General features: G+C 43.0%; 1 protein-coding gene across 1 annotated transcript; it reads left to right on the plus strand.

The window, feature by feature from the left end:
• Nucleotides 1–11,265: 11,265 nt before the first annotated feature.
• On the plus strand, nt 11,266–91,760 carry NOL10 (nucleolar protein 10). Its single transcript, XM_033125627.1, has 21 exons — nt 11,266–11,423; nt 15,301–15,346; nt 17,302–17,400; nt 20,525–20,602; nt 21,785–21,822; nt 22,989–23,125; nt 23,866–23,931; nt 24,430–24,490; nt 27,188–27,273; nt 29,563–29,641; nt 30,827–30,976; nt 35,563–35,629; nt 42,673–42,725; nt 69,492–69,618; nt 73,177–73,256; nt 73,445–73,543; nt 74,588–74,677; nt 82,999–83,172; nt 83,434–83,681; nt 88,419–88,521; nt 91,328–91,760. Exons 1-21 carry the CDS (start codon nt 11,358–11,360, stop codon nt 91,445–91,447), a joined length of 2,067 nt encoding a protein of 688 aa, XP_032981518.1. The 5' UTR covers nt 11,266–11,357; the 3' UTR covers nt 91,448–91,760.
• The last annotated feature ends 52,419 nt before the right edge of the window (nt 91,761–144,179 follow it).

The following is a 144,179-nucleotide window of genomic DNA, read 5'->3' on the forward strand; positions in this document are numbered from 1 at the left end:
GTGTGAAAGTTCCTGTCACTGCACGTCCTCAGGAACCCTTGGAATTTTTAATTTTAGCCATTCAGATATGTGCATAATGACAGCTCATTGTGGTGTTAATTTGCATTTCCCTGAGGACTAATTATGTAGAGGACACTTTGATGTGCTTATCGGTCATTAACGTACTAATATAGTTTTATTGGTTTGTTTGTCTTTTCATGATTGAGATGTAAGAGTTCTTTATATATCCTGGATACCAGTCCTTTGTCCTATGTTTTGTGAATATTTTCTCCCAGTTTGCATCTTGTTTCTTCATTTTCTTAGCTGTGTCTTTTGATGATCAGAGGTTTCCAATTTTGATGAAATCTAATTTACCAATTTTTTTTTTTTTATAATTATGGCTTTTTGTGACCTAAGAAAACTTTGCCTGTCTCCGAAGTCACAAGACAGTCTCCTGTTTCTTTTTAAAAGCTTTACAGTTTTAACTTTGATGTGTAGGTCTCTGATCTATTTTGAATGCATAATTTTTGTGTGGTGTAAAGTAGAACTCAAGGTCCATTTTTTTTCCCCATATGGATATTCACGAATTCCAGCATCATTTGTTGAAAAGAATTTCCTTTCCTCATTGGATTGCTTTGGTGCCTTTGCTGAAAATCGGATGATTACATTAATTGGAGTCTATTTTGGGCTTTTTATTCTCTTCCTTGATCTGTGTATTGATTCTTACTCCAGAATCAACTATCTTAATTACTGTAGCTTTATAGTATATCTTGAAATCAGGTAGTATAAGTCCTCTAACTTTGTTTTTTGTTTTCAAAAACACTTTGCAGTTTTACACATTTTAAAATCAGCTTGTCAATGTCTACCAACAAATAAAAATAAAAAAGCCTGCTGGGATTTTTATTGACATTACGTTCAATCTATTGATTACGTAGTAAGAATGGACATTTTAGCAATAAATCTCATCTTGAATTATCTAGTTGTCTCCTCCATCCCTCCTGCTCTGACACGAGTATCTTGCCTGCCTCTGAAACTGGGAGGAATCCTTAACTTTGCTCTCTCCCTTAGACCTAATAGCAATGATCGAGGACTGCCAAGCTTTCTCCCTAAATATTTCCTGGATCCAGTCTCACCTCTTTGTTCCTACTAGTCCTGTGCTAAAGCAGGCTTTCCTCTTCACTTACCTAGATAATCGCAGTCACGGCTTAACTAGCTGGACCCCGCTGATCCAGCTGCCCATCAGCCTCCGAGAGACCGGTTGTGCAGATCTGACCCGCCACTGTGGCTGGAAGCCCATTGGCTTCAGGATGAAGTCTGACTGCCTTAACTTGAACTGCACCATGTTCACCATCTGGCCCTTTCCTACCTTTTCAGCTGCATTTCCTGATATCCCCAAAGCCTCCCCACCCCCCAGATGAGTTAGGAAGCCACTTGTTGGTGAGCCTTTTATGCTCTGTACACAGGACTGGCTACACAGTGCATGGCCCCCTTGCTCAAAAATGAAGAACTTCCAGGTGGTGACAGAAGAGTGTGAAACCAGGTGTGAGGCCTGCTGACAGGAGGCCCTGTGTGACTGCACGGGTCCTTTGCACATCCCACACTTAGCATTGTCTCTGTTTCTATGGAGCAGGCAGCCCTAGAGCTCTGAAGGGCCCAGGCAAGTCACACACACAGTGAGTTGCTTTCTTCCAAAGTCAATGTTTTTGTTTTTTGTTATAATGCGATTGTTTTAAATGTTCTCAGAAGGTAGAGCATTCACTAGTATTATAGCGTAGTTACTCAGTTCTGAAAACAGTCAACAAATGAGTATGGGGAGACCCTCCGTGATCAGGGCAGGGGGAGCTCTGAGGCTTCTGGTGGAACTGTCAGCCAGGAATTCCATCACAAAGGGAGAGGCTGTGACGAGCTTTCAAGCACAGAAGTCACCTTGCAGCCCATTTGTGTTCTGTATAGTATAATGAACCTGAGCTCACTCTTAGTAAACATCTGTTCTTATTCAAAGCGTTCTATCCATCAAACACTCCAAAACATCTCTTTCCAAACAGACTGGAAATGCATGCATATTGTATTTGGTATTATGTATACAGAGCGTAAGTGTATGATCACAGGAGGAAATGTGCAGGAGGTAGCATACCAATGTCTGGGGTGTTTCCTGCCCTCTGGTTTGGGCCCAGGCCCTAGGCAGGGTCCACAAGGTCAAGTTTAATAAGTCTTCCAGTCTGTTTTACTTCCAGCTGCCCTGGCTTGATTTCTCCCCCTCCAGAACTCCTTGGCAGTGTGGACTACGTCCTAAGCAGTCTCTTATTCCTAATATGCACTAGGCCTGGCAACAGATCCAATACACATTTGGCTGATTAATGAAAGAGAAAGGGGGGAAAAGAGGGAAGGAGACAGAGGGCAGATTACAGTTGGGTTTTATCTTGTGGAAATAAGGTAACTAACATTACTTCCTACCATCACCACCTAAAGCAGACAAGCAAACAAAAAACAACCTTACTTCATCTAAATTTAGTCCAGCTTAACTTTGTCCTTAATATAGATAACAACTCATTCTGGTTTGTTTAAGACAGTTAAATGCCCATATTAATAATACTAATGAAAATAATAATAAACTTATAGCAATAACATTTATGAAATATTATTTTCTTATAATATGCATATAACTTCAACCATTTTTAAATTTAGTTATTCATTCATTGATTCATTCAACAGACATTGAGTGCCTACTATGTGTCATAACTAGGGAATAAATTTCTATGATCAAACATTTGGCAGTTTATTTCACTATTGACCATTTGTGGATTTAAACACAATTTTTAAAAAATCAGTCTTTTTAACAGTAGAAGTATTAACTGTATGTTCCTTTCTCTTTTCTGCCCAAGACACACAAAATGGACGGAAGGCATAATATAAGGTCATGTAAAAGTAAAGAGTCGCACCTATGTGCAAATTGTATGTGCATCCTTGAAAATGTTAACATTACCTAATATACGCTCTGGAAACTGTGTGCTGTTCCAGTGCACCGAGAAAGACTTATACAGCAATGTCTTACTTTTATATAACAACGTCATCTACCAGGCACTTCCAGATGTGTAATTTCACTTGAATCCTACCTTCTGGAAGCCTACAACCTAAAGCAAACATACTGACCATGTTTGACATACAGTAGTAACTCAATAAATATTTGTTGAATGAATGTATGGATAAATATGGTTATAGTACATGGGATCAAGAGTAAAGAAGTATTAAAATAACACAAACAATTTAAACAATGTACAGGAAGTCCTACAGATATTTCAATTCAATTTAAACATGGCGTTTACACATAGTAGCAGCTGCATATATGAGTGCTTAACTGAATTTAATTTCTCAAATCCTTGCTGTATGCCAGGAGTCTATTGCATAAAGGGAGGAGTGACTCTCTTTTTCCCTCAGTGGGAAAGATAACTAAGGAGTATGCTACATGATGATGGTGATAATGACGATATAAATTGTGGGAGTAAGCAGAATTCTGTGACGACCCAATGACCTGCCCTTGTATAATTCCCTCTTCTGTGACTACGACAGGATATTACATTACATTTCATGGCAAAAGAGATTTTGCTGATGTAATTAAGGCTGCTAATCAGTTGATCTTGAGATAGGTCCTCACCTACTCACAGGAGCCCTTTCGAAGAGTTTTTCCTGCTAGATGCCAAAGAGGAAGTCAGAGAGACCCACTCTGGCTGGCCGGAAAGAAAGCGAGCATCCATATTGTGAAAATCTATGGGGAACACGTGGCAAGGACCTGAGAACGGCCCCTGGGAGCTGAGAGTGGCCCCAGCTGACAGCCAGCGAGGAAAACAACGGATCTCAATCTTACAACTGCAGAAGACTGATTTCTGTTGACAACAAGAATGAACTTAGAAGTTGATTTTCTCCAGAGCCTCCAGACCAGAACTCAGCCTAGCTGACAACTTTTTCTCCCTGTTGTACCCTGAGCCAGAGAGCCGAGCTTCCAAGCCAGACTTCCAAGCTATAGCACTGTGAGCCAATATTTATCTTGTTCTAAGCCACCATGTTTGTGGTGATCTGTTATACAGCAATAGAAAATTAATCTAGCTGTTAATGGTGTTTTGAAGGGATGAAAAATTCCTCCATAGGTTATAGGCAATGATTATAGGTGATGATTGAGAAAAGCAGGGAGATGGGTGGCTGAGTAAACTGGACTGGGAAGGGCTTGGCTAGCTATCAGGCATTTCAGTCCTTCAGGAAAACTCCGGTACAACAGACAAACATAGAGGAGTCTGGCAGGCAAGAAGACCATGGGATTAGCAAGAGTCTGAAGGACAGAAGCATAATATCTGGTGATCGCTTAGACTAGCAGCTTCCTCTTTCATTCATTCAACAAATATGTATATTTGTTTTCTCCTCAGTGTTGCATATAATTTCATATACAGCAGTCAGGTGAATAAGGTCCCTGTTTTCATGGGGCTTCCATTCTAGAGAGCATGGAAGAATCAGAGTCATAAAAAGGCTGATGTGCCGAAGAGCAAAATCATTTCAAATAATAAAGACCATATACGTAGCACATGGATGTGATGGAGGCTGCTCGAGTGGGAGAGGGTCCACTGTGGGTCAGAGAAGGCATCTCGGTGGGGGTGACATTCAACTGAGATGTAGATGGTGCAATGTAGCCAGTCCTGAAAAATCTGAGGTCAGAGCATTTCAGGCAGAGAAAACAGCAAGTGCAAAGACACAGGCCAGAAAAGCAAGAAAAACAGTATGGATGGAGTCACTGAAAAGCATTCTCAGATGAGGTCAGAGATAGACTGAAGACAGGTTGTATAGGCTGTGGTTGGCATCAGGAAAGAGTCTGGATTTAAATGTGAGCGCCCAGGTACTAAGCAGGGGAGTGATATCATCTAAGGCACTATTTTTAAGATGGCTCTGAGGGCTGAAAAGAGGTGGCAGTGGCTTGCACCAGAGGGTGGCGGTGGCAATGCAGAAATCCAGAAAACCTTTGAGATAAAGCAGATAACATTTGGAGGTGGATTTGATTTTGAGGGTGAACAACCTGGTGGATGGTGACCCCATTTATTGAGATGGGGAAGGCCAGGGTTGAGGAGAATCAAAGGTTCCAGTTTTCTAGGTAAAGTTGGGAAATCTAGCCACAGCCTATCATAACGCTTCATGGAGAGAAAATGAGGAAGCGAATTCTAGAAGAAACAGAGAAGCTCCAAGGGTTTGGCAGCAGGGACATAGGGAACCTAACTGTTTCAGCATGGATAGCGTTGCCTTGTCGGTGCGTAGCTCTGGAAAAGTTGGATGGGGCTTCTTCCCAAGGCCCAATCCAGGCAGTTGTTCCTAACCTTATTCAGGCCCCAAGCCCTTTAGGAATCTGATGGCAACTCCTTCTGTCCCGTAGGGAAATGCACATGTATAGATATTTTGCATCAGTTTGGGGGGTTTTACAACTCCCTGAAGCCCACCTATGGAATCCTAGCCTATGGCCCCCAGGTCAGTATGCTGAACTAGGAGGGTCTACAACAGAATCACCAAGGAGAAAGGCATCAAGAGAATTCACATTGACCAGAGACTGTGAAGCATGTGGAATGGAGGTTGGCCAGCTTTACCTGCCCAGCATTTGAACCCTCCTCCAAGGTTTGGAGAACGAGTCTTGGTGCAAAAGCTGAGAACACCAGCTATCTCCTCTCAGTCTCCCATAGAACCTGGGCATGGGCCCGTTGCCTAGGTTTGGCCCTTCTAATCTAGGATGTGTTCTGAGATGCGTTAAGTCACGTGAAGAAGAAAGTGGGAGCACCGCCCCCTGGAGGAGGTGGCTGCAATGGCAGCAGGAATGTTCAGTTTTCAGGAGCAGCAGGCTGTGGCGTCTGTGTTCAGTGGGTCCTCACTGGGTAGATTTAGGCACGGTCCAGCCTCTCTTGTTCTGCTTGGTTCCTGAGCTGGCTTTTTGCTTTCCTGAAGATTCGTGAGCCTCTCAAAAGCCTTTCTATAAATTCCTTTTCCTTTTAGTTTGGCCAGAATCTGTGACTGTTGTTTGCAACTAAAAATGATGGCAGATATGGGATATAACCACAGAACAGGGAAAAGGGCAAAGAGGATCAGGGGCGGGGCAGAAGGGAGGGGCAGAGGAAGGAGGAGTAGGAAGATGTGATCTGCATTCACACAGGTGGGATTTGCATCCTGCCTTTCTCCTGCAACCTGGGGCAAATTTGTTTGTTTTTCTTTTTAAACCCTCAAACCTACAGAAAAGTTGAGAAAACAGTATTTTCAACAACTCATATATCCCTTACACAGATTGAACAATTAACGTCTTAGCGCAAGTGTCATGAAGGGTGGCATGCGGAGTCTCTGGTCCCGCTCCCCACATAAGAACAAGGGAAATGGTGAGGCCAAAAAGGAACACCCACGGAGCCATCGGTAGGGGAGTCATACCACTATAGTCTCGCTGGCGGCTGGGTTGGAGACACAGGAGGCAGGAGCCACACTATCCGCAACCCGCCATCCACTTGTCTCTGCCAAAATCTCACTTGCTAGCAATCCGCTTCTCTGCAATCTGCAATCCACACTCCACCGCTTGCTAGCCCAGCCACCATTTTCTTGCTAGCCCCCATTTTCTGCTAGCGTAGCCACAGCAGTTATATTAGTGGCCAATGGCTCACTGGTTACAGCTGACGGCCAACTAGCCACAACTGATGGCCATCCATTCACAGTTGATGGCCATTTACTACCCGAGCCAGCACCTTTCCACGTGAGGCCGAGAGCCTGGAAACTGCTCTCCTGGCTCTGTCCCCACAGCAAGGGTTTTTTTTCCTTTGTAAACCTGTGCGTAAGTCTCCTTTTCCTCATTAATACTGCCTTCCTCATAAGGTTTTGGTGAAGATTAAAAGAGGTAACTTGTGTAAAACATTTAATCTACTGTGCATACAATAGTGATACTATAGTGATTTTATCATTATTAATTCTCTCAACATAACTTACAGAGCATCTGTATGGGGTGAGACTTTGGAGGCATCAGAGATCTGATGATAAATTTTGCAGTTTAAAAATCCAGGGGTGGCCAGATGGCTCAGTTGGTTAGAGGGCGAGCTCTCAACAACAAGGTTGCCAGTTTAATTCCCACACAGGGCTGCGCTCCCTGCAACTAAGATTGAAAACGGCGACTGGACTTGAAGGTGAGCTGCACCCTCCACAACTAGATTGAAGGACAATAACTTGGAGCTGATGGACCCTGGAAAAACACACTGTTCCCCAATATTCCCCCCCAAAAAAAAATCCATGAGGACATGGATAAGTAAATAAAAACTTATGATATAAGACAGTATTCTTTGAAAGTAGATAAACACAATGCCTGCTTCCTTCCGTGAACACATAAAAATTACAACTAAATTATAGAACAATCAACCTGGAAAACCGTCTGAAGTCTGGCTGAACAGAAGTTTTATAACTAAGGATATAGAGAGAAGCCACGTTGAGACTGGTAGGAGGAGTGGAGACAGGAAATGGGCTGGTCCCAAACCTTTGTGTGGCGGTTGAGAATCAGGAGGGATATCTAGGCCACACAGGTTTCCCCATGGAGAATTGAGGGACCCCATCCCCATACCAGGCTCCCCAGCCTGGGGCACTGGTGACAGGAAGAGGAGCCACCACAACATCTGGCTGTGAAAAACAGTGGGAATTCTGACAGTCTGGGTGGGATGGAAGGCTGCGGGAAAACCAGACGTCGTCTTAAGGGGCCCACACACAAATTCTCTCACTCACAGGCACTCCCCCTGGACTCCAGCAGAGCGACAGTGATTCGGGGTGTGTCAGAGGCATACGAGGGCTGATTGAGATGTGTGGCTCTGTGGCAAGGGCTGGAAGGTAGTTGCCGTGTTCCCTGTGTGGGGTCCCTCTCCCATGCAACCAGCAGGTGGGTGCTACTTTTTTCTGTGTTGAGCCCTCCCCCACAGGCCAAATCTGAATCTGATTGGCCTAGCGAGCCCCGATGGAACCATGTCCCACCCAACTCTCCCAATGCCAGAGGCACTTTCTCAGTGAGCAGTCCGCATTGCACTCTTTCTTGGAAAACTATCAGTCTGTAGGCCCCAGGTGAGCGGCAACTGGACATGGTGTGCTCTGAGACCTTGCTGAGTAGCTCCAGGCTCAGCACTGGCACCAAACCAGAGTCTACATTAACCTGGTTACCGCAATTCTTCCCACTCTAGTGACTCCCTGAGACCCTGCCTCACCCAACTTGCATACTGCATGAGGCCTTATCAGTGGCTGAAACAAGTGAGCTGGCAAGTGGCAGCAGGCCTCATTGTGTCCTGGCTTTTTGCAGAGCTACCCCAGGTCCCATATTGGTGTTCGCAGTGTGTCTCTCCCATATGCCTTCAGGGTTAGCACAGGCAGCAGACAACTGTGGATCACTTTGTAGCTCCAGTCAGGTAGTCCCCAGGCGGTCACAGGCAGTGGATAACCTGGGCTTGCACTGGAGCCCCTAGAGGTTCCAGAACGAACATACTTGGATGTTGGCTTCAGACCACAGCAGACCACCACCCACTTAGCCCCACAAGTGGCACACACAAAAGGTGATCTCAACAGGCACCAGAGTCCACTGGAGCGAATCCCACTTAGTGGGGTAAGCGCCCCACACAGGTATGTTATAAATAGATGTCCTGGACTCAGTGATTTATGGCATATGCTTATTTACCTTTACAACAGCCCTTTGAGGTAGGTACTATTATTATCTTCATTTTATAAATGAGGAAACAGAGGCAGAGAGAGATTAACTTGCTCTATCCAGGTGCGATCAGGGTAGCCTGAATTTGAACCCAGGCAGTATGGCTCTGGAGCCTATGCTCTTAGCTCCAAGGATAATCATCTAATACAGCACTATCTTCAAGTTCATCACAGCCTACGGACTGAATATGTTACAGATGATCCTAGTAACACAAGAGAAACTGCACCAAACTCAGTTGAAAGAAAACCTGGCGCTCAGTAGGTCAAGCCCTCAGGCCAGTGACTGTGGGAGGGAGCTGTTCTGGCACTGAGGACCAAGAACACGTTGTCTTATCTCACAAAATACACTGTGTTCCCTTGTGTGTGGTCCCTGACTCTAAGCTATGACATTTCTACTTGGAGAGACAAGATGTATAAATGGACACGTTTGAAACAATAATCACCCAGCACAGAGCTATGCTGTTTTCAATATTACCAAAGGCCAAAATATGTGGAACAATGAATTAGGACTTTGGGTCAGGATGAGGAGTGATCAACAAATGTATTCATTTTTACCGAGAAATATTTACTGAAAGTGCGCTCTATACCAGGCACTGAGTCAGGCCCAGGGAACCCAGGAATGAAGTAAGGGCCAGTCTTATCATCAAGTCTAGATGGAGTGAATGGTCAGAAAAGTCCGTTACGACCCACAAAGACCATTGCCATAGATTTGCTTCTAAATAACCCAAGGATGAGGGAGTAGTGAGGATATACGTGAAATACGATGGGCCGTGTGTGAATTGATGAAGCTAGGTGATATATACATGAGTTCAATACACTATTAAACTTTTAGATGTTAAACAATTTTTTCCTATAGTAATGAAAATGAGGGAGAAAGAAAATAACGAGTGAAAAACATGTTCAAAAAGAGCCCATCCGAAGCTTAATAAAGGACAGAGCTTTATGGGCTCTTTAAAAAATGACATTTTAATTAATCTTGAGAGGTAGTGGTGACTTAAGGAAACCAGAATGCCTGAAGGAAACTTCCAAGCGTAGGTATTTGGTATAGCATTATAGCCAAGTTCATTATTTTGTGTTTGTAGGATGTGTTACTATGTATTTTGATAATAAAAAAAATCTACCGATAAATGCTGTATTTATACAGTACAGTGAAAGCATAGGAAAATGTGAAAAATATTCAAAAGGTGAGTTTTGAGGAGCGGGTGGTATCTGGATATAAGGTGGACAGAGCATTCCAGAATCCAGATTAGCATAGGCAAAGATTCAAAACCAGAATAATGAAACTGATGCTAATGAAATAGGAGGGAAAGCTAAGGGTTCGTGGGAAATAGGGTTGAATAAACTGAAATGGTCTTGGGCCCTTAATTATCCAAGTTAGAAGTAGGATATATCCTATATCTAATACATAGCACTTAATAAGTGACAGATACTAGTGTTTGTTACAGTCAATAGACTTTTACATTACATTCTTGAAAATAATAAGAGGAATATTTTTGCGTAAAATTATTCAAGATTTCGTGAAAGTCATCCTGCATCTTTGGGAAAATAAGCGTTTTCCATTTTTATGACTTGCTTAAAAGGCCTATTTTATTATCACTATGAAGCCATGATCTTTCTGGGGTGCTACACTGCCTCCCCAAGGAGGATGGCAATCCTGCACATTTCCTCAAAGAACGTGTCAGGCAGAAGGTAGCAGCATTTGGACTGAGACTTTCAGGACAGGTATAATAGAAACGAATTGCTAACCCCAGAAATCCTTACCCTGCTGTGAACGAATGCAATACAACCTGTGCTCAAAGTAACCTACATCAGTTACACGTTAAGGGAAGTGAGTACGTACTATGTTCCAATTTCAAAAGGACCCGTTTGACTGCAATTAACCTACACTTTCCCCTCAAGTTTTCATTCAAGTCGAGAATTCTCAAGTCCTCAGATCCAAGTCCCAGTAAAGCGGTTCCCTATGAAATGGGAAGATCAACAGAGAAAGTTTGTGAACTTCCTGAAAAGATGCGTACCTGAGGGGGCTGTGTCTGTCGTTACTGCCACATACCTCAAAAAACATCAGATTCAAACCCATGTCTTCCCTGATTTCCACCCTTTCTTTTACTTTTTTTCCTTTTATATCGTTCCCTTAGTGGATGAATGTTAGACCAAAATAACATTTTTAATACACCAATTTTTAAAGAGTATTTATTTGTAATGTAATATTACCCAACAGTGGAGAAAAAGAAAATACACTTCTACTCTGAACTCGCTCGCTGGGTCTCCTCCACCGAACGCACAAAGCTTCGGGTCAGCCCAGCCCCCCCTGCCCCCCCGCCCCGGGACTGCGACACTTCGGCCTCAGTAGCGACCCTGAGGGCTTCCTGACACCGGGGACATCAAGAGGAGGGAGAGCGGTCCCTGGCCCTCCCCGAATCGCGGTCTTCGCCAGCCCCGCCGCCTCGCCAGAAACTCACACCTTGCCCACCGGGCCGCTCCCTCCCCTAATTCTGCCACTTTCCCTCTTCCGGGAAGCGGCGCTTTCCCGGCCCGGAAGTGCGTCATCAGCCAGCGCCAGCGCCGCACGCCGCGGAGGCCTCGCAGGCTGATGGTCGCGTGCGCCGCGGGGAGAGGGACCGGCGCAGAGGTCGCCCTGCCTCCGCGCCGCCATGCAGGTCTCCAGCCTCAACGAGGTGAAGATTTACAGCCTCAGCTGCGGCAAGTCCCTTCCTGAGGTGAGTGATCTCGGAGCCCTCCTTGCGGGGCAGCCGCCCCTCGTCTCGGCCCTGTCCCTGGTCTGTTTTCGCTGGGCCCAGGTCGGCTCCGGTCTCGGGGAGGTCCAGGCGAGTAATGGTGCCCGGGGTGCTGGTCGCTGCTGGTAGACGAGGACGCTGCTGTCACCGCTCCAGAAGATGCACAGAGGGTGGATCGGGGTCGATGAGTTTTGCTTGAACTTTTGTAAAGTTCTCTAAGACAGAGGACGTGTCCCTTTGGGCTTCTATGGGTGTTCACAGCCGCTGCCACACCGAGGAGGAAAACGTGGACAGATTGGTTGACAGACGTTTCTCCCTCACTTTAATGACCGTTCATCACCTGTTTGTTGAGTACCTATTATATGCCACGTTCTTAGCAATACAGCGGTAAGCAAGAGGAATGCAGACTTTGCCTCTGCAGAATTTATGATGTAGAGGGCAGCATTTTTGAAACTCGCTGAATTTGATTTTGTTCAGTCTTAGGACATGAGAGTTAAAAGGGGCTGGGAAAATCAGTGATTCTCTGCGAATCTTCTCATGTTTAAAATATGCAACAGATGCGTGAGGGGAAGGCTGACTTAGCCAGGGTCACACACCCAGGCTCTGAAATTTGTTTTTTTATTTCTTATAAGTGATGGTCCAGCCTCTGTCCGAGCACTTCCAGTGAGAGGAAACTTTTTGCAGAAGCTCGTTTACATTTTCAGATGACTTATTAGGTAGTGGTTTATTTTATTTTACTTTTTATTAAAAAAATTTTTTTTCATTGGGGAACAAACAGTGTTTCTCCAGGGCCCATCAGCTCCAAATCGTTGTCCTCCAATCTAGTTGTGGAGGCCGCAGCTCAGCTGCAAGTCCTGTCCCCGTTTTCGATCTTTAATTGCAGGGGGCGCAGCCCACCATCCCAGGCGGGAATTGAACCGACAACCTTGTTGTTGAGAGCTCCCCTCTAACCAACTGAGCCTCCCGCCACCGCCCCAGTAGTGGTTTTGAAACATGCCACTTTTTAGCATGCTCCTGTTGGTCTGTGTTCTGCCTTTGGAAATCAGAATAAATAGAGCTCTTCTTCCATGTGTCCACCCCTGAAAGATTTGGAGCCAATGAGTAAATTCTTCCTTTCTTCTCAGAATTCTGGTTTAATAATTCCTCATCTTCCAGCTAGTCTTCACATAATATGATCCTTCTCCTTTTGTTCATTCTGCACGTTTGTTGAGAAGTGATGACAGGCCGGCAGCCCTGTTTTGAGTGTGGGGATATGTGGCGAACATGCCAGATAAGGTTCCCTGTTGGGAAAAGGTTAATAAGTGAGCATACAAGAAGAAAACTTCAGATAATGATAAGTGCCTTGAGTGATGAATAACTAGAAGAGAGCTGTTATAGGTGAAGTGTTTTACAAGAGGTGACATTTGAGCAGAAACGTGGATGAAAAAGGGAGCCAATCGTGTGAAGATATGGGGAAAAGAGTTTTCAGTACTGAGAGAACTGAAAGTGTGAATGTCTCACAGTGGGAATACACTGGGCATGTTGGAGAAACAGGAGGCTCAGGTGTGAGCGGTATGCTTAGTGAGGGGGAGGGAGAGGGGGGCGGCTGAGCCTGGGGAGGTGAGCCTTGTAGGGCAAGGGAAGACGTTAGGGTTTTATTCTTAGTGCTGTTGGAAGTCGCTTTGGGTTTTCAACGGGGCTGCTGTGTGGCAAATTACCGTAGCTGGGGAGGGCACGAGTGGGGATGACGTAGGTAGTCCAGCTGAGAGACTGGTGGCTTGGGCTAGCATGGTAGCCAGGAGGTGCTCAGACGTGATGGGACTCGGGAGGTGTTTTGGAGGTAGGTAATGGGACTGGCTAATGGATGGATGGTGGTGAGACGTTAAGCCGAAGGAAGGGAAGGAATCGAGACAACTCTTGGGTTTTGGATCTCAACAACTGGGTACGTGGTTGGGAGGGGGAAGTTAGCAAAAAGAATCAAAAGTTTTCTTTTTGCTCCTTAAGGTTTGAAGTTCTAATAAACACCAGGTGAAAATGTTGAGTAAACAATTGTGTGTATACTAGTACGGTGATCTCTCTGAGTCTCTTAAAGTAATTCTAACTTGTGAACAAATTGCCTGTTTTGCTTTACCTACTTCAAATGTGAGATCAAGTAGGGTCATTTTTTTCTGTTCAACAACAGTGAGGCACCTGTTTAGTGCAAGCACTAGGTCATCAGCATCTCCAGGGCTCTTTTGCTGGGTTTCTCATTAACTGGTTTTACCATTACCATCTGGCAATGGTAAAGTGCCATCTTTTTTAGCTATGATTTTATAGAATACAGAGAGGATGGCAGAAATCAGTGACAACTCTCAGTTCTTTGGTGAACTTTTCTTAAACTTTAGACTTACTTGTTCCTGCCCTATGCTGGATCTTTGTCTTGTGTGCTCTCCTGGAATGCTGTCAGTTCGTACAGAGACTCTTGAATGAACTTTTCTTTCTTCCCAGCATCACTCTATTAGAGATTTCTAGCCCTTAGGTTCCCAGGCTCCAATTTAGAAGGAAATCTCAGTCCCCTCCCCTTTGCCCAAAGCTCATTTGCTGAGGTTATATGAAACCATTTATTGTATGAACTGCCCCCTTGTTGAGCAAAACTTGCTGAGAAGAGGAAATTGAACCCCGTATTAGAGGAGGAGCCTTGGTAATAAACTTTTATTCTGCTTGTATTAGATTAATGTAAAAAAATATATTGAGTGCCCAGAAATATACTTCAGTATCACTGTTAATTGAAACAACTCTACTCAAAACAAAATCAGAGCAATATAATCGCAAAGACTAGCATAAACCTATAAATCAATGCACTAAATACGAAGAAAGGAGGAAAGCCCTGGCACAGACTCAGGCCCTTCGAAGTATTGGACCTCCTCAAATGTACACACTGCCTCAGGCACTATACTCAAGGCCTTGAGTGTGAGTCTACATGGCCAGAGTCCTAAAGATAATAATGGCTTGTGTCAAACACGGGCTGTACATTGGCTTTGTGCCTTTAGAAGTGACATCTGTTGTCACTTCTTTTTCTCTTGCTTTTCTTTCATTTCTTTAGGGTGGGGTTTCTTACCCTCATCGTTACCGATGTTTCGGGCTGGGCAGTTCTTTGGGGGGGGCTGTCTTGTGCATTGGACGATGTTTGGCAGCATCCCTGACTTCTACCCACTGGAGACCAAGAGCACACCTCCCAGTTGTGGCAAACAAATGTGTCTTTAGGAATTGCCATACGCCCTTTGAGGGGGCAAAATATTGCTCCTGGTTGAGAACCACTGCTTTAGGGTAACCATAATTGAGTCGTACTTCCTCATGTTCATGCAGTGGAATTGTGCACCTTGCTAAATGGGGTACATTAATTACAGAACAAAATCTGGTAATCCAGTAAATACGACTTTTAAAAGTATCATTTCTTAATTAGCAAGAGTCAGCTTTTTGGTCAGTTACTTACAGTTTTATTTCTCATAAAAATCCATATTTTAAAGAAACTTTCTCCTTTTAATGGTTTGCTTTTTAAAATATCACTTAAATGGATAAAGTTGCTCCATATGGTAGTTATAACCCATAATATTTGAGGCTTGTATTTTCCCTTAGATTGATTAGATGAATTAGTTTTCTCTTGTGTAAAACATGGTAGTTCTAAAAATTTATTATCTAATATACGTAAATATATACAAGAAAAAAAATCCAGAGGGTATGTTAACAGTGGGGTTAGGATTACAGGATATTTTCACTTTCTGTGTTATATATACCCCTATAAGGTTTTAACGTTTTTTAATGTGAGCATGTGTTATTTTTGCCAACAGAAAAACAATTCAAATAAACATGTTTTAAAATAAAGTCTCTTCATTTTCTTTAGTGGCTTTCTGACAGGAAGAAGAGAGCACTACAGAAGAAAGATGTTGGTGAGTATTATTTTTTCCCACTTGAGCTACATTCATGATCCATGTTATAAAACTTGCACTCATTTGTTATTATCATACTTAAGTGAAGCTCACAAAAATGCAGTGGAAAATAAACTTTTTACCCTTTTCCTTCTTAAGAAATCTTTTCTTGTGGTCAGTATGTTCCTAGTAGGTGTGGGATTTGATTTTACCCACTTAACATACTAATAAGTTAGCCTGTTACTGTTTTGTGGATAATAGCGGAAGACGTAAGACTCCTGGGTTAGAGACAAAGACTCCGTTACTCACAGGGCACAACATATAGTATGAGCATCAGCATATCTCAGTCAATTCCTCTTGCCCTGAAGTCCCATGAGGGCACTCAGCGTGGCCCAGATGGATGCACTGCGTGCAGTGGGTTTGTCGCAGCTGAGGAACACCAGGCTTGGGAATCCACTGCTTTTATAGCAAGCAGTGAGCAGCCTGTTCTTTGTCCAGAAGAGACATGTTACCTCTCCTGTCAAGGCTGCCAGCTGCTTAAAAAACACTGAGAAATGGCTCAAGAAACGGAATGGCCAGGACCTTACCGTCCTGCCATACCCAGCAAGATGTGTAGGAATGCCAGAGACCCAAGGGGACTGTCTCCTAAGCATTCCATGTGCTTTGTTCTCCAGTGTATCAGAATCCTTTTCCATTTGGTAAATCCATTTGTCAGTTTTTGCGATATTGAGACAGTGAACATTTTCTTTCTGAACAAAGTAATTTTCCATACAGGACACATGAACATGACCAATAAAAGAGCATTGCAGAAGATTTTGATTCTTTAAGTTACGGTAGTTGAGAAGATAGGCATGTAAGATCAGCTGTTAACTTAAATCATTTTGGGTAATTTTTTTATTACGTTTTCTCCATTATAACTTGTCATATATGAAAGGTGACTTATCTTCCCATATGTTTTATTTATTCTCTAAAAATCAGAGACCGAAGATACTGAAGGGGTTTCTGGATGTCAGAGCAATACCCCAAAGCAAGAGTCTTGGAAAAGTAGGCTTTGTATAGTACTAAAGTTAGAAAGTTAAACTTTAAATCAAAGGAAAACAAAAATTGCTGCTTTAGTAATGTTTACTAATTCTGATTTCTTCTGATTCTCTCATTCCACTCCAGAATTCTAGTATGTAAGAAAACAGATGCAGATTATTTAGAGGAAAAAATGATTCACTGACTTTCTCCCAATCCATCTCAAAACTATTATGTGTGTTCCATACTGAGTGGGCCTCCCCTACTAAGTTGGTCCGAGCCTTATATGTATGTTTAATAAACAAGGCAGCAGTGTGCCATAGAGTTACAAACAGTCCTTGTAATAGACACATTGTTATGAGAGCAACCAGCACGAACTCACATTTCTTGGTTCCCTTCTGATAGGAGGGAACCAGTTTTTGTGAGAATCCATGTTAGAGTTTTGATCCAGAGAGACCTAGAAAGTCTCCTCTAGCCTGGATCCTTTTGGCTACAGATCAGCGGTGCCAACAGAGGCAGCGTGGTCACCGTTTCTTCAATAAACTTAAGATTTTAGAAGGTTTATTTAGGTTTGTTATTATTTAGGAGAAAGAAATGGTAAGATTTTTGTCTTAGCCATAATTGAATCATGATAGCGGTTTAATGTTTATTCTGTTCCCCTTTTATCCAGATCTTAAAACTGGATGTTTGATGCACTATTGTGAACTTTTTTTTTTCAATTAGTGGTGGTACTTTTTCCTTTTTGAAAAGTAAAAATAAGATACTTAGCTTAGAAGAATAGTATATGAGCTCAGAAACCGACTGTGTGGTGAGTAGGGCTGTATTAGTGTGCTATCCCAAGACTTGGAAACTCTGGGATGTTGTGGACCTGTTTGTACCACCTGCTCTCTATGCTTTGCTTCCTGTGATACAGAATTAGACATGACCATTAAACGGCTGTTTGTTTTCACTCTTTGTAGATGTCCGTAGGAGAATTGAACTTATTCAGGACTTTGAAATGCCTACTGTTTGCACCACTATTAAGGTATCAAAAGATGGACAATATATCTTAGCAACCGGTAAGCATCTCTTTGGTTATGATTTATGTACATTTCATAGCACAAAATGCTGTGGTGGGGAAGGTCACTTTTTTTTATTACCCTAACGTTTTACTATAAAAATTTCAAATATGCAGAAAAATTGAACCATTTTCCCACCACCTAGATTCTGCAATAGTTCACTATATTTGCTTTATCACATGTCTGTCTATGCATCTCTCTGTTCGTCCATCCATCCATCCATCCATCCTGGTTTTGAATGTATTTCAGAGCGACTTGCAGATACCAGAATACCCCATCCCTAAATACCTCAGCATGTGTATCACTAACTACAGTGTAATATTTATTTATGGCTTTTTAAAAGGAAGATTTGCATATAGTGAGATGCACAGATCTTAACTGTACCGTTTGTTTTGACAAATGCGTAAAACTGTCTAGGTCAAACCCCAATCCAGGTACAGAATATTCCTTTTACCAGAAACGTCCTTTATGCCCCTCAGTCAATCCCATGCCCACCCCCGCACAGGCACCACCGCTCATTTACTGTAGACGAGTTCAGCCTGTTTTAGAACTTTATATAAATGCAGTCATATGCTGTATATTCTTTTTGTGTGAGACATATTTCACCTAGGACTTCGTATTATATTTGAGATTCACACATTGTTGTATGTGTCAGTAGTTTGTTCTTTTTAAATTGCCAAATAGTATTTCCTTATAGGAATACACCAGTTTATTTATCCACTCTCCATTTGATGGACACCTGGCCTATTTGCAGTTTTTGGCTGTTAATTGGAAAAGCATTGTGTACCAGTCTGTTTTGAGAATACTGCAGGTCGTAGGATAGGTGTATGCTGAATTGATAAGAAGCTGTCAGACTTTTTCCCAGAGCGGTCAGATCATGTTACACTCCCACCAACAATGAATGAGAGTTCCAGGAAAAGTCACTTTTAACAATAATTTTCTGTGTCATATAATACTTTGTATATCACTAAGATTTTATCGCTAATGTTTTGTATATCACTAAGATTTTATATTAGCAGTATCAAAAAGACATGAAATGGGAATATTGAATGTATTACAATTTAGAACATTACCCAAACATTTTTGGTTGTGATTTTGGTACATATAGCCTATGAATTGTCCATATATATTTTTTTGCTGGTCTAACATTATCCATCTATCCCTTTTTCAGCCGCTTTCTTATTTGTCAGATAAGACATCTGCACGTCGGTCTCTTTTGTTCTCTGTTAATGGTTGTCTCAGTATTAACACTAGCCACATTTCTTTACCTCCAGTTTTAGGTTCAGAATATATGTATATATATTCTGATATATATATGTATATATATTTGTATATATGTATATATATGAATATGTATGTATATATATTCTGAACCTAAAAAATTATATATATATGTATATATGTAATATATACATATATATAATATATATAATATATGTATAAAAAATACAGTTTTGTGTGAATAATTACATATTACATAACATACATACTATGTATATTATATATTATATATACGATATATCATATGTAACGTACTATATACATGTATACTATACATAGTCATGTGCCACATCACAGTGTTTTGTTCACCAGCAGACCACATATACATTGATGATCCCATAAGATTTTTTTTTTTTGTAAATTTTATCGGGGAATATTGGGGAACTGTGTTTCTCCAGGGCCCACTGGTTCCAAGTTGTTGTCTTCAATCTAGTCGTGGAGGGCGCAGCTCATCATCCCATACGGGAATCGAACCGGCAACCCTGTTCAGAGCTCGCACTCTAACCAACTGAGCCATCTGGCTGCCTGCTCTCCCCCCCACATAAGATTATAATGGAGCTGACAAATTCCTATCACCTAATGATGTCCTAGCTGTTGTAATGTCACAACACAACATATTACAGGTTTGTGCTGATGGTGGTGCGAGAACAAACCTACTGTGCTGTCAGTCATAAAACTACAGCACATAATTACAGTTGTAGGCTGTACCACCTGGGTTTACCTAAGTGTACGCTACGGATGTTCGCACGATGATGGAATCACCCGATGAGTGTCTCAGAACGCGTCCCCATCATTAAGCTACACGTGGCCATATAGTGTGTGTGTATGTGTATATCTGTGTACTATACTATGTAAAACAAGACTTAGGGCTTTGATCTATGCCAGTAAACATAGGACTATCTCATTCCTTTTCTTTTTAAAATATCTTTATTGGTTTTAAAAATTAGTCTTTTTCTTTTCCTCATTGCAGACATGATAAACTCATATAAAATGCAAACATCACAGAAATACGTAAGATAAAATGTGAAAGACCCTAAAATTGCACTTCATAGAGATAAACAATCACTGTGCTTATTCCTCCAACTTTTTTCTGTGCAAACATTATCATTGTTGAGTTTTACAAAAATGGGACCTGTTGTGCACACCATTCTGCAGCTCTCACCGTGCCCGCTGTTGCCTTTCACTTGGCAATCCGTTTGGCAGCTTTCCATGTCTGTAGTCGCAGGGCTTTGTCATCCTCTTAATGAGCTATACGATGATTTACCATTGTTCATTTAACTATTTCCTAGCAGTGGACATTATATTTGCTTTCAGTTTGGGGCCATTTGTAAACACTGCTGCAAAGCTGCATGTCTGTGGTAGACTTGTGGGTGTGTTCCGTTAGGACAAATTTGTATAATTTGAAATACAGATTTAAGATGTATAAACATCACATAGTTTAGAGATATTGCCAGGTTGTCCTCCAAAGAAGTTGTAACAATTTATACTAAATCACCAACAGTGTGTGAGCATTTTTAACACTCACCAACACCCTATTAACCATCTTTTCATCTTTGTTATTCTGATGGACAAAAACCATTTCATTGTTTTAATCTACTTTGTTAGATAATTTGTGAGGTGTATTAGTTATTTGTATTTCATTTCCTATAACTTGCTTGTTTATGTCCTTTGCCCATTTTCCTCTTGGGATGTCGGGGAGGGCTGCTTCTAAATTCTTTTCCTTTGATGTGGTTATAATGAATCCTACTCACCTCTGAATAAAAAGTATACTCAACATATCTGCAGGATGTTGACAGTGAAAAGTATATTCTTTAGGTTTTACATTACATTAATTTTTTTATAGGAACATATAAACCTCGGGTTCGATGCTATGACACCTATCAGTTATCCTTGAAGTTTGAAAGGTGTTTAGATTCGGAAGGTAAGTAAGAGGTGAAATTTGAATTCATGAAAATAGCTTTTTATATTTGGCTGCTTTTCTGCTTGTTAGAACGGGAATGGGTTGTGTATTAGTTTTCTTTGCTATATAACAAATTACCATGAACATCTATTTATTAGCTCACAGTTCTGCAGATGAAGTCTGTCCAGGCTGTGCGTTGTTCTGTGTTCAGGGCTGAACCCAAGGCTTGAGCCAGGCGGGTCTCTCATCCAGAGGCTCTGGGCAAGAATCCACTTCCAGACTTTCAGGTTGTTGGCAGGATGCAGTTCGTTGCTATTGGGGGATTCAGGGTCCTGTTTCCTGCTGGCTGTCAGCCTGTGGCCACTCTCAGCTTCGAAGGGGCCTGCATTCCTTGTTACCTGGTTCCCTCCACCTTCAAACCAGCAACAGCTCTTTCTTGCCCCCTTTCTCATTTCCCCTTCTCCTGCTAGCCGGAGAAAACTCTGCTTTCAAAGGGCTCATGTGCTTGATTATAAATCTCCCCTTTGCCATATAGTGAGACATAATCATGGGAGCAGTGGTGTCTCATCACATTCAAGGTTCCACGCACACCCTCCAGAGAAGGGGACTATACAAGGGGGAAGGCAGTGGGATTGTTCTTAGAATTCCGCCTAGCACAGAGGACAGGGGGAAATGGGAAAGTTCAGGTATTTTTATCTGGTGGCCTCGAGATTGAGGGGAAAGGAGTAATCGGATATGTAGTCTCTTGTTTTACCCTTAAAAAAAAAAAATTCCATGTGCTGCTAATAACAACTATTTTCACAATGTTTGTTTAGCAGGTATACTATGAATGAGTAAAAAGTTACTGTTATCATTTTTAAGCAACAATTTTTGAATGTCTATTTTATTTTGAACATCTCAGAAAAACTGGCAAAATTTAGAAGTCATGTTTTGTGAATTTATTTTTAATTCACTTCAGTTCTGCAGAAATCAAGTTGATCAGTATTGAGAAATTAATTATAAAGTCTTTAATTTTCCGTTTGGTGTTTTTGGGGCAATATAATATAGCAACTTTGTTCTTTTATGTAGAGGCAAAATGGAAGAAAAACCTAGCATAGGTGTGTAATTTTTGTGTTGCATTAGAATCTTTGTATCAAGTGTGCATTTTTATTAAAAATGTGGATTGATAATTATATTTTTTTCCTACTATTTTTTATTTTTCAGTTGTCACCTTTGAAACGTTGTCTGATGACTATTCAAAGGTATGCTTGATTAGTTTGTACTGGCTGTCCTTAAAACATGAATGAGTGGAATTTATTTTTATGATAAATATTTTTATGATGGTCTCATTGTTGAATTAAAATTGGATGTGTAGTAAAGTAAAACCTATCATTTTCTATTAATATATTTTTAAGTTGTCTCATTATGATACATAGTGTCTTTTAAAACAGCAGTGATAGAGATAGCCTCTGGCCAGTCTAATATCAAAATAAATTTTCCATATCACATAGGAAAACTTATTGTATTTTTAAGAATTGTAGTAGTCATCTTTTTTAGACCATCTTAGATTCTAGATGTGTGATTTTCATTATTGCATTTAAACTACTGTTATTTGCCAGGTTGCCTTCATATTTATGTGTGAGAAGTAAAATAGCAGTGTCGTACACATATGTTTAATTTTCTTAACCCTGCAAGTAAATAGTTGTGACATATTCTGAAACAGTTCAGAATACAGCCAAATATATATATTTTTTCTTCCATTTCTTTCTTTGCCTTATTCAATTTAAAGCAAAAATTTTTAGTGATGTCAGATGTCATCTTGAAGGAAAATTGAATTTTCTAAGCTGACATGGCTTTATATATTGTCCTCAGTTCTGGAAACTATGGAGTACATTCTATCCTTTTGATTATGGTAGCCATTTGTCACGTGTTTTGGGACATGTAATTTTACAACGTATTTGATCTAGATAGTGACAAATTCGCTTTTAAATGCCATCTGCACATTTTAAAGATGCCTTTGTAGTACATTAAAGTTTATACAAATATATCAAGCCCTGTGTGATAATTGTGAGATGATTAAAATGTGTTCTTAAGTAAAATAGGAAATTACTGAGGTTACTGAGCAGTGCTCTATGTTATGCAGTATCGGTGCCAGATAAATGAAGGATGTTTGTTTTTCAGTCTTTCAGTTAGAATGTAATGTTTACAGAGAAACTATCTAGAATGCAGGAAGGCATTAAGTAACCACTGGAGAGGCTTGATTCTTAATCATGATGGAGAGTTGTGTGTATACACATTTGTGTTTACAGAGAGAAAGAAGGAAGGTGAGAGAGATCAGAGTTTTTCTTATTCTACCAGTTTTAGTGATGATGAAATAAATACTTTACCTAGAAACCTAAGCAAACTCACTTTCTTGTTTCATTTTCAGATTGTCTTCTTACATAATGATAGATACATTGAATTCCATTCACAATCAGGCTTTTACTACAAAACCAGAATACCAAAGTTTGGAAGAGATTTCTCTTACCATTATCCATCATGTGACTTGTACTTTGTTGGCGCAAGGTATTGGGCCTGATCACCCTTTGTTTTCTCCTTTCCACCTCCCCAGGCAACTTTGTTCTTAACATTGAGGAGAGGAATTTAAAAAAGATGTGATCCCTGCCTTTCGCTTGCTCAAAGGGTGTAGTTCCAAAGTGATTGGCTCATTTAGGAATTACATCCTTGGCTCTTATTAGCACTGGTGCTTGAAATCTAGAGAGAGAGACATGGGTAACCTAACAGGGTCACATTGTGGTAAAGTCAGTTTCTTAGCCTCATTGCATGGCATTTAAAAATTTCTTATTCTTAAATGCTACTTCGTTATGATTGTAAAAATAATACATATCTCTTTTAGAAAATTGGGAAAATGTAAAAAAGTATAGAAAAAAAAATCACCTATAATTATGCCACCCAGAGGAAATCTTTATTATTAGTATTTTATTGTGTTTCTCCTTGTTTTTTCTTATAAACATATAGAGATACATTTTGTATCTTGTGTTCCTTCCATGTTACTTATAAATAGTAGTCTAATCACTGTATAATATTTCTTTGGCACATGGATGGTTTAAATCACTTTTATACATGAACAAACTCTCACATATGGTGATTATTTTTTAAGTTAAGTGTACATTTTTGTATTAGTTTTACAAAGGAAAGTGATGCCTCCCTTCTGAGCGATTTATTTATTTCTAAAAAATTCTATTTGCTTGAAGAAAAGTTCATTGCAGTTTACCAGATTTTTAACTTTATGCATTACTTTTCAGCTCTGAAGTTTATAGATTAAACTTAGAACAAGGACGGTACCTAAATCCTCTACAAACTGATGCGGCGTGAGTATTTTAAGAGTACTGCTGTATTTATTTTGGCCAGGAGATGGAGCCAGATGCTCAAGTTACCAAATAATGTGTTGCATTTAAGCAGTGCTCTCTCTGCGCAAATTAATCAAAAAGTGTACTGTTTTTCCTAAACAAAAATTCACTAAAAGACCTTGTGCTTTCTTAGCCTGTGTTCTTGCCTTGGGAGAAAATGTATTGAGACAATGAACCTTTATTCTCATGGCCATGGAATAATATTTCAAAAGGAATTCCTTCCTTGTCTTATCCCCTAGCAGATAGAGTATCGCCCTGGGGATCAGAAACTCTGGTGACTAAGTGCCAAGCACTTAACCCTTTCATACCTCAGTGTTTGTCATATGCAGTTGAGTGAGAGAATCTGCATGTCTTCTTTTTTCACAGAACTGGGTTGACTGCTTATGTAGAAAGTTTAGAGTAGTCCTTCCCAGGTCAAGTAGATGTTAACACTTTCTCCCTTATTGCTTTACTTTTTAGGGAGAATAATGTTTGTGACATAAATTCAGCGCATGGCTTGTTTGCCACAGGGACAGTAGAGGTAAGCCTACGTTGACTGTATTTTTTTAAATATTTGTTTTCCATTTGGTAGTGAATGGAGTTTTATTTAAAGACAGTTGCTTGGTTCCTAAGAGCAGGGTGCTAATGAAACGACAAACCACTGGTTTGCTTTTTTTATGGAACGTTGGTGATAGTCCCCACAGACACAGCTTAGCTATTCTGCTGCTGCAGACTGTGCCCCAAAAACGCCTGATATGGCATTTTTTGACACTGATGCAGGTCACTGCTGGCTCCTTGCTCCTGGGGAGCAGTGTGACAGCCATTCTCGTTAACAGGATGCGATGTGTCATGGAGTCTCAGCTCTCTGCTGCTTGTTGCTTTGATGACTGTGAATTATTTTCCCTGCGGCTGTTTCCGCCTCGGTGAAACGGAGATAATACTTACCTTGCTGACTTTATGGAGGTGCTGGTGAGAATCACATGAAACAACCTTATATGAAAACATTATAAACTGTAAAGGCATGTAGGATCGTGATGTCTACACCCTGTACAGTAGCATTCAGTAAATACATATTTTGCTTTTAAACTGCAATACGTTTGAATCAGTGTCCTTCATAATTGGCAAGTATTTTTCTAGATTTCCATTTTTAATTGCAGTAATGTTAAATACTAATAGTAAAAAAGAAGCAAATATGTCAAACGTATTTAAAAAGTGTCTTTTGTGCCTTCCAGTAACCAAATCTCACACCCCAGAGGTAACTCTAATGGTTTGCGGGTTTATCCTTTCAGGTTTTTTTCCTGTGTATATGCAGAAATGCATATGTGTTAGTAATATATTTTTTAAAGATTTTTATAAAAATGAAATTATACCATGGTTCCCCACTTGCTTTTTTTTTTTTTAACATAACAGTATATAAATGTGCATCTTTATACAGTGGTACTTATAATTGCTTTTAATGCTAAGCTAATTATTTTAAGCACTTGGAAAGGATTCCATTGTTTGAATGTTCTGTAGTTTATTAAGCCAATCATACATGGATGAAATTTAGGTCTCTATTCAAATTATTTTTATGTTAAGAGATTAAGGTTTGAAATGGGACACATGATGCTGATTCGATGGAAATATGGAAAACTATGTTGAATGTCTTATAATACTATTACGCTTAAGTCAGGCCAATGAAGCATTCTCTTGGTAATTACTTTTCTTGAGATTATTAAGGGGAAGTTTTAAAATAGTTTTCTTGAAAAAATAGAGGCTTTACAGAGCAATCTAGGCTAGGTATCAGGAAATGTGCTCTGAAAGAGAAGTTATGTATTAGAGCAGGCTACTCTTCCACCAGCTGTTTTAAGACCAGTTCTGCCACATGTTGAGGGGGGAGCAGACCCCCCCCAAGCCCAAAGACTGGGGTTCCTGAAGTTCCTTGATTACTGGGGGTTTGAAATTTGGTACACATAGTCAGACCAGACTTTAAAAATTCATTTTTATATCAATTTTGATACTATATTGGATTTTGATTTCTTCTGTGACAGTTACTGTAATATTGTTGTCAAAATCAGTAAGGGCTTGCTTTTTTGTGCTTTTTGAAGTACGTTAGAATGTAGGCTTTAGCAATAGCAATATTCACATGTAGGTCACAGAAAATCACAATGGTTTGGCTATAGAACCATTTTGTATTCACTCTGGGATTTATCTGTATACCTATTTTTTATTTTTGAAATGTGACTTTTTTATGTCCCTAAAGTCATCGAATATTAGACCATTTGGAATTTTGAAGACAGAATATTAGACCATTTGGAATTATTTGCTATGTGATTTATGAGAAATCTCTTCCTTTATCTTTCTGATAGACACATTTGTATTAATAGTAAGCGATTAATGAGATCAAGCCTTCCAGTGTATTCAAAGTCTTGATTTTAAGATTAAACAGTTATTAATAATCATAGTAAAACAATTATTTTTAATCTTTGTCTGTGTTTTTAATGGATTGTGGACATATTTCCAGTACATGTATAGCTACGCCAATCTTTTTAATGACTATAGTGTTCTGTTAAATGGATCACGCCATTGCTCCATTGCTCTATTGTTTGCAGTTCTCTTTTTCATTATTTTTGCTTTATTTTCCCCCAGATTTTTATTTTTAAAAAATTCACACCTTCTGAAAAGTTGAAAATATAGTTCACTAATCACATTCATTTTGTACATTTGCTTTCTTTTCTATAAAAATATGTGTATATGTATATAAAATGCGTTTTTTGAACCATTTGAAAATACATTGCAGACATTATGACATTTTAGTTTTAAACACTTCCAAAATATTTCTCTTAAAAACAAGGACTTTCTCCTATTAAATCATAATACTGTTATCATCCCTAAGAACTTTAACATATTAAATATTTACCATTGATATGGTAACATATAACTATTTTAAATTTTCCTGGTTATACCAAAATGTCTCTTGCAGCTCCTTCCCCCTCCACCTGACCAACCAAACCAATGTCCAATCAAAGATCACACATCACATTTTGGACCTTTTTTTTTAAAACCAATAAATTTTTTTTTTTTAATTGTAAAAGAAATTCAACTCATGGTAAAACATTTAACATTTAAAAAATGTATAAGGTAAAAAGTTATATTCTTATTTCCCATGAGATAATGTTAATAAGGCTCTTTTTGGTATTTGTCTAAAAGTTTTCTGGCGACAACCATTATTTAAAATGACTGGTTTTTGTTTGCTTAGGGTCGGGTGGAATGCTGGGACCCGAGAATTCGAAGTAGAGTTGGCCTGTTAGACTGTGCATTGAGCAGTGTCACAGCAGATTCAGAGTAAGTAGAAATTAACTTGCAGTTTAAATATTCATCAGCTTCTCATATAAACAGATACATCAATACTAAATTAAAACCAATTGCTAAAGGATGAAGTTTTTTAGACTTGTATCTGAGGTGGTAGTTTTTGTGATAGTTTTACATAAAAATCCTTTCCTGTAAAAGCTCTAAGTTAGTAAGCCAGATCGAATTCCTTTCTAAACTGCTACATACAAGTAGAATGCATTGTTTATTTAGTTGCTGTGGAATGTTATTAAAACATATACACTGCAGGAATTTATATTTCCAATTCTGTGGTATCTAGTGATAGAACCAGGAGTCCACCACTGTGGTTAACAAGCAAAACGAGGTGGTTTGCATTCTAAGGTGGAGGGAACCAAGTGTTTTTGATATCCTCTTGCTCTTATTTGCCACTTTCTACATTTAAAGCAATTGGAAAAGCAGTACATGCTGGGGGATGAAAACCTCTAGAAGCTTGAATTAGTAAGAAGTATAAGCTCCCTGTCCTTTCCCACTCACCAGAGCGGTTCCTGTTGTTGCACTGTCTGGTATATATGTCATCAGACATTTCCCTATACGCATATTAGCACATATTAACGTCTATGCAGACGTGTCACTCTCTAGGTCAGATCCTGGACCTGGGGTTATTTGCTGTAATCAGAAAGAGCCCAAGGATATTGATTAAATACAGCTTGGTAGAAATAATAGCTAACAGATAGTACTTTCTACTTGCCAGGCAGTGTTCTAAGTTCTTACATATAGTAACTTAACGCTCACAACAATCTTTGAAGTGGGTACTGTGTATTTATTTTACAGTTGAGGGAATATTGCATAATGACATGTGTAAGAGTTATGTTGCAAAAGCATATTTATTTCTAGGGAAAGATGTTCCAAATATACCATTAAGTGGAAAAGCAAATTGTACAATTGGCCTATATGGTTTTATCACCTTTTCATAAGAAAAACATGTACTTATAGGGAAAAAAATCTGGATGTGTACCAAAATTTTAAAAGCAGTTTTGCTTGCTGTTTCAGTTTCAGGTGATTTTATTTTTTTATGCTTAGCTTAATTTTTTCTACACAAACATTATAAGCTGTCAACCTCTGTTATTTAATGGCAGAAGTAGAGTTCTAGAAGGTGGAGCCAATACAATAAGAGAAAGAAATGAGTGTAAATATTGGATTGAGAAGGACAGTCTGTCGTTATTTGCAGATGACATGATTATCTGCCTGAGAAACACAGTAGAATCAATTGGAAAACTGTAGGAACTAATATGAGAAGTAAATCGGTTACAAAATAAATGTACAAAATCAGTGGCTTTGATATTTATCAGCAATGTCCAATTAGATACAATGGAAAACAGTTCTCATTTATAACAACAAAAATTGTAAAACACTAAGAAGGTGAATAAACTTAGTACTTATCTGAAGACAATGACAAAATTTTATTAAGGAAAAAAAGTTTGAGTAAGTGAAGAAAAATAACATTTTACTACACTGAAAACAGATTCGAAAGTTCATTTTGAAGAGTAAATGACAACAAATGATGTGGATGAGAGACCTCAAGGTTTCAAACTGATGCTTCATCGTAGCTATGGGATGAGGCTTTAGGTGGTATAAGAAACGTGAGGATGCCAGCAATCAACGGCCTGAGCTCTAGGTCCTGGTCCAAGGCCACGAACACAGTAGTTTTGAAATCAGGACTATTGTCTGCTTCTGACTTGTCTAGTGCCCTTTCCACCTCAGGTATTGCTTTGGGTGCTGATACTCTCGGTTGCTGAGTGAGAAGCATATTTTAGATTCATGGCCAAACCATTCATCTTTTTTGTCACTTTTAGAGATTCTGGGGTCCCCATTTGGACCCTAGTCTTTTATTTTAGTTTGACATAGCTAAATTTTAAAAGGGAAATGGGTATACCTATGCCTGAATATAAAATTGTTTCCTCTTAAGCAAAAAGGGAGTGTTTCTGTAAATACCTTATCCTGACTTAATTTAAATGAAAGATGTTATCATACTGATTCTTTTTCATTGGTTTTATATATTCAGAAGCTTTTTCTTGGTTGTTTGTAGCTACTTTGAGAATATTTTTTACAGTTTTTAAAGATAGATTACATTTATATATAAAACGTATTTTTTATTTTGATTAAGAAAGTTTGGCTACAATCCTTTTAAACAGAAGGCTAGAAATGCAATTTTTCCCATTAGAATTGAAGTGAAGATTAATAATAAATTTGTTATTTGGAAGATTTGGCCTTATATACCTGGCACTTGAATATCTTGCCTTTCAGGATAAACAGTTTACCAACAATCTCTGCTTTGAAATTTAATGGTGCGTTGACCATGGCAGTTGGAACATCCACAGGGCAGGTAAATATGTTTAAGTTGGAAACTTCACACGTAAGCGAGCATTTCAGAGGCATGTATATGTACCGTGGGAAACATCCACATATCTATTCACTGTGGGAACAAAATGAGGCATCGTCGTTTTGGCCAGAGCACTCCAGAATGCTGCACTCTTTTAGTACCTAGAGAAATTCTGGTTCTGGCCTTAATGGGTGGACCGAGAGGCTCTCGAGCTGAGGCTACAGCAGAGGATGCCTCTGACATTCTTTTGATTGTGGTTTAGAACAGCGTTTTCCACAGTGTGTGGAACAGAATTCTGTGGTCAAGAAAGTTTGGAATTCTGCCCAGTTCTTTCTGTTGGAGAGTCACAGTGCATTTAAATATATGGAAGGCTTTGAGAATTCCCGTAGACAAGAAATGTGTTTAATAAATATTTCCAAACTGTATTTGTCCAAGGCATCTGGTTTTCACTCAGCACCTTGAACAAATCCCATGCAGTGAGTGGTCAGGGGAACATACCCTGAGGAGTACGAGTGAAATAACCACAGAGGTTTAATGCCATCTTTTCCTTCTTTCCTTCAAGGCAGAGCCCACACACTTATACGTTTGCTCTCCCCCCAGAACAGGTCTGAGACTCTGCTTCTAGTAGAGTTATGACCTCTGTCATCAAGGTCTAGAGGACCTGTGACCTGGGCCGAAAATCTAACTGCCCCAGGCCCTTGCCTCCTCTGACTGCTCGGAACCTTGCCTCCCTACCCCCCCCCCCGTCATAGCCTTGCCACCACCTCTGTCTTGAATCTACCAGGACTTTCTTCTTTATGCCTTTTATTCTTATTTCTGTCCCTTGCTGTGACCGTGCCTGTGACATAGTTGGCCGTCAATGTATGTATTTGTGGAATGCACACAAATTCGTATAGAGTTTCCTTTTTGTTCCTTTCTTAGTATAGCTCGGTGGTTCTCAATCTTAGTGTGCCTAAAAGTGACTCTCAGGGTTGAATTCATAAAACCATGTACTCCAAGGGTAAGTTAGATTTTTCTAGAGCATGTTTGCTGGCTGACTTTAGAATCTTTGTACCCCGGGTAAGGGTATTCATTGTGTTCACAGAAAAGTAATAAAACAAATGGCAGCCACTTTTCTAAGTTTTAAAAGTTGCTTTTTACGAAGAAAACATTTTGTTTAAGCAGAAATAACTTGTTTTTTCCTTTTAGGTTTTATTATATGATCTTCGATCTGATCAGCCATTGCTAGTGAAGGATCACCAGTATGGGCTACCCATTAAGTCCATTCATTTCCAGGATTCATTAGATTTGATTTTGTCTGCAGACTCTCGAATTATCAAAATGTGGAATAAGAACTCAGTACGTATTTTTGTTGTTGAAATTACTTATTTGCATACTTTCCTAATATTCCTTTTCTTTCTGCTTTTTTGAATAATATGAGTTCTTAAGAAAGAGATACTAGGTATTCATTGGGAAGCTTAGTTGGAAGTTGTTACTTCAGGATAGATAATATTCATATTTAGATAAAGCAGTCAAGATTGCTCAGTTAGTATTAGTTTTCCTGACTTGCTAGAACTGGCATGCATGTTTACATGTACAATTAGGTGGAGAGTAAATCATTGTTTAAAAACTTTGATCCATGAGAAGCCCCTTAGACCATGAGGCTCTCTCCCAACCTTAGGAAAGTTTTAATGAACTACTAATTATCTTTCCATGTCAATATTATTGTACATCTCAATTTCATACCTTTTCCCCATCTTGGATTTTAGAAATGACATCTATACAATTTCTTACAGTATTTTTATTAAAAACTATTTTCTTAAGAATATTTGATGTTCTCTCCCCTCAGCTCCCAGTATTTAAAAAGTAACAAAATCCCATATTGCTGGTTTTAATCTGCCTTCTGCTTTTTATGTTAAAACCTAAGTCTGAGAGAAGTAAAGGTTAGTTCATCAACTACCGTATTTTCCCGAAAATAAGACCGGGTCTTACATTAATTTTTGCTCCAAAAGACACAATTAGGGCTTATTTTCAGGGGATGTCTTATTTTTTCATGTATAACAATGTACATTTTTTCATGTACAACAATCTACATTTATTCATTTATTCATGTACAAAAATCTACATTTATTCAAATACAGTCATGTTGTCTTCTTCTGGAACATCGTCATAACTCTCCAAACCCCGAATTCTGGCTTGAATTTCTTGCGACTCCATTTCCTGTAGAACCATTGGCCCCAATCTCTCACATCCAGCAATAGAGCTCTCCTTCAGTGAGCACTTCTTGTCCATGTCCTGCTCGTGGTGCATTGGCAACACAGCTGTCAGTGATTTTATCCCATGGATTCTTCACCCAAGTCACGGCCTCTTGCAGGCGAGGCTTCACAAAGTTTCCACGCTGATTTCTCTCCATTTTATTTTCAGTGTAGTCATTGATTTCCATGCGCAAATGGTCCTTGAGTGGCTTGTTTATTGCAATATCAAGAGTCTAGACGTAGGCAGTCATTCCTGCAGGAATCATTATTTGATCTATTCTTCTCCCTGCAAGGAAGTTCTTCATGTCTTTAGTGCGGTGAGTACTGGCTGAATCCCAGGTTAGCAGACCTCTTTGGCCACCTCGCAAAACAAATGGGAGCATTAAATCAACCCACTTCCTTATAACTGCTTGTGTGCACCCCGGGTTTTTCGGTTTCAAGAACATAAATGCCTGAAACACGTTCAGCCTTATCTTTCTTGCCCTTAGTGATGATGAGAGTTGGGGCTTTCTTTCCACCCAGATGAATTGCCAAAATACAGGTGACACATGCACTTTTGTAACCAGTGGAGGGAATGTAGATTGACGAGGCACCCTCTCTGATCAATTGTCTTTTCAGATCCTTGGCCCATAAACACTAGTTTCATCCATAGCAATTATGTTGGAGAGTTGGTACTTAGAAAATTCGATGCCATCAACAAAGGACTTGAATGCAAGTGCACGTTTAATAACCAGTATCTTCCAGCTTGAACAGGGTTGTCGATATTAGAGACAGTTCATATCGCTGAAGGAAGTCATCCAGCCAGTGTTGTGATGCTTTGAAATCTTCTGGGGGTATTTCTAACTGGTGCCATTGCAAGGGCAAATGCTTGACTATCAGCCCGCACAAGCAAAGCCTCTGCTCTCCTGTCAGCAGTCCATTCACAGGTGACGTCTTCCAGCTCAGGAAATAATGGTTGCTGACCTGATGCACACTTACGCTTCTTAGCATTTCCCTCGTCCACCTGTTGACTGAGGTTATCGTACTCTGCTTGCCATTTTCTGACCATTCGGAGATCCAACTTCTCTTTACAGAAAGCCATAAGATTCTTGCCCCGGGAGTCCTCCACAATTCCTTTCTTTACTCGATGGAATAGCTCTTTCTTTTTGCACACATTTTGTCTGGGGGTCAAAATATTATTCCCTTTAAATCTACGATCAAATCAAGTGTTAATTGAAGATTTACGAGACAACAGTGGCAACAAAAATGATGACAGTTAAGAATGATGGTTCACACAAAAGCGACGAAAAATTGCAGGCACCAAAATTCACAAAACATTAATTTCACATGAGTGCATTAAGTACATCCATTACAACACACGACGTAGTGAATTATGAAGATTCATATTAGACACAACCATGTCTGCTCACTATCAAGTGCGCACGTTATTCATGCATTGTACTCCAATTGGTCATTTGGCAGTAAGTCTCGAGTTTGTCTGTTTACATAGGTGTTTACCTCTTGTCCAAAGGCGCCCGCTTGGGTATTTACAAATAATTATAGTTTATATTATTTATTTTAAGTATTAATATCGATAATGTTATTTACCTATATTTAATTGTATATTAATATTATTTTATAATTAAATACGTCCGTCATGTGTTGCAACGGATGTACTAAATGCGTCTGTCTGGCTGACTACCTTAACTAGGGCTTATTTTTGGGGTAGGGCTTATATTACGAGCATCCTGAAAAATCATGCTAAGGCTTATTTTCCAATTAGGGCTTATTTTGGGGGAAATACAGTAAATGGGGACAAAAATCATTTAGTATAGCAATTGCTTTGGAGAGTTTTTTTGTATTTAATTGATAACAAACTTAGCATCTTTAGTCAAAAAGTGTCCCTTTCGTTTTTCCTTTTCATCTTTAAGATGAACGGGGTGGAAAGCCCAGCAGCCTCAGCATTAGTTACCAGAGGCCAAGCATAGTGGGGGCCGCCTGTGCTCAGGGCCCCATGACAGTTCAGCTACTTGTCAGAGTCCCTGGCTGCTTGGACCATTACTTCTGGTTTTAATTTTCATTTGTTAACTCCCAAAGTATAGAGCTTGCTTAGCTTACTTTCTTTTCTCCCTCTGGATCTTTGTGGAGCTTCGGAGTTATCCTGGGGATGGGTTCCGCCTATAAGCCCTGGTACCCGCGTGGCCCACTCCTGTGACTGTTTTCATGAGTGAAGAAGGGGGAGGCTGCCAGCCTCTCTCAGTTCTCAGAAGAACTACCCTGCTGGTTGGTCACTAGCGGACTGACTGTGCTACATGCTGCTGTTGGCTTTGGGTTGGGAGGGTTCTGAGGGCTTTCAGAGGAAGAGGCATGGTGTCTCAGGCTGGAATTTTCTCTGCTCCTTCTCTGATAATCCAAACTAATTTACTTTAAAACAATACTTATTTTCAATACTACAAATGCAGACGTTTTATTTTTAAAAATTCTTAAGATACTGGTAAAGTAGAAGTTATCCTTGACCTGGCTTGTGTCCTACCTAAAGGTAATGACTGTTCAGTCTGGATGTACCCTCCCAGACCCTGTAACTACTGCATAGTTTTCCGTAATGTGGGTTTCTATTAACTGTGGCACCCTCTCTGTTCCATACTATTTATTATAGTTCTCCCCTACCTTTTTTCTTCCCTCTTTCCTGCCTGTTTCAATGGGAATTTGAGAAGAAAGGGAGGTAGCTGTGTGAATTTCATTGTCTTGAATTAGAACTTAGCTGCTGTTTTTCACTGAGCATGAAATAACCATCTTCCTCATACTTTGACTATACCTCCCCCTCCCGCCATGGGAGTCCCTAATAAGGGGTTAATACATGCAAGAGCTGGCAGACATTTTCGGCGTCGGTTCTTGAAATAATCTTGCTGCAGTTGCTACAGTAAGTTTTATTTTGGCATTGTTGTTATGACTAAATACTCCCTCTGACCCACACCCAAATTTCTTGGTTTTGCTTGACTTGCTTTTCTTGTTTATCTTTTTCATCACCTTTTCCATTCCCATTTTCTTATCTTCTGTTTTTTTTCTCTTACTTTCCTTCTCTTAATTTTTTAAAAAAGAGTATACTTTCCCTCACATTTAAAATAAAAATGTCTTAGGCTTCACGATATAATAACCAACACTTTATGTGTGTGTAGGATTTCATTTTGTAAGTTATTATATATCCATTGTTTTATTTGATCCCCCTCAACACCTTGTAATATGGGTATGGCAGATATTGTCATCATTTTACCATGTTGACCGTCTCTTCTTCATTGGTTTCTTTGAGTACAGGTTTAACTAGGATGTGTTTTCTAGATTATGAGAATTTTTTTTTTTAAGTTGATGTACAACTTTATTTTGAACTTTACCCTTTCCTGTTGTGTGGACATTATCTTTAAAATTTTGCATTTCTTTTCTATATAATCATCTCTCCCCCTGGGCCTCAGTTTCTTCATCTCTAAAATGAGAGCATTTTATAAATTGATAAAATGAAATTTCTAAGATTTTTGGAAAAAATCATTCAGTATAGCAATTGCTTTTAAATTCTATGAGTTCAATTAGGCGATTTTATTTCTTTTACATACCAGTATGTGGTTGAGTTATGTCTTCAGTGTATTTTCTTTATATCACATTGCCAAAAATTGTCTTCCTTTAACTATTTTAATAATGTCCTTTTGCTTACTCTTTTAGGGAAAAATATTTACTTCCTTGGAGCCAGAACATGACATTAATGATGTCTGCCTCTATCCCAACTCAGGTATGCAGGTTGTAGCCCCGGGGCATTCAATGAGACAGATCTAGGCCATGCTTCGTTGGGGTGTAAACTCATAAGACAGGGTTTGGCTTGGTCGGGACAATTCTTGGATACTATATCTATTTGAAGAATCGAGCAGGAAGTGGTGTGGATGATTCAGAAAATGGCTCGTTCAGTGCCTCAGTTCTCAGCCAGCCTGGCTGTTAGAAACTGGTAAGAGTATATAGGCAGGTGGCAGGTGAGGTGCTGCTTTGGTGTGCTTGTTGGCACTTTTATGTGATTAGTAATGGTGTGTGGAAATCGAGGTTAGGGATTTAGAGAAGGCCAGGCTTGCCTGATAACCACAGGCTCGTGAAGCCATGGGTTTTGGTATATTCTGTGTTGTATGCTGTTCAGAAAATTACATGGCAGGTTTCGAGTTTAACAGTACCTTTAAGGTAAATCTGTGAAGAATTGGGGTATGAGAGAAAATGAGAACAGTTCCTACTCTCAAGCAGTGTTATAGTCTGACGACAGGCAAGCACAGATAATTTTGCTAGCGGGATCCAGGCAAAGCAGGAAGAGTTGTATTATGTATGTACAGATAGCACTTTGACAACATGTTAGAGAGGTTTCGGCCAGAGCAACTGGAGGAGCTCGTACAGAGATTTCTGTATTGGGTGTGGAGTGATGAGTGAGATTTGATGGATAGAGTTGTGAGATGAGGTGATCCATGTGAAGGAACAGTGTAAGAAGAGCAAAAAGGATAGGATAGGATAGGATAGGATAGGATAGGATAGGATAGGATAGGACAGGACGCAATACCATACGATACGTGAGGCTTGTTTGGGGAAGGGGAGCACCTCACGTGCTAGAGCTGTGGTGGCCCTAGGAAGAATGAAGTGGGAAGGCAAGTGGAGGTCCAGGAATGACATGCAGAGTGGTTTGGGCTCTGTCTGTAGTCTAGACCCGTTCAGACTGCTTTCAGAAGGCAGTTCTGTCCATCATGTAAAGGGCAGATGTGTTTTGCACTAAAACGAGTAGGAAGTGATATTCTGAGCCGAGAATGGGAGCACTTGAGAGCAAGTTTGGGACAGAAAGATTATTCTTTTTTGAACATTTGAATGTTAGGAGGGGACAGGGCAGTGTCCAGCAGAGGGTCTCAAACCTGACTGCTCATCCGTGTCACTTGGGGAACTTTCTAAAATGTACACATTTTGGGCCCCATCCCAGGTGTACTGACTCAGAGCATCCAGGGGGCGGGCTCAGAAATCTGTATTTTAAAGTGCTTCCCAAGTGGTTGTGAAGCTCTGCCCGCACCGCATTGTATTGCACAGGAGAAAGTGTGGTTTCGAGATGAGCAGGGCTGCAGATACAAAATTTTAAGACTTGTAAATAGAGGTTATGATAGAAGTGGGAGTGAATGAGATTGCCTCTGGGGAACGTGCTGAGAGAGGAGAGAGCGGGACCTGGGGCCATTTACAGGGAGAATGAGGAGGAGGAGAAGAAGCCAGCTGATGAGTTTAACAGGAAGGGACAAAGATGGTAAAAGAACCAGTAGTTTTTGATGTAGAATAGAAGCTAAGACAGGAGCAATTCAGTGAGCACTGCTCAGCAAGTCATAAGTGTTGCGGAAGTTGAGACAGGAAGGAAAGAACTAAGATTCATTAAATGCACCTGTGCTGCCAACCTAAGTGACGATGCTATGATATTTACTTATTATTTATTTAGTCTTTTGATAACCCAGTGTAGTTAATGGTGCACAGTTTTTTTCTTTTTTCTCTTCTTTCTGTCCATCTGACTTTCTTTCTTACATCTCAGGAGGTAAGGAAAATTGGGGCGTTTGCCCAGGGTTGGTCACCCAGCTGGTGTCGTTCAAGCCATCCTTTCCAGATTCCGGAGCCCACTGTTTCTAGTTCCATGCTACTCTCCCCAGAAAGATGCGAAACTCGACATCTTTGTAAACAGCTTTTCATCTGTAATAGTTGAGAGGATTTCATTGTAATATCGGTGGAAAGTCAAATTCTGACAAGTTCAGGAATAAATTGCAGAAGAGCATGCTGGGGTCCCAGTTAGGACTGAATGGTCTAAAGTGGGGCCTGGGCTAAGTCTGAAGGGGAGTAAAGCCAGGTGGAATTGAAGTTGAACAAAGGTGATGCCCAGGTTTCGCTGGATTGCGGGACAGTTTGAGGGGCAGCAGATAGTGATGAGAGAAAGTTCTTGACCTGTGCTGTCCTGTTTGGTAGCCACCAGCCACAGGTGACCTGTGGCTACTCTGAATTGAGATGTGCTCTACATATAAAAGACACCAGATTTCACAGACACTCATATGAAAAAAAGGCGAGGTAGATCATTAATTTTTTATATTGATTATATATTAAAATGGAAATATTTTGGACTAACTGGATTAATGCAATATATTAAACTTAATTTTATCTGTTTTTTTAAATGTGTCTACTAGAAAATTTTAAATCCAATATGTGCCTTACGTGGTATTTCTATAGGACAGTGCTGGTCTAGATATGGAGATCTTTTAACAGTTTAGGATGCCGGTAAGGTGCAAGGAATTAAAAGTCAGCCGTGGTGGGCAAGGTGGTGCTTCTCCACCGAGGTCCGCATTGATCTCATCAGAGTGGAGGTGTTTTGTTCTTGTAGTAGTCGCAATAGCATTCACCCACCTAATAAGAGGAACAGTCATTCCTACTACTACTCTACATCCAGTCCATTTTCAGATGTCCCTAATTGTCCCCCAAATGCCTTTTTGAGCCCATTTTTTAAAACTAGGATATAATCAAGGTATGCATTACATTTAGTTGTGTGTATTTAGTTCCTTTCAATCCAGAATAGTTCCCTCATCTCATCTTTTTTTTTTTCCCCCTTCTCTGTGACACTGACTTTTCCAAGATCAGGTCAGCAATCTCGTGGAATGTCTGTCAGCCTGGATTTATGTGATTGTTTTTCATGGTCTAAAATGTTGTTTGACTCATTCCTGCATCCCCTGTACTTTTTCTAAAATAGAAGTTAAATCTAATGGCTTGATGCACTCTAGGTCCAACATTTTGGACGAGAATAATGCCCAGGGCTGCTGGGTCCTCCTGTCAGCTCTCGTCCCATTGATTCAGCCCCGTGCCTGTGAGGACGCGTGGTCCTGGTGGTGAGGTGACCACCAGGTCTCTTCACTGCCAAGTTTGATTTTCTGAAAGGTAGAAATGTTAAGAGTGCTATTTGGGACAGAGGCCATGACTTTACTGTCCAGTGACCGAGAAGAGGTTAATCAAACGCAAAACTAGTCAAGTAATTTATTTCATGCAATAGCGAGCGCAGTAAGGCAAGTACCTCAACTGCTTCTCTGGGGTTTGGATCCAGCGAGGTTGATTCCTGTGCTTCTGGTCTTTCCTTTGCGTCACCACTCCTCCCTCTAACGCTGTTCTGTGTGCTTTGTGCTTGATATTTTAGAAAAGCTAAAACGTCCCTGCTCCTTTGTCTTCTCACTTACTCGTTTTGGAGTGGTTAAAGCCAAATCACGATGACTCCTGTAATGTTTTCTAATGCTGAGACCGCTCAGACACTGGGCAGGGGTCCCGCCCTCCTGGCCTCCTTGGCTCCTGCTCTTCCTGCTCGTTCAGCCGTGTCAGTGTCAGGCCGAGTCTGCAGGTCAGGGCGCCCCAGCAGCAGTGCTGCCCTGTGACTTAGGTGACTTGAGGGCAAGGTGGTGCTCGCTGAGCTCACACCTGGCCAAGCCCCGCCCCAGCCCTGTGCGATCGGGACCACTGGTTCCAGAGCCACAGGTAGAGAGGAAGACCTAATTGAGGCCTTCATACTTGTGCAGATTCCCAACTTCCGTTTTCTCACCTGCCTTTCCATGGCTATGGAGACTGCCTCTCCTGTTAAGTGTGCAGCAGCCTTTCATTCTCTGTCAGCATCCTCTCCATACAGAGAAAAGAGCTGCTCGGGTCATTGGTGCTCTGGTTAGTAGAGTCACAGCTCCGGACTTGTCATCAGGCGAGGAGCGTCCCTGCCCGTCCCCTGCGCGGTTAGCACTCACCGATCGTCCATGCTCAGCTCTTCCGCCCCAACGATGCCGTACGTTTCAGTGCAGCGCTTCTCAGATGCAGCCGGTGAAGGACCAGGGTTTTATTTCTCCTTTGTTGTCAAATTTCCAGTCCATTGCAGATTGATGCGATACTTTTGTAAAATGTAATAAAAATGAACTACTGGAAAAAGGACCACACATTTGGATCTCACTGCAATGTCAAATTGCTCATACAGGTTTCTGAATTTTTCCTTTCCATTTCTGTACTTCCCTGCCAGCCCCGCACCAGTTTTCAGATTGGCCTGGGAGCTCGCTGAGGAGTTCTGGCAGAGGGCACGCTTTCTGATTTCCAACTGTGGGATTCAGTGCGTCCTTTAGCACCTGCAGACGAGTAAGGATGTGGGCGTGTGTCTAGGAGGGCACCGTTCTGTCAGATTCTCTGCTGTCACACCTGGCTATACCTTGCACACTGTACTGTGTCCTCCTGGAGGTGTGGGCTTTTGATTCCAGGTGCTGATGTCTTTCCTTGCCCTTTAAAATTCATGTTTTTATTGTTGGAACCATAATAAACATCAATATAAAGGAAATTTAAAGGGAAAACCATACATAATTTCACATTACTCTTTTCATTAGAAGAATTCTTGTATTAATTGTGTGTTTGTACGTTTTAAATTGTCCTCACACTAGATATATAATTGTCTTTTGCTTTTCAGTTTGACATTATATTAGAAAGTTTCCGTGTTGCTATATGGAGTTTATATTTGTGCTTTTTAATGGTTTATCACTTGATTGTGCAAAGAGTCTTTTCAGTTGATCTTAGTTATTGGAGTTTTAGAGTCCCGTGTTACACGGGCTTTGGAGTTAGAATATCAGCTCCTCTACTTACAAGCTGTGTGGTTACCTTGGCCAATGCCCTTTCTGAGGCTGCTGCCTGTCTGTGGGTGTAAAGTGCTGGTGCAGTGCTTCACTCTCTTCATCTTAATTTCTGCCCAACTGCCTCTTTATTTCACTGCTTTGATTTGCTGCTTCTTTCTTGTTAGGAAATTCCAAGATCCGCTGGCTCGGTGTGGTTGGTTTATTTTCTCATTCATAATTGGTCTCAGTCCTGACCTTCCCCACTCAGTCTGGTCAGAGGTCAGCTTGTATCATTGTCCATATATGGCCAAGCGAGATCCTCCTCCATTGTAGAAAACAATCCGCTGAGTCCATTCTGAATTCTTTTGTGTAATTAGATCAGAGCCTTTTCTGTGGTTTGGTGGCTAGATGTGGCTGTGTTTCCTTGGGGACGTTCAGTGATCAGGTTGAGCCAGTGAGGCCGGGCCTAGGGGATATCTTCAGCGAGAGCCTCCTTCTTGGTCGTAACATGTCTCTTCAGTCCTCGGTAGGTCATCTGTAATCACGTCTCCAGGGTCCGGAAGTGGAGACAGTGCTGCCCGTGAGACGAGGGCAGTGCCTCTGGAAAGCTTGTGTCCTCCCGTCCCCACCTCAGGGAACGTGTTTCCAGAGCCAGAGAAAGCACCCCGATGGAAAACCATGGGGCTACAGGCTGGGAAAATGTCTCTGATTTTTGTTTTGCTCTAATTTAGGCACATATTCTTGTTTTTCTCCACTTCTCTATCTGCTTTGGGCTGTTTTCATTGTGCGTACGTGTAGTTTCGTAAGGGTTCGTTCAGCGCTGTCTCCCAGCAAGATGTGGATCTGCTGAGACAGCCTGCTTTCTGATTAGTAGTTGACCTCATCTATCTCAGCATTTCGTTTCTGTAACAACGTAAATATCCTTTTTACAAGCGTTCGTATTAACAAAAGAATAAAAAATACTTGAAAACAGAATCAAATCGTTGTCCTTAACAGTTGGTGTATTTAATTATGATTATGTGGTCTGCCAATCCAAATGTCTTCCCGCTGTGGATTTCTCTATTGTATTTTACAAATAGATTTTAAAAATGAGTATTAATTTGGTTGATTTGTAAAAATGTTTAAAACAAGAGCTCTTGGCTTTGAATTTTAGCTCTAAAATTTTCCAGCTTGTGATGGGACATCAGTCCCTTTGAGCTTTGTTTTTTGATCTATGAAAAAGGGATGGCCTTAGTTCTCATTTCAGAGAGTTGCTGCATGGTCACTAAGATAATATATGTGAAAGTGCTTAGTAAATTTTAAAGGACTCCCCAAGTGGTTCTGATTTCAGTTTTATTTAAAGTGCATCATTCTAGAAGGGGGCCATGAGAATTGGAGCTGCTTCAAGAGACTTTGGGGGAAGAGTAGTTTGCAAATGTGGCAACGAACAGAACAAAACTGAGACATCTAAATCCTTTGGTTCTGTACCAAAGAGTAAGGGATTCATAGGTTACTGTGCTTACTAGGGTTACAGAGAAGCCTTTGATGAATGCCAGAAAGTTGTCCCTTACTTCAATTTTGTTTTCTTAAAATGGTGACCCGAGAAGACTGCATTATTAAGCACTCTGTTAAAATTCCTTCGAGAGTTAATTATTTGGTGTAGTAAGGGCTGTTAGATTCTTTGCTGGTGTAGCTCCACATACGGTAGCGTTTCCCTGAAGTCGTTTTGTTTTCAATTCAGGTGTGAAGTTTAATTCAAATATTAGGAACTATTATGTGTTGCTGTGACATTTTTTGGGAAATACTTTACGTTGGTTTGTTGATTCCTAATTGAGAGAAGGAAGCCTTTCTTCTTAACTTCCTTGTTAGTATTATGATAAATAGTACATCGAAACTGCATTTTATTTGTGTGTCTGAAGCTTAAAACGTCCCCCCTTAAACATGATGCCAAACTGTATGTAGACCTGAGCACTTTCTGGGGGGAACTGCTCCTTCACTTGGTTATTTAGTACAGGTCATCTCAGAAACCTAAGGTCCCCAGCTGGCAGGGTGAGGGGCTGAAGCCCACGACCTGACTCCCGGGGTGTCCGGCTGCCGAACACTGTTCTGAGCACCTCGGGCGTTTCAGAATGTGAAACAAATAGGAAAGGGTACTTTTCTTTTCCTCATGTGTTTACCTTTCCTTTGTGTTTATTTTTAGGAATGCTGCTTACGGCCAATGAAACCCCCAAGATGGGCATTTATTACATTCCGGTAAGAAGACAAATGGGAGTTCGATAAAAATAGCACAAGCAAAGATACTTTATTTTTAAACGGGATCTGCTGAGGGACTTTGGGTCTGCATGTGGCGGTGTAAATTATACACTGTGGACTCACTTGTAGCTTCCCTTTGCTTCCTGGAGCCTGTAAAACAATACTTAACCATTCTTTCATGGGAAAGAAACTACTTAATATGACATTAAAATAGACATGAGAAATTAGTCTTTATTCTTCAGATTTACATGTGTTTTTTTGTTTCCAAGTATTTCAGAATCTTAAACTTTCAGCTATTACTGATCAAGAGGTCAAATTGTAAAATAAAAGTCCTGTACTCTTCACATCATTTCACTGTACTTTGTCTCTTAAAAATGAGTGACATGTAAAACAAATTATCGTAGATTGACATGAGCAATGATGACGTGCAGTTTACAATCCTCTCCTTTTGTTGTTATTTCTTAAAGAATTCTTCCCTGACATATGCTGGAAGCTTCTCCACCTTCACCTTTTAGTTTATAGTAGGAAAGAAACCTAGTGAAATATAGTCTCCTGAACAGCAAACCACATAGTACAAAGTTGGCATTAGATTGCTTTACCGTCCGCAAACATCTCCCTTTTCTGAGATTTGGGGAGAAGAGAATGAGGGGTGCTGAGGATCGGAACTTTAGTGGTGAGCCCTTTATAACCACTGTCGGCCTCTAGTTATGAAAATTCTTCATACTTACGATGGTTCTTTTATAATAGCTCAACCACGTGTGTGTTCCCACCTTCCACGCCCCCCAAAAAGTATTCTGGCCGATGTTAACTTCCTGTGGTTTCAGGAAACTGGTTTGTTGTTGAAAGCGCTTCGAGGTTCCTTTTGGTTGATAGTAGAATGAAGGCCATTCAAACAGCAACTTTTCCGAAGGTGTCATTTGCTCCTTTTCCCTGCACTGTCACAGATGCTGCTTCCATATTCCTATCAGTTTCTCCATTTTTCCTGGTCTTCATCTGTTCAGTAAGTATTTCTGGATGGCCACACTGTGTGTCAGGCACAGTGCCGTGTGCTGGCTACATGGTCGTGTCTAGGGTCCAGCCCCTGTCCTCAAGGAGTTTGCTCTTAGGGAATAAAACAAGAAAGCAGGCGGTTTCAATTCAGTGTGATGAGTGCTGAACAGAAGGAAGGACTTGAGAGCACTTACGAGGTGAGGCACTTAACCCCGTGTGGGGCCGGGAACTGGTGGGAAGAGTGGAGGGTACCCAGGGAGACCTTCCAGAGGAATTGACTTCTGAGGAGAGACGGGAAGGTTGGTGATGTGTACCGGATGCAGAGGGTGGGGTGCAGAATGGGAGAAGGCTCTCGGAAGTAGAGGGAACAGTGTGTGCGGAGATCAGGGAGAAAGTCATTTACATGGCTGAGCATTTGCGCGAGAGGTTTGGGGTGAGATCTGAGGCTGAAGAGACACACAGCAGCCAGAGTGCAAACTCATATAAGCCAGGTGTGGGACTACAGGCCAGGCAGTCCTGGAAGCTTCAAAGGGGGGAGTGGTATGACCAGATTTGCATTTTTGGAAGGATTATTTTGGCTGTGCCACAAGGAGAGTGGATTAGATAGGATCTCATCCGGAGGCAACAAGAACAGGCTGTAGCAATCTATTGGAGAGGTAACGATACCTGTGTTACCTAGACCAGGCCTCCCATTTTAGTAGTTGGAGCCTTTGGGGTTCTGGGCTAATTTGAGAGAAGCCTGATCTGGCAGGCAGTCATTTCAGAGGTTTATTAACCTTGAGTTGCCAAATGGCACGCCTCAGAGGTGTTCGTTGATGGAGACTTGTATAGTTCCCCAGAAATGCCTTCCCTCATGCAGCATTGGTCTTCCCAGTGCCAGCCCCCTTGGGGAATGTTGTCAGGAGAGGCAGAATAAGTCAGCTTGCCCCCAACCTTTACCTCTCATTCTGGGAGAGGTCTCTTCTCACCTCCTTCCTAGGAGTGCTTACTATGTTTTGATCTTTAGTAACTGCCTGTAAGATGCTAATGTCTTGAATCATAGAGCCTTCGTCCATGTCAAAACTGTCGAATCAGCCAGTGGGAAGGTGAAAGCACTTTAAGACAGAGCGTGAAGGGCTGCATTGGGAGGTCTGCTTCATAAACGAGGACCCGCAGGCTGGAGAGCCCCTTGGTGTGGAGGTGGGGGGTCCTGAATTCTTTTGCAGCAAGGCCATCTTACTGGCTTGTGCGAAGATGGAGGCGATGGGGTGGAAGTGGAAGGGTTGTGAAGGTTGTAAGATAGGCTTGGTAATCAATTAGGTGTGCGTAGTAAGGAAGAGGAAAGAACCACAGATGACGGTCCAGTTCCTCTTGGGTATATATGTGGATGAGGAGATCAGTTCCTGAGTCCAGGAAGAGAAAGTGAGCATTAAAAATTTCCCCTTTGGTATCACGTTCTGCATTTTGTACAATGACCTTTACAAGCAACAAACACACAGCTTTTTTGATTATGCAAACAATGCATGCATAGTTATATTATTCCAAGTGTTAACAAAATATAAGAAAATAAAGGCCACCATTTCCCAGTTGATATTAGTAAGCATGACTAATACTTGGATGTACTGTCTTTCAGTTAGGCTTACAATGTTATGTGTGCAAAGTCATTTTATATACAAATTTGTCTCCTGGTTTCTTCAGTGAGCCATAGAAATATTAATTCTAAGGCATTAAAGATCCTTAAAATATTTTTAGTTATCTCCATTATAGAGTCTTAGAACTGGAGGAAACTCATTATTCACTTCCGACTCTAAGTCTATTTCTCAGGGCAGGTTTTACGTGCCAAGTAGTAGGGACTCTAATTAGCCTGCGTGACGGGGGCTGGATGGTGGCCAGGTGGTAAGAAGCTGCTTCCATGACAAATGTTAGCTTATCTTGTAAGATTTTAATTTCAACTTTCTAACTCAGATTTAACAGAAAACTGAAAAAAATCCATAGCGACAGTCCCCAGGTGACTGTATGTGTGGGGACAGGGAGCGCGTACATTATTCTTGTTCAGCCTCGTGCTGAAAGTTGCACTTAATTGTCCCTTCCTGACCTGCCTTTTTGCCTGCTGCCTTGCCCGGAGTGAGGGTTTTAGGGCCACTGTCTTTACATGGAGACTGCTCTTTGTGATACTCCTTCAAAGCATGGAGAGCCCAGGCCTCTGAAAGCCTGTCATTTTTCATAAGATTTGATCAAACTTACCAAGCTGATATTTAGCACAAAGGTTGACGTGAGGCATACGGAACCAGCGAAGTGAGTATTTAATATGTGATTCGTGCCAAATATAGGAGGTTTGGGCTGTGATTTATGTTGACATCTTATAAATCACGTATGAAAAGAAAACTCTTTTTTTCCCCTCTTTGGGGCTGTGCTAAAAATGAAGACAACCAAATGTTCTTTTAGCTGGTTAATTTTTGCCTTTCTTTCTTGTACACTTGAACTCTTTATCAATTAAATGTAATTCCTGATTTACACGCTCTCTGCCACTTACATATCCCCATAGCTAACGAGTCTTCTGTGACCAGATGGGTTTTCTCCAGCCCTTTTCCCATTTTCCCAGTGCTCTCCTATTTTCCCTCCTCAGAGACCAGGATATGTTATTTTGTTTGTTTGCTTTTTAAATTCCAGGACCTAATTCAACTGCAGTTCCCGAGAATAATGCCAGAAATTGTTTTTCAAGTTTGGTTTTCCTCTGGAACGTAATTTAATCTTAGGCTGCTTCTTTATAATTAACACCGTTCGAAGCTATGTAGACTCCAGAGGGACGCCAAGTCCCGTTTGGCACCCAACCCCAAACCCAGCCAGCGTGGTGAGTGTTGTTTCTGCAGGAAATGTTCTCTGGGTTCCGAACCCTCAGGGTATCAGCGAGCTCCTGAAACTTCTCACTACCGGATAATCGATTGCTTGCATACTTGATAATACCTATGCCAGAATATAATTCTTATGTGTAAGATAAGGATCAGTTCCTCTGCTCTGATAATACATTCTAATCAGCCAGATCAGAAAATCTTGGTTTGAAGCAATCATTGTGTTTGGGAGTGTTGATAGATTTCCAAAAATACTGCCTTGTCCAAGAGATTTAATGGAGATTCTGTTAAGAGGCTAAACTCTTTCCTGGAAAAATACAAAAGGAGAATGTGCAAGTAAGGGCATTTGGCTTTTGTTGGACCACTTTTGAAACTTGTCCAAAAGTTGGCTTTGCATCTAGGGTAGGATGGACTTATCTGTTCTAAAGACTGGAAACAATACCTTTGTTTTTCTTCCTGTGTGCACCTGTGCTTTTAAGTGCAGTTGCTGGAAGTGCTCTGTATGTTCTTCCCTAAGATTTGGGTTTGAATCTAGGCCTTGATTGGTCCAATTGATCCATTTCCATACAAAGCCTAAATGAAGACTCATTTATGTTGACTAATTTGCTATTCGGAGAATTCCCCAGATACTGCGAGAGCTCTTTGGCCCACTCGTGTATGTTGAAATGGCCCTGAATATATTAGTGTCCATGTAGAATCCTAAAAGTGATCATCACGTTTTCATCTAAAATGCTCATGTAAACAGAGAGCTATTAGACAATAGTGACAAAAGTAATTTTGTTAGAAATTCCTATTTTATAGTGCCAGTAGCAACATATTCTCTTGGTTTAGAGAGGTAATGCCAGATGCAAAGAAAACCACCACCTGGGGAATTTGCCAGCATGCCAAAGATATACGGAAAGGAACATAAACTGGACAAGTACGGTAGTTGCTGAAATGTTTTCACATGAAAGGATTTTTCAACGTAATATAAAGAACGAGAAGCTTTTGAAGCACAGATCATTAGAGCAGGAAGGGGAATTTGAGGTCACCTTCTTAATTTACAGGTGAGGAATCAAGTTATTTGTTCAAGGTCAAATGACAAGTTGGTAGCAGAGCTGGGTCTAGAAGGCATTTTCTTCATTCCACATTGCATAGTGTGGAAATCTAACGAGCTTAGATTTTGGAATTAGTCTGACCTGAATTTGGATATCAGCTTTGCCACTTACACGTTTTGTGACCTTGAATGAGTTACTTACCTTGTCTGAGCTTTAGCCTCTTGAACTACAAAAGAGAAATGATGTTGTGTGAGATAGATGCACTTTGCAATCCTTTATCATGGTGCCTGGTCCATGACAGCTGTTCATCTGATGATTGCTGTCCTACTTTCTTGCAGTGAGCAAAATTCAAGGGGTTCAGTAGCAAAGAGGATTTATGTTTAGCATTATGGGGACATGGACCTATATGTAGCATTTAGAAGAATGTGATGCTAAGCAAAATAAAGATATACTGAAAATGTTGTGACAATATCGTAAGTGTGAGCAAGCAGAAAGATTTCAGAAGTACCATATGGGGTTGTTTAGTCTGTTACAGATCGTGTGCAATATAGGTTGAGAAAGAATTATTGAATGCCATTGGTTTTGCTGTTAATTGTTGAATCAGAAAGCAGTGATAATCTGATTGCTGACATAAGAAATCTGACTTTTGCAAGTGAAATCCCTTTTCTTCCATATATCAACAAAGCACACTTTTTATAGAAAATGGCGAATAAAGACGAGTAAAAGAAAACTCAAACACCTTTCCATCACCCAAAGGCTGTATTTTTTCCATTGTTTTAATCAGAAACATCGTTTATATGGTTGCATACCTTGCTTTTTTCCTACTTAGTTAATATTCCCCATGTTATTATGACTTTTGGAGATCATTAAAAAGTGGGTTTTGTGTGTGAACATAAAATTAATATACAGGTTTTTTTTCATGTTTAAATATCAGAAAAGGAAATGGAAAAAAACCAGTGATAGTCTTATTAGAGACATTCTTTCTAATGTTTTTGTTATACTTTCCATTTGTGGCTATTTTAGTGACTTGATTAGATTTACAGTGAAACCCTATAATTAAGTTCATTTAACTTACATCAATTTAAATAGAAGCCCTTCAAGGTGTTGGGGGCTGGGGGAGGGCAGGAAGAGAGAGAAGAGGAGAGGGAGGGAGAGAGGGAACGGCAGGGGAGGCGTTTAGAGTGAAAGACCGTGTGAGCATTCTCCCTCAAGCATTCAGTTCCAGTTCTATAGCCACCCAGCCATTCGGCTTGGTGGGCATACGTCCCCCAACGAGACTGGAGGTGGGGAGGGCCTTTCTCAGCGAAGAGAGCTCAGCCGTACTCCCAAAAGCGTCCACTGCATGTTACCAGTTACCTTCTCTTCTTTGTATTTAGGAAGGTCTAGTTATGTGTCATTCCTGGGAGAATTGAGAAAGCAGTCATTTAATTATTTTTTTTGCGTGATGTGATTGAGATGAGGAAGGCCATTTGGAAAAGGCTGCTTGAACGTGTTTTGTCCAAAAGGTGTTTGTCCCCACTACCTCTCAGAGCGTTACCACACTAAGTGTGATTCCCATCATTTAAGATACAGGGTTTGGGGGTATGACAAGGCCAGTAAATGCAAGTCACTTACTGTATCTGGTCCTGTTCCAACAAATGAGGAAAATGCGCTCTTTCAGACTTACTGAAGGATGCCCCAGAGGGATTTAAGTTTAATTTAACTATACACTGTTTAGTGTTACCTGCTTGACTTTAGAACCTGATCTCTATGTAAGAGGTTAAACCAATGAAAAGAAACTTCAGGAATATTAAGCACAATGCATCGAGTAGGAAAAGGGAAAGTACTTTTAAAATACAGTGAGCAAGTTCAGAATGGGTGAGCTAGAGCTTAGCAGCATCTGTGAAAAAAAGATCTGGGAGTTTTATTCAACTGTAAGTCAAAGGAATAAACATTACGCAAAATGTTGGCAGTGATTCCACGTGTGAATGGAGGTGGAGAAGAACCAGGTGGTTTGATGAAGGCTGATGGTCGGAGAAAGCTGAGAATAGAGTTCAGGCATTTATCAGGCACCATCTGGAGAAAGCGTGTTGTTAGGATGTAGGAAGAGATTAAGGTCATGACAGAAAGGCACCTTATGTGAGGGGTAAAGAAAATGATGGGGCATTGGACTGAAAAAGAAAATTCTCTTTGTTGAAAATGCAGGAAGAGCTATCAGAATATGGGAAGGAGAGAAGGACTGACCTTTCAGAAGGTCTAAAAAGACAAATTTGAATGAAAAACACTATTCATTTTAAATTGAGTTCAAAGATGCATAGTTTTAGATGTCTTGATTCATAATAATGCAAATGGGACATACGCTTAGTCTTGTCCTCCAAGAAAAGCATTTTAAAGGTCAATCCAAGCCTATAAGAACAATCTGGAAAGATAGGACATCTCAGGAAAGGTAAAAGACCTAATTTTATGGAGAAAAGAATGTAAGGCACGTACAGGCAGAACCTAGCAGGTAGTGGAAGAGTTAGATTCCAAACTTCGTGTATTGTCATTACCTTTCTCTAATTAACAAAAAGGGAGAGGAATGCAAAGCAGATGTATTTCTTTTTAGTGAGTTTCTTGTCTAACCCAAGCTCATAGCATATCTGTCATAATTGAATTTTATCTTATGCATGAAATTGCTTTATAAGGCTTGGTGTTCTGTTTGTAATTTTTCAGTTATATATTCATAACTATCAAATGGGAAGTAAGGCACAAAAGTCAGGTGGCTAATAAAGTATTTTGTTCTGATACAAACAAGTTGTTTGTGTCTCTACAGAGGGGAAATGTGGGCTTCCTATTTTGATCTAAACACTTTCAGGCAGTAACATAGTATCTGTGGCATTTCTCTCAACAAAGGAAATCCTCTCCATTTCCCATCACAATTTATTGGGTCACAAGAATAGCAGACATACAGCAAGCATGAATGTGTGACACTCAGGAAGTAATTTTCTGAGCATCCTGTCACATTTTCAGAAGTTAATTTCAGTTCTGGCTGGGTAAAAATACTTGTAATTTCCATATGGAAATATTTGATGCACGTATGACATTTTATTATGTTAATGTTTCAAATGATACTTGTTTTTGTTTAAACAGCTACACATCTGGCATGCCCATCTTCTTGAAAATAAATGACGACTTCCTATTCAGATGGTAGTTGGTTTGAATCAGTTATTTACCAAAAGTCTTATCTCCCAGCTCTGGCTGGTACCTTCATCTTGGAGCTGACCACGTTGATCTCTTTGCCATTCTTGTTTTGGACAAGATAGAGTTAGAAGTAAATCTAGTATCCAGTGTCCTCTTGGTGTGGTCACATAGATGATGGTGATGTATACGAGTGTTCACAGCCAAGGATAGGTTTTAGTTTCTGAGTGTGCCAAACTGCTCGAATCACGTGGCAGCTCCATTAATTAATATGCCCCTTACCTACTCTGGTCTTTTTTGTTGTGTTTTGATTTTTTTCCTTAAAGATAGAAGGCAAGTTATACAAATAGGCAAAAAATTAAAAGGCCCAGCTTATACAGGAAAAAGAAAGTTCTAAGACTTGCGCTGTCTTTACCTTGATTCAGGGTTCTTAGATCCCAAGAAGTTTGTCTTGTGAGGCCCACATGCTCAGATGAAAGCTCCATGGGGGCTGGACCTTTGTTTCACTTTTGTTCTGTCCCTTATGCCAGAACGGAGTCCGGTACTTCATAGGCTCTTACTGAATACATGCTGATTTGAAGGAATGATTATGATACTTCATTTTTTAAAATCTACAGAAAAATTTCAATTATCCATAAAAGTGGAGAGAAGTATAATGGCCCATCTACCGTCCTTCACTTCAGTATCAGCTTTCCCCCTGTGCTTTTTGGAGGGGTGGAGGTGGGGCTGGCTTGCATCACTAGCACTTTAAATTGCTCTGGAAGGTAGTTGTTGACAGTTGTTAAATGGGAATGAGTACTTGATCTGCACATTGACACTAACCATTTAATATTTACCTTTTTGAGGAACAGAACATTATTCTTGGTTGAAACACAAATAATGTATAAATGATAGCGGTGAGGTACATTGAAAGAAAGATTAGATCTGCGTATCCATATTTCTTGCATATTGCATGTATCATGCGTTCATTCATTCATATAATTGACTTTATTTTTTAGAGCAGTTTTAGGTTCACAGAAGAATTGAGTGGAACATACAAAGAGTTCCTGTATCCGTCACACACGCACACTCACTCACGGGTGTACACCCCCTCGTCCACCATCAGCATTGCTAATGGACCAGAGTGGTACATTTGCTACAATCAGTGAACCTACACTGGCACATCATTATCACCCAAAGTCATTAGGATTTGCTTTAGGTGTACATTCTTTGGGTTTGGACAAATGTACCAAGTGTGATAAAAAAAATATGGTGAGTGTTTAAATTAAAAAAAAAAAATTATTACAGTAGAAGACACATTGCCATTAATCCCCTCAAAATACTCCCCCTCGCTTTGGACACACTTATCCCATCATTCTTGCCAGTTTCTGAAGCAATTCTGGAAGTCTTCTTTCGTGAGTGTCTTTAGTTGTGCTGTCGTGGCTGCCTTGATGTCCTGAATCATTTTGACTTTGGGGAAGAGCCAGGAGTTGCACGGGCCAGATCCAGTGAATAAGGTGGATGAGGACACACCATAATGTTTTATTTGACAGAAATTGCCATATGCCAGAAGCGATGTGTGACACGGAATGTTGTCATGATGGAGGATGATTTACAGCACGCTTTAAAACACACCTTCTCTCAACCATAGCTCACACCCAACTGACTGTACCAAACAAGTTGAAACTTGTACACACTGTTACTAAGGCTGCACACGCTGCTTCCCGTATTGGAGATCCCTGCCTTTCTGAAGTTGGATGGCACTCGGCAGCAGCGTTCACCATATTTTGTGATCACACCTGGTCATATAATGACATGTATCCACCATTGTGTATCATACGGAGTAGTTTCACTGCCCTAAAACTCCTCTTGTGCTCCACTGTTCATCTCTTCCTCCCTCTCCCCCCAAGCCCCTGGTAACCAGTGATCTTTTTACTGTCTCCATAGTTTTGCCTTTTCCAGAATGTCATAGAGTTAGAATCATACAGTATGTTGCTTTCTCAGATTGGCTTCTTTCACTTCATAGTATGCCTTTAAGTTTCCTCCGTGCCTTTTTGTGGCTTGAGAGCTCATTTCCTTTTATTGCTGAAGGCTATTCTGTCTGAGTGGACCACAGTTTATTCAGCCACCTACTGAAGGACATCTGCTGCTTTGAGTTTGGCAGTTAAACATTCACGTGCAGGTTCTCGCATGGACAGTTTTCAACTCCTTTGGGTAAATAGCAAGGAGCGAGATTGCTGGCTCACATAACAAGAGCACGTTTAGTTTTGTAAGAAACCACCAAAACTGCCGTCCACAGTGGCAGTGCTATTATGCATTCCCACCAGCAATGAATGAGAGTTTCTGTTGTTCCACATCCTCGCCAGCATTTGGTGGTGTTAGTATTTTGGATTTTAGCACTTCTAATAGGTGTATAGTGGTATCGCATTGTTTTGATTTGAAAATATTTTTATATTGGTAACTGAAGAAAATAGCACCCTATGATTTTTCTGTGTGTGTTTGACTAGATGTGTCGACTGGTTTTTAGTTTGAGTATTTGGTAGGGCTGTGTCATTCATTCATTAAACAAATACTTAGCAGCACCTTGCAGATGCCTGCACTAAGGCCTGGGATATCAAAGACGTTTTAACATGCGGGCTTCCTGCCTGGGAGTGTCTAGTTTTGTAAAGGAACAGACAATACAATTGATAAGGGAGTGGGATAGGAGCACATGGTGGAGACAGTCCCAGAGAGCAGTTTCCAGGCTCTCAGCCTCGGTTGGGGAGGTGCTGGCTCAGGTAGTGAATGACCATCAACTGTGATGGGTTGGCCACCAGCTGTAACCGGTTGGCCAGTTGGCTACTGATGTAGCTGTGGGGCTGCGTTGATTGGTTGGTTGGTTGGCAGGCAGAGAAGTGAATGGCGGACTGCGGATCGTGTGGCTACTACTACCTGTGTCTCGCCCGGCTGCCAGAGAGAACATAGTGGTATGACTCCCCTACCTGTGGCTCCATGGGTGTTCCTTTTTGACCTCACCATGTCCTGTGTTCTTATGTGGGGAGCAGGACAGGAGACCCCGCAGGCCGCCCTGCATGACAACATAGAAAAAGTCACCTTCCCATGAGTAGGAGGGTGAGAGGGAATATGGATGTCTGAGTTGAATTTTGAAGGACATTCTGGAAGAATGCGACAAGGAAGAGGTGAGAAGGGCAGTGGAATCAGGGAGATCATTCTACACACAAGGAATGGGAACAGACACTAAGCCTCAGTTCTGTGCAGTCTGCTCAGGAAGAGCTCGGGAGGGGCAGGAGATAGTAAACCTAGAGAGGTGTCAGGACCTAACCCTGAACCTTTTGTACCATATTAAAGTTTTGCTTTTTATGATTTTAAGTAGTGTGGCCCCCTTTGAAATCTTTTATTCAGGGGAGTGAGATCAGATATGTGTCAGAAGGCAGTGGCATGGGTGATGGAGGGGACAGATGTAAGCGACAGTAAGAAGGTACATTCTTAGAGCTTGGTGACCCCTGGGACTGGAAACTAAGGGGGAGGTGGGGAGCTGAATGAACCGTGGGACCACTCGCAAAGAGAAAAGCTACCGACAGAGGAGTAGATGCTAAATTCAGTTTTGGAAATGTTCCGTTGTCCTGAATTCTCTCTCCCATGTGTATGTGTTAAAACTCTGGAGCTTCAGATAATATTATTAGGTTTTTGAAATTCCCAGAGGAGAAAAAAATTCATCTTTCTTATGCGCACTCGGAAAGTCTCTTCTAGTACCGATCCAGGTGTCAGTAAGGGCCTCAATCCCGAATTACAGGCTAGGCATTGCTTCTTTATAAAGATTACCTGAAATAATTGATGTTTCAGTTCAATTTTGTAAATGGCTTCTTAACCCTTGGTAACTAGGTACGTATTATCTGTATCCGTGCCTCTGTCTTTTTGGGAATATTATTTGTTTGCTTTAAAAAAATACGTTAAAAAAATAATCATTGTAAAAATACATAACCTAGTAATGAGAAGTCCTTCATAACCACCCCTCCCACCACCGTTATTAACAGGATGGTGCACATGCTTTGCAGAATGAACTCAGTTCTTCCTCCGCCCCCACACATAAACGTATACACACTCTGACGTGTATTTTAGCAGAACTGAGATCTCTTGGTGGAGAGTTGTTTTTGTCACTTACTGATACAGCAGTCTGATCAGCACATATAAATCAAACCCGTTGTTTGCGTAGTATTTTATCATTCAGATACGTCCTGATGTATTTACTTAGTTTCCTATTCATGGATATTTACCACCTGTTTCTTTGAATTCTCTAAACCAGTGCTGCTCAGTAAACGTTTCTGTGATGATGGAAACGTTCTAGGTCTGCTCTGGCCAGTACGACATTCTCTGGCCATGTGTGGCTGTGGAGCACTTGGAATGTGGATAGTGTGCGCCTAAAGAATGGAATTTTACATCTTGTTTCATTTTAATGAATTTAAATTGAAATAGCCACATGTGGCCAGCGGCTACTGTACTGGTCAACGCAGCTGTAATTCTGCCAGAGCCGAGTTACATCATCAAGCTGCTTGCTTGCACCACGTTACTTTGGCCTTTTTAAATGAAAGTTTAATGGTGTATCATTGATGTTTAACGGTCATATGAAATTTCTTTTGTAAATGTCTTTTAAAGAAATACTGTTCAGTGTTGGAGTCCCTTGAAGAAAGATCAATGATATGCTTGTTGAATTTAGTTCCAAGAGAGAGTTTCTCTTCCAGACATGTCAGTATACCTGCCTTTATCAAGTAAAGGATATCTTTCTACCTTGTTGTACATCTCTTTTTACATTGGTTGTTCTGGAGCCTAAGGTTAAGTTTTGGTTCAGCTATATGTGGTCTTTTACCTCTCGTCACTCCCCCCACCAAACTACATAACTTTCCTTTCATTCTGAATTTAAAGATTTCATTATGTGTATATGGCTTTTGTTGTAAAGCTCTTCTCTTTCTGAAAATGGTTCGATTTTACATGAAGTGTTTGAAATGTATTCTGTTAACATTCAGAGACCTAACATTAAGTCAAGGTCTCTGAGACCTAACATTCAGAGACCTAACATATTCTAAGACTTCACTAAGAATAGACGAAGGCTGTGTATACACTACTTCCCTCTCACACCCCTGCATACACATATCGCATATCTTAATAGGACAATATATTGTCACGTGCGAGAATCCTTTTCATCATTTCAATGGGAAATACACATATTTAAAACTCTAAAATAGACATTCTACGTAGGGTTGTAGAAAGTTGCTTAAGCAATTAATGGTTGGCCATATTTTACTCAATTATGAGTCAAAATTGGGTTCTTTTACCCTCTTATTTTGCTCTGCCAGTATAATGCTTTCCTTGGCTTTCTTTAGAGATATATGGGAAATGTTATTTTGCTTGAATTTAAGTTTATTCTTCAGGATTTCCTAGTTCCATGCATGGCAACCTGTAGATAAACAGTAACTGCTAAATGGAGAAAAAAACTTATGGAAAATGCTAAACAGTAGCCAAATATCTTTTGACCCTCCTGGAATAGCACTGTTAAGGTATAGAACCTTGAGGAAAAGTGGACGTAAATTTCAAAACATTTTATTCTTCCTTTGTTTCTGCAAAGTTTCCATCTCTAGATATTTTTAAATATTAAGATACCCTTAGTTTTTGTATAGATGTCAGAATTAAGACTTGGAAGGTATAAGGTTATGCTGAAAAAATTACTAATAAATTCCTTCGCCTTCAAGGAAGTAAGATAGAACCAGGAAACTACTGATGTGGTAACCAGGATGACACGCCAAAGCCATCTGTGTAACTCTTGGCAGGAATAAAATGACAAAACAAGATCTTGGAGAGTGTGCATTACCAGGTGTGTGATCAAAAAGCTAAATGCATTCTCATATGATAAAATTGGCCTAGTGCCTTCAGCACCCACAGGGCGGTTGTGTGTGTGCGTGTGTGCAGACGTAGCTGTCAGGGCTGAGTATTTTTAGCATAATTAGGAAATTGGGAGAGGAAAGGCTGGAAGTAGGACTTGAATGTTGCTTGGAGTTCTTGTAACTACAAACCCTGGATGTGAACTCTAGGAAACTGAGTGGATTTCAAGTGTAATGTGATGGTGAACATCAAATGCTGATTTGTGGCAGAGGTGCTACGCCAGGCTCCTCAGGAAAGAACAAATGGGAGACCTTCAAAGAAACATGTTTTTCCTATTTCACAGTGGCCTATGAAGAAGACTGGGACCATCTTAAGATGTTTTTACTGTTTTCTTGAGAATTGAAGGAAGATGGAAGCTGAGGATCTTTTCATGCTTTTTATGGCATTGTTTGTAACTTTCAGGGAAGCAGACAAATGCAAAGCTTTTCTTCCTACCTAGAATTACTTAGATTAAGTATAATGCAGTTTGAATACTTAAAGAACTTTAAGAGATTTGTTTTATGAAGCAATTTCATGGTCTTGAATAAAATTTTTGCTCTCTTAAATTGCAGTTTTTCATTTGAGAGTAATTCTATTTTTCCTATTCCTAAATTTAGCAGGACTGTTTGGTGTTCTAAATGTCGCTAAGCTCAAAACCAGTCCATCTCCAGTGGGTATATATGGTTAGTTTTCAGTAAATTGCCAGTTTGGTTTCCATGAGGTTTTCTTGCATCCTAGCACTTCAAATAAATTGAAAAGTTTTAAAAAGGAAAGGAGTGGTATGATTTTGTAGGTCTTTTCATTTGGCGAAATAATGAAATGGGATAGTGTATCTGTAGGTTTTCTCTTTTCAGATGTTTGCTAAAAGGTAATTTCATATTAGCTCCTTTAGAAAAGAACTGAGGTGTGAACTACCCACAGTCCTACCCATCTTTCCCGTGTGTGTGTGTGTGTGTGTGTGTGTGTGTGTGTGTGTGTGTGTGGTGGGACGGAGCGGTGGGAGTGTGATAAATACCTCTTGCATCTTTCTGGCCTCTCCTACAGCCCAGGGTAGCTTCATCAGGAGTTATGGCCTTGTTGGTTCCTGGGATATGGTTCCCAGACAAACCTTTATTGGGCCGTCTTTCCTTGAAACTCATGTTATACCAGGAATTCAAAAACACCAATGAAAAAATACAAAAGTATGAATATAAAATACTATAAGCATGTGCGTTCACAAATGTTAATCATGCAAAGCCAAATGCTTAATGGGGGAACAGTTTTAAGTGTTCTTTTGGCACACACCACCTGTGCATTCTTGCCAGATATGTTTAACTGAATCGAATTCTAAGGAATAGTCAGCAGATGAAGATTGTGGGGCTTCTACAAATCAGCTGGCCTGAACTCTTAGAAAATGTCAACATCCTAAAAGGCAGCAAAGGTGAGGGACGCTTCTAGATTAAAGGAAACTCAAGAGACATAATAACTTAATGCCGTGTGTGATCCTTAATTAGATTTTTTTCAAAATTACCACTTTATCAAGGTGTAATTCCCATGTCATCAAGTTAATCCTTGTACAGTATATAATTCAGTGGGGTTAGTATATTCAGTGCTGTGCGGTGATCACCACCAATTCCACAATGTTTCATCGCACCAAAAGTAAGCTCCAGACCAGTCACTCCCCATCTCCCTCCTCCTGCCCCCGCCCCTGGTAACCACTAGTCTACTTTCCATTTCTGTGGATTTGCCTATTCTAGACATTCCACATAAAGAGAGTCATGCCATGTGTGGCCTTTTGTGTTTGACTTCTTTCATTGAGCATGTTTTTAAGGTCTGTCCGTGTTGTACTATGTATCAATACCTCATTCCTTTTTATTGTCGAATAATATTCCATTGTATACATACACATCTTGTTAATCCACTCATTAGTTGATGTACCTTTGGGTTGTTTCTACTTTGGGCTCGTGTAAATAACGTTGCTAAACATTCATACAAGTTTTTGTGTAGACATGTATTTTCAGTTCTTGGGTGTATACTTAGGAGTACAATTGCTGGATCATATGGTAACTGTGCTTGACTTTTGGAAGACTTGCCAAACTGTTTTCCACAGCGGCTGAACTATTTTACATTCCCACCAGCAGTGTATGAGAGTTCCAGTTTCTCTGCATTATCATCAACTTGTTGCCTTCCGTTTCTTTTGATAGACAGTCTGGTGGGTACAGCCTGATACCTTATTGTGGTTTTGATCTGCATTTCCCTAATGACTAATGATGTTGAGAATCTTTTCATGTACTCGATAGCCATTTTTATAACTTCTTTGGAGAAATGTCTTTTCAAATCTTTGCCCATTTGTAAATTAGGCTATTCGTCTTTTTATTGTTGAGTCTTTATATATTCTAGATGATACTGGACCTTTATCACATAGATGATCTGCAAATATTTTCTCCAACTCTGTAGGTTGTCTTTTCACTTTCCTTCTCGTGTCATATCTCAGAAACCATTGCCTCCTCCAGGTTTTGGAAGAGTGGAATTTTATAATCCAAATACGAGAAAGTTTACACTTATGTTCTCTTCAAAGAGTTTATAGTTTTTGCTCTTACATTTAGGTTCTTGATCCATTTTGAGTATTGCAGTCTTAACAAAATTAAATTTTCCAGTTTATGAACTGGAAAGTCTTTTTATTTAAGTCTTTCATTTCTTTCAACAAGATTTTATAGTTGTCAGTGTACAGTGTAGTTTTAGTCTTACATGTTGAGGTTAAATTTATTCCAAAGTATTGTAAATGGAACTGCTTTCTTAATTCATTTTTGCCTAGTTCATTGCTAGGGTACAGCAATGAGTGCATTACCAATAGAGATAGTTTTACTTCTTCTTTTCCGATCTCTGGATGCCTTTTATTTCATATTCTTGGCTAATTGCCCTGGCTAGACCTTCCAGTATAAAGGTATGGTATATCTTTTTCCATGCCATATAACTTTACTTTCAACCTAAATAGAAGTGGGGAAGCAGACACCTTTGTCTTGTTTCTAATCTTCAGGAAAAAGCATTCAGTCTTTCACCATTAAGTACAATGTTACCTGTGGGTTTTTCATAGATTTTTTTAGAAGTTAAGTTCCTTTGTCTTTCTGATTTGTTGAATGTTTTTTATCACGAATTGGGGTTGGATTTTGTCAAATGTGTTTTCTGTGTCTCTTGAGATGATACAGCTTTTGTCCTTTTTTCTTTTGATTTTCATGTGTCGAACCAGCCTTGCATTCTTTGGACAAATCCCACTTGGTAATTGTGTCTAATCCTTTTTATATGCTATGGGTTCAATTTTCTATGCGATATATAAAGGATATTTGTGAATTTCCCAAATTTCCTTCTGTAACTAGTTTCTAATTTCATTCCATTGAGGTCAGAGGACATGCTTTGTTTGACCTCAGTCTTTTAAAATTTGATTGGTTTCATAGCCTGGCTTTGAGTCTGTCCTAGAGAAGTCCATGTGCACTTAAAAATGTGTATTCTGCTCTTCCTGTGTGTGTGGAGGGTGCTTTAGATGTCTGTTATTAGAACTAGTTAGTTGCATTGTATTGTTGTTCAAGTATTCTGTGTCTTGGCTGTCCTCTGTCTGGTTGTTCTATTCATTATTGAAAGTGGGATATTGGAATCTCCAGATATTATGATTGAATGGTGTATTTCTCACTCTCAGTTTTGCTTCATGTATTTTGGGACTCTGAGGTACATACATATATGTTTGTACTTGTGTCTTCTTGAGGGAATGGCCCTTTTATTGTCATCAAATCTTTTTTCTCTCTCTCTCTAGTAACAATTTTGATCTAATCTTAGTATAGACACTCCTGCTCTCTTTTGGCTACTGTTTGCATGGTATATCTTTTTCCATGCCATATAATTTTACTTTCAACCAATTTGTGTTTTTAAATCTAAAATGTGTCTCTTATACACAGTATGTAGTTGGATCATGCTTTTTTCAATCCATTTACATTTATTGTCATTACTGGTAAAGTAGGATTTATGTCTGCTTTTTTGCTATTTGACTTATAAATGTCTTATGTCATTCGTGTGCCCCAATTTCTTCAGTACTGGCTTTCGTGTTACATATATATTTTCTAGTATACTACTAATTCCCTTTTTGTTTATTTTACTATATATTTTTGAGTTATTTTCTTAGTGGTTGCCCTGAAGTTTACCAATAACATCTTAATTTATAGCAATTTAGTTCAGATTAATACCAATTAAATTTCAGTAGTATACAAAAATTGTATTCCTACGTAGCCCCATTTCCTTCCTCTCGTATGCATTTATTGCTTCAAATTATATCTTTAAACATTGTGTGTGTGCCTATCAACTTAGATTTATAATTATTGCATTATGGAGTTATCTTTTACATGACGAGAAATCCCCTGCTAGTCTTATTGAGAATACCTTTTACATGATGCGTCATTTTCTCCTGATGCTTTCCAGGTTCTCTCTTTGTCTTTTCACAAGTTGACTATCTGTGTCTAGGTCTGGCTCTCTTTGAATTTATTTTACTTGGAGTCAAACTTCTTGGATGTGCATATTATTATTATTTTACCAAATTTGAGACATTTTTGGCCATTGTTTCTTCAGATATTCTTTCACTCCCTTTGTTTCTCTTCTCCTGGGGCTCCCTTTATGTGTTTGATGACACCCCGCAGATGTCTGAGGCTCTGTTCAGTTTTCTTTCCGTCTCTCAGTTTGGATAATCTCAATTGACCCACCTTCAAGTCTGCTGATTCTTTCTTCTGCCAATTTATATCTGTTGTTGAGCCCTCTGCTGAATTTTTTAATCTCAATTATTGTATTTTTCCATTCCAGAACTTTTATTTCGTTCTTTTTTTATGGTTTCAGTCTCTTTATTAGTATTCTCTATTTCATGAGACATTTGTTCTTGTACTTTAGTTCTTTAGACATGGTTTCCTTTTAGTTCTTTATGTCCATCTATGATAGTTGTTTTAAAGTCTGTGTCTGGTAAGTCCAGTGCTTGAACTGCCTCAAAAGGTAGGTTCTCTTGACTGCTTCTCTCCCTCCCCTTCTTCCCCCGCACCATGTATGGGCCTTGCTTTTCTTTTATGTCTTGTAATTTTTTGTTGAAAACTGGTTGTTTTAGATAATATAATTTGGCTGTTTTGGGAACTCAGACTCTCCCCTTCCCCCAAGTTCATTGGTGTCATTGCTGTTTGTTTGATGACTCTTCTGGATTAAGTCTGTAAAATCTGATTTCTTTATTATATGTGGCGACCAAAGTCTGCTTGGTTCACTTAATTATCAGCTAATGATTGAACAGAAATTTCCTTAAATGCCTAGAACCAATAAGTCTCCCCAGCCTTTGCAGAGTGATCCTTGTAAATGCAAGTCAGAGCATGTCACGTCTCTGCTGGGAACCTTCCAGGGACTTCCATCTCACTGAGAGGAAAAGGTCAAGTCCTGCAGTGGCCTATAAGGCCCTACTGATCTAGCCCTCTACCTCCCCCTCACTCCCTCTGTTTAAGCCATGCCAGGTTGTGCTTTTGCTGATCCCCAAATAATGCCAAGCAATTCTGACCTCAGGGCCTTTGCACTTGCCAGATACTCTCCTGGTTCATTCCCTCCTCTCCTCCAGGTCTATATGTAGTTGTCACCTCAGCATGGGCTTCCTGTCCATCCCTCCTCCCCTTCCCTGTGTTCTCCATCATCCTTCCCTGCTTCATTTTCTCCATAAATCAAAAATTATCACTCTGTCATGCTCTATCCTGTCTTTCCTTCGTTTATTTATGGGATGTAAGCTCTTTAAAGGCAGAGATTCGTGTTTGTTTTGTTCCCGGCTCTCTCTACAGTGAAGAGAAAACTGCTTGATAATAACTAAATGTTTGTTGACTAAATGAGTGGCAATCTTTGGCAGTCTATTCTTATTTAAGAATAAGGCACTGAAATGCTGATTAGAAGCTCCTTTTGTATGTGATTGTCTCGTCTACATGTGTTTTCATGCTGACTCTTCAGCTAATGACTATTAGAGGATTCCCAGATATCAACATCAGTAAGTATATCTTCAGGGATCTCTCCTTTTCTATGAAGAAGAACCCCCCAATTTCTTGGGAATGTTGGGCATTTAGGCTGGCAGGAGTGGAAGCACAGCAACCTGTGCTTGGCTGCTGGCATTCTGGGAGCTGAAAAAAAGGAGCTGAGGGTCACACAGTTTGATATGTAAACTGCCATTTAATTCTGCTCATTTCAGCCCCACGGCTCAAGTCACCTGTGTCTGGTATCCACTTATGTGGGGCAGCTTTCCTCAGTTTCTCCAGAGTTATCCTCTGATCCCCTAAGGGGCAGTGGGGCTTTAAGTATTCATCTGCTCCATCACCTCCCCTCCTTTCAGGCCCGTGTTCCCAGATACATGGGCCCTCGAAGTACTGGGTCTCAGAGACTAAGGGAAGAATCACATCTCCTTTCTGTTTGTTATTTACCTCTGTGAGCACCCAGCATTTACCATGTTAACTCCCTTACCCACTGTATTTTCTTCCTTTTTCCTTGAAGGCTAATAATGCCTTTTTTATACTGATTTACTGTCATTTTAACTAGGCTAGGGACAGAGATAAAAATGTGTAGTTGGTGTGCCATCATTAACTGCAAGTTCTCTGTAGTTCTTACTGTCGGTTTTAATTTTGTACTTAGACGTTTGCATCCGGTGTCCTGTCTCCCCTAACCCTTGAGTACAGGCCCTCCACTGTATGCCTGTTTGTACTCACAGAGCCTCACATAGATTGACTATTGGTTTGATCCCCTAAATAGTGAGACAATGGTATAAGCAATCATACATTCTTTTTCACTTGCCTTATTTTTCTTATCATTTTATTTCAGTGCCTAAACTACTTTTCAAAAATGAAATCAAAATTTAAATCCTGGCAAATTTTTCTCCTTTTTAAATAAATCTGTTAAAGTGTTGAAATCAAATTGCTTCTTTGCTAATCCGATATTGAGGAATAAGAGAACAAAGCCCCACACTAGAGTACCTTTAAATGACTCATAATTGCTCACACTAATGCATATAAACTTGGGTATACAATTAGGCAGCTCGTTATGTTGCAAATGCAATTACATGCTTAAATGCATGGACACTCCCTCGGCTCACCCAGCTGTCTCTCTTGTCTTAGGCTGGTGATCAGTTATTACTCAGCCCTCGCTGTCAGAATTTGAAAATACCTGCTGGTGCTGGTGGTGCCTTGGAACCAAGAATGGAGGAAAAGTTTGAAAAGGAAATTTTCCTTTGAGTGTATATATTGCAGAGTTGGTCTTCTTAGTTGGGAAAATCCTACTGGAGATTGCAAGCTATGCAATTAGCAAAATTATCATTAATCATAATGGTGGTTAATGATATTTGCAGTATAGTATATACCTCCATTGTCTCTGATCTGCAATCCAGAAATCCGGAAAGCCCTGAAATTTGGTTATAACTCATTGACGGCAAAACCTGACCTGACCTGCTTCATTAAAGCTCAAACGTGACATGTAATGATGAGGCTTTTTCTAGTTTTTATTTATCCCAAATCACTGGTGTGAAAACATCTAGATTTTGCTGCAGAGATACTGTGTTTGATTATGGACCAACCCTCACCCCGACCCCACTGAAGATTTTATGTAATATATAGTATACATACTGTATTACCTTTCTAAAATGCAAAAAAATCTGGGTTTCAACCCCTTTTGGCCCCAGTAGTTTCTGATAAAGAGTTACGGCTTATAGTAAAAGTGACAGATTTCTGGTTAGATGTGGGTTAAAATTTTAATAGGGGATAAAATCTCCATGCCTCTTACCAGTGCGAGTTGCTATTACTACCTATTTTTGCTATTCTTAATTGTTCTTATCATTGCTCTAGTTTCAGAACTGATATTTATATCTACTTTTGGAATGTCCTGAAAACAGTTCTATAACAAATTACTTAGATGATGTACATGGTTGCTAGGTGGTAAAACATTTTATATTCAAATTCTTCTTTGTTACTTGTCAGTAAGTGTAGTTCTTACCTGTTCAATGATATTATAACTAATAATGTTTAAATTGAGTTTCCAGGATTGTAGTAATAGATCATGTAAAACTGACAATTCTTCTAACCAGGCATCTTCTGTATAATTGAGTAAAATGTATATTAATTTTATATAGGATTAAATTCTAATTATTTAGTATCGAAATTACGTTTTACTGAGTATAAAACCATAATCTCTTAACGTTTTTCAAGATAACGTTTTCTTCGACACTATCTTGATCTCTTGTCTCAGCAGATAAAGGGTTCCCTAGAACCGTTTTAAGAGTTCTCTTCTGTGGCATTAATCACAATATATTGTTCTTGCTTGTTTTCCAAACTTTGTTTTACTTATATTTGAAAGCTAGCGCTTACCTTTTAGTAAACGGTCAATTAACCTGTTGAGTGAATGAATGAATGAAGTTGAGGAAATTAAGAATCTAGTCCTTCCACACACATATTACTGTGTGTGAAACAACTCTTTTCCTATTGGATTTCATCCTACTGCCTAATTTGATAGAGTATACTGTGCCTGGAACATACTAACTGTGGAAGTCAATACATATGTGATCAATGACAACCTACTCCCTTATATTTCATAAGTTTAGTTTTATTGTCTGAACTTACTAGAATGTGCTTAAGTCCTCCTTCCATGTGACAGTATGCCCTCGTGTTATCATCATTCTCTTTCCAATTATCATTCAAATACATGTCCCTCTTCACATTGTATGCTGCAGTGCATTTTGAAAATTTTTTTAAAGAATATTTTAAAAAATCAACTGCATATACTTAGATATATTATATACTTCCACATGTTCTGATGTAATTATATATCAGTTAAAGTTTCCCATGCATAAACCCATTTTGGTCCAAAGTTATTTATTGTCTGTTGACACAGTTCTACCAAATAGACTAATGGAGAATTTTCTTTAAAAAAAAAAAGAAAGAGAGAAGTTTCTTAGTTGCTAAAGTTTTTTAAAGTGTTTCTTAAGTTATTAGTTAAAAACTCCAGATAATAATTTCAAATTTAATCATTCTGTTATCAATTATTTTCTTTCATATTAATAGTAGGAAAATAATAAAATTCTAATTTTAGCATTATAAGTAAATGTAAAAAAATGGTGGCATTTATACTGAATTAGTACAGTTTGGTTTTTTGTCTCCAATAATGTTAATAATACTTTGTTGTTATTTTAATCATCTGTGGTCGGTTAAAACCATCCATCTAGTAATCCTCAATCTTTTATTTCTGCCTTAACACAGCTTCAGCGTATATGGCACAGTAGTTTTTCAAAAGTAGAATTGGGAGTGGGGGTACCCTTCTCAGTCAACTCCCTAAGAATTTTAATATTCATCCTCTTTCCTCCCCACACTTAGTCATTTTTGTCCATTACCAGAGTATATGAGAATTTTGAGTTTTACAATTCAGCACATATAAGTAACAGTTTAAAGGCCGACTGTAGTCGTAGAGTAGATGATCCTGGGCACGTGGCGTGTGTCTTCTTGTATTTTTTAATTAGTTCTTCTGCTCGAGGGGTTAGAACAAGCAGATACGTGGCTACATTTGAGGCAAGGCCTTTCCACCACATGTGAATAAACATTCTTTCCTATTTTGGAGGACCAAGTATTTCCTTTGAGATTGGTTGGCAGTAAAGTTGCTAAGGGACCCACAGCGCCCCTTTATAGCAGTCTGATGAATCAGTTTCCAGTTCTCTGCTTTTACTGACCTGTGACCTTAGGAAATTTTTATAAATAAAAAAGTGGAATGTCATTAACGGATAATAGAAGTTTAAAATAGAACAGTTGTCACCAATTTTCTGAAACAATGAAAACTCTTAAGGTGCATAAAATATAGATACACAAGCAATAATCAGTTTTGACTAAAGTATATAATACAGCACTATCAGGACTATACAGAAAACCTAGAAACTTTTGATGTAGTAGTAATAGCATACCAGTAGTTAAAAAGGATGTTTTCTTCAAGTTGAAAAGCCTGAAATTTGGAAGTAAATTAATACATTTTCAAGGATTAGTTGAAGGTTTAACATATTTTATGAAAGAAGACAGCAAGGAATTGTTATACATTAATTAGTTAATACTGTGGTCATTTTAGGTATATCAGAGGGCAGTGCGCGTGGTTAAGCCCTCCGTACTGGGAAGCTAGCCACTGTTTTTGCAGCTTAATGGTAGACCTCGGAGGAAAGCTCTACTGTAGATAAAACGTGAGGTGAATGCAAGTTAAATCAGTAATTTCAACTTTGTTATGACTGTTCTGATGTTTTTTTTTTCCTCTCTCTCTCTGAAAAGAACTACGGAAACGTGGTTAATAAAATCAACCCATTAGATTTAATTTTGTTTTTGATGGAAATATTTCCTCCTGTAAAATTTAATGGCCATGAATTTGATGGCAGAGATTATTTACCATAACCAGACCTGTCCCTGAGAGGCAATTTAAAACATTTCCATTAGAACCTAGGTAACTAATCAAGAGGAATGTCGTTGGGACATTATAAAAAAGGACTACGTGAAAGTAAATTCAGATCTGCTCTGATATTTTGATGTTTCTATCCCTCCCTCCTCCCCCTAAGAAAAGTCACTCAACACAGTGTAATGTCTTTATTGTCTTTGAAGCCTATGTTTCTGACTGATTCCAGGTTTAAAGGTGATACTACTTCATCATGAGGTCCTTTGGTAGCCCCCTTGCATAAGCAAAGTAGGTCTGCCTTTACCAAAAAGTATTCTTATATCCAGTAGTTTTATAGAGAGGTATTCTGAGTGTTTTTTATCAGAATAAGGACAGTTAGACAATTTTAAAAAATACTTTTGCCAAACAGGACCCTTTAAGTCTTAGTACCTTTTGCACAAGAAATTCATGAATGCATTCGTATGTGTTGTATATATGAATAGATTTATTTATGAAATATTTATTGGACACCTGCTAGTTGACAGGCAATGTTCTAGGTACTGGAAATTCAGCATTTAAAACAGATGAAGTACCTACCCTCCCAAGAGGACAGTATCTTGGATCTTATACTCTAGAAAAGTGGTAACAGTTAGTGTACTTTCTTCCTGTGTAAAAGAGAAGATTGCAGTCTTAGGTCGTACACCAATATATGGTAGCGCTTAGCATTGAAAGATTTATGACTGACGGGAGGCAGATACCCCTGTAGTTGCAAGTGCCTAACCGCTCATTCTCAAAAGGTGCCCCATGATTTTCCTAGCTTGCTCACGTGATCATTCCAATCTGAAGTTCTTTCAAATGTACTTACTCAGTGTCCCAACCTGCCCTTTTCTCCAGCCCTCACTGTCTTCCTCGTGGACTTAGTGCGGTCTCAATGCATCGCCTTAAACAACTGTGTGTGCTGTGTGTGCGTGTGTGTGCTCACACGCACGCTCACGTCTTTCTGCTCCAGCTGGATTCTAAACTCCAGGAAGACCACGGTCAGGGACTTGGCTTTAGCACAGTGCTTTATGTGTAGTTGCGTTTAGTATTGATATTTGTTAACTTCAACTACTGTCCTAAAATTGCTTAAAATCTTAGCAATTTCTTTTAAAAGTGTTCTACCTTGAATTTTTAGAAAATCACTTGCATTTCTTGAAGGTTTGTCTTTTAGGTTAGGGTTAAACCACTTAGTGTGTAAAACCTTTCCTTCTGTTTTCAAAAATTGTACAGATTACGCTAATATGAGAAACTTCTTGATAGGACTCCAGCTATGCTCGTTAAGAGTTGTTTTTCATCTTCATGAGCTCCACAGCCTTTGGTGGTATGGGTGGGGTCACCCTTTCTAATCAGGCAAAATAATATAACTAAATTAGTATGGCTATATCTAACATCTACTTTTTTTTTTATTGAAGAGGGACTAGGGGCCATTTTTCTTTGTTGTAACTCTTCCTCCCACCTTCTTTTCTCCAAAAAGTGTAAGCTAGATTTAATAATTTCCATTATGATTTCTATTGTTGTTTTTTTGTGTTATTTTTCCTGTATAATTGGTTACTATCAAAATTCACAGGCAGGTAGACAGTGGAAGTTCCATTTTGTCAGAGCCCAGTGTTCTCGCTTCTGGAAGCCTCCACTTCAGAGAGGTTTTCAGTAGGGTAGGTTTCCCACTGAGTGAGCAGTGTTTCCTCTGGGGGTCAGCATGGACCTCAGTGGGTGAGGCCTCTGCTGCGAAAGAGCTGTGCCAGGAGCAAAACAGTAAAAAGCAATCAGTGTTTTATTTTAATTGGATTACAAACTGATGCATTCGTGTATTATTAGTTGGTTATAAATTCTGTTCAGTCCTTTGTTCCTCAACCTTTCATTTGGGACTAACTCATGGATCCTGGCGACCCTTTTTAGATTAAGTCTGAAGAATTCTTATGTAGAATTTTAATTTTTAATGAATTAAGTGAAGTGGACCATAGTGGAGTGAATGTAATTATCAAGTAATTAGTTGAAAACCCTTAGAAAAAGGTAATTCTCCTTTCAGACTTTTGTTTGTCATGAGTGGCAAATATAAAAACTCTAATATACCAAGTATGCTTTTTTAGATTCTAGTATTGCTTTGAATAAGGGTGATATAAATGGATGTGTTATTGTAAGTACCTGAATTATTTGTATTTTCATAGTTATAATGTAAGACTAGTCATTAATATCTTTGTATCCCAGAAGACTGAGTGAGATTTTTCCCTTTCAAGCCTAAATTCTTTCTATTGTTTATTCTCTTCCATTAAATACTTGTTGATTATGCACATTGTCATTTTCACTACTTTTGATAGAATGAAGGATTTAAAAATTATATTTAAGGAGATCTGATCTAAACTAACTAACTCTTAGTTGACCTGGTCAGAATGTGCCTGTGCTAACCTTTCCGTGGATTCCCACAGGTTTTGGGTCCTGCACCCAGGTGGTGCTCCTTCTTAGACAACTTGACAGAAGAATTGGAAGAGAATCCGGAAAGCACAGTTTACGATGATTACAAATTTGTCACCAAGAAAGACCTTGAAAATTTAGGTAAAAAATATTATGATGAAACGATTATAAAATTATTTTATTTCTACTTGTTTTTTTAATTTTGTACATTTTAGAAGTGGTATTTATCTTCTAAATACCACTGTTTATCTGATTTTTCCAAATCTCTTTCTGCCAAATCAGATATTAAACAGAGTATATATTGTCAAGTTTGTAATCTCTGCTTAGAGAAAGATTCAGATAAATTTGACTTACTGAAGCTTTTGTGTATCTTAAATGAGGGCTAATTTTTCTTTAGCATATTACCTGTGATAGAAAAAAATGTGTCGAGAAAGAAGTGATTTGTTTTTTCAAGTACTATTTGAACATAATAAGGTTTTGAAAAATCTCAAAGATTGCAAGTAAATGATTTTTGGCTCCCTTTTAGGTTTGCTTATAGAAAGACCTGGTCCAAAACTTAACGGATTGGCCAACTTGTTTATGCCTTGGTTTCCTATCTATAAAACGGCAGTATAATGACACCCACTCATAGCGTTGCTTGGAGAATGAATCTGATAATGCCTGGAAAGTACTCAGCATGGTGTCTAAACAGAAGTGAATGTTAACTATTATTTTAAGAGATTTGTGGCAAATGAGTTTGAGAAATGCTAGGTTAAGCCAAGTTAAACCAGTTTCTTTACTTACGGACTTCTTAGAGCCTTAATGTCTTCATGCGCTGTAAGTCTCCAGAAAGGGGAGGAAACGTTTCCCAAACTTATTGATCACAGAAACTTCTTCCTCAGAAGACCTCTTGGGACTGGTGCTCTGTAGAGCCGACTGTGGGAAATGCTGCTGCTGTCAGATTCTCTGTTTAGAATTGTTTCAATCTGAAAAGTTTTCTGCGGGTTTTTATTTCTGACCTAACTTGGAATGGGAATAATACTGTAACATAAATGTTTTACACACTTAATAGAGGAAACAAAAATGATAAAAACACACATGCAGGTACCTAAATGCAGATTGTTGTACATCGGTACATTTTATTAAGGTTCAGCCCTCATTTTTTTTTTCTTTTTTTGATTCCACTCTGAAAGTCCAGACCCTGTAGTTTTACTAACCTAGAGAATTCTAGGGAAGTATTTTTCTGACCACGTCTTATAATTACTTTATGAGATTCTTCTAACTTTGCCTCCTGATGTTGTCCTGTAATGTATACTATTTTGTACGTCTGTGAGGTTTTGCCTAGTAACCTGATTTTCAGATCTAGAGGGATGTTTACTTTTAAAATTTGGAAATTGGGGTAAAGTTTTCCTTGGAAACATAGTCATTTAGTATCATGCCAACTAAAGCTGCTGTTTATGTGAGTATATCACACGTGGTCTTATTTTGAAGATAAATATTCTCCTAACCTTTCTCTCTGTAGATACTCGCAATGAATAAATAATTTCTATGGCATAGGCAGAGCACCCTTATTTGATTGCCAGCACCACTAATTCTAAATGTAATGTAATAAAACTAGGAAACCCTCTGAAAGACATTGTTCCAAGTAGGGCTAAAGTAGAGAACTTTTTGTTCATCGTGATGAAGTGTGTGCATAGAGTATATATGTTAATGGACATATGTATGGTTATATATGTTGGTGTAAATTTGTCAGCTGTTCTTTCTTGGGGAAGAAACATTCCCTTTCTACATTATTGTTGTGACAATGTCCTTTGTTTTTGGAAATTATGGGAGATAACAGTGATCTTGCCATCACCACTACCACTAATTCCTACTTGGCAGCGTAAAAGATGGCAACTTCATGTGGACTCCCAATTATTATTTTTTAAATTGAACTGGTTTGTGGAATCTAAAAATCTGAGAATCCCTAGTGTAAGGAGCCGTTCTTTACCAGCCCGTCATGGTTCATAAAGCCTTTTTCATCATTTTTATGCTTACTATTACGTTAAAAATAAGTAAGGATGATATGGCTGAAGTGGCTTAAAATGTTCTCCATACTTATTGAAGAAGATTAGTAATTCTAAGCCTTAAATTTTTGTTCAAAAGTGAAATCTTAGGGGATTAGAAAACAATCAGTAACCACAAGATGGCCACGGGGTTTGAAAATTAATCTGGGGAACGTAATTTAGTGGTTACCAGAGGGTAAGGGGGTTGGAGGGTGGGAGATGAGGGTAAGGGGGATCAAATATATGGTGATGGAAGGAGAACTGACTCTGGATGGTGAACACATAATGTAATTTATAGATGATGTGATACAGAATTGCACACCTGAAATCTATGTAATTTTACTAACAATTGTCACCCCAATAAATTTAAAAAATAAATTAATTAATTTAAAAAAAATAGTCACAGGGATGTAAGTAAATATAGTACAGGGAATACAGTCAATAATGTTGTAAAAACTATGTATAGTGTCAGATGGGTACTATACTTATTGGGGGAATCACCTCATGAATTATATAAATGCCTAAGCATTGTGCTATATGCCTGAAACTACTATAAAATAATATTGAATGTCATCTGTCATGGGATGTAAAGTGCAGCATAGGGAATATAGTGAATGATATTATAATAGCTATGTACAATGTCAGATGGGTAGTAGACTTGGGGTTATCACTTTGTGAGGGGTGTAAATGTCTAATCATATTGTTTTGTACACCTGAAAGTAATAGTAAAAAAATAAATAAATAAAATAAAATTACACAGAAAAGGAATAATCAAGCCACAGACAGAAAAAAATCTGTAAAACATGTCTAATTGGTATCTATTAGTTACAAAGGGAAAAATAGTAACTTTGCAGTGGAGAAATCTGGCTGATTCTTCCTTAACTAAATGATCACAGTTAATATCATCAGCAGTGGGACAAATGAACATCACTGACCTCTTGCTAGGATGCACTGAGAAGGACCTAAACTCCCTTCTGTGGTAACTGCCCACAAAATGCATCACCTTAATCTAATCATGAGGAAACACCAAACCAACACAAAATGAGGGAAATTCTATAAATTACCTGTGCTATACTTTTCAAAAGTTCCAAGGTTATAAAAGAAAAAGAAATACTGAGAAATTGTTCCAGTTTATAGGACACTAAAGAGACATAATAACTGAATGAAATACGTGATCACAGACGAAATCTTGGACCAAATAAACATTAATGGGATGATTGGTGAACTTTGAGTAAGGTCAAAGTTTAGATAATAGTATCATACCATTTCCTAAATTTGTACTGCTGTTATATGGAATGTACTTATAAAAAAAGGAAATACACATTGAAGAATTTAGAGGTAAAAAGACATCATGTCTGCAATTTACATCCATCTATTATACATATATATATGAATATATGTGTACTATGTGTATACTTAGAATAACTGATAAAGCAAGTAGAGTAAACTGTTACCCTGTGAGGAATATGGGGGAAGGGTATATGGGAATGCTCAGTGCCATTTTTGCAATATTTTGGAAGTCTGAAATTATTTCAAAATAAAAAGTTTAAAAATAAAAATAAAAAATAAAAAAAGTGAAATCTTATTATAATTAAATCATTGTCCAAGAAAAGCTGTTAAATTTTAATCAAGATTTCATATAAGAACCTGTCCTCTTCTGATTAACTTTCCCCAGGGCTCACACATCTCATTGGATCACCTTTTCTCCGGGCATCCATGCATGGATTTTTCATGGATATAAGACTCTATCACAAGGTAAGTATACAAATGCGGCTGTTTAGATGACTAGTGAGCAAGCCATAGCCATTTCTTCTCTACTGACTTGCATTTTCATAAAACATAGTTATGATTTATAAGAGACCTGTCTAAGCTTGGACGTAATAGCCATGGTATACAAGAAACGTGCTGCTAAACATGGTTCTTTTTTTTTCCTCTTTGAAAAGGTGAAATTGATGGTAAATCCATTTGCTTATGAAGAATATAGGAAAGATAAGATCCGACAGAAGATAGAAGAAACACGTGCCCAGAGAGTCCAATTAAAGGTAAACATTGTACTCACTGTTGAATTTACTGGAGAAAAGGACTTAATTTTCGTTTTGTATTATCATTCTGAAGAAACTTGCCATCCATTTCTGAGTTTTCCCATCCTTAGTTTCCATCTTTTCCTAATATTTGGGGTATCTGTTATTTGTCCCGAGGGTGGGCGCCCTGCAGTTTCATCGTTGTGGACTCGGCGGTGATGGTGTTGTGGGAACTGGTGCCAGGTGGGCATGGTCAGCCCTCCCGAGAACACCTGACAGTGTTTTCAGATGGGCTTCCGATTCGGGGGTGTTGGGACTTTGCTAATCCCCAGTTCTTGCTGATACTTGGCTGTGTCTTAGGTCAGCTACTTGGATGATGGCAAATAGGCAGTAGACTAGGTCAGGGTCCGGACAGCAATCAGACCATCCTCCTTATCTTAATTGGGAAAATGTAATGTAAAGAATTATGCACCAGGTAGTAGAGAACTGAAAAGGCAAAAACACTAAGGTATCGATAAGAGAGGCAGTGGCTGCAGGAAGGTTACTTATAGAGCTAACACTCCAGGGCCGGAGAGCAGACTCACCTCTAGGGAGTCCTGTGCTGGTGCTGGGGTCCCCGAGGTACAACCAGGCAGCTCCTGGGAGTTTCGGAAAGCCACAAACTAGAACTCCCCCCACTCTGCTGGGACCTGGGACTTGGTACTGCCAAGGTGAAGACTTGTTGGTGTGTGATGCCAGCCCAACAACAAGCACACAGAGAAGAGCAAGTCCCGTCTCCCTCTCCTGCCTTCCAGTCTCTCTCGTAATCTTTCTGTATTAAGGTAAACCCTCAAATGCTACAGTCAGTTCTAACTGAACATTGGTGTACACACACACACACACACTCACCCTCACACTGGTTTTTCCTTTTTCCAGATTGTTTATGAAGTTTTTGAGAATGATGAATGTGTGTGCACTGCCAAGGGGACACTGGCATGTGAAGTACTTTTGCCCTGGCTCTTTGCTTTAACCTTTAAAGCTAAAATGGGGATATTGTAATACAGCTTTTTTTTTTTCCTTTACTAGAAATTGCCGAAAGTTAACAAAGAGCTGGCACTTAAATTAATTGAGGAGGAGGAGGAGAAGCAAAAATCTACATGGAAAAAGAAAGTTAAGGTAAGATTTTATAATGCAGAGAAAATATTAATAAATTGTTTCTACATTTTTTTGATGGTAATCTAAAGCTTTTTTATTTTTTGTTTTTACTTTAAAAATACATTTAGTTTTTTCCTGCTTATAAGATAGTATGTGCTCAATATGGGAAGCTTGTAAAACAGAAAAGAATATAAGGGGGTCACCCATATAATTCTACCCAGAGAAAGACAACATTAATGTTTTAGTTAATTTCTTTCCTGTCTTATTTCTCTTAAAATTATGAACTATAATAGCAAGATACTATTGTATATACAAAATATCCTGGTTCTATAAAATAACACAAGTGGCTTCCCATTTTATTGAAAATTCTTGGGAAATAAATGTTTTTGACAGCTGCATATTCCATCTTGTGGATATATTATAGTTAATCCTTTCATTATTAAATATTTAGATTGTTGTTTTTCTTTGTGCTAGCTAGATTAGTTTATAATTCCAGACGTGACCGGTTTTTATTTCGATGTGGCACCATTGGGAGTGTGCTCACTTTCACGTCGTCACTGCCCATCTCCTGTACTAATGTGAAGACAAAGGTCAGTCATAAGATAAGTAAAGGTTAATGCTTCATGTAGCTCATGTTGTCACCACAGAAGTGGCTTGTCTCATTTTCCCAGCTATATGAAGACTTCCCAGTGCTGTTTTCTCGTCCACTTAGCTCAGGCAGACAGGTGCCCAAGCTTGGCTGTTTACTAGAAAGATTTGTGAGGACCGATTTCTCCTCGGAAGCCTGCAGGACGTGGGTCTGAGTAAATGTCTGACCCTTGTAACCTTGGCCAGGTGTGCTGAGCTCTCGCGAGGTTTTTGTTTGCTTTATTCTTTCTGTTCTCTCGTTTTTAACCAGGTAAGTGTGAACGTGAGATAAGGTGAGCTCTTCATGTTTATTGTGTTCCAGTCTCTTCAATGGTGCCAAGAAACTGTACCTGAAGGGTCTTGTTCCTCTTGCTCACTAGTGTCAGTGTGGGTGACCCTCAACTTCACTGGGTCTTCATTTCTCCTTCCGTGATGTGCAAGGATAGAAGAGGGGCATTCTTGGCGCTGTGATTTCTAAACGGATTGACACTCGCTGCTCCCTCTCTGATCCGCTACTTCCTCATCCTTCCTGCACCCTCTTGGCTAGGCCTATTACGTTCTTTTAACACATTATTTCAGTCTCAGTTTTTAGAAGACTTCCTTAAGTACATACGTATGTGGCTTTTATGTTTCCATTTTCATTACATGAAATGTATATCTTGACGTGCTTCCTGCAATGTTGACTTTTTCCTCAGATTTTTTTTTTTTACCCCCTTCTTTTGCCTCCTCCCCTCCCCACTCCTGTTCAAGCCGTTCTTTCTCAGTCTAGTTGTGTAGGACCCAGCTCCCTGGCCCGTGCTGGTGTTAGGAGCCTTGTGCTCCCCCCGGCTGAGGCCGTCGGTCACCGGTCGACGGTCGGCCACTTACAGCAGCTCACAGCAGCTCTCGCCGGCTGCCAGCCACTCACGATGGCTGCCGGCCACTCAGGCTGGCCGCCGGCCGCTCATGGCAACACATGGCAACACATGGCAGCCCAGCTCCTGGGAGAGCCGTTGTTCCCAATCTTAGCTGTAGAGGGCGACCTCGGCGTTAGGAGCACGGCGCTCCAACCACCTGAGCCACCGGGCTGGCCCTCACATTGATTTTCTTGTTAGCCCAGCCTGAGGATGACTAGGGAGGTAACTTCAGCTTCATAATGCCATTTTACAAGCCAAATGGAAGTGATCTCTGGATTTACATGCCCTAAAGCTTCAGGAGGAAGAGATTAGAGCCAACCTAGGCTGCAGATATATGCATTCCTATCTGTGTTTTGTGCTTATGAGGATTTAGTGTTCCATTGAATGTTCTGGAGGGTAGGACACTTCAATTAAAATGTAATTTTGCTACTTTCTGCAGCAGGGTCTCACAGTTCAGACGCCTTTTTAAGAAGCCCTTATGTTTATGAAGATATGGGGAAGTCCCCTTTCCTCGTCCCCTAACCTTTCTGTCACAGACTTCCCTTGAAGTTGGGGCAACCAGAGGATTTATAACACAGCTAGTTGTCACTGTGCATGGTGGTGCAGGACGGGAGCTGGAAACAGGCAGAGTGATGTTATCAGTTGATGGGAAAATCATGATCTCCTGTACCTTCTAAACTTTTTGTCAAAACAGTAATAGGATGATCCTAAAGAATCGTCAGACTGTGTACCGTTTCTACTGCAAGTGCAAGGAGGAAGAACTGTAGAAATTCTTACCTTCCTTCCTCAGACAGCTGCTTCTGTCCCGCTGCTGGAAGCTGGAGGTGCTATCATAGTAGCTATGTCACCTAAACAAATTCTGCTAGAAAGTGGAACTTGTAAAATATGCCCCTATTTTGCTTTTTTGGTGGCTTGCCTGACCCAAATCAGGCCCTACTGTCAGAGCTCAGTTTCTTTTCAGAAATCCTTAAATATTTAAATATAGTCTTCTAAAAATCTGAGGCTGCTTATTAGACAAAGCTTGTATGATTTGTTGTGTAACAGTGTTATCTAATTAAAATTGAAGACCTTAAAAACCATTCATGAATTAAGGAAAGAATCCTTCATTAGAATTGTAAAAAATACTTGAAAGAATTGTTAAATCCATCAGCAGTTCATTAGTCTTGCCTTTGAACTCAGCCCTTCAAACCCTCAAGAGCTTTAATAGCTCTGATAACTCCTGATTTGAAAGTCAGTGTAGTGCAGTTTCTGCTTTGGCTCCAACTGAAATTTCACGGAGGCAGACAGTGAAATCTATTCCCAAATATTGCTACTGCTGCTGACATAATTAAGGTCTAATAAGATGTTTACCGTTCAGTCGATGTCGGACCTACCGTGGAAAGTGACCCACCGCATAATGTCAAGAAGCGTTCTCTGGACCATAGCCAAACTTAGAAATTTGGTGGTATTAATTCTAGTTAAAAATTAATTCATTTATTCTTTCAACAAATATGTATTGAGCTCCCAGTGTACACAAGCAGCTTGGAGAGGCATGGCACCCATGGTCCATTTGATTTGTAAGGGTTTGAGTTACGCTTAGAGCCATTTTTCTTACAAGCGTCATTTCCTGCCTGTTGGCTGTTTCTGCCAATTTTTCACTATTGTCTTAAGGTCTTGTGTGAATTTATTTCTCTTGGATTCTGTAGCAGCTCAGTCAGGTATTGTCATGCATGATATCCCCAGGCCAAGTTCTATGGCCTGGAAACCCTGAGAGAGATGTCTCAACAGCCTTGGGGATTAGTGGATACCATTAAGAGTCTATAGTAAAGCAATAGTTCATCTCTCTGGGGGGAAATGCAATCAGGCATAGACACTGGATTGCATCAGATCGATTCTAACATCCAAAATATTATTTTAAAATGCTTTTTTTATTGCCAATTAAAAATTGTGCTTTTGTTTTTTATTACAGTTGTACACACATAGTTTTTAAAACTCTGTATTTCTCCAGGGTTTGTTGGGAACGTCGGCTGTCCCTTTGTCCTCTTCCTCCCACTGCCTCCCCCGCCTCCATTTTCAGCTCTCCTGAGACAAATACTTCTGCCTTTTTAGCTGATGATTTTGGTGTAAATCTCTGTGTGCCTTAATATTGTCCAGAGTGTCACTTCTTGACTGTTAAATGTCAAGCATTGTCTTTTGACCACCTTCCTTCCCAGTAACGTTCTATTGTAACTCTGGTAGGTCAGTAGTCAGCATTTATGTTGTTCTCTCACTGTGCGAATGTTCTTGTATAGCCAGTCGGAGTCGTGTAATAATCTGTGATTACACTTCCTGCACAACCCTTGTCTTGCTGGAGTTCATCGACTTTTGTTTGTTTTCTCTGTAGTTATCACTACTTAGCCCTCAATTTCTTTGCCTGTTGTCTAAATCTCTTAAGATATTTATATGAAGACCAGTTACATTAATTTTACTTCCTGAAGAAGGCTTCTCCTACGCCTTTCTGCCCTGCTCTTTCTGGACTGGTCACCTGGTCATCCTGGTCTGCAGCCATCCTCCCCAGGTGGACTCACTCCACCGCACCCCAGTGGTGGATACAGAATTCTGAGGACCTTTGGTTTTCTGAAGGAATGCTGTTTCCAACCCAGACAAGTGTAAGGTTATAGGGAAGAGATTTTCAAGCATGCACGTTCTGAACAACGAATCACTCTCACGTGCTTCTTTTCCTCAGAAAGGTCCTTAGGATTTTCTCCTCCAAAATGAGACCCAGGCAAGAAAGAGGAAGAGCCCAAGGAAGTTCCCCATGGGTGGCTCTGCGTCACACAGGGGCTCTCTTCCACCCAGAAGTCCAGCCCTCAGCGCTGCCCACTTGGTGGGCCCTTGCAATCCAGAAACACGTTTTTCAGCTGGGAAATTTACTTGGGGAAAAGAAAAACATTATAGCCTTTCCCTACTGGGATCCATGGTCATTTGTTCATATTTAAGAGGGAAGGATTTTAAAAGCTGAGTGGAAACTTTTGGGTGGTGACAGGGCTCATCAGTGGCTGTGGTGACCTGGCCAAACTGCTGATTTGGAAAAGCTCCAAATAGCATCTTTTTGGCCTTTGTCTTGGATGTGCAGATTCTCCTGCTTGGAGAATGACACCCCGACTAGCAGCATTCAGAGAAGTATAGTTTAGAGGGCTTGGGAGTACGAGGGCAGATGGCATCCTCTCGTCTCTTGCTCTCGGGGTGCTGCTACCCCAGTCAGACAGCACCCTTTTTCCCCCAAAGAAAAAGACCCTGTTGGAGAGGCCAAGTACTGGGACTTCCTTTCTCGCTTCCAAACTGCATTGCTCCTGTTTCCTTTCCTATCCTCCTCATCCTTATGGGTTTGTGTCTTTTTAAAGCTGCTTTTCTATTGTTTCAGTGGGGTTTTAGCAGAGCCTAGGACGGGAAGCTTGTGTTCAAACCACCATCTTTACTCGGAAGTCTGTATTGCCTTAATTTCATAGATACCATAGCATTGGAAGAATTAATTTGTTGAAATGTCAAGCATTCCTGATACATGTTACTGTGTTGGGACAAAATATTAATGAGCATCCTACTCAGATCTGCAGATAAATTTCTTTGAGTTAGGGCTGTGGTATAAACAGTACTGTAAGATGTTTTCCCAATTTGAATGGCAAGTGTTTGGCGTATGTACGTGAGTATTTACAGGGCAGATCGCTAGCCAGACACTTGTAAACTGCTGTAGAGCATCACTAACTACGCCTTATTTTACTTTTTTTGGAAGACAGCTGTGAAAGCAATTAGAGTGGAAAAAATCTCTAGGGGAAATATTTTTACAGCTGTTCAGAAGAGTTTTTATTTTATAGTTGTTCATCCAACACGTCTTGTCTTTAGGCAAAGCAATTTATTTATTTTAAAATAAGAAAAAAAAAAGAGTACTAGCAACATATTCTTTTAAACATGTTTCTCTGTTATTTATTAAATATGGTTGTTTAATAAATACAGTAAGATTAAAGGAAAAAATTTCCCTGGGGTTCTCTTTATTTTTTACCTGAAAATATGTACTAGGTTAATAGCTATTCATTTGAAAAGATTTGGGTCTTTAGCAGTATCACCTGTCCTGTATTTCCAGATAACTCCAAAATGTATCTGATTTAGGCCCCTCTCCTCACCTGAGACCCGGCGCCTTGTTTCCGGGCACCTCATGGTGTCCGTTGGGATCCAGGTGCCGCTCTCCTTGTTCCACAGACTTGACCAGTCTAAAGTGGGACATCACTTCTTTTTTCTTCGTTAATTTTTCTCATTCACTGGACTTTTTTAAAGACTTCAATTTTTTTAGAAGAGTTTTAGGTACACAGCAAAATTGAGGGGAAGGTACAGAGATTTCCCATGTACCCCTGCCCCCCACACGTGCATCGCCGGCCAGTATCCACGTCCCCCTCCAGAGGGTGCATTTGTTACAATTGGTGAGTCTACACTGACATCATTGTCACCCAAAGTCTGTACGTTACCTTAGGGTTCACTGTTGGTGGTGTGCTTTCTGCAGGTTTGGACAAATGTATAATGACATGTAGCCACCATGACAGTATCATACAGAGTATTTTCACTGCTGTAAACATACTCTGCTCCACTTACTCATCTCTTCCCCTAACCCCTGGCAACCACTGATCTTTCTACTGTCTCCATTTTTTACTTTTCCCTTAGTGTCCTAGAGTTGGAATCATACAGTGTGTAGCCTTTTCAGATTGGCTCCTTTTGCTTAGTAATACACGTTCAGGGTTCTTCATGTCTTGTCATGGCTTGCTAGCTCATTTCTTTCTAGCACTGAATAATATTCCATTGTCTCTATGCACTGCAGTTGATTTATCTACTCCCCTAGGGAGGATAGCTTGGGTTTTTGGAACATAATTTCTTGCCCTTTACCCTACGCCTCTTTTTCTGGTGATCGCCAATGATGGACCCTAACTCATGGCATCACCAGCTTTCCAGTCACTTAAGTTAGACACTTGAGAGAAATTTTTAACCCTGTTTTTCACTCTTCTTACCAGCTTCTCCATAGCTGTACCTATTAATTCTGACTTAGAAATGTATCTCACAGTAATCCTTTCCTAAAACAGTATATGCTCCCACCCTTATATTCCCATTGCCCTAATTCTTCTCCCTGTTTCCTGAAGTAGCCTCTGAGTCTTCCTCATGACCTGGCTTCTCCCTCGGCAGTCCATCATCTGTGCCATGCTGCTGAAGACTCTCAAAGCAGAGTTCTCTTTGCCATCTGAGATTCTGTCATCTTTTTCCTCCTCCTCATCCTCTTCTTCCCTAGTACTTCCCCTTACCTGCAGGTCATGGCATTTAAAATCTCTTACAGTCTGGCCTGATCAAAAAATGCTTTTTCAGTTTCGTCATTATTTTTGCATCATCAAACTATTCACCACTCCTCAGTGGGCTGGAATTTTCTATCTGCTGAAACCTACTTACCTCTCAGGCCGCCCCCCAGACGCCACATCCCCCTGAGCCCTTCTGAGATGTCTCTTGTTGGAATTCCTTTTTACCTCGGCCCCTAGAGCACTTTCAGCTCTGTTTACCATCACTCATAAGGTGCCTTGTGGTCTACTTTTTTTTTCCCCTATCTCATTAGATTGTGAGCGAGTGCCTTAGGATCAGGAACTAGATCTTATCTCTCTTTGTTTCTTCCTTGAACCTAAATCTGTCTTGGAAACGATATTCAATCATTTTTGATATATTGATATTTATACAATATATCATAGAATTTTAGCTAAGGGTTTATCAGATTTTAAGTACATACGAGTAGTAAACAGCCCAAGTTCCTTAACGTCTCATGATTTGCCAAATGTTTGTGTAGCTCTTGTTATACAATATTCAGAACTCAACTGCTTACAGCCTTATTTACTTTCAATAATAGAGAAAGAGTCAAATAAGTCCATTCAGTAGAGCTTGAGTCCACCACAAACAGGTTCGCTTTCCCAGCCCACGTTCGGGCTGCTTGCTCTACAAACCACACTAAGGAGGTTGATTTATCTGGTTGCCAAGCCCATAGCAGATAAGGAACGATGGGAGAACCCTGGTATAAGATTGCCGTCTGTGTTCGTGAACGTGTAAGTTTACAATGCAGTCTAGAAAACTTTCTATTCAAAAATGATACCGATAAAAAGGGATTTAGTGTCAGTCCTGAGCTATTTACATGGTTCTCAATAACAAAGTTTTATTATGTCAAAATAACAGAGTTTTACACTCTGTTGAGAACAATTAAATGGCCTAGGAGAAGAATTGGTGAGGCTGTCCTACATGGGATAGAAATATCCCTTACCTTCCCAAGTTATGCAGTTGGAGTCAGTCAGCTCTCAGCACCAGCTCCCCCCCAGGCTGATTCTTCACCCATTAGCCGGGTGTGCTTCCTCCCGCAGTTTGGGAGTATGAAGTAGAAAGACTCACTAATTTTAATTCCATGTAGTAGCTATGCTTTAAAAACCATGTTTCCAAAACATATTTCCTTGAAAAAGTGGTTTTGTATTAAAAATGTTAATTGAAGAAAATTCTTTCTGATATATTAAGCATAAAGTTAGCCAAAAAGGCTCATTCTTGGCTTATTATGTGTAATGGCCAAGTAATACATATCATCTATGAAATAAATTAATAGAATTTGTTTCTGGGTAGGAGATAGAACCCGAGGGCAATTAGAAACTTCTGGAAACTAAGTCTATAGAAATCTCATCATAATTTAATAAGTTATACCTTATGCAGCTTATTAATTTATAATTGAGTGAAATATTTGAAAGCCGCCTTTTTGATCAGATTTTATTCATATATTAACTTAAAATTTTTATATTCTTCTTACAGAGCCTTCCTAATATTCTCACCGATGATCGATTTAAAGTTATGTTTGAGAACCCTGACTTCCAAGTAGACGAAGAGAGTGAAGAATTTAGGCTTTTGAATCCACTTGTTTCAAAACTTAGCGATAAAAGGAAGAAGAAACTAAGACTCTTAGAGCAACAAGAACAACGTGAAAAAGTAACGTACTGTGTATCATGTAGAATTTACTATTGTTCCTTTAATGTAAGGTTTTCTGTGCAAGTTAGAAGAATCTTCGAGTATACTTGAGATGTTACTGCTTGACTTTCAGCCTAGGAGTGTATCTTATTTCATTGAGGGCATATTTTTCCTATGCATGCGATGTCACGTACTCTGAAGGGGCAATGCTATTTAAAAGAAAATAACGGGTCAGTGTTTGGTTGGGGAAAAGGAGCTGCTTCTAACTATTTTTATTTTCAGGAAGAGGAGGAAGAACCGGAAGGAAAACCAAGTGATGCAGAAAGTTCTGAGAGTTCAGATGATGACAAAGGCTGGGTCGAAGAGGTCAGGAAACAGCGCAGACTTCTCCAGCAGGAGGAAAGAGGGAAGCGGCAGGCGCAGCTCAGGGAGGACCAGCAGACCGTCCTCAAGCCCCAGTTTTATGAGATCAAAGCCGGCGAAGAGTTCAGAAGCTTCAAAGATTCTGCCACAAAGCAGAAGCTGATGAAGTGAGTCACGCAGCTCTTGCATTGTCAGAGCCTGGCTTTTCCTCGGTGGCACGTTGCCCCAAGGATGACATTTTGGTGTTTGGAGTTATGTGAGGGAAGCACCACAGGCCTGAGGGGAAGCACACTGGTCTTTATTGTGACTATTTTTAACAACTTGTTGAGGTATAGTTTGCATGCAGTGAGATACAGGGTGTAGCCCTGTGAGTGTTGGTAAATATTTATGAGAACATTTACCCGTTGCAAAAGCCACACTCTTGTTGCCCTTCTTTTTTCCCCCATCCGGTTCCCTAACCTACAGGTATCTACCATATTCTGTACCCTACAGATGAGTAGTATTTTGTGCAGTGGTAATTGAGGTAACATTCTTTGCCTCTTAACAGCAAGTTATTTTTAAAAATTAGAATTCCAGTTATGTTTACTCCCATCTCGGTTTACCTGATCATTGAAAAGGTCAGTTGGAAAATCTACCAGAAATGTTAAGCCTTTTGCAGGAAAATCGAGAGACCAGAAAGACTGGTATTCTAGAATAGTCACATACATGGAGACATAGGTAGATTGGAGTGGAATTGCTGGTCGTGTGGTAACGTTTTATTTAGCCTTTGGAGAGAGCGCCCAGCTGCTCCCGGAAGAGGCTGCCCGTGGTACATTCCCACCAGAAGCGTGTGCGGCCTCACATTTCACACGCACAGCTGTTGTTCTCACGTACTTTATTTGGAGGCCTCCTCAGAAGCAGAGGGAAGAGTGCGTGTTCTAGTATTCTGATCCTGTGGCGTGAACGTCTTTGTTAGATTATCTGCTGTTCTTGTCTTAACTTTATTTACTTCATCCCTGGCTCCTGAATCAGTACCTAGCCTGGAGCAGGCACTAAATAAATCCCTAGGAAAGTGTGAATCTTCTGTGCCGTGTCAGGCAACTCAGGAAGTTACCCTTTCAAGATCTGCTGAAAAAGAAGTCATTTACCCCCCACCCATCGACCGGAGAGACCTGGGAGCAGTTGTTTTTAGTGTAATCATGGTAGTAGGAGGCCATGATTTGGGGGTGGGAGGCATGACTAATCTCCCTGACATTCTTATTCTGCCTGTGGGTTGAAGCAGGATATAATGTAAAAAACAAAAGGAATGAAAATTTAGTATTTAGTGAATAAATAATGCCTAAGTTAATACAGTGCACTCAAACATTCTTATTAAGTTAAACATTTTTTTGAGAAGAGGAGCTATATAAGTGCTAATACTTATATGAGCTTAAAAGGAAAATCCTATCCTTTAATAATCCTTTGATGTGAATGTCCTACAGTTTGCTGGCATTTTGGTACAAACTGCTTATTGAATTCTAGTTATGATTGGATTATTTTGGTGAATCCCAACATGCAATATCTTAATATTATTTGATGAAGCATTGAACCATCATCCTTCAGGGAACTAAAGTGACTCCTTATGTGTGTTCTGGGAGTTACCACAAGGCATGCAAAACAACACATCAAAACTGCGTGTGTTATACTTAGATGGTCCCTTGGACTTGCCCAGCTTTAAAACTCTCTCTATAAAGGAAACAGGGAATCACGTGAATATTTGTCAAAGTTATTATACCTTATTTAACACAAAGGAGGTAAAATTTTTAAATACTTCAACTTCAACCGTTATCTGTGGGTTCCGGCTCTCTGCCCCCTTCTCCATTTCTCCATTCCCTGTAATGTAGATTCTGGAGGGGTGATGGCTTTGTGTTGAGTCCATGTGACCTTTCTAAATGCTGTACTGAAGCACATGCCCTTATGTACACCTTCCAGGCCCCTCCTTCCATCTTCATGCAGAGTGACTAAAGAACTCTCAGTTGAGAAGCATTATTTTGAATCAAATAGTTTTAAAGAACTATTAGTGCGTTTGCATTTTAAAGCCTCAAAGAAGTAAATCATTCAGCTGACCTGGGACCTCTAATAAATGTGATTTGAGTTCTCCCATTGTAGTTCATGCCCATTTTTAGTTTCTTCCCCTATGCCCTCTCCATGCTGTACTAAGTAATTCTTCTCATTTTCAACCTTCTGGAGCCCATATCTATTTTCTTAGCAATCCTCACGAATTTGAGGGTTTTTAATCGTTCATCTTGTGACAGTGACAATTTTTTCCTTATAATTCTTCACTATCAGTTGCAAGGCAGCCAAAAACTGCCAGACCTGAAGGCTGGGTGGGAAAAGAAGCAGGATAGGGGCGGGTGAGCAGGGCGGGCAGGCAGGGAATGCTGGCCCTCCCCAGCACAGGCTCACCAAGCCTGGACCAGACGCCGAGAAGGCTGTGCAGAGTGGGCTTCTGCATTTGTTCTGTTACGATCATGCCTGTCTATTTCTTAAACCAGCGCTGACTGAATTCACACTCAAGTAGCGAGTAGGCTCTGAAACTCCTGGTTAGCAGCCACGTTCTGTAAACTGACTTTCAAAGGGAGCGAAGTGGAACTGGCTTTAATGTAGAAATCTCCACACTCATTCCCTGTGTCTGATCCTCTGCCATGGCTCGTTCTACAACATGGCTTGTCTCTCCACGTAGCCGAGACAGAACAAGTTTTTACAAGTGCACGTCCAAAGTGCATGGAGAGAAAACCAGAATTTATATACCCTATCATGGAGAAACAGGTCGTTCTTCAAAGAGTGGTAATTTCCCACAATTTACTTGAAAAGTCTTTTTCTTCCCAAATTAGTGTTTTCGGTGTACCACCTTGTCTCAGTGGCTCCATAGGTATTCAGAATTCCTGTTAACTTTGCAACCTCAGAGTTTATAGCTCCGTAAGGAACAGAAAAGAAATGAACCGGTTGAGGAATTTGCTTAGGCTAACATAATTCACACGCAACGCTAGAATCAGTTTACACTTCACTTTTGAAATGTTAAAAAAAGGAAGGCTAAACTAGGTCTTAATTTAATTCAGGTTGTCATGTGGAAGCTTGTCATTTAGAATGTTTAATGGACACATTTCCTGAACAAAACTTTATAAATCAAGTGTGGTCTGACACATGCCTGGAAACCAGAAATTCTTAAATTGGAATCCTGGTTTTAAACTTGAATCCTTACATGGCCTGGGGCAAGTCATTTAATATCTTACCTCCCTTTTTGCCATCTATAAAGGATAAATACTTCTGTCTCAGGGATGTTGAAAGGATTAATTAGTTAGTCTGTAAAGAACTTTGAAGATGAAAAGTACTTTAAAAGTGCTTCTTAATAACATTATTGCTTAGAAAAGAGTGTCACTTTTATGCTAACCACTTTATGTCTCAAATTATAGAAAGAAGGTATGTTTAGTACATTATAGTCATCGTAAACTAGAGATAGATCTGTCATGGTGTGAACATCAAACACGAGCTTCAGACATTGAAAGGAGCATCACCTGGTCTTACTGATCATTTAGGAGCTGTGTTCTACTCAATAATTAGTTACAGAGATTGCATTTCAGGAGAAAGAAGACCCTGTCACACATATCACTCCCTTTGTGGATTTTTTTGTTTTTTATTTTTTTATTCAACTAACTTTTTGAGTGTTAACTTTAAAGGGGTATATTCAATTTTAAGTTTGCACAAGGAAGGTTGGAAAGAGAAGTGTATTTCTTTATTTTGAGGAGGGAACAGAATAGAAGAGAGAACCGTACTCTTTCTTTTCTTCTTCCCTCTCTTCTCCCCTCCCAGTTTCATTACGATGATGTCAGGGTGTTGCTTTAGCCTTTTCTAGAAGCATTAGAGCTGCCATTAAAACTTATTGAAAGTATCTATCTTTAGTCTTAATTCCTTTTTTTCCCCTCTAAACCAAGTTAACAAAAGAGCCAATGTTTTGATTTTACAATAGAACATTATTATAACAACATGCAGTGAAGTGTTTTATAACTGGTACAAAATTCAAATTGAATGTCTCGCTTGGAGAGGCAGTGGGATGGTGTCAATTACGCAGCTGACAGTGACTTGCAGGGCACAGCAACTGTAACAGGGACACAGGTTGTGTAAGGAGACCCTAGAGAAGTTTGGGAAACATGATCAGGAAATAAAATGAAATTTAAATTGGGGGTAAAATGTGTCAGCCTCATTCTCGTAAGAAGTTGAAAGGAAAGACACCTGGAGAAATCCGGTGACTGGCACTGAATCAGATGGAATTTACCCTCAGCGGAATTGCTTCTGTTCTCTCTGTACAGTCAGACGGACTCACATGTCAAGTTGCTCATATTGTGGGTGATGAGTGTGGTCTGAGAAGCTAAGAGCAAGTGAAGGAAAAGTCAGAATTCTCCTAGTGCATCTCTGTGGCTTGACCCGGAGGACTTCATGTGTGTTCACTCCTTTATAGAGGGTGAACGAGTTGCCAAAATACTTACCTACTTCTGCGGGGTTTAGATATAAAATGCTCCAGAGGCATAAGGGTCCCTGGCCATTACAGTCAATTACAGGCTTCAGAAATATTGCTTCTTGCATTTTGGCTTCAGAAATATAAGATAAGTAGCAGCCACTGAAATATTTGGTACCACCACTTAAAACGTTAAATTAGTGGGTGTTTTTGACAGCCATTGTTTTTACTATGTATCTGCTGAGTATAAGTAATGACTGTTTGAGTGTTCCTAATTCTTTCCATTGATTGTGTTAAATGAATGCTATTTTCTGTCTTTACCACGTGTGTAAAAGGTTTTTCTTCATGCCATCAATCCTAATTAAAACTTGTTTCAAATGGTAAATCAAAACATAGTGCTAATTAATGTGTCATTCTCTTAAATTTCCTACAGTAAAACCCTGGAAGATCGGTTGAAACTTGAAGCCAAAAATGGAACGTTGAGTGTATCAGACACAACAGTTGGCAGCAAGCAATTGACATTCACATTGAAGAGGGTAAGTTGTTTTTGAATGTTATTTTAAAATTCACTAAAAATGAAAAATTGGCTTCCAGTCGTTCTGTGTATACATCTGAGTTCAGACCCGTGTTCAGACCTTCTGAGGACAGTGTGCTGGTCAAGCATTTCCCCTGCAGCAACGGCCCCTCCTGGTTGAGGGCACCAGGCTTGACTGGCAGGGCCATACGTTTTCCTGGTGTCCTGAGGGAGGCGGGGCCGTGGTGACACGAGAGCTGGCCCTGTTGGTGAGCCCTACGCTTTCGGGGCCCCTGCACCACCTGAAGTATGGCCTTGTAAAGCACAAATCTTGACCTTCTAAGGCTGTCAAAAAATACTTGAAACTTACACAGACTTTGCAGAAGAGCGGGAATTGGTGAGTTCTGATACATCTATGACAGTGATATCCAGCTTGCCCAGGAATCCATAGTTTCAGAACGCAGATTACTTTGTCAGTAGTAGGTCCTATTCTAAGTGGTTTGTAAGACTCATCTCTTCAGGCAGCTTTGATAATGCCTGGCACACATTACAGGCTGCTTCAGTATTTGCTATTAGCTGATGAGTAAAACTATGTGGCTTTATTTTTGAAATATTTTTTTCTCATTCAGTAGATCTCCTTTAATATATATTGTTATCAAGTGGGAAAGAATGACAACTCTACTTCTCATTCTTTTTTAAAATTGAGGTATAGTTCACATACCATAAAATTCACCCTTTTGAAGTATACAATTCGAGGTTTTTGGTATAGTCACTAAGTTGTATAGTCATCACCAGTTATCTAATTCTAGAACTTCCTCACCACCCCAAAAGGAAACTCCATAACCTTTAGCAGTTTCCCCACACTCCCATTTCCCCAGCCCTCGGCAACCTCTAATCTACTTTCTGTCCCTCTGGATTTGCCTATTTGGACATTTCATATAAATGGAATCATGCAGTATTTTCTTTTGTGACTAGCATCTTTCACTTACCACATTTTCAAGGCGACTCCATGTTATAGCATGTGTCAGAATTTCATTCCTTCTTATGACTGAGTAGTACGTCACTGTGTGGATAATGCCACACTTTGCTTATTCACCCATCGATTGATGGGCATTTGGGTTTCTCCCTTTTTTGCTGTTACAAGTAACGCTGCTAGGAAAATGCAGATACATGTTTTTGCATGGACATGTTTTGCATGGACATATGTTTTCATTTCTCTGGAGCTTACGCCTAGGAGTGGGATTGCTGAATCATCTGGTAACTGTTTAACTGTTTTTTGAGGAACTGCCAGACTGTTTTCCAAAGCAACTGCACCATTTGACATTCCCACCAGCAGTATACGAAAGTTCCTTTTTTTCCACATCCTCACCAACACTTGTTACTGTCTGCTTTACTGTAGTCGTCCTGGGGGGGTGAGGTGGTACCTCATTGTGGTTTGGGTTTACATTTCCCTGATGACTAATGATGTCGAGCATCTTTTTATGTGCTTATTGCCATTTATGTATCTTCTTTGGAGAAATGTTTGCTTATTTTTTTTTAAGTTAGCATCCATCAGCTCATGTAGATAAAATAAAAAGGAAAAAAAAAACAAAACAGAAGAAAAATTGTTTTCTCTGATAAGAGCTCTTAGGATTTGCTCTCTTAACAGCTGTCCTATATGCACAGCAGTGTTAACGAGTCACCATGCTGTACATTACGTCCCTCGTACTTACTTATCCTGTAACCGGAAGTTTGTAGTTTTGACCACCTTTCTCTGATTTCCCCTCCCCCTGCCCCCTGAGGAGTTCTTTATTCCAAGTTTAAGAAGCTATTCAGTTAAAGCTGTCTCCATTTAGACCAAATTCAGATCACAGTCAAGCAGGCTTCATAGGTGTCTGTAAGGCAGTCGTTTTCAACGTTTAAAACTTACGCCACCCCTGACAGTCTTTTCTCAGTTTGCTCTCTGTGCATTTCCAGTAGCTGAGAACAGGTTTTGAGCTTTACATTCAGGAGTTTACATTATCAAGACTATCCAATGTCTTTGTAAAACTCCTCAGCTCTTACCTTCAGCGTGGATTCGTGTTGATACTCTCTTTTAAGAATTTCTGCTAAAAGTAGTGAAACTTTAGGGTGGGGAGGGGTCCGGCTCCTGCCTGAGCAAAGGCGTGTTGAGACCAATTGCTTTTAGCGCTCAGAGAACCTCATGCCAGCCAGGAATTTGTGACTTGTCCGAGCCTTCATTGGTGCTTAATAGTAGCAGCTCTCTGGTTTTCGAGAAGCGTTTCATTTTGTGGAAACAGCCAGAAATTCTTTGGACCTAGTTCCGGCGACTGCTTAATCGTGGGTGGGTTATAATGCACTTTGAGTACACGTCAGTATTTTTTTGTTTTGTTTTTAAGACAGTGTGAATAAACTAATGGTTCTGGCTCACAAATAAAAGACATTTCTGTAAGAGAAGTCGATGACGTTTTGTGAGCAATAGCGTCTTCTGAAGTTGGCTCTTTTGTAAGGGATCATTTCCTTTTGAAACGTCCCGGCAGTATTGTGTGTTGGTAGAAAAGCCAGTCTCATCCTTTGTAGTTCACTCTGGTCCGGCGGGGCACCTCTCTGGCCCATTTATTAAGTCGTGTTTTACGGTGACGATGAAAGTGGGCCCTTGTCCAGCCACTCCTGCCAGGCAGTGTTTGCAGAGCAGAGTCTAGTCGCCAAACCATGTGCCTGGGGCCTCTGGGCTGCGTTTCTCTGGCAGGGCTGGGATTGGTGGTCGTGCCGTTGGCCTTCAGGTGGTCACCCAAAAAGGTGTGTTGGAATTTTCTTTTCTTTTCCTCTCATTTAATTTTCTTTTTTAGTCTGAACAGCAGAAGAAGCAACAGGAGGCTGAGAAACTGCACCGGCAGGAAAGGAAAGCACTCCGTCGCTCAGCCGGTCATCTAAGGTCCAGACACAAGAGAGGACGGCCGTTTCACTGAGGCTAGAGTGATCCGACGCGTGATTGGGAAGGAGCACGCCTCCGCCAAATGTGTCATCGTTAGAGCACATCAAACAGATGGGACCGCACATTTTAGAAGTTCCATGTCAATTCTTGGTACATCAGTGGTAAAGATTTGGCAGCTTGTCCCAGTGACTTCTGGGTCAGACTTTGAAACTGCCCCACCCCCCCCTCCAGGGCCAGCCCAGTGGCTCAGGTGGTTGGAGCTCCATGCTCCTAACTCCAAAGGCTGCCGGTTCGATTCCCACATGGGCCAGTGGGCTCTCAACCACAAGGTTGCCAGTTCGAGTCCTCGAGTCCCGCAAGGGACTCAACTAAGATTGAACACGGCACCTTGAGCTGAGCTGCCGCTGAGCTCCCGGATGGCTCAGTTGGTTGGAGCGCGTCCTCTCAACCACAAGGTTGCCGGTTCGACTCCCGCAAGGGATGGTGGGCTGCACCCCCTGCAACCAGCAACGGCAACTGGACCTAGAGCTGAGCTGCGCCCTCCACAACTAAGACTGAAAGGACAACTTGACTTGGGAAAAAAGGCCTGGAAGTACACACTGTTCCCCAAAAAAGTCCTGTTCCCCTTCCTCAATAAAATCTTTATAAAAAAAAAAAAAGAAAGGAACTGCCCCCAATCTGCAACTGGTCAGCGCGTCGTTGCCAGGGCGCCTGTTGCAAGTCGTTCCACATGAATATCATCCTTTTCCCTTGGTTTGAATCCAGTAAACCAGGTAGTTGTTTTTTAATACTGGGAAATGAGTACCGTGAGCTGGGAGGTTGTCCTATGCTGAAAGTGAGGATTATCATGTTCTCGGAACTTTTTTCTTACGGTGCCTGCTGCCGTTCACAATTAAACCACCCAGAAATATCACTCCTGTCCTACCTAATGTGCAGTATTGGGCGTGTTTGTGTTTATAAGTATATGACGGTAGGTTTGTTGCTTATTTGTGTGTTTGGGATTTTTAAAAAAATATTTTAAATAGGTAATAACCTAAAATAAGAAATGGAACCTACTAGGTATTCTTTTATACTTGACACAAGATCAAATACAGATTTTTTTCTGTTGCTTAAGTGCAATTAGAGATAAACTGGCTGGAGAAAACATTTATAAAAATAAATACTTTTATTCGAACAGCTTTGAGAAAGATCCATTCCTTGAGTTAATTTGAAAATTAACTTTGGTTTCCCTAGTTTCTTAGATAGCAATGTGATTTTGGAGGTGCTTTTCTTTATGTACAGCTGGAATAGTAACTCTTCAGATTGTAAATAATGTAATCTAACTTGGAATGCCGTAAGCAGAAAGGCGAAGCGTTAATTAACACAGCCAGGGCCTGTACCTGCCTCAGGGACACCTGAATTCAGGGCTCCCCATTTAGTCAGTGTCGAGTCCTCTCCTTTCTTTCCTTCCTGTTTCAACATTGTTCCTTATCCCTTCAGGTCTCCTGTTTTCCATGACATCTTATCCTTCCCAATCCTAGCTCTGCTGCTGCTGTGCATACTGGCTAGGTCCAGCAGGGAGGGACGAGCGTGGTCACACGTCCACTTCTGTGGTCTGAGAGGTGGATTCTGTTTCCACAGAAAGTGTCTGTGTGCGGACACACATGGTCACCAGAAAGAGACTCTTGTTACCTGTGCAGCCAACCCAACTTGTGTTCTGGCACAGAAGGGTCCTCCACCCGTTTCCATCCCTGGCACCAGCTGCTTTCCTTTTTCAGCTTCTTGTCCCCTAAACTTCTCGTCATGAACCTCCTCTTCCCAAAGGAAAGGGCTTCAGCTCTCCTGTGGCTCCTTTTCTACTTCCCACATTGCTTTTTTCAGACGCAAGTTTAGAAGGAGGCTGTTGGCTGGACGTTTTCCCTGGGGGTTGAGTGATTGTGTTCCAGACCTATTTCCTGGGGTCATTGGAAGCCATTGCTATACCTGGCCTTCCCAGGCCCCTCTTTTCCTTCCTCTGGAGGGGATGTCCCTGTGGTATAAGGAACCAGTCTGCCATGGCGTTAAATCCAGAATCAGAGCTACAGGCTAGCGGAGGGAGCTCATGTGCTCTGACACGAGGGCTCTTCCCAGACTGGGTGTCAGAGCATTGCCAGGTCGAGGACAGTTCTGACCCACCTGGGCTGGGCTCTGGCAGGGGAGCCAGCCCGACTCAGGGCTGAATGCCTGCCAGTTCTGTGCGCTTTGATGACTTGTTTCACCCCTTGGAGTATCGTTTCCTCCTGTGAAATGAGCGCAGCGCTTCGTTTTGGAGAGGGTTCAGGGCGGTACTTACCTTAGGTCGTCGGCATGTAGCCCAGAGTGCGGCTCATGAGTGCTGACAAAACTCATCGCTCATCAGCCCCCCTCCCTCGCCTCTGCACGCAAACCTCTGTGAACTCAACAGTCTTTAATATCGAGGTCTTTCTGGGGCAGAGGTGCCCCTCAGCTTTTGTTTTGGCAGACAGGGCCTATGCGGAATCTGTGACAGACATTCAAGAAAAACTCCCTGGGTACATGGTTGTCCGAATGCTTCCTCCAGGACCCCTTGTTCCCCTAGTGACCGCTTAAAACAGCCCCATCTCTTGAGAATATAGATACGGAGTTTCATAAAAATGTTTTAAGTATAAAAAAATAAAAACCAGCCCCGTCTCTTCAGGATTGAGATTCCTGGAGTACCTGCTTGCTACCACCTCACATTTTTCTGAAGTTTACTATTTTAAAGATGTTATAAAGTTACAGTGCATAATTTTTCTGTTTGTGACAGATGGCCCACTGGCCCCAGACGTGGCCATGCTTCTCCTGGGCCTCGCCAGGGAAGTGCACACTGGGTGTTCACGAGCCAGCAGGAGAGGCACAGCCTAAAATGGGGTTGGCTTTTACACCAGGACCATTGTGGGGTTACCGAGTGGCACCCTCTCCCCCAATCCTACTCTAGATACCCCTCATTTTCTAATCTCCTGACCTGGTGCCTAAATATTTTTTTCCAATTATAAAGAAAAAGTTTTCAACAGTTGAGACAGTGGATACTTTTGGAGAGAGGGGAAAGTAATGGGGCGGGGCAGGCGGCGGGTGGACATGATGGGACATCTAGGATCTGGTTGATTCTGTTCCTTAACCTGGGTGGTTAGCTCCTCTTGTGACTTGTACACCTTTCTGTGTGCATGTTATACTTCAACTCAGTGGTCTCATTGAAAAAGAATTGGCCGGCCTGGTAGCTCAGGTGGTTGCAGCGCCGTGCTCCTAATGCCGAGGTTGCTGGTTCGATTCCCATATGGGCGGCGGTGTGAGTGGCCGGCAATCATCGCTGGCGAGACACAGGAGCGCAAAGCTCATAGTACCAGCATGGGCCAGGGAGCTTGAACTGGAGTTGCGGGGGGAGGGGAGGCGGAAGAAGGAGGGGGCGGGGGGAAAGAAAAAAAATTGTTTTGTCAAAGTCACATGGACTCCATTATAATAAATTTTTCCCATCTAATCCCCCTGACATAACTTCTAACAGTATATTTTTTCAAATGTTTTTCCGTTTTATAAACAACTATATACATATTTTTTTTTTTGGTAACCAAATGGCGTACTGTTTTCGATGTTCTTCATACTATAATGAGCTGGTCCTCAACTTGATTTTTATAGCTAATAATATATAATAGACATGTTTCCAAGTCTGCACATACTTAGAGAGGCCTGTCTCATTCATCTGTATAAACGTCAAAGTACGTTATTATATGGCTGACCATAATTTATTTAACTCTTTCCCTATGATGGTTCTGCCTAAAACTATAAAGAAAGAACCTTAAAAAATTATTTCTGCAATAACTGCACTCCATTGTTTCTTAAATCATCGTAGTAACTTTATGAAATATCTATATGTAGTAAAGCAACCTCTATGTCATTTCAGTTTTTTGTTTCTAATGGGATTTGAGAGGGAATTTCAATCTTATTAGTTAGGATATAGTTTTAGTTTATTTTCTTAATCCATAGGAACCCCCATTTGTCGTAAGAGCAAAAACAAATATTTTGTAACATAACTGGGCAAATCTTAACATTCTTCTATATACTGTTTATGACGTGCTTTATTATGCTTGCAACTGAAGTTATTAAAGTTTCTTAGACAATTATATGGGTTTTCTATCACTCATGAATGATCCACATATCTCGTTTATTCTCTAGCTGCCATGACAAGAACGTCTTGAGGGGGTGAGGGCAGAAGCACCACGGCACTCAGCCTGGCCCCAGGCCAGAGCAGGGGTAGAACCTGATATGTTCTGAAGGTAGGTTAGCAGGATTGGCTGAGGGGAAGAGAGGAGTCAGGCCTGGCTCCAAAGTGTTTAGCCTTAGCAAAGGCAGGGGTAGGGTTGTCCCTAAACAGTATGGGAAGACCCAGCAGAACAGGTGTGGGGTGAGGAGGTCATGAGGGATTCCGTCTAGGGATTCTAAGCTGATTTAAAACCTAATCCTCTGCAACAAACCCTCCGGTGCCTTGCTCTCGGAGTAAAGCCCAAGTCCCCCCAGCCTCCGAGGCATGTGTAATCTGGCCCTTCTGCTCGCCCCTTCATTCACTCGTCATCACACAGGCTGCTATTTCTAGAACATTCTGCCATTCTGTTAGGCCAGGGCCTGTGCAGTTGCCATTTCCTCTACCTGGAATACTCTCTCCTCGGCCGTGGGCATGTCTCTCTCACCCCCTTCAGGTCATGACCACCCAATTTAAAATTGTCACCTCCTGCTCCCTATGCCTTTATTGTACCTCATACCCAACATAAAGTGCTTTGAAAAATCTTTTTATTATGAAAAATTTCAAACATACACCAAAGTAGAGGACAGTTTAATGAGCTCCCATGTACTACTCATCATCCAGCTTCAATAATTAACAACAACAGCTCATCTTGTTTCATCTTTACTCCTACCCATTGGCCCTGTTATTTTGAAATATTTTGATCCCAGACATATCATTTTATCCATAAATATTCATAGTGCTTTACTTGTTTGTTTATTGTTTCCTCACCCCCACCCCCCACCAGAATGTAAGCTCATAAGGGGAGGGATTTTTTTTCCGTCTGTTTTGTTCAGTGCTATGTATCCAGCATCTAGTAGAATACCTAACACATAGTCGCTATGTAATAAATATTTATTGAATGAATAAGACGAGGACTGAAGATTGAACTTTGGGTAGAATACCAGAATGGTGGACCTCATTTGACAAGAGTTGTGTCAGAGGGGCAGGGAGTTGAGAGGCCCCGATGGAGTAGTTCAGGACAAACGAGGGAAAAGGAAATTGGAAACAGTGAGGGTGGACAATAGTTGGGAGTTTTTGGATATAGGGAGCAGAAAATAGGACATGTGCGTTCAAGAGAGGGTTTTGTCTTAAATGGGAGCAATTCCAGCATGTCTGCACGCTGCTAGGAATAGTCCAGGAAAAGGAAGAAGTGACGAAGTCAGAAAGACGGATAATTACTGGCGTGCTATCCATAAGTAGGTGTGGTAGTTGTCCATCGCTGCGTAACAAATGACGCCCAAAACTTAGTGGCTTAAAATAACAGTTTCAGGGGGTCAGGAATTCAAGAGCAGCTTAGCTGGGTAGTTCTGACCCAGCGTCTCTCATGAGGGTACAGTCAAGATGTCAGCCAAGTCTACAGTCGTCTAAAGGCTTGACTGGAGCAGGAGGTTCCCGGTTCCAAGCTCAGACACACGGCTGTTGGCAGAAGGCCTCAGCTCCCTGCTGCGTGGACCTCTCCATAGGGCTGCTGGAGCGTCCTCACCACATGGTAGCTGACGTCTGCCAGAGAAAAGACCCAAGAGAACGAGAGAGTAAGCGAAGCCACATGCTTTTTATACCTAGTGTCAGAGGTCGTACAGCATCACCTACCCTTTCTTCCATGTGTCAGAAGTGAGTCATTAAGTACAGCCCACGCTCAGTGGAAAAGGAATTAGGTGCCATCTTCTGACTGGAGGGAGTATCGGGTAGGGTTATCAAACTAAATACAGGACAGCCCGTTAAATTTGAATTTCAGATGAACAGATAACTCACTGGTACAGTGAGACATTTTGCTGGCGCTTCCATGAGAATTTTTTTTTTTAATTGAATGCATGAGTATTCCCCTTTCTTTCGAGGTTCTGTATCTTCAGCATAAATACAAAATAGATTTTGTAGAAGAACAGTTTTAGTGTTTTTATAAGAAAATTTAAAAGATTTTGTGGTTCTTAGGTAAACTTTCCATGCATTAAAAATCTGGGTTTCTTATTTCGTGAAGCTGACACAAAATCCTCGAGTTCATGCTGTCGTCTTTTTAAGCAAATATAGATCGTGGCAGTTGCATAACTTCATTTTAGTCTCTGTTAAACTCAGTCTCCATGTTTCATAGCCGCTAGAAAAGTCTTCTCTTTTGCATTTGAGAATACTAAAAGTAATGTATTTTAGTTCAAGAAAATTCCAAAGTAAATGAATGTGTTGGGTCTTGGAGTAACTGAATTGTACTCAAAACTTTGAAAAAGGACAGCAAAGTTTTAGGAAAAGTGATTTTATAAGTGTATGTATTAACAAATACTATAAATAGATACTTGATTATTCGACGGCCCTAAAAAGTGTATATATCCAAGTTGGCGTGAATTATTTTTTTCTCCTTAGGAAAATATGGAATTGCCTTATATTTGGAGTATCCTTATATTTAGGCATATACAGTAGCTCAATTTAGGATACTACACATCTTTTTGAACATGTAGGGAAAATTCCAGTCCTAATCATTTTATTCTGAAAATCCATTTTTTATCCACTTGTAAATTTTCCAGAATTCAGTGCCACAGAAAAGTCTTACGGTTATATTTGGGTGAACTATTTTGGGAATTGGGAGGCTGCCTTCTACTGAAAACATGTCACCGTCATCATGAGCACGTGCTGGGTGATGGAAGTGTATTAGAAAATGTTCTGCTGTCCTTGCCCTTAAAGTAATGATGGCCTAAAGCCAAGTTGCGGGGGTCAGTGGGGCGGGGGGTCAGCGCACCAGCACTTGTGAGAGGTCCTGCTGCGCAGCTCTCCTGCAGGGCCTGAAGCCAGGCATTCGCTCCGGGTCTTCCTGCCCAGTGCGTGTCCCATACACACGCTTTAATTGAGGAGGAAGTTGTTATTCTCTGACAGTGGTAGATTCCAGACTCTATGCCTATTTTGTAAACCCAGATGGAACTTCAAAGTTGTAGGGCCAAACGCTTTCCTGTTGGGTGGGAGAGAGGCCAACTGTGTTTTTCTAGTAGCCTTGAGTTTCTTTCACATCAGAACAGGATCACGAGCCCTAGCCTCTCAGGACTTGAAGGGAGCCTCAAGTTCAGCTGGCCCAAACACCTGCCTGATTGGACTTCCCGTTAGATCCCTGTGAACGCACAGGCCAGTTTCCGCTTACATTCCCAGTGATGAGAGGCCTTCTCTCCCGTTTCAGATGCTCCAACTGGGACTTAAAATGTGGGAGCTGCAGCCTCGCTTCCCACTGCTTCCCTCTCTTCCACCCTTGCTCGTTCTGCCTCCCAGGATTCTACAGAGCAGGATGAGTGTCTCCCCCTGGTGGCCCGGCTCCCTCTCACGTCCCCCTACACAGTCCCTCACCGACTGGAGGAGGACCCACCTTCGGTCCCTCCACTACCTCCTACACCGTGGCTCTTGGGGGTCAAGCTCAGCTCTCGGCGTTGCCAGATCTAAGCGCAGACCTCCCCACCCTGCTGGACTCCGTGGTCCGCTGACACGGGCCTGCCCACGGCCTCCTTGGTCTCCCTGCCCGCTCCTCACCGGCGCCTTCCCACACAACTGTTTTCACACACCGGGATTTCTTCCTCAAACCTTTCATCCCTCTTCCTTACCCAGTGTCACCTACCAGACAGCCTCTGTACCTTTCATCTGTGAGGCCCACTGGCACAAGTTCCACGTGCCCCAGACTCAGGAGCCCATCCCCCCACCCACCCAAATACTTGGTCCTTCATCCGGTAACCTGAGTCCGAAATGGTGGTTCATATCCAGGTTTAGTCATCACTGTACAGGTGACTAAGCAAAGGGCCCTGTTCTCGTGGAGCCTCCGTCTCCATGGGGGAGCCAGACAGCATCTAACAGGCATGGTGAAGGTGGTGAGCGCTGTGTGGTTATACGGGAGTCAGCAGGGCTGGAGGGGGCCCCGTTCCTGAATGAACTTGGCTGCGTCAGGATCGGCCCTGCTGAGACATGGGATCTGAGAAAAGGCTTGAAGGAGGGAAAGGAAGTTGGCCAGGATATCTGGGGGAGGAACATTCGAGACAGAGATGCTGGAGAAGCCCCCACAGGGCTTGTGAGACAGTTTGATTCAGTGGGTCTGAGCTGGGGCCCGAAACTGTTGTCTACATCACAGTTGCTGCGGCTGATCTGGCCCCGCTGTGAGAACCGCGGAGCTAGAGCACAGGCCCAGGGGCAGGGTTTTCCCTGGATGGCCGGGCAGCATCCTGTTGGCCACCATGGCTGTGGCCGACACGGGAATGTCAGACACTTGTGACTGAGGCAGGAGCGGGCTTGGTGTCAGCTGTGTGCTGCTGCGGCCCCGCCACTCCCGGAAACATCCGGTCGCGGGTGCAGGCGCAAGGCCCATGGATATGGCTGAGTCCGTGAGGAGGGCGCGTCCTGCCTCCTCCCTTCCCTCCGCTGGCCCCTGCGGTGTCCTGGCCTAGCAGCCTTTTCTGCACACGGATAGCAACAGAATCTAGGGTCCCCAGGCCACACTGTGGGAAACTCTGAGCCTTTCATGATGAAGGGCTTTCAGAACCCAGAATGGAGTCTGATGAGTGGAGACAACAGAAGGGAACAAGAGGAGACCTGGGTCTGGCCCAGACTTGCTCATGGCTAAGCTGCCAGTCAGTTAGTGGCCAAGTCATTTAACCCGTCCGTGCCTTGGTGTCTACGTCTGTAAAATGGGTTTAATAAAATCTGTCCCCTGAAGACTTCAGAGGATGTTTATGGAGCTTAATGAGTGAGGTCCATTAAACTCCTCAGAAGAAAGGTATAACTAAGTATAAAGTACTATTGTAATTAGTTCTCAGGTTCTGTAAACCAGGTTGCATCTTGTTTTAAGAGGGTTTCCATGACAACAGATTTGTTTGAAAAACATGTTAAAAAGGCGTGGCTATAAATTTCACAATAATAAGTAAATTGTATTTTGCAGGTTTCTGTTGTAATTAAGAACCTTTACCAATAGCCTTACGCTGACTCTTGTACAGCTGTTACTGCATTATTGTTTCTCTTGAGCACATAGCAGGCACTGAATAAATGATTTTCAATTAATGCTCACAGTGCCTGGTCCTCCCCAGGGCTCTCAGTGGTTGTTGGCTGCATAAAGTGGAGATGTAGTCATAATACAGCCATACCACTTACCTGTTTCACTTTCCGCAGTTGCGGTTACCGGCAGTCAACTGCGGTCTGAAAATATTAAATGGAAAATTCCAGAAATTATAAGTTTTAAATTGTGCACCGTTCTGAGTAGCATGATGAAATCGCATGCCACCGCACTCCATCCCAGCCGGCATGTGAATCTTCCTTTGTCCAGCGTGTCCATGCTCTATCTGCTCCCACCCATTAGTCACTTAGTATCAGATAGCCTGTCACGTACCGCCATGCCTGTGTTCAAGTCACCCTTATTTTACGTAATTATGGCCCCAAAGTACAAGAGTAGTGATGCTGGCAGTTCAGATACGCCAAAGAGAAGTCGTATTAAAGTGCTTCCTTTAAGTGATTAGATGTGTATGTATAGGAAAAACATAGTATATACAGGGCTTGGTACTACCCACGGTTGCAAGCATCCACTGGGGGCCGTGGAACATATTCCCTGTGGACAAGGGAGGGGACGACTGTATTACTAACGCTGACTGTATTTGTCGGGGTTCTCCAGAGAACAGAACCAATAGGAGGTTTGAGAGAGAGAGAGAGAGAGAGATTTCCGCTAAGGAGTCAGCCCAGGTGATGACGGTTCTGGAGGCTGACGAGTCCCCACATCTGTAGTCAGGAGACCAGGACAGCGATGGCGTCCGTTGCACTCAAGGCCAGCAGGGTCCACATCCGAGAAGAGCCAGCTTTGCAGTCAGTCAGGACAGAGTTCCCTTTTACTCAGCCTTTTTTGTTCAGGTCTCCAACTGACTGGACCCCACCTGCACTGGGGAAATGGGCATCTGGTTACCTCAGTCTACCGACGGAAATGTGAATCTCACCCAGGGACACCCCCAGCCACAGCTGGGATGACGTTTGAGCCAATGGCTGGGAAATAACCATCACACTGGTATTTCCCCCTCTCTCACTATGGACCAGGTTTGGAATCCACACACACGGAGTTCTTGGTCCGGCCTTGAATGAATCAATGGATCAGTGAACAGACAGACACGGGAAAACCCGCTGGATACACCCAAACGCTTCACAGACACTAGGTATCATTTCAGGGTATCAGCAAAGGTTTGGGCCCAGCTGTGAGACCGGGGAGTAGATGATAATCAAATACTGTAATTTCTGATCGGAGGAGGAGATGAGGCTAAAACGAAGAAGGAGAATGGCAGCGGACACCCTCTTCACAACGAGGAACATGGTAAGCTTTGGGTTTGAGGTAAGCAGACAGCCAGGCACATTCCATCTCTAAGAATCTGTTCACGGGTTTTCTTCCCTCCCCGAACAAGACATGAGCTGTCTGTCCATAACTTTACATGAGAAAGCAGATCCCCTCCAAGCCTGGAAGGCCCCCGTGGCAGCCCAGCAGGGCTCCATGCTTCTGGAACTGTTCCCACCCAAAGCACCCAGGTGGACACAGACCGTGGTCACAGCAGACAGACGTGAGGAGAGGGAGAGACAGACAAATGGAGGAGAGACCCTGGTTAGCAGGGTCTGGCTGCCATGACAGCTCTAGTTCATTAGATTGTTCCAGACCTGTGTGCTTTCGTCACCCGTCAGGGGGCATGCCTCTTGCCAGAGGTGGGTGGGGGTGGAAATGAACCGTCTGCTGGAAAATCATTTTCCCTCAAGGGTTGGCCTAGCAAGTAGGGTCATTCCTTTCATGCAGTCAAGTATAGCACAGCACGCAGAGAGACCAGCGTGTTCTCCTTTCTTCATGGAGAGCTGAGTGGCTGGCACTACCCGCAGTTAGATGGAAAAAACTTGGGTGTGGGGGCCAAAATCCACCAGCTCACACTTAGCCTGGGGAGTCTTCGGGCAACGCCATACAAGGGTTCTGGCCACGTCTCCTCATTCTCTGCTCTTCAGTTATGATTTTCTAAATCTTAGCTATTCAGTTCACAAGGCCATCCATCACCTGTACCTTTAACCCTCAAATTAACCACTTCCCACCCTTGCAGTTCCCAGGAGATCAGGTGTGTCAGCTGGTGCAGCCCTGTCTCAACCAATGCAGACAGAGGGTGGGACAGAGTACCCTGTGTGTCTCTGCCCTGTTCCGGCTCCTGCCACACCCTCTGGTGACAGAAGTGACATGGAGAAGGCCGGGACAGATCTTGTTCTCGGGCTGAGAGTGCCCTTAAAAAGCCGTCAGACTGGCCTGCATCTTCGTGAACTTTATGAGACGTGTGGATTGAGGGTTCCATCCTGGTTACAGGTAACCATAGCAACATCCTGGTGGCCAAGGGCCACACCCATCTCCAGGCTTCAGGTACCAAACGGCAACTCCAGGAATTGGCCAGGTTACAGTATCTGAAAACTTGGAGACATTACTGAAACTTACAGGATTTCTTCATCTAAAATGGGCATATTTATTTCTACCTCGCACAGCTGTGTGTAAAGAACCGGACAGTGCCTGGAAAATGCGAGTTTCCTGGGTGTTCCCCATCAGCCCCTTCGGCCCAGTCTCGCCTACACGTTTGGCCCCGCGGGGACCCACCCCAGCCATAGGTGTGGCACCACTCTGGGGGGTTCTGCGCACACGACAGTCAGCTGACTGTGTGACAAGGTAGCGCCACGGTGGAGATTCTGTTCCAATGAGATCCCAAGCCGGGCCTTGCAGGTGCCAGGTGAACACCTGAGCCCCTGAGAGACCTAATGTGTCTGTTTCTAGATTGCGATAGAAGAGTGCCAGTACGAGACCCCCAGCTGTCTTTCGGTGTGCGTGAAGCCTTGATAGGAAGTCCTCTCGATTCGCATTCCAGTTTACTATTTTTTTAATTGCTGGAGGGCGAATCCAGAAGCAGTTCCGAGAGCCTCCCCCAACCCCCCACCCCGTGGTTGGCCTCCACTACCGTTTTCCGGTTAAAACACTTGAGGAGCGTTGGGACCAAGGGACTCAGCCAGCAGACGCGGAGAAGCCCCGTTCCTTCTGGTTCCTTCCCCTGGACATGTGTTTATGAAGTTCCCTGCAAGCACAACTGTTTGGAAAAGTCTTGAAATAGGAAACAGAGTCCCAGCTGAGTGTCCAGGTTACATGAGAGTCTAAAAAAAAACTAAAATCATTTCCTTCGCGGTTGCCAAGTTTGGAGGTCCTACCCGGATTTGTACATCCTGCAGATGACTCAACTTGAATTTCCCTCCCCATCCTCCTCTTGCGTGATGTGCACACATGAAGGAGCGGCAAGTGGGGGCCCCGGGCCAGCCTCATGCTCTATCATAAAACCGGCGCATCCCCAGGCCAGGCTCTGGGCGCTGTGCTGAGCACAGCTTCCCTCTGCAAACTGGGGCATTTGCTGAACTGAAAATGCCATTCATTAGAAAACTAAAAATGACCTGACTCTTTCATGGGGGGGATTACTCTGCTATTTTAACCATTTTTAAATGCTTGGTTCAATGGTAGTATGTGCCTTCACATGGTTGTGCCAATGTGACTCAGCTCCGACCATGCACAGGAGGAGATGGCAGAGCCACTAGATGGAAGGAATCTGGGCCCCTAAGGGACTTCTTGCAGCTGGGCCACCCCACCAGCTCAGGCTACCTCCTTACAGACCGTTACGTGAGAGAAAGAAAGAAAGGCTCTTTCCTTAGGCCACTGGCGTTTGCAGTGTTCTCGTTACTGCAGCTCTGCCCACGGCCTCAATGACAAGTGTAAATGCTACCCTGACACCCTGGCAGCCTGGCAGTCAGAATCGCACCACGCCCATGTCATGCCAGCTCCATGCTCCATCTGGATGGGTTAGCGTAACACTCCGAGGTGGGGCCCGTTCCTGCAGCAGAATCTCATGGCTGTGCAAGTTAAATCCATTCTCGAGCCCGCTAAGGGGAAGGTTACCCCTTTTAGAAATACTGTGAAAATTTGTGAGTTCCTTTGCTTTCCATGGTAAGTCCTGCCGTGGAATAAAAATGCCCTGGGTGTGGCTGGTCCCTGGGTTCTCGTTCTGAACCTCAGGTGTCACTGGACGGAACTCCAAGTGGATGATGAGGATAGTGGCCCCCTCAGTGCCCAGAACTGCCCTCCCCTGGTCACCGAGACTGTACCCTGTGCCTCCCCACGGGAGAACACACAAAGTCCTCAGGGCCAAGACCTAGTCTTGTTCAGCAGTGAACACCCGGTGAGGCCCGCTGATTTGGGGACAGGTAGGAGACCTCTGATGAATGCTGCAGCCAGGACACATCCTGCAAAGACGCTGCTTTGACTACAGGAGGTTGCCTGTTTGAACGCGAGCTTTCCTGGTTGTCCTAGGCCTTTTTCTCCTGAGAACTGAGAGCAAAAGCTGAGGTCCTAGTCGCTGGGTGTTCTGCACCCCTGTGGTCTGCTTTGAGTACTGCTGACTGGAAGTCGCTCTTACTGTGTTTGCATGACACAAGGCCTCATTTGCAGCTTAGAAAAAGCATAGAAACAAAACTGTAACAAAACCAGCCTCTGAAGAAGTCCCTCTTCCTTTCATTCCCTAGAGGACGTTCCAGACGACGACCCAAGTCTGTCTTAATTTCTTAGTCTGTTCTTTATCGAACGCGCGCTTGGCTACACCCTCACTGTTCTCTTCCAACCATATTTTTTCATTTTTCACAATACGGACAGGCTGAGAAATTTTCAAATCCTTAAGTTCTGGTTCTTTTCTGCGTAACAATTCCATGTTCAAATCATTTCTCTCGTCTTGCCTTTTACGATAAGCAGTCCGGAGGAGCCAGGCCATTCCTTCAATGCTTTGCTGAGAGATTTCCTCGGCTGCCGTGGCTCACAAGACCTACCTTCCACAAAGCACTAGACCATAAGCACAATTCAGTCAAGTTCTCTGCCACTGCATAGCAAGGACCTCCTTGTCTCCTCGTTTCCCTCGGAAAGCCCTCAGAATGGCCTTTACCATCCATATTTCTAGCGCTGTGTTCACAGTTGTGTAGGTATTCTCTAAAAGGATGGAGACGTCTTCTCCAGCTCTCCTCTTTTTCCTTTCTGAGCTTTCACCAGCATCACCCTCGGCGTCCATACTTCTAGTACCTCTTGCAGCATCGACCGGTTTCCCAGTTCTAAAGCTGCTTCCATATTTTATTTAAAGAGCACCCCATTGTGGGGCTGGGCTTCTCGGTCTTGTCTCCATGACTGAAGCACGTGCGTCCTGAGTCCTCAAGGTCGGTCCAGCGATGGCCGAGGCCGGTGAGGGAGGGCAGCCCTGGCCCTACCTCCTGAGGAGTCTGTTCCTGCCTTGCTCTGCCAATCACACTCATGGATCAGGCGTGATCTCCTACATCCCCTGAGGGGCGCCCCCAGCTCCCGCTCTGTATGCCCAAGCTACCTCCTTCCCACCTGGCCAGCCCTTCCTGCATGCCTCCCTGTGCCCGTCAGCACCCAGCAGCTCACGGGCCTCTGTGGGTACAGTTTCATCATTCAGGGAAGCAGTGAGTGTGGATGCTAAATACTTGTTAGGAAAAAGGAAACACAGCCCACGCCAGTATTATGACACAAGGTGTGACACAGCTGAAGGAGATGGTCGGCTTACCCATCTGAGTCATACCCAATTTATTTGTCAGGTTTCCCAAATTGTGCAAACATCCCAATTCCTCCTCTAATGGGTGTTTGCCACCCACAGTTGGGCTGCAGAGATTCGGGCCTCTGTTGTCACTGCTTGCATTTGAGTTTCTCTGGGAGTGTGAACACCTTACCACTCCACCAGGACTGGCAAGCAACAGCTAGTGAGCAGCACGTCAGAGGGAGGATGCAAGCCAAACGTGATGGGCCCAGCTCCTGGGCTGCAAGGTGCTGCTTAGTGCAGCTCAAGGGTACGGTGGGGCATCTGCGGCTTCCAGAAGCGTCATCCCTCTGCTCAGCCCTGCTGCGCTAGCAGGACCCTGTTCTCCCAAAGCTTCTGCTTATCCTGCTAATTGCCCCTTGTCTGATTGCTGGTGAGTCATGTTGCATAATGTTCCTTAGAGCGACACTACAAGTTAATGGCACCTCAGCTCTGGTGGAGCTCAGCTCCTTGCATAAAAGAACTTTGGGTGCATTCTAACTGCATCTGATACCATCTGTGTGAAACCCTTTCCTGCCTTGTCTTTGGTGGGCGGCTCAGAACAACAGAAAGCCTGGATTTCAGGAACACTGAATAAAGTCACAGGTGTGCTTCACCCTCCCTCAGACCACCTCCCAGTAGGGAAAGCTCAGAACGTGGGGGCCAGGCCAGACCAGCCCATCTTCGCCGCTGTGCGCAGTGGCCGTGTGGGGCAGCCCCAGGCGGCCCCAGGTGGGGTCAGAGTTCTCAGATGCTCCAGTGGAAAGGACTCTCCAGCCAGCCAGCCTCACCTCAGGTGGGCTCAGGTCCTCAGCCTGTCCGCTTAGGAAGGAGGTGTTCACTTCCCCGAGGGGACCCCGACCCCGGCTGAACGCGGGGCTTCCTTCAGCCCCTGCCCTGACATCCCTCACCTCACTTACCTGCCTCTCTGTGTCCCTTGAGGCTCTCTGTCACCTTGCCACAGAGTTTGGCAGGTTTGTTCTCCCTCTTGCTGTAACTGGAGAACATCAAACGTCCAGCTGCCTAATGCTCAGGATGGAAGTTGCCGCCCTGCTCCATGCAGTGCGCCTGCGTGGGGATCATGGGACGCTGCCACCAGGACCGTGAAGACCAGCAGGCAACAGACCCAGGCTGCAGGAGAGGGACCCAGGCTCAGAGTGGGTGACGGGCACTGGGGCTCGCTCGCCCGTGACACCCTCACACACCTGGGACGGCACCTCCACACGGGCTCCAGCATCTCTTCTCCCCAGACGGACCCCCCGACCCCAGCCCTAGATGTAGAACCAACATGGCCTTTCCACCCTTGTATGCGCAGGAAGAGTCCTTACTCTGATCGCCTTAATGCCTCCAGAGGGATTGGCTGGTTAAAGGCATGCTGTGATGGATCTTTTCATAAAGCAAAGAATCATTCCGGTTTTCTGTGGGGAATATCTGAGTTTTTGTAGGTGGGGTTTGCTTAAAGTAGGTTTGCCAGTTTAAAAAAAAAAAAGTGAAAGTACAGGGTGCCTAGCTAAATCTGAATTTCAGATAAACAAATGCTTTTTTTCTTTATTGTAAGTCTGTCCCAACTCCTGCGTGGCACATTAATATCACATAAGCCTGTAGTTACTCTGCTATTATGGGTTGAGTTGTGTCCCCCCAAATCCACATGTTGAAGGCCTAACCCCTGCTGTCTGTGGGTGGGACCTTATTTGGACATACGGTCCTTGCAGATGATCAAGTTAAAATGAGGTCACTAAAGATGGGTTCTAATCCAATGCGACGGAGTCCTTATCAAAGGGATATTTGGGCACAGACACGTACACAGGGAAACGCCATATGACAATGAAGGCCGAGATGGGGGTGATGCATCTAGCATTTCCAGATGGCCAGCGAACCAGCAGGCTGGGGAGAGGCCAGGAGCAGGTTCTCTCTCCCAGCCTCAGAGGGAACCAACCCTGCCGACACCTTGACCTTGGACTTCCAGCCTCCAGAACTGTGAGAAATGAATTTCTATGGTTGAGGCATCCAGTTTGTGGTGCTTTGTTCTGGCAGCCCTAGCAAACCAATACAGCTGGCAGCCCTAATTCGAGACCCACAGGCCACAGCAGTGATGGCCCCCAGGGTCAGGTGTTATGACTTTTCCTGTGGCCCTCAGGGGTAGTGGAAGGAAAGATCATGCCTGATCGAGGCTTGCTTTACAGATCAGGCTGGAAAGGAGAGCTGCCGGGGCTAGAGGGAGTCTGAAGCCCCCAAAGGTGGAAGTCAAGACCTGGAAGCCATGCAGGCTGGCATGCAGCTATCTGTTGGATCTTGTTTGCTGGTGGATGGAGCAGGATGGCAGCCGCGGGGACCACTGCAAAGCCGATGTGTGAGGAAGGATGCGTGCAATGCCTCTTTCATGGCCCGAAGAACGCAGCAGCCATGAAATCAGTGATGCCAATTATTGCTTCCTGCTGGTGGGGGTTGGGCTTCCTTCCTGTGGGCAGCAGCCCCCAGAGCAGCAGTTCCCTCCCTGGAAAAAGGCTGCAGACACGTGTATCCTGGACAGCTGGGGTTGAGAGTATTTCCTCTTAATTGTTTGAAGGAACTCTCAGGAGTAAATATGGAAAAAGCCAGCTGGCTGCGCGCAGGCCGCCTGACCCTGGGACGTGTGGCCAGGCCTTGGGGAACGTGGCCTGCTGAGTGCCCGAGGACCCCTCCTCTCAGCAGCAATATCTGGGGTATCCCGCCCCCCCGCAACTTTTTTTCAAGATGGCCTGACAGGAAAAGGGCAGCTTCATTTCAGGGAGCTTGGGGGCTCCCTCCTGCTATGTGGGCACCTGGGAAGCCGAGCAGGGACGCGCTATCTGTCCTCCGCCCCTCACCGGAGCGCTGCCACGTTGGGTTTTCGCTCAGGTTGACTCTGGGGCTGAGGAAAGGTTCTGTAACTAAGGGCGTTTGGAAACCAGTGGCCCTGGGGACAAAGCCTCAGTCCCTTAGCCTGTCTCCCACCCTCACCCTGCCCTGTTCCCTGGGGGACACACCCCTGTGACCTCGAGTCCAAAGCACATGTCGTGGAGTCCAGTCTCCATGGTCACCCGGCACAGAACCCACACTCAGTTCACGTCACTGCATTTAATTATTCCTGGGCAGAAGGTTTAAGTCCGAGCTAAAAAGGAGCCCCCTAGCGAGGAAATGAAAACGGCCTTGCAAAGTGATGACTGCCTGTCGGAGGATCTGTTCAAGCGGAAGAGGGGCACCCCCAGTAGCGACCGACATCACTACTGGGGGGGAGGTTTGTGAACACGTGGCCCCGAAGGCCTTTCAACCTGGGGCTCTGGGAGCCACACAGGCCCCGAGGTGGTAGAGCCGAAGGCCCTGTCACGGCCCAGCTTCTCCCTCGCGCCACTGCCTCCAAACACCAGCGTTGCCCTGATTGTATGGTCTAGGTGCTGCCTTGAAACGCCTGGGATGTCCCAGTACCTCTTCTCCCCTTCTTCTGATAGGATTACCCAGTGTCACCTCACGGCCCCCTGGCACGAAAACTACGCTTCCCAGCATTCCTGGGGCTGGTGTGACCACATCACTAAGTTCTGCACAAGCACGTGCGATGGAAAGTGCTAAGTGCCACTTCGGGGAGCCAGTGTTCCCGAAGGAGAACGTCCCTTGCCCCTTCTCCCTGATGGCGGCCATTTCAGCACAGTGGCCGAGTTGCAGGAGCCATCTAGAGCCTCGAGGACGAGGATGTTCCCTCCCCAGGGAGGCCAAATTGGGACTGACATGGTCAAGTGACAGCAGCTCCCACGACATGACATTTCCCTGAGGGAGAGACCATGTTTTAGGCCTCTTCTTACTCTCTGACTTCAGCATCTACCGTATAGTAAATGTTTTGATTTGATTTGCTCCGACCTTTTAAAATCCTATTACCCAGGCAGTAACAAAACCTATACAATGACACTGCTGTGTCCAATAATACTTCCCTTTTCTCATTCTAGAAACCACCTCTCCTAGGGCCCATCCTCCTTTGTGAGGAACGCCGAGCCCACTTTTGACCCAATTTATGCTGAGACAGGTCTGGATTGTCACTTCTTACATCCAGTCTTTCCAGATGGGAAGTTCCCTCCGTGGCTGCCTTCGCCTGAGGCCACATGCGGGTCAGAGTCCAGGAGAGGAAAGGCCTCCAGGAAGGAAGGGCTGGGTCAGGTGTCCCAGGCTGGGCCAGTGGAGGTGGGCATGTCTTCTGGGGCAGGGTCTGTGCGTGTCCTGTGGACGGGAGCCAGACCAGCCAGAAACCACCCTTGTCGGGGGACATACATAGTGACAGGCATGAGAGAGGGCAGAGTGACAGGGGCCACGAGGCCAACTTCCTTTGGGTGGAAAAGCAGTGGTTTTTCTAACAGGAACAATTTCTTACTGGCCTGAGTTTCTTCTCCGGGGGAACGGTGGGGAGAGAGGAATATTTCTATTTTATTTTCTACACACGTATATTGTTTCTAGTTTTTCAAGCCTATTTGCCTACTTCTGTCATTTAAAACATTTGAAATCGATTCTCAAAAAAGAAACCCTTAACAAGTAAAGATGAAAACCCAGGAACTTCTACCCACAGCCTTCCATGGGACTGGGACTTGTTTTCAACTGTGGGGTCAGCCAGACAAGGGGTCACTGGTGAGAAAAGCTTTGGGAATTCCAGTTGCTCTGAGGACTTGGCTTTGGGGGGAACTGTCAGAATGGAAGCAGGCAGCCACAGGTTCTGACTGGAAGGGCATGGGACATCCCTGTCCTCTGGGCACGAGGTGGGTCCCAGGCCCCAACCCTTCCCTTATTGTCCTGTGACCAGGAACCCAGGCCCACATTCGGTTTTGTTACCAATTATTTTCTTGAGAAGTCAAGAGCCAGGCAGCAGCGGTGGGCCATGTGGTTTGGGGTTGACAGGAAGCCAGATAGTCATGACACGGGAAGAACTCTGTGGACGTCTAATAGTTAGAAGACGCAGGAGAATAAATTTGTCTGTTTCCTTCCGCATTCAGTTTATTCCTGTAGCCACTAAGTTGGGCTCCGGTCCTAAAAGGCTAATGACGCACCTTTGGAGTGAGCGTCATGGTGAGGACCCCAGGTTAAGGTCATGGGAAGGATGCCTCCCCCTTGGGACAGTAGCCGAGCGCCTCACCCACCTTTAAGAGCTAGAGTGTGTGAGACTCTTCACATGTGGTGTCGCACTGACCCTAGAAATCCCACAGTCTGCCCGTTTCATAGATGAAGAAACTGAGGCTGACCACGGTCCCACAGCCACTGAGTGCCCCACTAGAGTTGAACCTGGTGCTTCTATGGCTTCAAGCTGAGCTGTGCCCCCCACCCCTCACCCTGGGCAGTCCTGATACCACTGGGCTGGCGGGCATAGTGAGTGCCAACTGAGGTAACCCAGTGTGCAGAGGGTACTCAAGATAAACCTATATTGGTCATGCGCTTTGCTTTACTTCTCAGGCACCTGCTGTGTGCCTGGTCTGCTGTGGAGCCTGGCAGAGGTACCAGAGAAACACAATGCCCAGTCTTCCTTCAGGAGCGGCTGGGTGGCTGGGACGCAGAGGGTAATGCCCATGTGCTGGGCAGATTGTGAGAGCTGTGGGGCCCCCAGAAACAGAAACCCGTCCCAGGGAAAAGGTGCCATTCAGGAACACTTCCTGAAGAAAGTCGGGTTTGAGCTGAGCTCCAAGGCATGAGCAGGACTTGAGTAGGTAAAAACAAAGAAATCCATTCCAGAAGGGAAAGAGCAAAGGGTCAGAGGCATGCATGTTTAAGGCATATTTGGGAGAAAATAGATCAGCCTGGGTGGAACAGCAAAGGTTGCTGTGGGGTCCAAAGGGAGATAAGTTTGGAAGGTACAGGTCTGACGTAGGCTACAACATGGATGAACCTGAAAGACATTTTGCTGAGTGAAATAAATAAATAATAAAGGACAGATCAACCCATCAGTCAATCAATAATCTGGGCCTGATGGTCTGCTCAAATGAAATCACGTTTCTCTTTTAAATCCACCAAATACGCAAAGATTTGTTGTTGTTAAAATCTGGTTACTAACTCTCCATCTTCCCTGATGTCCATTGCTTGGTTTTGCTAACAAAGGAGGTTTTTCAAGTTTTAATAAATGCGTTCAAAATCTATCAACACTCTTCAGTGGGATAATTTCGAACAAATTAGAGAATTATGTTCCCCAATTTTTTTGTTGTTAAAGTGAGCAGAAATGAAAAGTGTTTTCATTCACACATTATCAGCTGTCCCCCTACAAAATCACACAACAGTAACATTTTCAAATACATTTTTTAAATTGCTCAGTTGCACAAGATAAAGCAATTACTTTCTTAGAATGATCCGAATGTCACTTTCTTCCTGAAAAGACAGCGTGTATGTGTGTGTGTGTGTGTGTGTGTGTGTGTGTGTGTTTTAAATATTTGCTAGGTGATAGAGGAAGGGTCACAATTTGGAACACTTGTTCTTTGTTTTCAGCTCACTGGGTCTTTTAAGTGTTTTTTCACAAGATCCCCTCTGGATCTCTGTGAGACAAAAGATTTTCTTCACTCCAATCTCATTGCAAAGCAGTGAAAAGATCCTACTATGTTTAAAGGTCTTTGTTTTATAAAATCAGAGACTTCTGGTTTATTGCACGTCTGGCATCGTTCTCTTTTACCTTTCTCAACAATGAAAGGAATGACTTCTCTGCTTCACTATCTTTGTAACCTGATCCTGAATTCTTTCTTTTTTAGAAAATTCCAAGTAAAATGCAGCTTCAGTAGCTTACAGAGCTTTTCAATAACACATTGTTTTAAAGAGGTCATTTACAGTTGAGAAAATACCTTCTCTGGGGGAGTCCTTCCCTTAGTGACTCAAAAAAAAAAAAAGTAGTTTTTCACGTACTTCATTATTGAAACATAATCTTTTCCAGATACAGTAACAATATCTCTAGTTTTACCCAATTGTATAGCAACGTTCCCACTGAATAATTTGTTCTAATGATTGTTCAAATTTTCACTAGTGTTTTCTAGGCATATTCCAACATTATTTGTTGAAAAAGGAGTATACTCTGGTGTATTACCATCTTGTATTCCATTATCTAATCCATTTCTGCATTTGCCCAATGGTAATTCCTCCTGAAAATTTTATATTAAAAAAATAAACCTGAAAAGAAGCCGCTAAACACTTTTCATTAAATTTCCAAGAGTTTATAAAGAACTGGATTGAATAGGATTGTAAACATCATGAGAATTGTTAAGGTTTGTCTTGGGTTCCAGATGTTTCGCTTTAAATGTGTTGTTAATTGGAGAGGCGTCATGCGACACACAATGCATAACGTATCCTTAGAGGAGGCTTCTGTTAGCAATAGATAGAAAGCCACATTTCAAATAGTCGTCATAGTTTTCTCCATATTTAAAAATTTATTTTTCAATTACCGTTCACATTCTTGATAGTTTGTTTTCAAATGGCTGACTTTTCTTATCCCATTAGATCTGCATTGTTCTTACTGGATATTGGTCAGCTCTGTTCCCCCTTGGGTCGTGCTTTCTGACATCAGTGCTGACACCAAATGCAGTTGTATTTCCACCAATAACCAATTCTCTAGCTCTCTGACATCAATTGAGTGACAAACAATTCAGTTCAAATCTGACACTATCTACGGCAGTTAGCGTCAGACCACACACGTTAAAGCCTCAGTCCTATAAGAGTGCCCCCACTTCAGATGCCACCATAAGGGGGCTCCCCAGGTGGCCCACACTTCTTCCCCGCTGCCTATAAAGTCAAGGGTGCTCACAACATCCCCTTCCGCCTCCATTTGATAATTCACTAGGATGACTCAGAACTCAGGAAAGTGCTTTCCTTACTGTCACAGTTTATTGAACAACATGGGGCCAGGTCTGAAATTGTGCCACCCTCCCTCTCTCCATATGGATGTGTTCACCAAACCCTTAAAGAGGTGCCATTATATCGCCATTACATCGGTGTGACATTTGGTGATTGAACTCAATGTCCAGGCCCCTCCCATCCATGGAGGTCAGGAGTGGAGCTGAAATTGCCCACCCCCTAATCATGGCTGGATCTTCTCAGTGACCAGCCCTTGTCCTGAAACTATCCAGCTCCCTAACCCCAGTGAGCCATCTCATTAGCATACAAAAGACACTCTTATCACTCAGGAGATTCCAAAGGATTTTTTTTGCCTGTGCCAGGAACTGGGACAAAGACCAAATCTTTATTTCTTATTATCTTATCAATTGTTCACTTGGGATTAGGATTATTTTCAATTTTAGGATATATTTTTTTTTGCTAGATTATTTCAAATTCACTTTTCCATTTGAAGACGGTTACTTGAGTGAAAATCAGACGATATAATCCATATATGCATAATGAATCCTCTGGGTAAAAGTGGTCTTCTGCTAATGTCATGTGCTGCTTGCTACAAAGGAACAAAATGTGGGCGACAGCTCCCCGTATCTTGTGTGTAAAAGTTACCTTCTCACATAGAGGCCAAGTGGAGGACCAGTGTCTACTTAAGTCATAAATATTTGTAAATCGTATTTCATAGAATAACCTAGTCAGTGAAGATTCTTAAGTTTGAGTGATTCACAAATATGTATTGGGACCTTACTGGGTTCCAGATGCTGAGGGCAGGGCTGAAGCCACAAGGTTGAATATGTGGTCCTTGCCTTTGAGCAACACAGTCGGTCCTCAATCCAGAAGGGCAAACAGACAATTGCACTATTGGGTGTGTTAAGGGGTGATGGGGGAATGCTGGGAGCAGTGCAGGGGCACCTCCTTCAGTCGTGAGTAATAGAACAAGAGTCAAAAATAAACTTCCAGGAGGAGGCTGTTTTGAAGGTCAAAGTTATGACCTGTTTAATAAGAACAAAATCTAGAAAAATACAAGGAGCATGATGAAGCAAGAAGGAAATCTTTTGACGTTGAGTTGGGTGGAAGAGAGGTCAACAAGAGACCACATCACAGAGGGGTGGGGGCGGGGGGGGGGGGCAAGGAGTTTCAACTTTACCCAGAGGCTAACACAGGGCTGAAGAAGGGAGGTGTCAGGTAATATTGAGTTTTAGGAAGACTTCCCTGGCAACAGGTTGGAGGGTGATACAGAGAGGAGAGACGGGAGGCAGGGAGCCAGTCAGAAAGGCAGTGCGATTGTGGGTGGTGTGGAGAGGGTGGGGCTTTGGGAAGGGGAGCCAGACTCAAGGTCAAGGGCCTCCACAAGATGGGCCTCATGTTAGACACAAACAGGGGGTCCTTACCTTCAGTTTAGACCAGCTGGCCAGAAATTCGGGAGTCCCCATAGACTCCTTCAGGTTTGATAACTCCTTAGAACAGCTCACTTACCGTTTTATTACAACAGAAGATACATATTAGCGCCAGCCAAAGGAAGAGAGCCTCCTAGATTGAGTCAGGTGGCTTCCGAAAGGGCAGCTTCCATCACCCTCAGGTCATGGCATTCTCTGGCATTGCAGTGTGGCAGTACTCAAAGGCCACTGCCAACCAAGAACACTCACCCGAGCTCTGGCGTCCAGCACTTAACTGGAATCCCATTATGTAGACACAATTGGTTGAATCACGGGCCATGGGGTTGACCTCAGTCTCCAGTCCTTCACCCTACCTAGGGTGAGTCTGGTGTCATGTGGCTCAAGCTCTAAATCCCCAGTGGCACAGTTGGTCTTTCTAATGTGGCCAGCTCCCCATCCTGTCACCTGATACCCTGAAATACAAGGATTCCACCATGAGTCATCTCATTAGCAAAACTCGCAGGTAAAGCCAGAGGGTCCCACCACAAATAGCAAGATACTCCTGTCACTCAGGAAATCCCAAGGGTTTAGAGGTTCGTCCCAGGAGGTGGACACAGGTCACACAGGTGGACACAGGTCATTGTGGGAATGAGTGGTGGGCGTGCGGAGCCTGGAGATGGGATATGCTGGAAAGGGCAGGTTTCTGAGTGCGTGGATGGACCGTTGGAGGGAAGGGAGAGGGACTTGGGAAGCAGAATCTACTATTTTATTTTTCCTTATGGCTTGGGCTTTGAGGGTCTTGTCTAAGACCATTTTCCAATCTCTAGGTCTCACAGATTCTCAATTACATTTCCTTAAGTTTGTAATGTTACCTTTCACATTTAAGTCATTAGTTCATCTGAAGTCTACCTTCCATATGTGCCATACAGTAGAGGAATCCGGTTTACTGTTGTACATACAGGAGCCAGTTTTCTCCACCCCCTTTACTAAATACGCTTTCCTTCTCCCTTGGTTTTGTAGGGCCATCTTTACTGAATAGCAAGTACCCAAATACACATGGAACCATTTATGAGTGACCTATTCTGTTCCACTCGTTTACTTGTCTATGCCTAAGCTAGTACCGTACTGTTTTTCTTTCTGTGACTTTGTACTAGCAGAGTGTGTTGTTCTTAACTCCCATCGGCTGTGGGGCTGGTGCGTCTGAGCCAGCTTTGCCCAGGAGGACCTGACGTGCTGCCGGGTGGGAGGAGGACGGGGGGAGAATGCTGAGCCCTCCTAGGATAACCCCACTCACCTCCTCTGGGGTCCCTGAGCCCCTCTCTCCAGGCCATGGGCCTGGTGTGACTCTGGGTTCTCAGGCTGTGGTTCGTCGGCATCCACTCAATCCTGAGAAATGAAGACATGATACCACTCTCATTCTGAAAATCACTCCCTCCGAGCTTTGGCGTGCCTACGTGGCCTCCTGCTCCAAATACCCTGCTGGAGCTAGAATAACTGCCACCAGTTCAAGAAATAAAGGTTTTCCAGACACAAGATCAAAGCTAAAGGGGAGGAATTTCCAACAGGCTGGATCATTTTTGTGATAGGAAAAGCCCTTTTCTTTCTGGACTGCCGTTCATGAAGGAGCTAAGCAAGAAGCAGCCAGCAAACATTGATCTGTTAAGGAGCCATGGCTGGGCTTGATTGGGGAGGTGAGGGGGAAGCCGGCTTGTCTTTTATAGTGAGGAGTAGACAGACAGGAGGCGCCTCTCTATCTACGGCCCAGGGCGTAGCGGTGCCAAATATGAAATGCCAGCCCAGACAGCTGACAACAGGACGGAGGGCATGTTCTGAGCCTGGCTGCTGCAGCCCAGCTCAGCTCCCAAGTGCCTGGCCTGGGAGAATGCCAGTTTCCCACGTGGGGAAGAACCCGTGGGAAAGATGGCAGTCGTAAAGACAGAAAGTCCGCGTGATCAAGCCTGCTGTTTATGAACCTGGGCAAGAGACAGATGGCTCTGTGTGTGCTCAGCTGACCTGGCATGTCATTGCTCCCTCTGGGGGGCTAGGATGGTGGTCTCTCACAGCACTCACCAGATGGCTCACATCCTTCAACTGAGGTTCAAGGTGCCAGGAAGGATGGTCTAGGTATCAAATCCAGGACCTGTCTGTCTGCCAGGTGTCTGCAGCCTGAAGTGCATCTCCAACGCTGGGGAGAGAAGCCTGTTGCACTTGGAGCTGCTCTTCTGTTGTCACTTGTCCTCCCTCCAGCCCCCAGCCACTGGCCTTGGTGCCACCCTCTGGAGTTGCACTGAGCCCTCTATGTTCTCCAAGGTAACACACCTGGCCCTGCTGCAAGTTCCAGGTGTCAGGAAGTCCCTCACCTACTGATCAGGACCAACTTTAAAATTTGCAGAAAACTAATAATTTAGGAAAACCTCTCTCTTTCTCCTGTGTTTCCCTTTTACTCTCACACTGCTGTCACACTCACAACACTTCTGACACCAGATGCGTGGTTCTTCTATTCCCACACCGAGCTATTCTGCAACACCAGCTGCAGAAGAGTGTCAATTCTGACACTACCTACCTGGAGACTATGTCAGATCCCACAGGTCAGTCCCACAAAACTATTCCCCAACTCCAACTTCAGAGGCTAATCTCAAGTCCAGGCTGTCATCTGTGCTTCTGACCAATTGGCTATAAACTGCAAGTTCCCACGACCCTTTCCTTTGATTCATTTGCTAGAGCAGCTCAGAAATCTCAGGAAAACAGTTTGCTTACTGTTTACCATTAATTGTAAAAGGATATGATAAAGGGTACAAATGAACATTCAGATGGAAGAGCTACGTAAGACAAGGTCCATGGGGAGGGTAGAGCTTCCATGCCCTCTCTGGGCACCTTGACGTGTCCGCCAACAAGGAAGCTCTCCAAACCCCATACTTTTGGGATTTTTATGGAGGCATGATCAATCATTATCTCCATTTTCCTCTTGGTGACCAGCCCCCAGTGAGGCGCACACCAAGGGTCACCTCATTGAAACAAAGACACTGCTATCACCCAGGAAATGCCAAAGGATCTGGTGACAAAGACCAAATATTAGAACAAAAGATGCTCCTAGTGCAATTATCACTAAGGAAATCACAAGGGCTGGTTCCTGGAAGAGAACTAGCAGAGTCTGTTGTTCTTAACTCCCATTGGCTAAGACCCTTATGATTTCCTTGGTGATTGGCATATATATATATATATATATATATACACATATATATACACACACACACACATACACACACACACACACATTTTTTTCTATTACCTCACACAAATGCAAAATAAAAATGGAGGGCACTTGTTCAGGGATTATTACAAATTTCTAGATGGCAGCAGCAGAGTGGTAAACCATCTCAGGGCCCTGTGTGACGGGGCCGGGTGATGGAATGGCAGAGAGCTGCATTGAATGAGGTCTCCTACGGCCTCAGGCCTGTCCCTGGCCAACTCGCATCCTGGTAGGCAATCCTGTGCCCAGATATGTTCCTTTCCTAGGGCCGCTGTCACAAGGTGCCACAAACTGGGCGACTCAAAACAGTTCTGAAAGCCAGCAGTCTGTCGTCAAGGGGCTGGCAGAGCCGAGCTCCCTCTGAAGCCTGTAGGCGGCCCTGTCCTGGCCACTCCAGCTCCTGGTTGGTCTTTGCCTTGGGACGCTCCAATCTGTGCCTCTGTTGTCACATGATAATGTCACCTTGTGTGTCTGTGTCTCTTCTCTTTGTGTAAGGACACCAGTCCTATTGGGATAGGGCCCACCTCATCCAGTATGACCTCACTGGTAATGACCTGATTTCCAAATAGGGTCACATTCTGAGGTGGGGGGTAGGACTTCCGCATATCTTGGCGGCGGGGGTGGGGGGGCGGCACAATTCTGCCCACGACACCAGTGGACTGAGGAGGAAAAGTCGGTCGGAGCCTGGGTTAAGGATGGCACCGGCGAGATAGAGCCCTGTAGCGTCACAGATCGCGCAGGTGCAGCCCTGAAGACAGTGGGGCAGGGAAACCCTGTCGGGATGGCAAGCAGCACGCCTGGCAGTCCTCAGCAGGAGTGAGGTTGCACCCCTCAGGCTGCATCCCTCAACGAAGAACCCTAAGATACAGGCACTCCTTTTGTGATCAGGGGAAAAAAAAAAGAAGATGCAAACAGAAAGCTTCCTGGGGAACAGGATGCAAGGAGGGAGGGGATTGCTGTGGGGGTAGAGAGGGCCAGAAAGGGCTGCATCTGGGGGCCCAGGTCTCAGGGACCAGCCAGTGCAATTACAGACAAAATCATTCTGGCAGGAACACTGTGAGTAAATTAAAGGGAAAGAGATGCAGCAAGGCAGGGAGTCGGAGAGGGGTGGCTCCTGGCGGCACAGGGTGATGAGGCATAATTCAGGCATTATGTACTGAGAAGGCGGCAGAGCCCGCAGTGGCCCCAGGATTCTAGGCTGCACAGAAGAAGGGAATTTGACCCCAGAGGACGTGTGAATCAGGGAATCTAGAAGAGAGGACAGAAGAGAATCTATTGTTAGAAACATATATGGTGGAAGAAGGTTGGTTGTGCGAGACAGAGAGGAAAGAGAGACGGCAGGAATGAGGGAGAGAGAGATGGAAAGACAGAGAGCAGAGAGGGGGAGGAGGAGGGAGAGACAAGGGGGTGCTCCAGGAGGCTAGGTGCATGGAGAGCCCTGGGCGACCATCCTAGCCAGGCCTTCACGTGCATTATGTACAAACCCATATGGATGTGACATTATCTCTGCTTGGACTGAAGATCAAAGAGGCTTAGGAACTTAATCGAGAACATAACGCTATCGTGTAGCCTCTTTACTCCCAAATGCTGTTTTCAGCACCCCCAACGGGCAGCCTCAAGCCCTTCAGCTCATGACTCTAAAATGCAGTTTGGCCCTTTTCACCCCCTTTCCAAAGCCTGCATCAGAGTTTATAGTCCCGGGGCCCCAGGCCAGCGTGCACCACAGGACGGCTGTGTGTGCCCACCCAATTTGTGCCCCAGCAGAGAAGGGACGCTTTGTCCACCGCATGCAAAGCTGTCATCTCCACTCATTGAGCCGTTCAGAGGGCGATCGCCACCCCAGGATGTGCTTGTCCTAATTGTCAGACTCAGTGCCCGGCCTCAACCTGCACTTGAGGTCCTCTCTGATCTGTCCCCACGTCCCTTCCACTCCAAGCAGACCACCTGACCCACTGCTCCCCTAGAAGGCCCCCAGCTTCCCTGCCTCCCTGGTGCCCCAGGGGAGAACCAGGCCCCCACATACTGGGAGCAGGGTGTGAGGGGGCTCAGACAGGCAGAGAGAATTGGCTGTAGAAGGAAGTGTGCCCTCGCAGTTGGAGAAAGGTCAGTAAGACACACCAGGAAAGGTGCAAATTAGTACTTCTGACAAACGGAGGGGCCTGGTCCTCCTGGAGCAAACTGGCCCAGTGGCTCTGTTCCTAAATCCAGGGACTCTGAATCCAGTGACAGGCCAGCCTGAGTCTGAGCTGTCCCCACAGGAAGAACCAGGGGAGCAGCTCCCCACACTTCCACTGTGCAGGTGGGGAGACTGAGGTCCAGAGGTGGGACCAGTCCTCATTCTAGGCCCAGCTGGACTCTCAGGAAACCATCCACATACCCTGTGGGGATTGAGTCCCAGAGAGCAGTTTCCAGGCTCTCGGCCTCACGTGGAAGGGTGCTGGCTCGGGTATTAGATGGCCATCAGCTGTGACTAGTTGGCCATCAGCTGTTATTGGTTAGCCATTGGCCACTGATATAACTACCGTAGCTAAGCTAGTAAGCAGATTGCAGTTAGCGTGATGGATTACAGTTAGCAAGTGAGGTTGGTTGGCAGAGAAGCGGACGTCAGGTTGTGGATCGCGTGGCTCCTGCTTCCTGTGTCTCCAACCCACCCGCCAATGAGAATATAGTGGTGTGACTCCCCTATCTATGGCTCCGTGGGTGTTCCTGTTTGGCCTCACTGTATCCTGTGTTCTTGTGCGGGGGAACGGGACCAGAGACCCCGAATGACACCCCGCGTGACACAGCCCGACGCCCCCAACCTCAGGCATCAGGCTGCCCTGCAGGGCCTTGTGTCCTTTCCTGCAGTTGTGTCCCAGAGGTCTTGTGCAAAGAATGAATGAGAAGCCGCCCCATCCAAGGGAGAAAGCAGGACAGAGCCCTCGGGAGGGAGTACTCTAGCCCAGTAGTCTCGAAAAAATGTAGAAATCACTCATAACGTTTAGCTTGCTAAACATCTAATTTGCAATTTCAGCTGGCTCACAGGAGCAAGGCCCAAGGGTCAGGCTCTCTTGAGAACCTGGCAGCAGGCGTCCTCCCTGTTCGTGGCCTCCCTTGACCCGGAGCTGCTGGCAGGAGGCTAGTTTTGTCCCCCAGTGTTTGTCCCAAACCTGAAAGTCAGCCCAGGGCAAAGAAGCGCAGGTCTCCTCTTTCTCTCGCTCACCTGGCCCACCTGGCCACTGCCTGCCTGCCATTACCTAAACGCTAATATGTGTTTGTAATTCAAATTCTTTTTATTGTCATGGGAGTAATCTGGGCTTAGGAGAAACTCGGAAAATAGAACAGTAGATAAAGTGGACAAATCACTCATAATTACACATCTGAGCAATCATAGTAGATGTTTTGTGGTCTATTTTCTTCTAGGCTTTTTGCAGTGTGTAAATGTAAATTTAAAAAGTAGTCATAGCTAGGATCATACCACCTGCTGTTTCCTATGCTGTTTTCTTTTTTAAACTGAATATGATAGTCTGTGGATTTCCCCATATCAGTAAACATTATCCAAAAGCAAAAGTATTAATTCACTTTTTTTTACGCCTAAATTCCTAGAGAGGTTAAGGGACCATGGTGCCTGATAAATGGTAAATGCTCAGTGCCAAATAAATACCAGAATAAAAATGCCCTTGTCCTTGCATTCCACAGCATTTTCCTCTGAGCTGGCTGGCCTCAGGGTCTGACTTGGACCAAGCAAGTCAGACACGAGATTTGGAGGCCTCCCACGTGTAATGGGGAGAGACCTCCCAGAAGACAGGCTTGTCTTCCAGCGTAGAGCAGGGGTGAGGCGCTGTTAGGAGGGTGTGTGCGTTATTCCCATAAACATGGCAGCTGGTAGACCGGGGCAGACATGGCTTCCCAGCACTCCGCCTCCTTCTTCCTTAGCATAAGGACCCCAGTTTTATATGACACATGGCTGCTGGAATAAAGACTACATTCTTCAGAATTCCCTGTTGCCCAGTATAGCCTGTGACAAATTCTGTCCAAAGGTCTGTAAGCCAAAATTTTGCATGTGACTTCCATGAAGTGTCCTTGAAGGAGAGGCAAAGAAACCCCACTGTGTTCTTGACAACTTCCTGCTGGCTGGAAATTGGACATAGCGGCTGGAGCTTGGCAGCCATATTGTACCATGAGGAGAAAGCTTCCTGCTGAGGGTAGCTGAACCATAAGAGAGAAGTGACCTGGGTCTCTACAGATTGAGAAATCACCCTGCCAGCCTGGGACTGCTTACTTGTAGAATTTTATATGAGAGAGAAATAAATTTTTATCTTACTGAAGACCAAAAAGCCATGGCAGTCTTTTTAGGACCCTGTGCTCTCTCCAGAGAGAGCTCCCTACCATTAGGGGAGGTTATTAACATTTAGCAAGTGCCTACCACTTGCCAGGTGTATTATATGCCTTCTTTAATTAAATGTTATATAAATTAGCTTAATTTAATTTCCCCACCAACCGTGCAGTGTTAGTATTATTATCCCCATTCTACAGATGAAGAAACTAAGTCTCAGAGAAGCTGAGGAACTTGTCACACAGTTTGTAAATGAGAGAGTTCAACTCGCCAGTTTCTGACCTTCCCACTCTCCCACACTGCTTCCCAAATTCTTCTGGGTTCCTTTGATTTTGCGTCTGACAAGACCTCCCACCTGAGAAAGTCAAGTCACTAAAGTTCTTTGTCTTGTTTTCTGCCGCCCTTACATTTGAGATGAAGTTCCAGAAACCCAGCCGTTTCCCAGGGGTTTGAAGGCCAACTTAAATGTTTTAATATCAGTAAATTATTTTTTCTCTACTTTTAAAAAAAAAGCCCATCGTCAGCTATAATAAATCCAACTCAATTACCCTTATTATAATGATTGCTATCCATGCCACTCTAATTGGTTTCTCTAGGCGTTTTCATTAAGAACCCATATCTTCAAAGGTTTAAAACTCAGACACATTTTTACTTGGAGCTGAAATTTGACTTGAACGGCCAGATTGGGAACCCAGGCGCAGGAGACGCTGCCACAAGCAGGAAGAAAGCCCAGTGCCAGAGCCACCCCTCTGTACCTCAGTCGGTGCTGGACAACCAGTCACTCTGCACAGCTGTCTCCACTTGATGGGACAGACCCCGGGGCTTGTCGATGGCAGTGTGGCCACAGCCTGGCCGAGGTGGTCTCCAGCCGGGGTTCTGGTGGCTTGTCTCACTGTGAAATAGGCCCCAGGAGACCCAGCCCGGGGTCAAGGGGTGTGGAGGAAGGAGGCCAGGACGAGGACACAGAAGACTGGGCCGTAGTATTCCTCACTGTCCTGTGGTCTTGGCAAGGCACTTGGCCTTTTCAGTGCCTCAGGATCCCCATCTTCAAAGTGGACAGTCATCCTCATGAGGCTCAAATGAGATCAAACATGGAAAGCACTTACGGAAAAGCTCTGGATAAATGTCAATGTCTATATGGGCCCCCAGGATGCCAGTGTCCCTCTCTCGCAAATGGGAAGCTTGGACAGGTGGGTGTTCTGGGCCCAGGGAGACGTGAACTCAAGTCAGCTCTGTCAGCATGTGTTGGGCCATCAGGAGCGTCAGTGCCCCTCAGGTACATTGGCTCACAGGACACTGGGGGAGGGAGGTTCCTGCAGAGCAGAGGGGTAGGGTGCTGGGTTTGAATCCTGCCCACTCCTCTTATTCTCCATGTAACTCTGGGCAAGTCACTTGGCTTCTCTGAGCCCCACCTTTACTTGTATAAAATGCAGGTAATAATTGTGCGAGGGGCATGCCAGCGCAGGCTGACCCAAGATAACAGCGGACCTATTGTTATCAGCAGTGGGTCACCTTGCAAGAGTCAGAGAAACAGGTGAGTGGAGGGGAATGAGCTGGCAGGCAGCCTTCTTGTGCAACATTTAGCTGGCCCTTTGACTCCTCGGGATGGAAGAATAAAAACTGTCCTGCAAGAGGTATCTCTGGCCTCTACAACTGTAAGAGAATAAATCGGGATGTTATGAACCAGTAAGCATGTGGTAATTTGTTAGAGCAGCAACAAGTAAACTAATCCAAAGGTGAAGCTGACTCACTTAGGACCACACGCTCAGTCTGGAGGACGGGGACTCGACCCCATGTCAGTGGGACCCCTGGTTCTGGGGTTTTGCCCTATGCCACCTACACCCCACGGCCAAAGAGCTGCAACAGACCCAGAAGTTGGGCACAGCTCCTGGGAGGGCTGGACTTGGCATGAGAAGTTACCTGCGCCTGGCAGGACGGCCCACTGTGAAGTGGTTCTTACAACGTCCATGAGGGACCAGGCCCTTCCAACCCGGTGCTTTTGACCTTGGCCCTGGGCCCCCTTGCCACTCACCTCAGAGCTGGCCCCACCTCCCTGAGGCCAGGTCAGACCCTCTGTGAAGTCATCCAGGAACCCCCAAATCTGGTCTCCCTTTTCTCCTTCCCCTCTGCCAACTCCGCTGCTGGCCTTTGTGGCCAGGAAGCCCCCTTTCCTGGTTGATCTGCAGTCTCTGCCTGGTCTTTCAGGCGGAGGCTGCCCGCCTCCCGGACCCCTTACTCCTCATTCCTGCTCAACCCTCAGCCCCCTCCAGAGCTCTGACTCCCAACTGCTCCATGAGGTAGAGGCCCTGTTCGTTCATCATCATTTATTCACTGGTTCTTCACTGAACAAATGTCAATGGAGCGCCCACAGGTGCCAGGCAGCATCTAGGTGCTAGGGCTACATCCATGAACAAAACAGAAAGGTCCCTGCTTGGCAAATTCCATTCTAGCAGGGACAGACCCACGTAAAAATACTAAATAAGCACTACAGAAGAGAGAGGGGGCAGAGCAGAGTGGGTCTGCCACTTCTCTTGGGGACTGCTGGGGAAGGTGGTAGGGGCAGCGCTAATAAATAGGGGTCTGGGCTGAGTGGAGCTGTGTGATGGAGAAAGGAGTCAAGTGGGTATCTAGGGAGGGAGTCTCTGGCAGAGGGAACAGCCGTGCGAAGGCCCAGAGGCTGCTGACAGACAAGAGTCCCTGTACCTGCTCTGGGGGCACAATGTGACCCAAGATATGGCTTGGAGAGGTGTCCAGGGTGGATACCCAGGGCTCTGGGGCATGCTGCATAGAAGGGTCTCTGTGCCCTGGAGACCACAGAGGTTACCACAGGCAGGGACCTTCCAAGGCTTCTGTGCCCTTCACTGCAGCTGTCACGGCAGCTCCCAGCTCTCCTCCCATACCCCGCTGGCCGGATGCTCCCCCTGCCCAGGGCAGCTTTGCCCGGGAGCAAATGCTTCCAAGATTAACTCAAATCTTCTCGTATTCTGTCTATTGAAGGACTTAAAACATCTTTTTTTTATTATTCTGAAGGTCAAAATGTACGTTTCAGAGAATTTGGAAATTATAGAAAGATACAAAAATACTAAAATCATTTGGAGTCACAAAATTCAGAATTCCTGATGGTTACCATTGTAGGGTATTTCTTTCCATTTTGCTCCGACTATTTTCCTGTGGGCAAGCTCCCTGAAAGGGTATCATGTGGTGTATATACTGTGGTGCCCCTCCATTTGTTTGTTTGTTTAGCTGAGCATTGTGTCATGAGCATTTTCACGTCTCATTAACTGTTCTTCCATTTGTGAATTTTGATTGTTCATGCCTTTCCATTCAACACACGTACGTTAGAGCCTAGCACGTGCATGCCAGCCGCTACTCAATGCTGCAGCCATAACAAGGCAGACGTGGTCCAGCCCTCGGGCGGTTTCCCGATCATTGGAAAGTCGGGTAGTAATAAGTCATTTGAAGGGTGACAAGTGTGATGAAGGAGAAGTAAAGGTTGTGAAATGAAGGTTGTGCTCCGGATGCACCTCCCTGGTCAGGAGATTCCAGGAGGAACTGATGTCAAAACTGAGATCGGAAGACTTTGGGGAAGTCTCTAAATCAGGTTGCTGCTGGGAGGTAACATGTTAGGCAGAGTGGCATGTGCAAAATCCTATGTCTGGGAAGTGCTGACACATTAGGGAAATGACATGAAAAGAAAACCATTATGGCGAGCACAGGAAAAGCCTGCCTCCGCCCCCTAGAGTATCCCCGTAGGGGTGTGGCCTTCTGCTCTTCCACACACACCCCCCCCACCCCAACTCACCCAAACACAGAAGCCCTGCCTGTCACTCACCAGCACCCTAGGACTAAAGACCTGAGATGCTTTGCCCGTATTGGGAATATGGAAACGGGGGGACATCATTGTTCATTCGCCCCCTGGGCTCCCAGATTTAGGTCTCCAAGGATGGGCCCAGCTACAAATCCTGTAAAAGACAGGCCCAGTACTTTGCCCAAAAGGGAAAGACAACCACCGACGCCCATCAGACTTTGTCTTCAAATCATGGCAGGCGTGTCCTCTTGGACCCTTGCCCTATCTGATGCTGGTGTTAAGGTAGAAAACGCTTGGGTGTGACTTGCTGAAGTGACCATGAATAGAAAGGAAACTCCTCTGGTTCTAGTATCACTGTCTACACCTCTTTTTGGCACTAAGCAAGCCCTAATGGATTTCATCACTCAGAGGCCTGGCCTGGAAATGGCATGCTGTGTCTACCAGGACAATGTCAGGACTCCCCCAGCTTCTCCTGCAGCCAAGCAGAAGCGTTTTCAAAGGCAATCGTCTCTCCCAGGCATTTTGTGGATTCAAATAAACAATTATTAGGAAAACTGTCCTGCAGCTTGGAAGCCCACTTCTGGAGGCTCCCCAACAAGGCAGGTTCTCGGCTCAGTCGATTGAATCTGTCTGTGTTGCTTTTCTGGAAAATGGGCAGTGGGCACAAAGAGCAGCAAGTGCATCAAGGACAGGATTGCCACCCCCCCGGCAACACACACACACCGAATCTCCTCTTCTTCCTCTCTAATAAAATCTTGTTTGTTTTCAGAGAGAGAATGTGCTCAATACCAAGTCTGGTCTAAGTAATCGTGGCAGTCTTATTCTACTTGCTAGATACTTGGTTTCTCAAGGTTCCTCATATCTAGGGCTAGTTGAGTGACCCAGTTTTGGACAATGAGATGCATGAGGGAGTCTTTTAGGGAAGCTTTGCTCTCCATGATAAAATAGACAGATGCTATCAGTGCTCCTTTTTTCCTTTTTCCTGCCTTGAACATGGATACGATGTCTAGAGCTATGGTGGCCATTTTATAAAAATGAGATGATCAGCACGAGGAAAAGTCAACGCACAAGAGCGGAAATGCAGAAAGGTCCTGGACCATCCTCCCACCCCAAAGTGACTCCTAAGCAGATGACCCAGCCCCACCAACTGTCTACCTCTAGACTTCTTCTCATGTAAGAAAAATAAGCCCCTATGAGTCAGGTTTCTACTATGGCATTGAAAGAATTCTTAACTGATTTATCTCGAATGCTTAAAACCCCTAAAATTCTCTAAAGTTGGTTGTATATCTTTTATATTAATAGTCCCAGGGTGTTTAATTTGAGCAAGCACCATATATGATGTGGCAGAAAGAATGCCATGTGATTCCTTTCAAGGAGCATTGTAGCATTGTCTTCTTTCACAATTTTCCAAGACTTAATGCACTACAGTAGATTCATCACTATGTTTGGAAGAAGAAAATCAACCTATCAGAATTCAAAGCCCAGGAACCAGGTAAGGTGGGGAATCTACTAGATGGTCTTCAGCCCATTAGGCTATAACTCTAAAGGGCTACACACCCAGGATTGATGTGACCAGAAGCAAATCTTCCCCACTTTAAAGACTATAAGCAACAGTTTGTTGGCACTGAGAAGATGTAGGTGAAAGCTCATCTCTAGGAAGTTGTAAGCACACGCTAACCCTTGTGCAGACTGGTCGCCCAGATTCACATCACCTGAAGAGTCCAGAAAACAACAAGCAAGTTTGGGTTAGGGTGATCCTGCAGTGGAAGTGCCTCTAGGTACATGGCACAAGCAGTTGCAATACTTTCTGCAAAAAGTCACATCCAGGCCTCAAAAAATTTCCACTAAGTAATTTTTCAAGAACAATAAGCAGCACTCAGTAAAATATTAAAAAGTACACACAAACATAAGGCAACAAGAGCAAGAATAAACAGGAAAAAAAATAGACAGCTATGCTGATACTTAATATAGTGGAATAATAGGAAACGAATTATAAAACTGCTTATTATGTTAAAAGAAATAAAACGTAAGCTTTAAAATATCTACAGGAAACAGAGAACTATATATAAAAAAAAACTGACCTGAAAGATTTTGTTTAAAGAGAATCAGATAGATCTTTTTTTATGGAAATAAAAGATGCAATAGCTGAAATTTAAAATTCAATAGATAGGTTTAATAGGAGCTTAGATATAGGCAAAGAGAGAATAAGTGAACTGGAAAATGATTGAGAAGAAATTATCCAAATAACAGCACCAAGAGACAAAAAGATGAAAATCATGAAAAAGAGGTTCCAGGACAGGAAGGATAAAGTGAGAAGGTCCCTACACACTTAATTGGAGTTCTAGAAGGAAAATCAAGAGAGAAGGGGGTCAGGGTATTATTCGAAGAGATAATGTCTGATAATTTTTCAGAACTGATGAAAAATGCTAATCCATAGATTGAAGAAGCCCAACAAATGCAAGAATGAAAAAAAAAGTGAAAAGGATGTTCATATTCTGAATGCCCCTCATAGCCATCTTTTACTGGCAGGGTTGTCCAATGATGTGTCCACGAGGCTGATCATGGGACATGGAGCTCCTGTCAGGGGATGAGCAAGGCAAATGCAAGGGCAATAACTGCCTCTGTGAAGCCCATTTCTTTCCTTGCCTAGTTCTGCTGAGGGCCATGATCAAAGTGACAGCAGAGGTGCCAGTTTATTCAACCCTCTGTTTATTATTTACAAGAGAGAGATAGAGGAAATGATGGAAACCCCATTCCTCCAAGGCTATATTAATTAATTATTATTATTTTTTTTTAAGATTTTAGTGGGGAAGGGGAACAGGACTTTATTGGGGAACAGTGTGTACTTCCAGGACTTTTTTCCAAGTCAAGTTGTTGTCCTTTCAGTCTTAGTTGTGGAGGGCGCAGCTCAGCTCCAGGTCCAGTTGCCGTTGCTAGTTGCAGGGGGCACAGCCCACCATCCCTTGCGGGAGTCGAACCAGCAACCTTGTGGTTGAGAGGACGCGCTCCAACCAACTGAGCCATCCGGGAGACAGCTCAGCTCAAAGTGCCGTGTTCAATCTTAGTTGCAGGGGGCGCTGCCCACCATCCCTTGGCGGGACTCGAGGAATTGAACTGGCAACCTTGTGGTTGAGAGCCCACTGGCCCATGTGGGAATCGAACGAGCAGCCTTCGGAGTTAGGAGCATGGAGCTCTAACCGCCTGAGCCACCGGGCCGGCCCTATTAATTTATTTTTTAAAAGCCTAGCATAAATTCATTATTTTCCCCCACCCCACCTTAAAACTTAGTCACCATATCCACTTTTGTAGTGCCATGCTCTTAGGATTAGATAGCATGCACTCTGGGAATGCTTGCCTAGCAAAAAGACTCATGAAGAAAAATCCAATCTTCTAAGTTCTTTGAATGTCAAAGCTTAGGTTTGATGTAGTCCAAGATCTCATTTTAGAATGGAGAAACTGAAGCCAGAGAAGATAAGAAACACGGGAATCTGTAGTAAGACAAGCCTGACTCCCAGTCCAGCATGCAATCCACCATTTAGCGGCTCACTTCTTAGAGAACAAGGAAGCCGGTTATTTCACTCTCAGAGATGGCATTTCAACAATTGTTTGTTATAGCATGTACCAGGGTGTGTGAACAAGAAGATTCCTCAAAGTTTTCCAGGGGTGACATAGAAACAAGATAGAGACACCCCAGCAGATCAAAACAGCCCCAGTTACATAACTGCAACAGTAAATGGTGAATCATTGTCGTGTAATGGAAAAATCAGATTGGTCACTAGGAAAAGTAAAAGGATCACTGCGGTGAGTCACTGGGCCCACCCTCCTGCGGAGTCTCCGAAATGCTACACCTACCGGTTGATTCAGAGTCTGGGCTTTGTCTTCCTTTCTTCCACATCAATGTTTCGAAATTTCACAATGGAGCTTCGCAAGTGATGTAAATTTCCAAAAAAGGCTGGGCCAAAGCCCCATGCTCTGTCTTTGGACTCTTCTACTGGGTGGTCTCAGCACGTACCCCCAAGGGAGATGGCAGTTTCAAGTGTAATGATATTGTGCCTACTGTGTTCCAAAAAGTATTGGACTCTTGAGATTTGTTATGCTGATTTGTTATGCTGATTAAGCACCATAACAACTCTATGAGATAGGCATTATCCCATTTTGCAGATGACAGAACTGAGGCTAAGATGGATTCAGAACCTTCCCAGAGTCTCACAGTTAGTAGGAAATGACAGAGGCAGGATTCATCCCAGGCAAATCCACCCTAAGGACTACCCTCTTTCTACCAGGGTAGAAGGCTTCCTCTAGCCTTCTGACTGCCCTTAAGAGAAAGGCAGAGTCCCGGGCCGTGGTTATCCTATGGAAGGAGAGAGAGTGACTGGAGGGAGCCTTGCTCTCCCAGTGTTCCCTAGCATTGCAGGAGGTGTGGTTTTCCCCTTTTTGTAGATTGGAAGACTTGAGGCGGGCAAAGAAAACTAAGCAGAGCTCTTGGAGGAGGACTTTTTGTTCAGTGAAGAGCAGGACTTACATGTATCTGTTACTCCTTTGGTAGACAATGTGGAAAGTGCTGGAAGGCAACCTATTATTCAACACTGATGTAGAACACTCTGGAGGAGGTCTCCCAACATTCCCCGGCTCTGGCCCATACCACGTAATGGAAACTCACCCAGAATAATATTTTCAAAACAGCTGTTCCCTTGGTGGGTCGGGTGGGGAGAATTACCTCTTCCTCAGGAAGTTCCTCCTAAGCCACACAAAAATGAACTATTTTGATGGCCTGAAAAGTAATTCACTTATTTATATACATTACTAATATCACCCACTTCCCCAGCCACATATTTTTTTAATATTCATATTAGTCAAACTGAGCATGTATGTATCTAATTGTCTGAGAGCCTCAGGGACTCAGTCCAAAAGGGCCAGACCCTCGCCTCCAGCTGTAGAGACGTGAGAGGCTGACCCGGTTTCCCTCCAGAAACCTCCACAGTGGTTCCCTCGTGGTCTGGAAGGATTGTGGACAAGCACAGGTCTCATGCAGTCCAGTGCTTTCCCAGGCCCCTGTCGTGAGGATGCTGAAGCTGGCCTGGCAGGGCTGGAGAAGAGGAGGGGTCTCTGCCTGTGTCCGCTAGGCCATGACTACCCTCCAACTCTCTGCTGACATGGGCCCCACAGTTCTGGGAGGATGAGCCCCTCCCTCCGCAGTGTGCCAGACCAAGGGTGCCCTGTGCCTGCGGGGCTCCTGGGGCCCAGCCCTTCATAGCCTCGATCCCACTGGGCAGCAGCCAGGTCAAGGGTGTGTTCCAGTCGGGGGCCCATGTAGAGCTGAACCAGCTCTTCCTGCCCGGCCACACCAGGCCAAGTGCCCTCCCTCCTGGTGGGGCCTTGTCTCTCCCACCCTCAGAGATTCTGATGATGTTGAACTTCACCTGCTTCACTCCATACACTCAAATCAATGCCAGATGGACTGAGATCTAAACGGGAAAGGTGAAACAACAAAGCCTTCAGCAGGCAAAACCGATCATCCTCATGGTCTGGGAATTAGAGGGAAAAACACTAATAAATTGGACTTCGTTAAAATTAAGAGTCACCATTCATCAATGGCACCATGAAGAAAGTGAAAAGGCCAGCACAGAGGAGAATTTATCTGCAATACATATTTCTGACAAAGGATGTGTATTCAGAATATATATATATATATATATATATATACACACACACACATATATATTACATATATACATCTATGTATATATGTATATATATACATATATATGTCCTTTGAATACACGTCCTTTGTCAGAAATATGTATGTGTATGTGTGTATATATATATATATATATATATATATATATATATATATGATTCCCACAAACCAATAACAATCAGGCAAGCCAATAAGGAATAGGCAAAGGACTTGAACAGGCCCTTCATAAAAGAATAAATCTGATGGCCAAGAAGGAAATGAAAATGTGCTTCACTTCATCAGCCATTCGGTACATGCAAATAAAACCACCGTGTGGCACTACTACAGATGCACCATGATGGCAACAAGAAAGAGAAAGACGATACCTGGTGTTAGTGAAAACATAGGGCCACAGGAACTGTCCTAGCCTGCAGTGCGAGGTGAAATGGGTACCACCATTTTAGGACAGAAACTGATCTCCAGTCGGGCAATTGCACTCCTAGGACCTGGCCAGCAATGATGGAGACACATGTGCACAGACATATGTGAAAGAATACTCAGAGTCAAAACTGAAAGGAACCCAATCGTCTGTCAATAAATTGATGTGTAGTCACATCACAGAATAGGAGGACATAGAAATGAGAACAAACAGTTGATCCTGGAAACAGTGTGTGTGAGACTCACAACACGATGCTGAGCAAAAGAAGAGGCACAAAAGAGAATATGCTGTGTGCTTTGATATAAAGTACAAAAGCTGTCAAAAGGAGTCTGCAGGGTAAGCAGTCAGAAGAGAGCTTACCCTTAAGGGAGTTAGTGACTAGGAAGGGCCACAATGTGGTTTCTGGAATATTCTGTGTCTTGCTCTGCTGCTAGTTTCACCTTGTGAAAGTTCACTGAGTTGTTCCCTATAATTTGTGCACTTTTCTAATGTAGTTTATAGTCAATGAAATTTTATCTTAAAAATATAAAAGGTCAGGGGTCAAGGTCTTCATCCCTTTTCTTGCAGGAGTTTTCTCCCACTGTTTATGAATTTGCTCACTGCCTAACCCCTGTGGTGACCTTTGAACTCTGTGTTTCAAAGATCATTTCCAGGAGCAGCCTTTGTCAAGGCAATGCATGCCTGTGACTCTTCCGTGTGGAGGCCGGCTCTGGGGCCTCTGCCCAGAATAACTGGGATGTGCTTTGCTTTTCCTGCTAGAGAAGCATCTGGCAACCATAAAATGACAGCTTCTTTCACCAGAGCAAACAAACAGCAACAAGTCTGCCTCACATCCTGTCACTCACACACACACACACACACACGCATACACGCACTCACGTACACACTTGCACGCACGCACACGCACACATACGCGCACACACACGTATTTGCTGTTTTTCTGATTATCCAAGAACTGCAGGCCTATTGTAGAATGTTCAGAAAACATAGAAAAGACTTTGTAAAAGGAGAAAGTAAAAATCGTCCATGATCCTATTGCCCAAAGACAAAAGAAGTTATCATTTTGACACATTTTCTTCCAGTCTTTTTCTACACATATATTACAAGAATACATTTTTAACAGCTTTATTGAAGTATAACTTGCATACAATAAAAGTCATCTGTTTTAAGTGTATAATTCAATGACGTTTAGTAAATTTACAGAGTTATGCAACCATAGCCACAATCCAGTGTTAGGACATTTCCATCCCTCTCAAAGGATCTTTTGTGCCGGTTTGCTTTCAGTCCCCATGCCCAACCTAACTCCAGGCAATCGCTGATATGCTAACTGTAAATTTGTTCTTTCTGGACATTTCATATAAATAGAATTATCCAACATGAAGTCTTCTGTATCTGGCTATTGCACTTACCATAGTGTTTATGAGGCTCATCCACGTTGTAGCATTTATCAGTGGTTTGTTTCTTTTATTGCTAAATATTGTTTCCATGTACGGACATACCACATTTTGATTACCCATTTATCAGTTGACGAACATTTAGATTTTTCTCTGTTTGGGTCTATTATGAAAAATGCTGCTATGAAAATTTGTGCACAACCTTTTTATGGCCATATTTTTCATTTCTCTTCGGTAGGGTCCCATGGGGAACTTCCTGGGTTGTATGGTAAAATTGTTTAACTTTTTAAGAAACCAATAAACTGTTTTTTGAGGTGGCTGTACCATTTCACATTCCCACTATCCATGATGACACTTAGTATTGCAAGTTTTTTAAATTATTGCCATTGTAGTCAGTGTGAAGTGGTATCTCATTGTGAAGTGGTTTTAATTTGCATTTCCCTAACGATCAATGAGCCGCTTGTGTATATTTTTTGGTGAAATATCTATTCAAATATTTAGCCTATGTTTAAATCTGGTTGTTTGTCTTCTTATTAAGCTGTAAGAGTTTTTTATATGTTCTGGGTACAAGTCATTTATCAGCTATGATTGACAAATATTTTCTCCCAGCCTGTGGTTTGTCTTTTTTTATTTTCTTAATAGTGTCTTTTAAAGCACCAAAGTTTTAATTTTGATGAAGTCCAATTTATCATTTTGTTTTCTTTTACTACTAGTGTTTTTTTTCCTTTTTGATGTTGTAGCTAAGAACTCTGCCTAGCCCAAGGTCACAAAGACTTTATCCTATGTTTTTTCCTAAAAAGTTTACAATTTAAGCTCTATATGTCTAGGATCTATTTTTAGTTAATTTTTCTGTAAAGTGTGAGTTAGGGTCTAAATTCCTCTTTTGGCACAAGGATATATAATTATTCCAGCACCATTTGTTGACAAACCATTCTTTTCCATCACTGAATTTTCTTGGCAACTTTGTTGAAAATCAATTGACCATAACTGTAAGGGTTTATTTCTGGACTCCTGATTCTGTTCCATCTATCTATCTATCTATCTATCTATCTATCTATCTATGTGTCTATCTATCTATCTATCTATCTATCTATCTATCTATCTATCTATCTATCTATCTATCTATCTATCTATGTGTCTATCTATCTATCTATCTATCTATCTATCTATCTATCTATCTATCTATCTATCTCTCTATCTATCTATCTTTCTATCTATCTATCTCTACATATCCTTATGCCAGTATTGTACTGTCTTAATTATTATAACTTTATAATAAGTTTTGAAATCAGGAAGCACAAGTCCTCCAACTTTGTTCTTCTTTTTCAAAATAGTTTTGACTAGTCATTCTTTGCATCTCCATATAAATTTTAAGATGAGCCTGTCAATTTCTACAAAAATAGCTGCTGGGATTTTAATGAAGATTGAACTGTATCTGTATTTCACTTTGAAGAGAATTGTCATCTTACCAATATTGAGTCTTCTAGTCTATGAACATGGACCGTCTTCCCATCTATTTATATCTTTAGTTTCTGGTGGGATGTTTCATAGTTTTTGGTGTACAAGACTTGTACTTCTTTTGTTAAATTTATTCCTAAGTATTTTATTCTTTTTGATGCCATTTCCTTGTTGGATTGTTAATTGATTTTTGCTTATTGATAGATAAACTGTGACCTTGCTGAATTTGTTAATTGCTTCTAATTGTGTGTGTGTGTGTGTTTCATAGGATTTTCTATATACGAGATTATGTTGACGGCTAATAAAGACAGTTTTGTTTCTCTCCTTTAATCTGAATGTCTTTTCTTTCTTTTTCTTGCCTGATTGCACTGGCCAGAACCTCCAGTAGAACGCTAATAGAAGTGGTGAGTGTAAACATCCTTGTCTTGTTACCATTCTTAAGGAGAAAACATTCAGTGTTTCACCATGAATTATCATATGAGCTGTAGGTTATTGGTAAACATGTTTTATTAGGTTGAGGAAGTTTCCTTTTATTACTAATTTGTTGAGAGTTTTTGTCATGAATGGGTGTTAAAAGCATTTTTTCAAAATGCTAAAAGATTAGGTTGAGGAAGTTTCCTTTTATTACTAATTTGTTGAGAGTTTTTGTCATGAATGGGTGTTAAAAGCATTTTTTCAAAATGCTAAAAGTGTTAAAAGATTTTGTCAAAAGCATTTTTCTGTGTCTATTGATCATGTGCTTTGGGCTTTTATTCTATTGATGTGATGTATTACATTAATAGTTTTTCTTGCATTCCTGGAATAAATCTCATTTGGTCATGGTACATAATTCTTTTTATGTGTTGTTGGAATTGGTTGACTAGTGTGTTTTTTGAGAATTTTTGTATCTATACTAATAAGAAATAAGAAATATTGGTCTGTAGTTTTATTTTCTTGTGACAGCCTTGTCAAGTTTTAGGATCGATGTAATTCTGGCCTTACAGAATGAGTTTGTCATTGTTCCCTTCTCTCCTATTTTGTGGAAGAGTTTGTGAAGGACTGGTGTTATTTCTTCTTAAATGTTTGGTAGAATTCACCTGTGTAAATCCATCTGGGCCTGGTTTTTCTTTGTGTGTAGTTTTAAAATTATTAATTCAGTTTCTTTACATGATACAAGTCTACTTAGATTTTCTCTTTCTTCTTGAGTCAATTTTGGTCATTTGCATTTCTAGAAATTTGTCCTTTTCGTCTCCGTTGTCTATTTGTTGGCAGAAAGTTTCCCATGGTATTCCCTTAGAAGCCTTTAATTTTGGTAGAGTCAGTAGTGGTATCCCCTCTTTCATTCCTGATTTTGGAAATTTGTGACATCTTTCTTTTTTTCTTAGTCATTCTAGCTAACGGTTGGTCTATGTTGTTGATCATTTCAAAGATCAAATGATGGTTTCATTGATTTCCTCTTTTTTTTTCTTTTTCTATTTCATAGAGTTCACTTTTATAATTATTTGATGTATGTATTTTTAAATGTAACTTGATTCATACAGCTTTATATCTTGCTTTTTTCCTTAAAATTGTCATAAATCTTTTTCCATAATTAAACATTCTTTAAAATTCAGTTTTTGTGGGAACTTTGTATTACATTGAATTACTTAGCCATTACCTGATTGTTAAACATTGGAATAGTTTCCTAGTTTCTCATTATCATGAACAATGCCTAAATGAACACCTTTCTACTTACATCTAATTATTTCTTTAGGGTTGTTTCTCAAAAGCAGGCTTCCTGGTCAAAGCATGTGAACACTTACCAAGTTAGCGTCTCACTGGCTGGTATGAGAGCATTTATTTGACATTACATTTGACATTACAGATGTTTAAGTAGAGGTCCGGCCCAGGTTTTCTGGGGCTCTGTTGACAGTGGGACCCCTGAGGGCTACAGTGAGGCTGAATCTGAGCTTAGGCCGTCTCAGCTGCCTTTGCTTGGGGGCAGGTGGGGAGAAGGTGAAAGATGCCTTCTGTGGGGCCTGGGGACCAGTGCCTGATGGCCTTGGTGATTCACCACTTTGAAGCTGGGATTGTCTGCCTCAGCGTCTGCCAGTGGGAACCTGGAGGCTGGTTCATGGGCCCCTGAGAGGCACGTGTTTCCCTCAAGGTAAAGGAGCCTCCATCAGCCATTCAGTTCAGTGCACACTTGTTAAGCACCACATATCAGCCACCAGAGTGTTCTTTCCAAAGCCTGAGGTTAGTTCACTCATACTCAAAAATCCATTGTCTGCAAGGAATGAAGTGCAAGCTCTTTAGTTTTTGTAACCTGGCCCCAATTTACCTTTCCAGTTTTATTCATTCTTTCATTCATTTACGCAACAAATAGGAGTACCTACTATGTGCCAGGCACTTTCCTAAGTACTGGGACACAGCAATGGTGAGAACAGAAGCCCTGCCTCAGGTACCTTCTGGTGCAGCCAGCCCCCAGCACCCCACTCTCCCGCCCACACCCCATGCTCATAGAGAACACCAAGATGCCTTCTTTCTCGCTGAGGTTCTCCGCTCCTCACTAGAACGTCCACTGCCACCTGCTGTAATGTTATGCCCACCTGACAAGGCTTTTCAGAGTTACCTGTTTGAGAGCAGCCCTCCCTCCTCCATGGGACGGGGACCCAGTCCCTTGCTCACACCAGGTCCTCAGTCATGTTAATGAATTTAAGTGTGTGGGCCCATTCCCAGCAATGCCATGAGCCTCCTGAATGCAGGGCTGCTTTGATCCGTCCCCTGTCCCTGTTCCTCGTTACCATCTGAGGGTGCCCAGCAGGAGGCATGCAGTGGATAGGTCACAGGGGCCAGTGTGCTGGAGCTCCAGAGCTGTCCCAGCATGGGTGTTCCTCAAGGCCAAGTTCTTCCTTCTTCAGCAGCAGTGGAGAATCTAGGGACCGGCCTGGGAACACCACACCTCAGAAAGCCTACACTGGCCAGAAGGGAGGTGAAATGCGCCAGCCCAGGACTCTGGCCACCTTCGTCTGTCTGAGCGAGACATACATGCAAACTACAGATGCGGTCAGAGCACTGGGTTACTCTGAGCCTCACCTGCTCCAAAGCGTCCATGTCACAGATGAGCAAACGGGCAAGTCAGCTGCGCATGGCCTCCACGTTCCCGAATCACAGAACCGTTTCTCCTCAGCTGTCCTCTGAGGCTGAGGCGTTTTTGACTTCATGCTGGTTCCCCAGTCCATTCTGTGCCTTCTCAGGCTGACTAGTGACGGCATCCACCTGGGTGTTTTCCTCAAGACATGCGTGGTGGTGAGTCTTGACCCCCCTGACGGAGGTTCTGGGTGCTGGGCTGTAAAAGGGGTTTTTCTTGTCTCTCGTAGCCCTCAGCTCAGCCTACATGAAAATAGTCATACAACCCGCTGACCCTTGCTGGCTTTGAGAGAAGGAAACAGACATTTATTTACTATGAGGCTGACTTTGGACTGAGGGTTTCTCCCTTGGAGAAGGCAAGGCTTGGGGGTGGGAATTTCTTTTCTCCTTTTCACAAAGGTGGGAAGGGCCCAACACACAAAGACTTTGCCTGGGAACCCAAAATGGCTTCACTAGTCCAAGCTTGAAGGACGAGACAGCAAGCAAACCCTAGGACGTGGATTGTGGTCAACAATTTTCCACGTGCTTCTGTAGCTAACTTCCATTTCTTAGCAACAATAGTCCTGTCAGGGTAACATTACTCTTCCCATTTGGCAGACAAGGAAACTGAGGCTGAGAAGCAGCACATGTCCTACTTGGGGTCACCTTGCCAGTAAGGATGGAGACAGATCAGGAGCCTGGTCCTGGCTGACACCCCCTCCTCTGCCTCTGCTCAGGACCCTCTGGCGAATGAGTCGGAGGTGAGGACAGGGCCAGTGCTGAGGCAGCGTGTGCCCTTCCACTTTACGTGCGGGGACACGAAGCCTCTGGGAGGGGGACTGACTTGCCGAAGGTCACACCACTGGCACAAAGACTCCATCCAGCCTGTCAGCCCAACCCCAGTGGCTTTTCCTAAACCCTAGCCCCTCCCAATCTCGTCCTCAGCCTTCCCCAGCTCTTCCCAGACGGCTTGGCTGACATGATGACGATGACAGGAGGTCATTTCGGGGTTCTGCCTGCCAGCGTGGGAACCAGACCTCTGACGGAGACGACCACGGTAGAGAGAGCCAACAGGGGAGGGACTTCACAGGTGCACAGCACATAGCACAGCCGTTTGGTACTTTCAGCTTTTTGCAAATCCTGAAATATCACCTTTTAATTGCTTAATTTTCTGCATTCGTTCATTTTATTTAGACTAGCCTGGGGCTCTCCAGCCTGGCATATTAGAGAACTTCTTACTTTTTAATAATAATACTTAGCATTTATAAAGTGTGTTTCATGTTCAAAGTGCTTTCTTTACAAAGTTCACTAATTAATCGGAAAGTTAACTGCCGCCCTGGGCAGGTTTGACCGAGTTTTCAGGCACCTAATTGTGAGGGGTAAAATTCTTCCTGCACTTTGACCCCTGGTTGCCTCTCTGGACCCTGGACCATCAGCCACGGCTTGGACCCTGTGTGCTGGGCAGTGCCGGGGCGGAGACCATGGAGCTTGGTCAGACAGGCGGCCACCTCTGGGAGCCTGTGCAGATGACCCTAGTGCTGGGGTGGAGCCCACGGGGGAGAAAAGCCCGGGACTTGGACCCACTGGGCCTCCCTGAACGGGGCTCCTGGAGGGAAGTGGGAAGAGGAATGAAGAGGAGATTTCAGTCAGGCGAGGCAGGAAGAGCGTTGGAAGCAGAGGGAACAGCCTGTGCAGAGAGATGGTGTTGAGAAGCAGGAGTTCAGCGCTGAAACGAGGAGGGGAGGAGCAGATGGGCCCGGAGGCCAGGGGCCAGGCCACAGAGGGGCTGTGATCTTATGCTTGGACGATGGAGCTCTCGGGGGGCTTCTGCTCATTCCAGTTTATTCTGCCAACAGCAACGAGGCAAGTGGAGGGCAGGAGGGAAATGGAGAGGCCTGGACTAGGGCAGATGGAGAGGACAGACCCCAGAGTGACTTAAGGGGCGAAGAACAGGGCTCGGCGAACAGTTAGGTGGGAGTGGGGGACCACATGGGGCATGGGAGGGGGACAGCCTACACTCCCAAGTCACTGAGGGGGATTTCAAAAACTGGGGCAAAGTTAGGCATGATTGTGTCCAGAGGAGAGAATGGTGGTGAGCAGAGAAGAAGAAAGAGCCCGGTGGAAGTGGGGGTGGGGTGGTTGAAGAGCCCAGCAGGGGGTCTGTCTTCCACATGCTGGGGTGCGTGAGATTGCACATTGGGTGGGTTGGCAGGGGCAGAGGGAGATCACACCTGTGGATGCTGTTTTCTCAGTGGAGGAGGAAGTAAGTCCTTCCATGTGGCAGAGGGACCCGGACCTGGCATCAGAGACTGTGGCCCAGGCCTGGACCTGTCCCCATCTTCTTCCTGCAGAGCCAGGAGGATCCCAGGAGCCATCAGGGTGGACGGCAGGTTTGCCACCACCTTGAGGGTTGTGGTCTACACCTTGGGGACCAGCTGTGCTCACCAAGTGCTGCAGTGTTCTTCCCACCTCCTCCTGAGGGACCTTAATGGTCCAACTGGGACTCCCTGCCCCCTGACCCCCCAGAGGCTACCACAAGAACAGGGCTCAGTTGTTTGTTCCTGCTCCATCCCAACCTGGACCAGCCAGGGCCTGCTCTGCCAGGAGTTCACCCTCTGAGTGGGGGCAGCCACAGGGGTCAGGTGGCTTGCCCTAATTCCCGATTCCTTACCCAGCCTCCAGGAGGGTCGGAGATGAGGCTGGAGGGGTACAGGGCGTCAGATCCCACTTCCTACTGGCTACAATGCACCCATGGCTGGATGCATCCCAGCCTGAAGCTAGCTCAGGCCTCTGGTCTGAGGAGACCAGGGTTACGGTGGAAAAGCGTAAGGCTGGGGTGGACAGTAGGGTCTGAGCGCCGAGGCTGGGTCTGTGCAGCTCTGCCCTGGGTCTGTGCAGCTGTGCCCTGGGGCTGTGCAGCTCTGCCCTGGGTCTGTGCAGCTGTGCCCTGGGGCTGTGCAGCTCTGCCCTGGGTCTGTGCAGCTGTGCCCTGGGTCTCTGCAGCTCTGCTCTGGGTCTGTGCAGCTGTGCCCTGGGTCTTTGCAGCTCTGCCCTGGGTCTGTGCAGCTGTCCCCTGGGTCTCTGCAGCTCTGCTCTGGGTCTGTGCAGCTGTGCCCTGGGTCTGTGCAGCTGTGCCCTGGGTCTGTGCAGCTGTGCCCTGGCCTGGGCAGTGGCAGTGCAGCCAGGGGATGTCTGGGATGCGGGAAGACAAGGACAGCAGATGTAGAGGGAGTGGTCGGGGAGTCGAGGGGAGGAAAGGGGTGAAGGCAGGGCCCTGCCCCTCAGACTGTCTGGGTTTGTCTGACTGTCGCAGAGACAGCAGCGTGGGGCCGCGGAGGGGAGGCGCTGACTCGCTCTGGGGCTCTGCCAGGTCTGGCGACTGGCAGACGTTACTGCCCCGAGGGAGGGAGGAGCACGGTTCTTGTCTCCACTCAGGATTCTGACTAAGGGGTGCTCAGTGCCCTGGCCCGGCAGCCTCCCAGCTTGTGCGTCCCCAGGGCTGGGAAGGCGAGGAAAGCTAATTGAATAGCTAATAGGTAACAGGCCCCGTGCCAAACAATAATCATTAACTTTTATTGAGCACTGTGCTTGGCACTCCCCGAAGCTCTTCACATGAATGATCTCATTTACGGTTCGCTGAAGAGAAGAGCTACTGGTGTTGTCCCCACTTTACAGACGGGGAAACAGAGGCAGGCTGAAGTTCAGCAATGTCCAAGGCCACAGCCCTGGGCTGAAGTGCAGGCAGGGCACCGAGGCTCAAACACCCAGGGGATGTGGTGTGTGTGTGTCCGGAACACTCCTCACCCGTCATGGGCTCCCTCACTGGCGGACTGAGCACGTGAGACCAGGAGTGTTGCAACCTTTTTAACCACAAACTCTTAGTGGAAATCTTACACGGGATCCCCAGGATGTAATACAGATGAAACAGGAGCAGATAGGGGCCAGAGCTGACTGGGCTTCTTCCTGGGACCCCTGGTGGCCCCAGACTCCAAGGAAGGGCCCTAGAGAGGCAAAGGGCCCCTGCACATGGCCAGTCTTTGACTGTAAGACCCTGGCTATTGCTGAGAAATATGTAACGTCCATGACTGCATGTTACCATCTTCGATCATAAAGAACACTTACCAATCAGACAGAAAAAGAACCACAGTAGGGAGTTATATGTAAGTAATTCACACACGTGAACTAAGTATTCACACATGTGAATTAAGTGGGGATAGCCCTAGCACCAAAAGTTAACTTTATTTGCGATGTAAAACTAAATAACCATGAGATAGTGATTTTTTAAGTCATTTTGCAGCCTCTCCCAAAATGTGAATTGAAACCAAAGCCACTTAATAGAAAACACCAGCAGCAGCATACATGTATTTGACGAATATTAATCCAGTGGTTCTCTCAGTGAAGTCCCTGGGGGCCCAGCTCCCACCCCACTGCAGCAGGAGACTTCAGAGTGGCTGGTGATTTTGAGGGCCCCTGGGATTGAGGAGCCCTGAGGAACCCGAGGGCACAGCCATGCTATGTGTGTGTTTCCTTCATTCGTGTTACTTACGTGTATGAGTTCCACCCACATACACTGGGCACTTCCTGCTCAAATCTCGGGGGGTCAGGACGGTGGGAGCTCTGCCATCTTGTGCAGAAGTATGTCCTTATTGTAACGACCAGTGTAGGCAAGCTGGGGTGGCTGGGCCACGTGGCCCCCGCCTGCTTCCACCCCGGGCTCTGCCCACCACTAGCTGCAGGACGATGAGCCCAGCTGTGCCAAGGACCTGCCCCAGCTCCCGGGAGCAACGTGCTTGGGGTGACAGCTGGCAGCGGCTCCCTTCTGGAACATTGGCTTCCCCAGATGGGACTGCAGACACACCTCCCTCAGCTATCCTTCACTTCTTTCTTCTGGGCCTGGTCCCACTCTCGAGGCTCCTGGTGGCGCTTGAGGACTAATTTGCATGTTAAAAAATTCTCATACAATGGCTTAATGCAGTAACCCAGAGGGGTTTGTTAAACAAATTAGAATCCTTGAGTTTTTCACTATTAGAAAGTCCCCTCAACATTACACCATCCACACGAATATGGCCTGAACAAGTGGCTAACCTGCCCTTGCTTGAACACCTCCCATGACGGGAGCCTCACCACATGTAAGGTAGCCCCTTCCTCTTCGCAATGGCTCCTATTAGAAACGTTTCTTAAATTTTCCCCTGCGTGGTTTACACCCATACTTCCTCAGTGCAGCCCAG

The sequence above is a fragment of the Rhinolophus ferrumequinum genome, chromosome 13 (genome assembly GCF_004115265.2).
Source record: "Rhinolophus ferrumequinum isolate MPI-CBG mRhiFer1 chromosome 13, mRhiFer1_v1.p, whole genome shotgun sequence".
Lineage (NCBI taxonomy): Eukaryota > Metazoa > Chordata > Mammalia > Chiroptera > Rhinolophidae > Rhinolophus > Rhinolophus ferrumequinum.

Bases quoted from the DNA above. Each gene is read 5' to 3' on its own strand.
- NOL10 (XM_033125627.1), top strand. From the start codon at position 11,358: ATGCAGGTCTCCAGCCTCAACGAGGTGAAGATTTACAGCCTCAGCTGC. The intron at 69,619-73,176 runs GTAAAAAATATT...AACTTTCCCCAG, and splicing joins GAAAGACCTTGAAAATTTAG to GGCTCACACATCTCATTGGA. The intron at 74,678-82,998 runs GTAAGATTTTAT...TTCTTCTTACAG, and splicing joins CATGGAAAAAGAAAGTTAAG to AGCCTTCCTAATATTCTCAC.